This window comes from Sesamum indicum, linkage group LG6, assembly GCF_026168435.1.
Source record: "Sesamum indicum cultivar Baizhima isolate 11 linkage group LG6, ASM2616843v1, whole genome shotgun sequence".
In the NCBI taxonomy this organism is placed as follows: Eukaryota; Viridiplantae; Streptophyta; class Magnoliopsida; order Lamiales; family Pedaliaceae; genus Sesamum; species Sesamum indicum.
Genome location: NC_142662.1, coordinates 22,876,788 through 23,017,569, shown reverse-complemented (window position 1 = coordinate 23,017,569; position 140,782 = coordinate 22,876,788). Strand labels below are relative to the sequence as shown.

Below are 140,782 nucleotides of genomic sequence, written 5' to 3'. Positions count from 1 at the left end.
TCCCTATTCACCAAAAATAGCATCGATTCAGGCAGTCACAAAAGCATGCGCATGCAAAAGCATTAACTGAAATCAAAAGAACCATAATTTAATCAATACGGTCTCAGTTGCATCCCCTACCTCAGAAGACTGTAGAAGGAAATGCAACGCACTACTGCTGCAACAAGTGATCAGTCCCTCAAAAGCTTATGATGATATCCAAGAGCCCGGATTTCTGCTCTTGGAAGAATATACTTTTTAATATCAGAAGAAGAAAAAACTAAGAAAATAAGTCAAAAAATTCCAAACCCAAATTGTACTGACAAACACAAATGTAAATAAAACCAGCTGAAATTTTTTTGACGGGCAAACAAAATGAGAACAATGTGAATTCAAGAACCCAAAAAAGGTTTGATATTCTTGTTTTGTTTTTATGGTTTAGAAGAACCAGATAGAAAAATCAAGAAAGTCCGAGAAGCCCTATTTTTTGATCAGTGAAGAATAGATGAAACCAAGATCCACTTATTTAGATATATATATATAGAGAGAGAGAGAGAGAGTTGTGAGCTAATGGGATGTGAAATTCGAAAAGAAAAAAAAAATGAATCCAAAATAGAGAATTAGATGGCAAGAGAAGAACGAGAGAGATTCGAGGAATGATCAACACCTCATTTCATAGATTCATTTGCTGTAGCAAAAAAACACACACAAGCACCAACAAACAGTAACTCCACTCCACCCCACCTTCACTTTTTTGTAGACATTTTCCATGCTTATGTGTTCAAAGAGTTCCCCACCTCCACCGTACTCCACCCCCCCCCCCCCCAACACCCCCCTCTCTCCCCCCTCAGTGTGTGTGCTGTTATGAGAGAGAAAACGAAGAGCGAGAGAGAGAGAGAAAATGAACTGAAAACCAGAAGCCAGACTGCCCCAAACTCTGATATTTATATGAGACGAGGGTAGGGTGGGTGGTGGCGGTCGTCGTCGTGAGATTTTATTCTATTTTTCCAATTTATTGGAAAATTGACAATTAAAAATAGTGTTATGTTGACTCAATTAATACCAACGAATAATTTAATTAAATAATTATAAATTTTATTTTATTTTTATCTATATAAAGACTATATTTATATGTAAGCTTTAAATACTATAAAATTGTCATAATTTTCTTGGATTATTATTATTAATTTGGAGGATTAGGGTTTTATTAATTTAATTATATATATGGTTATTAATTAACAAATCTAATGATTGTTTATAATTAGATTGTGTTTAAATTAGGGAAAACATAGTTACAAATTTCAAATTCCCAATACTATAATCTTCAATTACTATAAATTTTAAACCAAAATTAAAAGTTATGAATTTCATATACACAATACAATAATATTCGATTACTATAATTTAAATTCACAATACTATAATGTTTAATTACTATAAATTTTAAATTAAAATCAGAGTTACCAATTTCAACATATTCAATTACTAGAAATCTTAATTCAAATTAGATTTTTTTTAAAAAATAAAATTGATGAACTATTACTACAATCATCAATATTAAATATAATTATATAAAAAATACTAACAACGATAACAACCATATATTATTTAGCAATATCATATAATTATATCTAATCAATGGGTCCAATTAAACTCAGTCTCATGGACTAATTGAAATTAGAGCGACAAATCTCAATATTACTATAAAGTTCAATTATTATGAATCTTAAATTGAACTATTGTTTTTATCATTTTGATGTCTTGAAATTTAAATAAATGAAATATATTAATAAAAAAATAAAAATAAAACAAGTTAGGTTCGGACGAACCCGTAGTGGCTACCCCTTAGTGGGAACCTAACCGTCATGGTATATTTATTTCACAAAAGCTCATTGACGACGATACCCAATTTGGTCATTACAGTCCCACCAATATAATACATCCACGTAAAGTGACAAGCTCCACAACTTTCATTTAATTAAGTATTATGGATCAACTGTTGTACGTTATCTCATAATACACCCACACAAAATAACAAACTGTATATTTTCAATAAAATCGAACTCGTGACGTTCAAGTGAAAAAATAAATACTTGACTATTAAAAAATCAGGTTAATGGTAATATTAGTATGAGTAGACTATAAAAAAATAATAAAGGGGTTGAGTTCAACAATAAGATATTTTTTTTTTAAATATAGTGACAACAATATATTTGGAAAAATGAAGGGTGAATAGAATATGGAAAATTTGAATAATTAAATTGGTCTTGTTCACAGGGGTCAACATAGGTGGATTGACATGACTGGAAAGTGCAATTAGGACAACCTTTGAAATATTGACTTTTTTATTTTATGCCTTATTCAATATTTTGTATAAATTATTAAAAATATGGTTAATTTTTTTTTCAACAGCTACTTTTCATTAAATGATAATAATTTACGAACAATATTTTATTTCAATCACACCGTTTTAATTTCATATATATTACATGTACTTTTTACAAGTATAAACATATTAATAGGGTATTTCTATCAATAAATTATATGAAATACTGAATAATGGATAAAATTAAAAGTTTATGTAATTTTTTTTATTGAGTTCATCATTTTCCTTCCAAACCCGAGCAGAAGGGTCACAATTGTAATTTCAAAAATTGTGTTGGTAAAAATCCTATTTCTTCAGGTATTTTTATTTGTACAACTTCAAATTTGATGATCAGAGTGTCTGTCCACTTCAAATTTTGCTCATAATTCCCATGTATAGTTGCTTCTATATTTGGCTTTCCCAAGTTTGAAGCAAAGTGTGTGGCAATAGTCTTTTTACATGCATCATCATATTCCTTTTGTCATAATTATCAAAAAAAAAAAAAAAAACACCTATGTGTGGATATGGAACTTTTCACTAGAAAATATATACATATAGATCTTGTTTTATTAATTTTTATATGATTAAATCCTAATTTTTAGCAATAACAAGTTAATTGTAGGAATTATGAATGCTACACAAGGGACAAATACAATAGTCCCTGAAGGGTTTGCAGAGTGTCACTTGTACCTTTTTAATTTTGTAACAAAATAGAAAAAGATTTGAAAAGATCGAAGAAGTTTTTATTGTTATTACAAAAAAATTGCATAAATATGTCACGTATGGAACATAAGTACATATATATCGACTAGATTATGAGTGAGATTGGACCTGACGAGTGATTGAAAATGATGAATATTTTAATTATAAATTATTATTATTATTATTAAAAATCTAGAATCAAATAATTTGGGAAGAATTAAAGAATGTATATCAAATGGATAAAGTTTATGTATATCCTTATTTTATGGGTCGAAATAATTAATAAATAAAAGGCCATTTTTAATAAATTAATCAAGAAAATGAGGATTGGGTAAATTTGTGATTGTAATAAGTGCAGGGGTAATAAGTGTAATTATGAGAAAATAAAATGGACGTACCAGAGCCGACCAGCCACAAGAAATAGATTGCCCTAATTTTTATCTTTGAAGTTCGAAACCTCCCAAAATTGTGAAGCAAAAAGCTGAATTTCCTCTCACAAATAAAATTTTCCTTCAATTTTAGTGTTCTGCGAGGCTTAAAATCTCGTCGGGTTTTCAGTTTTTGAGGTATTTCTGCTCAATCTCAGTCACACCCCAATTTTGCTGTTCCGGATATCCTCGTTTTATTTGATTTCTTCTTCGTTTCTCTTTTTTTCTAAAGAAAGTTCATCTAAAGTCTACAATTGGGTTTCTCCCTTATCTTTCATAGCAATCCTGGAGAATAGTTCATTCTAATCCTCATCTGGTTCGTGCTTGTTATCATTTTGATCTTTTATTACTCAGGTGACTCAATTTTTTCTTGCTTTGTACTATCCATCGATCCAGGGCTGAATAATTTGGCTAACTTCTGGTCTTTTGGGGTGTGATTGAATTGGGTTTTTTTCGTATGTCTTCTGGGTTTTCCCAATTTTCACTTTTGTATACTCCTGAATTCTTGATTGTAGAATTGAGTGATAATTCTGAAGTTATCTAAGGTCGGGTTTGGAGTTTTTTTTTTTTGCGTTTGAATATCGAAATCAAAGATCAAGAAAGAATTATATGGCATTTGAATGCCATCAGGATACAGAAATTGGTTTAAAAGACACTTTGTGGAATTGCTTTGATAATCCGCAAACTCAAAAACCCAACTCAGATCAAGTTGTTTTGATTAATAACAGAAAAGCTGAATCATTAGGGACTGAGAATCTGCAGAACGAGTCAAAATCAAATCTCAAAATTGGGATACCTTTCACTGAAGTTTTGTCAAATCATTGCCGTTCGCTCGGTGATCTTCCTCCAGCAGTGATATCTGAAATTCTTAATTTCCTTGACCCAAAAGGACTTGGTATTGTGTCTTGTGTCAATACATTTTTGTATAGGCTTGCTTCCGAGCACCATGTGTGGCAGGAGTTCTACTATGAGAGGTGGGGCCATCCAGTTACTGCAGTCAATTTGGGCCCAGGATATTCAGATGAGAAGTCATGGAAGGAACTGTTTGTGGAGAGGGAGTTTCGGAGCAAAACTTATTTGGGGCGTTATACCATCGAGACACTGTCTGGGCACACCGAAGCTGTTAGGACTGTTTTTGTGTTGGTATCTCGAAAGCTTGTGTTCACCTCGGGATATGATCAGGTGGTAAGAATGTGGGACATGGAAGAAGGTTTGTCAATTGCATCATCCCGACCTCTTGGCTGCACAATTCGTGCAGTTGCAGCTGATACAAGGCTTTTGGTTGCCGGGGGTACTGATGGTTTCATACATGGCTGGAAGGTGGAGGATGGGAACCCTAACTTGTTTGATCTTAGGGGGCCTCATAATCAGAATATGGAATTTCGAGTTTGGGAACATGAGGGTCCCATAACTTGTCTTGCATTAGATTCTAGTAAGATGTACAGTGGTTCATGGGACATGACCATTCGTGTTTGGGATCGTTCTTCTTTGAAATGTCTGAAGGTCCTTGTGCATAATGATTGGGTTTGGAGCCTTGTACCTCATGATACTACAATTGGGAGTACAGCAGGTTCAGGTGTTTACATTTGGGACACTGATTCCGGAACTCAGCTTGCTGTAACTAATAGTGCTCATGTTGGTAACACGTATGCTTTGGCACGAAGTCACACGGGGAAGCTTTTGTTTACCGGCGGAGAAAATGGTTCTATACACATGTTTGAGATCACCAGAAATGTTAAGTGCAATATGCGGAAGATTGCAACTTGGATTCCACACACTGGGCCTGTTTATTCTCTTGCATTTGAGTTCCCTTGGCTGGTTTCAGCTTCCAGTGACGGGAAGATTTCACTTATTGATGTCAGAAAATTGTTGAAGACAAGCAGACATTCTTCAACTCAAAACACCTTTAAGGGTAACTATTTGGATCAAAAGAATGTTGAACCCCCACAGAGAATGCTACATGGGTTTGGCTCCAATTTGTTCTCAGTGGCCATTGGCTCTGATCGGATTATCTGTGGTGGTGAAGAAGGTGTCATCAGGATCTGGAACTTCTCACAAGCTCTTGAGATTGAGCAGAGAGTCCGGAGTTTGAGGGGTATAAGGCTCGAAAACCGGATGAGGCGTCGCAAGCTCCAAACAGAAATGAGTGCTAAAGGTAGTCAAGGTGGGCAGTGTTCAGTTGCTGCAAAGAAGAACCAGATGAGCAGCGATAAGAATAGCTGGCACAACAAGCGTAGAGTAAATGGGAAGCTGAAAGCATAATCGTAGATTCTAGTTTCTGATGGTTATACACCCTATCATTTTAGTCTAATTGGCTATCTATGTATGAAAGCATAGTCTAGTTGCCTTTTGTAGTTTTCAGCTTCTTGCTTACACCAATGTTAAGATTTCAAACAGAATGTCTGATTGTTCTCTTTCCGTTGTTCCTTTTAACAACGATTAACATTTCTGTGTATGCTTTGTCTTGGCTCCTACTGTCTACTTGTGGCTTTGAAAGTTTGGCAACTGTCTTGAGGCATATGTTTGTATGATTTGGATCGAGGTTCTGATAGTTAATGCCTGATGTCTGGTAAATTCATTTTCTTAAGTTGTTTTTGCAGTGTGATACATATTGTCACTTTTCTTCAAAGTTGTGATTCTGAATGAGTGCCAAGTTTGAAGCACTTGCATTCATGGGGTGATTCAATGCACAAAAGCTTACTCAAAAGACAAAAGAAAGAAAGAAACAAAGAAAGCAGAGAAAGAACGAAAATCAAAACTGTTAAAAGTATGCCAACTGCAAAGGTTATTAGTTATCAACTAATGCGGTTGGTTGGTCTTCATCTTCGCTCCGGTTCTTTAGTCGTGTCTTCTTTCTACATCCAAAGATTGTTGGGACAGTGTAACTTAAGAGTCATACATTCAGAGTGGTTTGTTCTGTCTAAACTGAGGTTCACCTATAAAAGAACTAACAAGATAATGCGTGCATTCTTTAATTAATAGGGGAAGTTGGGAACTGCAAAGCCAACAACCTTATGTAGCATGACATCTTTGATTATCATACAGACAGGATATTTGTGCTGAATTTCTACTTATCTCATCTCTCTGTAAAATCTGCTTCTCTCTTTTACATGGCTCAGTGGGTTCACGAACTTCATTTTCCTGAACTAGACATTCCTATAACTATTCACAAAGTAGAACCCATCTTGTCTACTTCTAACATACCAACAAACAACAAAGACAGTCTCTATCTCTCCAATCTTGATGACATGGTTGGAGTGCGTGTTTTCACTCCAACGGTGTATTTTTACCAGTCAAAAGGTTTGAACTCCCATATTGAACCTGCCGTTCAAATACTTAAAGATGCTCTTAGGAGTGTCTTAGTGCCTTATTATCCTTTCACTGGTAGACTAAGGGAGACGAAGAACGGGAAGCTGGAAATTTTCTTTGGGCCTGATCAAGGTGCTCTTCTGGTTGAGGCGCATTCTGATGTAGCCTTAGCAGATCTTGGAGATTTATCAGTCCCAAATCCTGCCTGGATAAAGCTGATATACAGGTTCCCTAATGAAGAAGAGTACAAAGTTGTTGACATGCCATTGGTGATAGCCCAGGTGACCAAATTCAGCTGTGGTGGATTCAGCCTTGGTTTGAGAATCTGCCATTGTCTCTGCGATGGCCTTGGAGCAATGCAGTTTCTCAGTGCCTGGGCTGAAACAGCGAAAGCCGGCTCGTTGGTGTTGAATCCTAAGCCCTGTTGGGATCGGGAGATCTTTCTTCCCCGTGATCCTCCCAAGATCGAGTTCTCACACACTGAGTTCAAGAGAATCGATGAAGGCTCAACCCTGACAATGAACCTTTGGCAAGGAAAACCAGTTCAGAAATGCTACAGGATAAGCCGAGAGTTCCAAGCCCGTCTGAAGAAAGCGGTACAAGCAGATGGAGAATTTTCCTACACAACCTTTGATGCAATGGCAGCTCATGTGTGGAGATCCTGGGTGAAAGCACTGGATGTCAAGCCTCTAGATTACGAGCTTCGTCTTACTTTTTCTGTCAATGCTCGTGCAAAGCTCAAGAATCCGAGTCTAAACAATGGGTTTTATGGCAATGCCTTGTGCGTTGCGTGCACAACAAGCACCGTGTCAAGGCTTGTCGATGGATGCCTAGCTGAGACGGCCCGCTTGGTGCATGAGGCTCGGTTAGGCGTCTCCGAGGATTATCTGAGATCTACAATCGACTACATCGATCTGCATAGGCCAAAGAGGCTGGAGTTTGGTGGGAAACTGACAATAACACAATGGACTCGGTTTTCGATATACGAATCGGCTGATTTTGGTTGGGGGAAGCCAATATATGCCGGCCCAATCGACCTGACTCCCACACCACAAGTGTGTGTGTTCCTGCCTGAAGGAGGAGAGACTGAAGGCAGTGGAGCAATGGTGCTCTGCATATGCTTGCCGGAATGTGCTTGTCATAGATTTAGAGAGTTGTTATTGTCTCATGGATTCAAGTGACAGTTTCTTAACTGCAAAAGTTCAACCATATTATTGCCTGTAACCTGAAATTTTACTTCAGATAAGAATGTACTTGAATCAGATTCCGTGTTCCAGTTTATTTTCTTGAACTCGAGCTGAAATCAGGAGTAGATGAAACTAGGACAAGTAAAAGGCAAATAGTGTGATTTTGAGCAGTCTGATCAATGTTGGCTTGTCAAGCACAGAAATTATGAGTTAACTACACAAAAATAGGAGTCACAAGATTGACAACCCCAAAACCGCCATTTCCAAATTTTAACACCCTTTATGAAGAACCCAAGATTCATTACTTCTGCATATTCATTTCCTCCAATCTGAGAGAAGGGAAAAAACCAACCAAGAGAATCTTTTGAAACAAGAGGAACAAAGAAAGTCAAGCAGTTGAGTCATATTGGTTCTCTTAATACCATTACTTTTTCACTTGCAAGTTCAGGAGGTTCAAGAAATGGAGATAAGAGAATTGGTTCTTGGTGTGAGGCTTTTTATATTTCTAATGATCTTTATAAGGCATGGCCAAGTTTCTGCCATGGAAATGGGGCTTTCGAGTGATTTGACGTCGTCCCCAGCCACCGCAATGTACATGTTAGGAGACTCGTCTGTTGATTGTGGAGACAACACTCCGTTCTATAGTCTCTTACACCGGAACCTGTCTCTCTTTCCATGCAATGGCTCTGATGCAACTCTTCTTCCTCAGCTTCTTGGTACTCTCTCTCTCTCCTCCCCTCACGCACACACACATGTATAGTAGTATAAACGTCTCAAGACATGTGGGAAGATGGGATTTCTTGATCAATTCTTTAATCCCTTAGATTCAAGTCTATTTTCTTGATGATCTAAGTTTCGGTTGAGTTTCATTTTACTATTATTTGACAAATTAGGTTTGTGGGATTGTGATACTGCAAAACATGCTGAAAGGGCATGTTTTAACTGACTGTTGCTAATCTTTCAAAGCACGCATAGTATTAGTTTTATCATCTTCAGGTTTAACATAAACTAGTAAATCTTTACATATTGATCCATGTCTTGATGTAACAACAACGACCTACTAGACCATTTCGCTTGACAAGCTCAAGATTGAAGAGAATATGAGTGAGTATATTAGGCAAAATCAAAAGTTGTAAATGTTTGAGACTACAGACTAAAATAACATGAATCTTCATATACAACTAACTACAAATGTAGTCTGCTGTAACTCAGATTCTTGAAAATGTTCATTGATGCAGCAAAGAAGATGGGCTTGCCGAATGCCATACCATTCTACAGCCAAAATGGCTCGATTCATGGTATACTAGGAGGAGTGAACTTTGGATCAGCAGAAGCTACAATTCTATACCCTGGCAGCCGAAGCTACCAATCCCTCAACCAGCAACTACGTCAAGCGTTTGACATCATTCAGCTATTGCAGCTTCAGCTTGGAGAAGAAACTGTGGACAATTTCGTCAAATCCTCTGTTTTCTACCTCTCGTTTGGGAAAGAGGATTTCATCGACTACTTCCTTGACAACTCATCTGGGACAGGTTTCAAGGACAGCAGCCAAAACTTCACTCAAATTTTAGTTAACCAGATGACGAATGCGGTGAGAAATCTTTATGCCACTAATGTGAGAAAGATTGTGTGTGCTGGTGTTCTGCCTTTGGGATTTGCACCCCATGTACTACTGAAGTGTGAACGTTCATCAAAGAGTTTAAGAAAAGCTTGCTCGGATCAGATTAACTCGCTCGTGTTGGAGTACAATAGGAGGCTGGAGGAGAATGTTGTTGTCATTAGTGAAGAATTGCCCGAAGCCCAGGTAATCTTCTGTGATGTTTATCAAGCCATGATGGAGTTCATGGGCAACCCTAAGGCCTATGGTATGTAAGATTAGTTTTACTCTTGAATCTTGATCCTTATTTTTGTCTTGATCACTCAGTTTAGTGTTCTTGCTGATACACTTTGAGAATGCAAGTGACAGATTATATATATATATATATAGTCTTTTTTTTCCATCTCTTACGGATGCTTTTGCAGGAATTAAGGATGTAAAGAACGCCTGCTGTGGGCTAGGTAGGTATGGTGCGGCGCGCGGTTGTATCTCGACAGAAATGGCCTGCCAAGACGCTTCAACGCACGTCTGGTGGGACTTATACAACCCCACCCCTGCCGTTAACTCCCTGTTGGCTGATTCAGCCTGGTCTGGGAAACCTTTGTCTTCCATTTGCCGTCCCATGAACGTGCAAGAACTTCTCTCCTCCTCAGTATAATAACCTCTCTGTCTCACTCTCTCACTCACACATCCATGTCCTAAAAAGAGCAATGGATGAACTGCATTGTGTTCATTCAGATTTAGCTGATATCTGATAGATCAGCCATGTTGTCATAAACTTAGAATGTTTGTCAAGTTTTAGGTGGAAATGGGGTGGGAAGAAAATTCTGATTTCACCGGCACGTATTATGCCACATTCTTGAATATCATCGTCGAACTGCACACAATGGCACCATCAAGTACACATTCAACAGCTCATAACCTATTCAGATACTATTCAAGTGGACAGCATGAAATTTTCTCGTTGTGTCATATGAAACTTTTACTTTTTTCAACGTAATTTTCTACCACAGACGGCGAAAATAAGGCGATTATTTTCATGAATTCTTCAGAAGAGAATCATAATAAAAGTACAAATTGAAATACATAAATGAAGGTCAAGATAGTGTCCAAAATAGCTGGGGAGAGAGAGAGAGAGACATAGAACATCTAGCTACAACATATAATTAAGAATGATGAAATCAAGATAAAATCAATGAGTATGAACTGAAGAAATGGTTGGTCTGCTTAGAAGACATACGTGAAGCAAAGAGCTGCTAATCCAATGAGAAAATGGGGCTTCAAGCCTAAGTTGCTTGAACTTGGATTGTCCCCACTCCCAGTCGCAGGAGATGGGCTTGCTGCTGCTGATATGCCTGTAATCGTGTATAATAAATTCATAAGCCAGACCAGACCCACGATTTCAATGTTCATCTTTTCTTTTTTTGGTGTGGTGTGGGGTGGGGTGGGTAAGGGGGAATAAGAATGTACCATCTGATGGGGCTTCACTTGGTGCAGGAACTCCAACTGGAATACCAATAGCTACACGGTATAAAAAAAAATAGATAAAATTAATCATTACTTAGAACTTTTTGATAATTGAAAACAAATGGGGACATCCACATAATTCATTTTTTATTCAAATAAAATAAGTTATTAGTATATATATATTTTTTTATAGAAACGGTGATTACATATTACAACAATATCAATAAATTAACAAATACATCGATTTGGTCAATAAATTCACGTTAAGTGAAACAAATACCCTTTATAATAAATTCAAATTAAGTGAAATACTCATAAACTCCAATTTATTCATAAGATTTCAACCTTAACCATTAGAGTGCGACATCATTTCTGAGGGTAAATATCAATTTTTATTCAACTTTTTTATGTTAATATCAATGAATCTAGTGACTTTTGAATAAAGGATTGAGTTATTTGTTAGATGAAAACAAACATCAAGAGTGGTAGATGTAATTTTTCCAAACTATATAAAATTTACGTGTAGTTACAATAAATCTGATGAGAAGGGAGTGCAATTATCCCAATTTGTAATTATGAGAGTGTTGCAATCAGCCTTAATAATTTTGATAAGAAAAGGTAGTTTGGTAGTGTTATAGAGTAATAAATTAAATAATTCAGTCCGCAGGGAACAGGGCACGTGGTCCGTTGGCCCGCAAAATTAATGCAAGAGGTGTGAATTAAATAAAGAGATTTAAATTTTGAAATTGAATACTCAAAATTTTATATGTAAAAATAATGAAAACCGAGGGTCCAAACAATTTCAAAAAATTTTGAATATTCATCAAGTTAATATGATGATTCATTTGAAATTTGAAAAAAGAAAAAGGGCCAAATCATTGGTGTAATTATGGGCCAAATCATATAAAATATTGGGTTAATTATACTTAACCTTGTCTAAATATGTGAAATTGTAGTTTTCTTTAAAAAAAATTTAGAATTACACTTACGTCTCTTTTAAAAATTTATTGTTTATACCTGACCTCATTTCGTCCAAATTTGGATGAAAAATAACAATGCTAGTAAAATAAATTAAATAAATTTTTAATTTTATCCTTCATTTGATATTCCTATATAATAATTTTGTACTTATAAAGAATAAAATATATAATAATAATTTTATATTTATAAAAAAATAATATAATGATCTTAATCTCACTTTATATATATTATATTTATTTTTTTATAAATACAAAAATTCACATAAAAATGTTACAAAATAAAAAATTTATGTAATTATTTTTATTAATGTCAATATTTTTTATTCAAATCAAAACAGAAGGGAGTAAGACATAAATTGAGAATTTTTTGAAGGTTGTAAGTGTAATTTTATTTTTATTTTTTTTTTTAGAAAATGAGCAATTTTGTAGTTTCGGATGGAGTCTAAGTAAAATTAACTCTAAAATATTTTATATAATTAATGAAACTCATCCCTAATTGCTAATTAACTAACATATTATTGAGGAACAAGAAAATATCCACAAAATCTAAATGGAAATTATAGAAACAAGAAAATATATATTTTCCTAAAATAAAGACAAAAATGAGAAGAATTGCAGGTACCTGCACACAAGCTAACTGGAGGAGTGGCGACATTGCAGGCTGCGGGCAGCTTAAGAGCCCTATTCAAATCAATGGAGATCCCAACCTGACCGGGCTGCCCAAGCAGCTCACACAAGCATACTGGCTGTGTGTTCACCAAGTTATCCAGCTCCGGGCAGCACCCCGGGTCCGGCTTCGTCAGGTTGCTGCCCGCCTCCACAAAGCTCAGGCAATCAGACACGTTGATTAGGTATGTGAAGCAGTCCGGCGCTGGCCCTGCAGCCCCCGGCCCCGGAGACACCGGCAGCATTGGTGCCGGAGCCGGTGACTGCGCGGATATGGACGGAAGCGCCGCCGCGAATATGGCGGCGAGGATGAGCGGGTAGGCTGCGGTGTTGGTGGTGGTGGTTTTGGCCTTTGCCATGACTTTCCCTCTTTCTTACTTTTTCTCTCAGTTCTTAAATTTGTATCATCTTTTATACAAGAAGGGAGGCCAATCAGGCAGCATACACAAGTTCTCAAAAATATATTTATTTAAAATTCACAATTAATTACATTTAGATCCTCATTAAAAATATAAAATTATATTTTTCTTAAGAAATATTTAAAAGTATATTTATATCCCAAAAAAGTTCACTGTTTGCATAAATTTTTAATTTTATCCCTATTTAATATTCTCATATAATAAGTTTTTTTACTTATAAATGACAAAACATAATAATGTTAACCTCATTCCGTATATATATAACATTTATCCACATAAGTAAAAAAATATACATAAAAATATTTTATGAGGGGTACAATTGAAATTATATGTAACTTATTTTGCCTAATCAACATTTTCAGTCCAAATTTTAAAGAAAATGGGTCAAACATAAACAGTGAATTTTCGAGGAAGTTGTAATTATAATATCAAAATATTTTCATGAAAAAATATAATTTCGCATTTTAGAGAGAATTTAAGTATAATAAATACTAAAACGTATTATAATTTTATTTTTTTATAAAAAAAATAATAGTTGGGTGTATAAATATGTATGTAGAAACAGGTAGCATTGAGGAAAAAGGCATGTAACTGACTTTATATGCCACTGCCACCCACCACCAAACTCTGTTTAATTTGCTGTGCCTAAATTTGATGCCAATTTCCTTCTTTCACACATCCTTTCTTTTCTTTTTCCCCATACATTTGAATCATACAAGATGACAATATTTCCAGGCTCGTGTGATGCCGTTCATGTGGCCACAATCCATAATTGAATTGTGCATAATAATGTCATCGCATCTTGATCTGACGACTCAGTTCATGTTAGTAATGATCATGCCCACTTTATATATTTCTCGGGACGTAATCAAAATGTTATGGTAAGAAATTGAATACAAAATTTAATGAGCAATATATTTTAATCCAAAAATTTGAAAAAAAAAAAGAAAAGAAAAGAAATGGGGATACAAAATTAGTAGGTGGGAATTGATGGGAATGGGAAGGTGCAAATGCAGGAAGTGTGCATTTATTGATGGGTAGATGGAAAGGAGGGTGACTGTGAGTTAAGCCAACGTCAAACCTCCAACTTTAATGTCACTTACCCAAATTTCACATGTCCACATGACACATTGTCCTTTTTTTCATTTTTATTTTATTATTTTTTAAAAAAAGAATAAACTATATTGATACTCCTTGAAATTAGGTCAAATATATTAATATTTTATATTTTCTGTAAAATTATAGTTACACGTTCTGAGATTATAATTGTAATTGCGACTACATCCCCTATTTAAATGCAAAACTCACACAAACACCTCATGAAAAATATTACACTAACACCCCTTAGGGGGTGTAGTTGTATCTTGTATTACAAAGGAGTGTTTGTAAAATTTGTCGTAACCTCAGGAATTGTTAATATAATTTACCAAAAAAAATACATTAAAAACTGGATATGAAAAATAAATAGTATAAGAAATAGGCAAAATATGCACTTTCAGTCCTGTAATTTACTTACTTTATACATTTAGCCATTTTTTGAAAAACTTAATCTTGAACGTCTCATATTTGATCTATTTTTCTTTTTGGCAAATGTAGTCATATATTAATAATTTAGGTGCTAAGATCTATAATTACAAGAACTAAAATTTTTAAAAAAATAATTAAATATGAGATATTCGTAGCTAAATTTATCAATATATATATATATATATTTGAGCACATAATTTTATTTTATTTTTTTTATATGAATCGAGTATAAAAATATTAAAAAGTGTAAATGATATACATGTGCAATGAGACTTATGTCTGTGTTGATATCTGTGATATGGTATGAATAATGTTTACCATATTCTGACTTTATTAATTGAGTTCGGTGACACCATTCAACTGTACCTCAAAGAAAGAGAAATGATGATATAAGTGGACGCGGATTAACAATTTCACCAGCTATTTAAATTTGACATAATTATAAATATCGTTTTATTATTTAAAAAATTATTAATACTTTCTTAATTTTAACAGCCAACTAACTCAATTCGTTAGTTCCCATTTGATTTTCGTTCATCTTTAATGAACTGATCAAAATGTCCTTATGAACTACGCATTATGATTTAATTTATTTTTTTATAGACAACTTCCCTAATTTTTAATATTTCTTTTTTTTAAAAAAAAAAGATATTCTCCATACCCCTATTTCATATTTCATCGAAAAATTTAAAATAATTTTAATAATGTACAGTTTGCATCCTAACCTTTAAACATTTGTGAGTTTAATCACCTATACGAATTGAAATTTGTTACTAGAAAATTCTTATTTTGATTAAATAAAATAAAGACACGTACTAAATTATTGTCCTCAAAATTAAATGATATGTAAGTTTAAATTATTTTATGGTTATAATTTTATGTACATGAGATAATAAATGTTAATATTTTTAGTAATTCCTCAAATCACAATGATAATGCACGTAATTTATGTACATTACATTGTTTTTAGTTCACTCTACATAATAAATGAGAGAGACGATGATGATATCAAAATTAAATAGCATATGACAATACTTCAACGAAAATAATCTCCCTAATTTTTTTATCAAAATAAAGATACGATGATGAAGTGTAAAATTTCAAGTAGTTTATATAGTTAAAATTTATATATTCTTTAAGTTAAAATAATTTCCCTAATTTATATATTTTATTACAACTTCTAAGCTTATTGACCTAGACGGTCCCCTCCGGGACAACTTGATGGTTCGCAAACAAGATTTTCCTATGAAAGTTCTAGTAGTCGAACTTCAAATGTGTGTTTTTATTGAATGTCTGAGTGTAATAAAATAAAATAATAATAATAATAATTTATTGACTTAGATGTGGCTCGGTAAGTGCAATAATGGATTTTTGATGAGAATGGACCATTAGTAATAATAATAATAAATAATAACCAACGAGCTTTGAATTTTTCTCTCATCATTAAAAATTTGAAGGAAAAGTGATTTGAAAAGTTTATTATTAGACTGATAAAGCCTAATTCAATTGGTAAAGTTGATGTCCCTTAATCAAGAGATCATGAGTTCGAGTTTCATTAACGTATAGATTTAGTCTATTTTAATAATAATTTATTAGTCTATTGTAATACTATTATTGGTTAATTATTCATATTTGATACTGATAATTAACGTATAAATATTGATGGTTGAGTGTTGAAATTTGTGATTTAGTTGTAACTATTTTTATTCAAAAAATAAAAGGTTTATTACTATCTCAGTTACTAAATTAGTGTAGAGGTATGGTAAATGTAGACATACACGTATTTGTTGAATATCCCGAAACGTAAGAGCAAATCATTAGTAAAATATGAACCCTTAATTTTTTTTTAAATTTATGATTCATCTATTAAGATTAATTGATTAGATCTAATGGCTTTAATATAATCAATATAGATCCAATGGTTATTAAAATAAAAAATAATATATACTAAATAAGGGTATAAAGGTAATTTTATAAAAAGGTTAACGCCGTTATTTATGTTTAACGGAGAGGGGCAATTAAACTAGACTTAAGAAAATACATGGTGGGTTTTAGCCTAATTTTAAAGCAAAAGAGAATTTTTAGCCGACTTTTTAAAATACATGAGATTTTATGCATTTTTAACCTAATTCCGAGAAATATGGTCTAAGAGTCTAAAGTAGTATAGCATGCTTAGAGTTTTGGTGCATCCATACAATCATGACTCGTTCACTTTCTATACCGGATTGAAGTAGTATAGATCCATGAGTGATAAAATTTAAAATAAGTATTTGATGTGGTTTGTGATTCGATCGATGCTCTATTACATGAGGTATAGTCCGCTCTGATTTCGTATAGGCCTCATTATTTGATTTTGAAAATGCATTCCGCTAGGAAGAAAAAAGGTTTTGGAACTTATAAGCCTCTAAAGATTCTCGTTTGCAACCAATATGAAATGTTTACTTACATCATCAATCTCCTGACGACAAATTTAGGACGGACACATAACTGTGTTTCCATTAACGACGTTAAATAATGTGACTTGTGACTCAGTTTGCGCTTCAATGCACAAATTCAAAACAAGACTGGGCCTTGTGCATGAATCACGGGTTGCGCCGAAATCAGGTAGACGAAAAATTGGGGCTTATTAAATGTGATAACCGGGCCAATCATCAGATTCATCACCCCCTTAGGGTATGATTGATATGTTCCTTATCTTGATGGATGTTGATGTGCTCCACACCTGGTATTTATTATCCTCCCTATAGTCCAGCTTCTACTTATATCTTATGTTGTATTTGGATTGATCTCTTACGTTGTATTTGAAATTTATCATAAATTCTTTGAATTTGCATGTGTACTTCTAAATTCAAAGAATTTCAATTCCTATCTTTCTATATTTGAATTATATTTTGTTGAATTATATTTTGTTGAACATCCATCGATCTCAAATTTTCTTAATATGAAGTCATTTGAAATCTCTTTCCCAAATCCTCACCTCAAATTCAAATCTATTAATCGAAATATGACCTTCACCGGTCGAGGTGATTAATAAGATCAGTCATCTTTTGAGGTAAGAGTAGTCTCAGCAGACACTCACAAGCATCAGTAGGTTAACTGCTATTAGTACACTGTTCTTGCTAACAACACAACCCATGAAAACCACAATGCTTTTCTTACTTAGGAATGTAGCAAAAAGAGGCTCTCTTAACTTGAAATTGCAAAAAAGAAATGCAAATCAACATTCAGCATGTAGACAACAATATTGATCCATCTCAAAATTTCATCAGATGAGAACAGAGCAATCAAAACTCAGCCACTTGTGTGCGGTCAAAATAGCGGCCTGTAGGTCCTCCCTCAGGCAGCAGAGCCAACACGACAGACCCTTGAGCTCCCTCTTCCGCCATCATCGTGCCAGTACGCCAATTGATATCCGTGTTCACATATCCGGGGTGCACACAATTTATACACATGTTGGGATACTTCTTCGCCAGAAGTCTAGTATACGCATTGAGTGTGGCCTTCGATATGCTGTAAGGCGGTAGCATCATTTGCCATCCATTCACTTCTAGCGCATCCTGTTGCAAATCATGCAGAAATTTCTGCAGTATCCTGTCAATTTTATCTTCTGTCAGAGTCTCCACATCCCCAAGTTCTTTCCTTATTTGCTCGTTAGGGACACGCTGCACAAGAACAAGCAAAAGCTCAGTTCCAAATACGTCCAATACCATTAACAAAGTGATCGACAAATTGTGCACTAACAAACTACAACTACGGTCATGTTCATCTTACACGTAATTCGCCTCTCAGGGAAGAAACGTTAACGACCCTCGCTCCTGAGGTGGAGCGTTGCAGCAACGGAAGAAGTGCTTCGGTTAAGTTCTTGAGTCCATAGTAATTGGTATCTAAGCAATCTTTTGCCGTGTCATACGTTATTTTCACAACATCTTGAATCAAGTTCACTGCCTTGCCTGCTAGCTACAGTTTGGAGGCGAAAGTAAGATAGAAAACTAATTATCATTCAGGTTTTTAAGCCGAAGTGATTTACTGCTATATGATCTTAATTACCCATATTTCAGGGTCGATATTTTTAGCCCTTAAGGCATCTCCATCAACTTCTACTCCGGTAACTCCAGCATTGTTTACCTGCAGGAATTAATCAACCACTCAATTTGTTTACGAGATAATTGGCGTCTCTGCGCACTGAAGTTTTACTAATAAGATGTTTCAGAGCTTATAAGATATTAGATCTTACTATAAAAATAAGTTCATCAAGTGTTTGAACAAAACAAGATTATGAAACTTATAAGATGTTACTAGTGACAAATTTGTAATTAATTTGAAAAAATTTTGTTAAGATCTTAGAAATAAGTTGGCAACTCCCTTAAGCTCATAACATCTTATTTTTAGAACTTATAAGATCTTTTCTTAACAAATTTACCAAACGCTTTGTAGAATCTTATAAGCTCTCAAGCATACGTTATAAAAAGCTTATAAGCTCACCCGACCACCGTCTGAGTCAAGAACTGAGTAGTCTGATCCATAATGCATTAGTCTCTAAAGAACTTTAGACAAAACTTATTTAATCAGTCAAAAGCATAAACTACAAATAAGCTATATGCATTGTGACAAGTTGGTTTGTTGAAGTAGCAATTAACATTGGTTTAAATCACTGCTCCTTACCAAAATATCAAGTCTTCCAAACTGTATTCCGATGAAGTTTACGAGGGACTGTATGCTTTTTGCATCCCGGACATCAAGCTGATGGAATACCACATTCGACGTCGGACCTGATTCATGCAGCAATCTCGTGGCTTCCATTCCCCTCTTCTCGTCTCTGGCTGTCAAGATCACCGTGACGCCCGCTTTGGCCAGTTGCCGGACGGTCTCTAGACCGATCCCCTTGTTCCCTCCGGTAACCACCGCATACCTTGTTGTTGGTGGCTGAACTGCGTGGGGTTCCATGTTGTTGGGAGGAGTTGTTATATGGGTGCTGATGTTTAGGAATAGGATATCATGAGATGATGTGATTGATGTTAGTTTTGATAATGGTGCTTATTTGTGGGTTTTTGTCAGAGTGATTCCCTGACTTTGCGAAATTCCATATCACGAATCAGATCTTGGCCGAATAAATAGCTCCCACTAATCTTGAAACAGGAAAATTCTTACTCGGACTTGGGTTCGGCCAACCAATCTATCACTTTTTTTAAATTGTACATCAATTACATGACAAGTGTATTATCATGTGATTGATTTAGGTCTGGCTGAACCGAGTTTGGACAAGAATTTTTTCCCTTCAAACAGATATAAAAATTTCTTAGAAAAGATTTTGAGTCGATTTTTTTCCTGCTTTAAGGACATCCATGCTATGCACGAATAAACATCAGCTAAATGGAAAACTTGTAATATTCTCTGCTACCTAATTTCTACATGCAATCTTACGATATGGGCTGATTGTTCGTCCATCTACTGCCGGGGTTCGTCGTAGCAATGTGTTCGTTTGGGAACTCCGTAATTCGACGTAATGCCTCTGGATACAAGTGAAGATCATATGGTCAGTCATGTTTTCAGGTATAGTAGCCCAAGCAGACACTCGCAAGAATCAACAGGTTAACTGCTGCTAGTGCACTGTGTTAGAATAGATTATCAGAAAACCAAGCTACGAAAAAACAAGCTATTTTGTAATCTATTTAAGCATTTCACACTGTTCATGCTAAAAACACATGCTACGAAAACCCCCAATGCTTTTATTACTTAGGATTGTAGCAAAAAGAGTCTTCTCTTAACTTGGAATTACAACAAAGAAATGCAACCACCATGTAGACAACACCGATCCATTTCAAAAGTTCAGATGAGAACAGAGCAATCAAAACTCAGCCACTTGTGTCCGGTCAAAATAGCAGCCTGTAGGTCCTCCCTCAGGCAACAGAGCCAACATGACAGACCCTTCAGCTCCCTCTTCCACCGTCATCGTTCCCGTATGCCAATTGATATCTGTGTTCACGTATCCGGGGTGCACACAATTAATACACATGTTGGGATACTTCTTTGCAAGAACTCTGGTATATGCATTAAGTGTGGCCTTCGAGATGCTGTAAGCTGGAAGCATCTTTTGCCATCCGTTCGCTTCAATTGCATCGTGCTGCAAATCATGCAAAAACTTTTGCAGTATTCTGTCGATTTTATCTTCCGTCAGAGTGTCTATGTCCCCAAGTTCTTGCCTTATCTGCTCGTTGGGGATACGCTACACAAGAACAAGCAGAAACTCAGTTCTAAAATTGTCCAATGCCATCAGTAAAGTGATCGATACATTGTGCACTAATAAACTACACTGATGATATGCATACACGTAATTCGCTCCTTAGGGAAGAAACATTCACAATTCTGGCTCCTAAGGTGGAGCGCTGTAGCAACGGAAGAAGTGCTTCGGTTACGTTCTTGACTCCATAGTAATTGGTATCTATGCATTCTTTTGCCGTTTCATAGGTTGTTTTCATGACATCTTGAATCAAGTTCACTGCCTTGCCTGCTAGCTGCACTTTGGAGGAGAAAGTAAGCATCAAACAGGTTTTTTTTTTTGTTTAACAAGGGTGCTGAACTGAAGTGATTTACTGCTATATCTTACCCATGTTGCAGGCTCAATATTTTTAGCCCTTAGGCCATCTTCATCAACTTCTACCCCAGAAGCTCCAGCATTGTTTACCTGCAGGAATCAATCAATCAACCCTCAATATTCCACTAGGTAAAGCTTTACTAAGTCAAGAATCGATTAGTTTGATTCATTCTGCATTATTCTTTAATTTTAACATAATTTACAGACAATTCTCAGAAGAAGTTTCTGTTGCTATGGTGGGATAAACTTATAGTTTCATGCTGCTCTGGATCTTACCAAAATGTCGAGTCTCTCGAAGTGTGCTGTGATGAAGTCTGCGAGGGACTGTATGCTTTCGGCATCCCGAACATCAAGCTGATGGAACACCACATTGGACAGACCTGATTGGTGCAGCAATCTGGTGGCTTCCGTTCCCCTCTCCTGGTTTCTGGCTGTCAAGACCACGGTGGCGCCCGCCTTGGCAAGCTGCCGGACTGTCTCAAGGCCGATCCCCTTGTTGGCTCCGGTGACCACTGCATACCTAAGAATACATCATAACTACATTATTACACCTGAGTTTGAATTCAGATTAATGATTGTGTGTGTAGTTTACCTACCTTGTTGGTGCGTTGAGTTCCATGTTCGCAGTTGTTGGTACATGGATATTCTTGGGAAGAAATCTTGGCCGTGGATTGAGTGATGTTAGGGCTTGAAGCCACCCCATTTACAAACAGTTCCCACTTCCCAGTCAAATCTTGATGTTTTAGTCCTTGTGGGCATTTGATTCCTTAATGTAATTATTTGTTCAATTTATTAAAATAACTTTGTAAAGAATCTTCATCTTTGTGCTTAACTGTGGTGTTTCTCTCCATTTCTTCTTTAATAATGATTTAAAGGGGTCCGTTGCTAGGTTTACCTTTAAACAAATAATTAAAATAACCCCCAAAAAAACAATTGATTTTGTCTGGCTTTACTTCTGAATATTTTGTTTTGTATTTTGGAGATAGAGAAAAGAAAAATAGAGATAAATAAGTATGTATTGCAGATAATATGTTCGTATTTGTTTTTATAGGTAATTTAAAATATTTTAAAATAAGTATTTGATATTGTCTTTTTTTAAGATAAAAATCACTATTTATTATCAATTCATATCTTATTTTAATTGAATTATGAGCTTTATGTCAACAAGTGAAAGTTTAAGAATGGCAATGTAAAGAAATCACAAAATTTTCTTGATTCTCTAAATTACAAATTCCCTCAAGGGGCAGTGAAATAATAGAAAGAAGAAGTATGAAATTTATACCAATAAATGCAACACATTTATGTATTTCGGCCTAATTTCAAGATGTGTTAATATATTTTGCCCTACTTTTTTGGTAATTTTTTTTTGGGGGTAAATCCAATGTAGGCATAATTATATAGTAGTAGACATATCACATGAGCAGCAAAGAAGGGGACCTACAGATCACTGATCTTTCATCAGCAATCACAAGGTGGGTTGGGGTTAGTTATCATACAATCACAGCCGTTAGATTAAAATTGACGGTCTGATGGCTAGCGTCCACAAAGGTCACTGGGAATACATGGGACACCCACTAACTCACACTCTTTCCGCACCGTCGCCGGTACCTCCCAAACGCCGTCGTCTGACTCCTCCCTCCCTTTCGATCGGATCATGCAGAAACCCTAGAAAAATCCAATTTCATCTAATTCCACGATCACTCTGAACGAGTTATGTTTTCCCTCTGATCACAGGTGTCTCTCTGTCTCATGCATTTTATGTACAATCATACATATATACGTTATAACCTACACGTCTCTTTTGCCCCCTTGAATATTATTACTCTGGTCATGAGCTGACTGTGTGTGAAGATTTTGAAGTGCATGGGAAGGTTTCTATTGACTGGTGATATAGTAATCTACTGCTGACGATATATGAAAATTTTTCACGTTAGACTGAAGAATTTGCCAAGGTGCATATGAATTATGCTGTGGTTTTTAAGTTAAGAACTAAGTTCTCAAGAATATATTCCTTGGTGGAGGTATATTGGTGGTGTTTTGGGAGTTCTGAAGTAAAATTAGGGGTACAGAGTAACCCAAGCCTCCTAAAGTTGGCTAGATGCTGGGGTAGCTTCCGAGTATTTGTCTCTGTTGTTTTAATGAATTTTTAGGGAACAGTGCTTATGCATATTTATTTGCGCTCGATCACATATAGTCTTGATGTGTGTCAACAGTTGAATTCATGTGGATTAGAGTTCTATGAACCTGTCAAAAGACGTCCACGCATACTCGTGCTAATGTTCAGGTGATTAGAGTTTGTGATGGTGATATAGAGTGGTTGTGGTATGGATGTAGAATTGATTGATCTGGAAGAGGGCAACATGGGGCTATGTGGGGGCATCACAGATGACGGAGATGATGATTCTAATGATGGTGGAGAAATGAATGCTTATGGCCACTCTTTGGCTCAGGATGAGGAAAGGATTGTTCATGAACCGCATGTCGGGATGGAATTTGATTCTGAAGATTCAGCAAAAATGTTCTATGAAGATTATGCTAGAGGTCTAGGGTTTGGCATCCGTATTGGGCACTTTAATAGATCAAAGCCAGCCGGCAAAGCAACCTCCCGGGAGTTTTTGTGTTCTGGAGATGGGTTGAAAAAAAGACCTGGTGAAAGATGCAGGGCCATGCTTAAAATTGAGTTAAGGGGTGAAAACAAGTGGATAGTAACAAAACTTGGAAAGGAGCACACTCATCCGGTCTTAAGTCATGGTGAAGTGCATTACCTCAACCCAAGGAGACATTTTACTGCCAAAATGAACAGTGTAGTGGAGTCTCACCAAGGTGTCAACATAGTGCCTACTGGTGTGATGTATGCATCTATGGATGGAAACCATGTCCCTCCAGAAATGAACCATGTAGGGAAGAGTATGTCTCTTCCAGAATCAAATCATACATTTAAGAACACTGGCTCGTTAAGCTATATGACGAGACATCCTAGGCGAAGAACATTAGCTAGGGATGCCCAGGATCTCCTCGATTACTTTAAGAAAATGCAGGCTGAGAACCCAGGATTTTACTATGCCATACAACTTGATGAAGAGAACCGCATGGCTAATGCATTCTGGGCAGATGCCAGATCAAGGGCAGCTTACAGTCATTTCGGTGATGCCGTCATTATGGACACGATTTACAGAAGAAATGAGTACACAGTACCATTTGCTCCATTCACAGGGGTGAATCATCACGGTCAGAAAATTATGTTTGGTTGTGCTCTACTTCTAGATGAATCAGAAGCTACATATGTGTGGCTTTTTCAGACGTTTCTAACTGCCATGAATGACCGTCCCCCTGTATCCCTGACCACGGATAAGGACAGAGCCATACAGGTTGCAGTTAGTAAGGTGTTTCCAGAAGCCCGGCATTGTATAAACAAGTGGCATATGTTAAGAGAAGGGCAAGAAAGAATGGCCCAAGTCTGTCTTGCTCATCCTAATTTTCAGGTGGATCTGTATAATTGCATCAACATGACTCAGACTGTTGAGGAATTTGAATCATTTTGGGCGTCTCTCCTTGAAAAATATGATCTGAAGAGAAATGATTGGCTTCAGTCAATATATGATGCTCGCAGGCAATGGGTGCCTGCTTATTTTCGGGATTCTTTCTTTGCTATTTTTCCCTGTCTGGGATTTGAGAGCTCATTTTTTGATGGCTATGTAAATCAACAAACTACTTTGCCATTGTTCTTTAGGGAATATGAAAGAGCTTTAGAGAACTCATTTGAGAGGGAAATAGAAGCTGATTCTGATACAATATGCACCACCCCTGTGCTGAGGACACCTTCCCCAATGGAAAAACAGACAGCAAACTTGTATACAAAGAGAATGTTCTCAAAATTCCAAGAGGAGTTAGTTGAGACATTTGTATACACTGCAAACAGAATTGATGGTGATGTAGCTAGCAGCATATACAGGGTTGCAAAATTTGAAGATGACAATAAAGCCTATATTGTATCAGTCAACAATGCAGAAATGAAAGCAAATTGTAGCTGTCAGATGTTTGAGTATTCTGGCATCCTATGTAGACATGTATTGACAGTTTTTACCGTAACAAATGTACTTACATTGCCATGGCATTACATCTTAAAGAGGTGGACCATAAATGCTAAAAGTGTGATTGCATCTGAAGAACACAGTGAGCCACAGAGTCATGAGTCACTGATTACAAGATATAACAATTTATGCAAGGAAGCTATGAAATTGGCTGAGGAAGGGGCTATAGCATCAGAGACATACAGTGTGGTACTTGCTAGTCTCAGAGAAGGAGGGAAGAAGGTTTCCGATATTAAGAGAAGTATAGCAAAAGTCCCACCATCAAGCTCACAAGTTAGTGGAGTTGGTTATGATGATATAAGAACATCCACAGCAACTCCAGAAATGACCCCATTACTATGGCCACGGCAAGATGAAATACTACGACGTTTTAATCTTAATGATGCCAGTGTTACTAGTCATCCCATTTCTGATTTAAATGCCCCAACCATGGCCCCAGTTTCTGTTAATCATGATGATGGTCACTCTGATAGAACGGTAAACTATAAATCTAGACTTACTGTTCAGATAAATGAAATATCCTTTGCAGAAGAAGATGCTAAGCTTTCGTTATATGTCATTCTGCCACAGGTGGTTCTTCCTTGTCTGAAGTCAATGACTTGGGTAATGGAGAATAAAAACTCGACCACAGCAAGTAGGCTAGCTGTAATTAACCTGAAGGTTTGTGCCCCCAGCATCATTGATCTCTTGCTCCAAACCAGTTAATATACTGAATGGTTCATTTCTTGTACAGAAACAATTTATGCTGCAGTATTTGATTTTTTGAGAGATCTATCTTATTTAGTGCCTTTCTTAGTCGGGTTCATAAATTTCCTTTTTTAGTTGGTTCTGTTGATTGCCTTTTCTTATAACTGAGTTCAGGTGTGGACAAGCTATTTGAAAGAATTATTCCTGATGATACCTAAGGACCAAAGTCTTTTAAAAATTGTCATTTAATCTTGATCTTTTGAGTAAATACTGGGCCTATTGTAATCGCAAACTTAAAGTTTAAAATTAAATTAATGATTCAAATTTATTTTTCTTTTGCTCCTTCACAGTTACAAGATTACAGCAGAACTCATGTGGGAGAGTCAGAGGTAAAGTTTTCGCTATCGAGGCTCACATTAGAGCCCATGTTGAGGTCCATGGCATACATCAGCGAACAGCTTTCTACCCCTGCCAATAAAGTCGCAGTCATCAATTTGAAGGTTTGTGATTTTCAAATTAATTCTTGGTTTGATGTAGTAACGTCACCTTTCCTTGTATTACATGATGCTTGTATGTTAAGTGGACTGAATGGCCAAAGAGGACTTCTGCATCTTGCTGCATATATACTCAACACAGTTAAGTGGAACTTAATAAGTTCAAATGCCAATTTTGTGTTGTAGTCTACCATATTCTGGTTTAGATCATCTCTGTAGCAGCGCGCATTAATTCTTATCATCTTTACATGTGTATTTGAGTATTGCTCGATTTCCTTAGAGAAATTTGTCAATCTATGACCACTGGGATGAGGTACTTGACAGAAGTTAATATTGTCCAACAATGATAAAAGCATATGACTGTTTAACCATCATTTTCCTGCTGGTAACTTGATATCGTATTGGAAAATACTTCTTTTCCTGTATTTCAATGCAATAGCCATTCTACTGGATATAGACTGCTTTATCTTCAGCTTCAAGACTCAGAGACAACCTCAGGAGAATCAGAAGTGAAATTTCAGGTGTCCAGGGATACTTTAGGTGCCATGTTGAGATCAATGGCATACATTCGTGAGCAACTCTCTAATGCAGTAAGTATTCCTTGCATTCTGCCACTACATTCCGTTTTTGTAAAAACTCACAGTTAACACATCTTTATGATTTGAGGTTTATATGATATCTTTCATCTTCCTTGAGACAATACACAGTACCCTATGATGCTAGTTCTATTTTCTGCTCCACAAAAGAAGATAGTAGGCGACATCCTCTATATGTTTGACTCATAAATATTCTTGTATCAAGCAGTAATTATGACATTACTGCTCTCAAGAATTGCACATTCATGAGACAGCCACACAAACTGGAATTTTCTATAGTCCATAGATATTTATTCTTGTTCTTGTTTTTGTTTTTCAGTGATCTTAAGTGTTTCCATTTCTTCGGGTTACTCATCATTTTCCTCGGAAATGAATCATTGCATTTATTGTGCTTAGCATGTAGATATTCTATCCTATCGAGTATCTCCTTAGGTATTACGGGGTGTGAATGGCAGATACTTGAATAGCAGATTATAAGGCATGTGAAGTATATTCATTAAAAGATATAACATGTATAAATGTAAAATTGATCTCGTTGATGATTATTAGCAAAGTAATTCTTGTGGTACAAATGGGACCTCCAACAGCATGCAATATCATGCTATACACAATTCTTTATTCATCTACTCTCTTCATTATTTGGCACCAACTCTGGAGTTTATGTTCTTTCTGCTTCATATTCTTTTATTATTGCCAATTGTTATTGAAATTTGTTACACTAACAAAAAATTATTTGTCCTTCACTAGCCATTTAGAATCATTCCTTGATTTTTTATTTATTTATTTATTTTTTTTTTTTTGAGATGTGCTCCTTGAATAGGAAAGGACTTCAAACATAAATACTTTGTCTATTCATAATCGGTGTCTGTATTACCTTAGACTTCTTCTGCCGCACTTCTTCAATTTCTTACATTGTGTAAGCTGGGATAGCTTGCCAAATGGAAGTTAATAACAGCCTATTATAAAAGATGATTAACTTGTTGAGCATAGCTTGTTCTTAGATTCTTGGGTCTGACGCTAGCTGGAAAATCTGATTCGTGTTGAGTAGCTGCTGTGCTACGCTATTCAGTTGTTTCAAAATGCATGCTTTCTTTTTCAAATTTTTCTTGTTTGTACTTCCTCGAGAAGATGCATGATTGATCAACTTTCCTTATTTCCACTTATAATCCAAGTACGTAGATTTACTCGCATCATCCATAGTTTTTGCCAACTACATTTGATCAATTATTATTACGTTTTTGCCATCCGAAGGATGATGGTTTTCTAATATGGATGTCCTTTTTTTCATCGCAGATCAACACGAAACAAGATAATACAGCTAAAAGGCAGCGAAAGTAGAGCCCACCTTCTTCCGACTTTCATACCAAGGTGAAGTGCATATTGGAGTTGACTTACTGACTGAACTTTCTCCAACGAGTTTGCAATTCTCTTAAGTCCTCCGTGCATCTCTAAACAGGCTGTAGTTGTTCCTTGGTCCTGCTACAGAATCTAATTGCAAGTTTGTAAATGTACATACCAGTAGGTCTTACTAGGCATGAGTTCACTCTGGCATTGCCGATGATCAAGATTGCATGGGTTTCCAGATGGAATGTTGTATGTGTTTAGTCGGCTTTGTAGAAATTAGTAGTAAAACAACAGTATCTTGTTGATGCTGCTATACAGTGTGCGTGCGCGATTATTTTCATGGAAATGTGCATAGTGTTTGGATCCAATTCTTAGTGTTTTGTGGCGATAGAGAGAAAAATAAATAAGTATATGTTAAAAATAGTATGCATGTTTGGATTTGTTTTTTGAAATAATTTAAAGTAAGTATTGCATATTTAATGTTGTGTTTTGAGAGATAAAATTATTGTTCATTGTCAAATCATGTTTTTTTTAATATATATTTATGTACATGTGCGCGTACATATAAATATATGTATTTATGCTAAAAATAGTTAAAAACACCCAAATAAAATATTTCTGTATAATGACAAATATGGGGTATATTTTAACATATTCCAAACAATATCTGAAAATGAAAACAAACATAATGGTCATATTTTCAATGTTTATTTCCTAACGTAATGTCTTTGGAAAGAAGAAATTTGGCAGGGTTAATCCAGTCGGCTAATATTCGATTCTGGTCGTGATAAACACAAAGTGCATCCTCCTTCATCCCACACTAGCTATCTTCTTGGGCCAATCTCGTCTTGTGGTAACAAAGGGTGCAATTTCTCGCCTGAAAAAGTTGTCCGTGTGATTTAACAAACGCGATGTAGAAAAGAGGACATCTCCTGTTGTTTTTGCTATATCTGGCCAAAATTTGAGCGTCCGAGAGCAAGACCTCTTGCAATGAATTAAGCATCCAATTCTATCTAGCTTTAGAACAGAAGGTCCAAGCATATAGTCGGCAATAACAGTCGACAATTAATGATAAATCTGGTTCAACTAATTAAATTAAAAAGAATTATTAAAAATACTAAAATGTATAAATCATCTCACTTTACCACAATATAGATCCCATTGTTCAAAAAATTTACTCCTTAACGATTTCGTATATCCCTCATTTGTACATTCTATTATCACAATATCAAAATCTTCAAAGCATAATAACTGGCAGATGCGCGCTCTTCACTCAGCTTTGCAACTTCAAGTCTTTTAACCAAAACACATCAATCCACAATATTGTTACTCTGTTACTCTTCATCCACATGACTACAGGGACTTATTGTATGACTCATGGAGAACTCGAGGAGAGTAACTAAACACTTGATTTCTGCAATTACACTTATCATGTAAATAATTCACCTTGATAAAGATTATCCAGCAGCCAACCACAAAACTTAGATCATATTAAACAAGCCAGTAGCTTACCATGGGGCCATTGCTATCAATGCCACATCTGGCATTACTACTAGAGGGAGAAAAGAAAAAGAAATTTTCTACGAGTAATCATCATTTGGGGTTCTTTGATTTGGTATGGAAACACCAGCCAAAAGAGATGGGAACTCTTTCTACTAGCAATCTTCATCTGGGTTGCTGTGCTTTGGTGTGAAAACACCCCACACATCTCACTGCGTCATATTGTTGAGGATGCAATGAATATATTACACCCTCCATTAAAAGGCCACATCATATTTCATTTTTACCTTTACATCACACATTAAAGTTTTAACTTCCAAAATCTGGTGATTACTGCAAATGTAGATTGCAAAACGCTATGTATTGCTCCAACCCACAGAAACGTGAGTTCAATTCCCACAAAAGGAATTATTAAATGGAGAGAATCAACTTAGCTAAGGTCAGTCAAGAACAGCACATTTCATTGCCCTGAAAATACCTAAACATCAAACATCAATCAGGGCTTCCATAAATTTAGGCTTTAGAAGATTCAATGAACTAAAAATTTATATTTAGGCCAGTAAGAGAAAACCCTATAACACAAAGAAATGTCTATAAGTTAAATTACATGGCACTGCCTTAAGTTATAAGTCTCCCTCTTGAGAACATTTCCTGCTCGAAATTGTCATGGCTCAATGGGAAGAAAGAATTACCTGAAAATTTTCAAAGCTGCCACAAACTTTTGCAATTCTGAACTTTGATGGTTCCGTTGTTAAGAATAAAAAGAAAAGCAAATTGCTGTGAAGCAGGCGATCAGGATGATTGAATCTTTATGGATCCTAAGACTGGGAACCTTTGTTTCTTCCACGCCAGGATGACAGAAAAACCAGAGGAGCTTTGCCATGATCTTCTAGATCAGAAAGCATGCAATTTACTATTTCTGGCCCTTCTATATACCTATAAACTCCTATAATCTATAACTGTAACTTCATCGTCTGGTGCATCAAGGTCATTGTAACTGCAAAATTGATACATCCAGGTAAGATTTTTGCTGAGAGTAGGGGAAGGCAACGGATATTAGACGTTGCATAAGCATACCTGCATAGATTTTACAATTACTGTGATTCAACTAGGTACATATTATATGTTTGGATTCCCTACTTAGTGCCTACTGAAATCCATGATGACAAAATGGAATTCTTCTGATTATTTCATAAGCAGGCTTTATTTTCATTAGAGTCCCAAATGTAGTTTACTCTCATGAAATAGAAGACTAGCTCTTACCACTGCCTGTGGCATATCCCATGTTGTTCTTTTGTATTTCACAGCCCCAAAGTTTATGCCCATGCAAGAGAAAGTAAATGTAGACTGTTGAGCTCCCGGTACAAATAAGTATATGCTACGAGCAGTCAAGCAGTACCTCCTCACCTAAAGTTACCGCAAAATCCATTTTGATTTATATGAAGACACAAGCTGGCCAATATTAGCATTTTCCTTTTTGTATTGCATACAGATGACAACCCCTAACGGCTAACACTAAAACCTTATTCCGACACTAAACATGGCCATATGTTTGCTCATTATCAAACACCAGTACTTTACCTGCAGTATTGAATTGTGGCCTGGATGAAAAGCTACATAGTGGCGGTATTCAGAACCTCAAGCCTCCATTGCACAGTTTAAACAATTTCTCTTGGTTAAATTCATTATAAAAGCTACATCAAGAAGGTCCGATCTTAGTCCTCTCACCCTAAGCCCAAAAACATGATGAGATCAAAGTGAAATGTTCCCCCCTATTATGGTTCCCTTTCCTGAAACACTCATCAGAAAGGCTCTACTCACACTAATAAACTTTGGTATGTCAGACAAATCAGGACATGTTTGCAAATCAAGGTGGCTTAATTTAGGCATTTGCAAATGTCCAGTCTAATGTTTCGGCAGCTGAAGCTCTGAAACACATTAAGTTTAAAGGAAAGAGAGTACGACTGACCTTCGCAAGCGCCGAGGATCCTGTCGAAATGTAGGGGGCAAAGCAATAATTGGAGCAGGTCCACTTATCTGGGGACCTGGTATACCATTTCTGCCACCTTCAAATGGAGAAGGTCCTCCTTGGTCCCGCAACATCCGCATAGCAACTTCAGGAGGGGCAGGAACAAAAGGCCCCAGCGGACTGGAAGCAATGAACATATAATTATAAACCATAAAGACAAGGAAATTCGACGCAGAGTGATTAGAATCATTCGCATTACACTAAAACACAAGAGGGAAAGAAGGGCTGCAAGACAACCAAGGTAAATGGTTGGAACATAGAGAGCTGTACTGAACTTACCCAGCTCCAGGAACAGGCATCAAAACAGGCGGAGGTATATCTGAAGGAAAATGAGCAACAGGAATGCCTTGCGCACCAAAAGTATCAAACATCTCATCTGGATTCTCACCAGGAGGACCATCATTACTGGATGTGAAATCCCCAGATTGGGGGTTTTCAGATCTATCAAATCGTTCGTTTGCACGATAGTCTCTTTCTCTGCGATTTCCTCTTTCGTCTTTAATTCTATTATCTGGGCCAGGTCTATGTCGTGGCCTCTCCTTCTACAAAAGGTAGACATGCTAATAAGGTATGAAAGAAGTAAAGGAAACAAAATGATAAAAGAAAAGACGCAAACAAACCATACAGGAAAAGACGGCTGCATCACAGGTCTCCCTCCGGGTGCGTTCTCATCACTGTAATAAATGATAGTTAAAACCGTGCTGACTAAGATATATCATAGGCATCAAATCGTTCAAATGTCAGCACTTACTTCATGTAATTCTCAAAATACAACTCTTCCCGCACTTTTGATGTAAGTTCCATGGCAAGTTCTGGATGTTTCAATTTTAAATGTTTGTGGACAAATTCAGCAGCATGAAAGAGCTTGGTACAACCTTTTGCTCCACATCCATACTTCCAGCCATATTTTTCATCCCTAATTTTGCGGACATAGGGATCCAAAGCTTCAGCTGCAGCAGCATCTATCTTCTCCTTTGCAGCCATTACTTCAAGGGGATCTAAACCCTTCAGCCTCTTTTGCCAATGAGAGTCTAATTTTTTTTCCCACTCATTTGCATTACCATTTGCCTCAGAGTTCTTGCCATCCACTCTAACATGCCGGAGACCTTTAGCTTCATTCGATTCAACCATCCCATAATAATCAACCCCATGAATGCGCCAGAGATAGGTGAGAAGGGTGTCCAAAAGCTCAATCCCCTCAAGACCCTTAATTGTGGTCAAACCCCGTATTATAATGACTGGGCCACTTGAACTTCCATGAGACTTGTCTCTTCCCATTCTATCATTATCATCACGACATAAAACATTATCCTCAATTCCTTTTTCTAAATCCAGTTTCCGGACAAGAGCCTGTGCTTGTTCAACATCAACCTGGATTCGCCTGGACTCAGAGAAGACTGGATGAGCCTTCGGAGCAGACAAAAGATCAGACTCTTTGGTGCCACCCCGACCATGCCGCCTTCTTTTGCCATCCACATCTGCTTCCTCGTCAGAATTAGCCTCGCTGATCTGTTCTTCGTTCAAAGAGGAAGGCATAACACCAGGACCTCTGAATCACATGCAGAAGTAGCAGAACTTGGAGTGAGTTAGTATAACCATATGAAAACTGTTAGTATGGTAAGTATGAGACCCAAAACTTCAGAATAGATCTTACAAATCTAAAGTCCCTCTTTGCAGATCAAGCTGAAAATTCTTTGCTGATTTCCTTGCAACTTCATTCCTCCTGCAAAGGCAATAGAAAAGATATCTCAATATAACCAGATGGAAGCCAGTACGCAATGCATCTAAAAGAGCATACACTTGGCAAAATGTTTACACTTTACATGATAGGTGAAAGTATTACACAGCCTTATCAATATGCTCACCGTTCTATTACAGCAAGTAGGTTTGTCGGATGATACTTGTCTTTTAACCTGATACACAAACTCAATCTATGAGACACAAAAACAGAGCAGCAAAATAAAAAACAAGAAGAGAAAAAGAGTACCATTCTTCATCCTTATGTGCATTAAAATAAGTTCGTTTCTGAGTTGATATGTATTCCGTCCTGTATTCTTGATACCTGATCATGCTCTTCCAATTAGTTAAATTGGGAAAGAAATAGAAGTGGAAACTAACACAAGAAAGAGCAAGACAAATATTACTAGAAACCAACCAAGTAAGATTAAACAGCTATAACTCTATAACACTCCCAATCTGACCTGCGCTCTGCTTCAGCTGGCAGGACATCATCTTCAAGCTCCTGAATAAACTGTTTATAAGACATCATCCCTTCCCTGAAATAAGCAGATATACATGCCTTTAAATCTAGCTAAAGGTATAACATTGCAATCATTTAAAAAGGACATTATAAAATATACAGTAGTCATGTAATCAAGTTCACATGCATAATCCATATGAGGAGAAAATGACACAAAGAAGACATCACATCTTATAGAAAACCAGAAATGAGAATGACTGAGACTGACAATGACAACAGTAGGTCTTCACACCAGAACTAGAATCTAAAGTTAACAAGGATTCTCTTGTAAATATTTCTCATATAAGTACAACAATCTTGCCAGGCTAACCAGCGTCAAAAAGTTCAAAATACCACTAACTAGGACGAGCATATAACTTATCACAAATAGGCAAATCAGTGGAGAGCAAGCATTCACATCATTTATCTGGATTTGAAGTGAAGGTTCACAACTAAAAGTATGAAAATAGGGTCTACCAACTCTAACCCATATCTTTTATTAAAACAAAGAAGAACAATCTACCCCGAACAGAAAATACATTACACAAGATTTACCTTTGGGCTCCACTTGCACCAAAGGTATCCGCAAAACCAGAACGACCAGAATCCCAATCTGTAGAGAGAAAGATAACGAAATAAAAATAGAAAAACACAAGCCAAAATATGAATTAAGAGCCTAGTAGTGACACAGAGTCAAACTGAGGCAGTCCAAGATTGCTACAAGTAAATAAAGCTATGCTGCTCTACGAAAAGTCAGGACATGGAGATGCTAAAGCTACAAAGAAGTATTAGCATTATAGAGTATATTACTGTAACAAAAATACCACATCCTGCTTTTATATTATTATTTTTTTCCCAGTTCTCTTTTTCTTTGGGTGAGGTGGGGCCCAGACATCACACCTAAAATGAGAATACAAACCAGCAGAGAAACGAAACTGTGTAGCTAAACATAGAGAGGCATACTATAATCAGAACACTACATCTAAATTATTGGAACATATTTTGTTGCTTTTGCAAAGTGCAGCTCTGATGGCGCTTCCTATTTTGATCTGTTAGGGTGATTCCTTATTTTGTAATTATAGTTCTGACTTCAACGCGAGTACACTTGCTACACTGATCTGTATAACTCATAGGATTCCTATGGACTCCACTAGAATTTTCTTCCCTGTTAGTCCAGGCTAGGAGTAGAGTAGAAAGTAGAATGGGAAAAGAAATGTTGTGTTTATTTATTGGTTCTTCCACCTTTATACATAGGAGTGGAATTAAGTGATAACTATAACTAATGGATAGCTAAGAAAGCTACCTATCCAAACCCAAATACAAAAAAGATATGCACAAATCCTAAACATTCTAACACTCCCCTCAAACTGGAGCAAATATATCGATCTTGCCCAGCTTGTTACACAAAATATTGAACTTCTTTGCTTCCAAGGCCTTAGCACGGATATCTGCTCTTTGCTTTGGAGGAGTAAAGGGATTGCAGATTTTTTTACTATGACAGCCTCAAGGACGAAATGACCGTCTCAATATGCTTTGTCCAGTCATGGAAAATAGGATTAACTGCTTGATTGTCATAGTGCATAGGGTATACGGCCATTGTATGCAAAACCTAGCTCTTTCAGCAAATTCTTTAACCACAAAACTTTCCTAGTAGTGTGAGCCATAGTCCGAAATTCAGCCTTTGTGCTCGATCAAGCAAATGTGGTTTTTTTTTGCTACATCAAGTTACAAGATTCCACACCAACATAGGTACAATATCGAGAGGTAGACTTCCTATCACTGTTAGATTCCTACTCATGGAAAATATTTATAATTACTATTCAAGAAGAATAGATTCCATCCATATGCATAATTAATCATAAAAGGATTGCTTGATACAAAACCAAAAATGCATAGAGATATGTCAATTGTAAAGACGGACAACTTACAAAAATAACAGCTGAACTATGAAGAAAGCTGGCATAGTATAGGAAGGACAAAAGGATTACCGGATGGGCCACCTGGATAGCCGGCAGATTGACGACCCATATAACGACCGTGAAACCTTTCATCAGGATAACCAGGTCTACCACCCATGTCATGCTCATAATCATATCCAAACCTAAAATAGAAAAGTGTTGTTATTCATGGCCATCACAATTCACAACCAGAGAGATTAACAACACTTATGAAAATTAGAAAATATGTCCATTTTCCATTAGCAATGAAATAGAATTAGCAAGGATACATGCAAGCATTATTCCCAACTGCCAATAGACAAAGATATGTATAGTTGAATATACATATTATCTATTTATCTCCAGGATTAACTAAGTCTACATAAATGTGCACCGTGACATTTAAAGTTTCAGTCAAACTCAACTTTTGATTGGCATTAGAGATACGTGAATATGCTGAGACTGTACAGCGCTTTAAATGTAATGGAAATATCTCATTATACAAGTTGATGTATGTTAAACTCAAAGTTAAACGACGATGATAAAATGTGTGGGATGCAAGCAAAATCCCGCTAACAAAATCTTCTGTACATCCAGCCTCTTCATATCGTGTGCATGTATAATGATATATCCCAGAATAATAGAGATATACATAATATGCATACATGGATGTATGCAGAGGCGTATATACACATACATAAACAAGGATATAATATAACACACACAGAGCTAAAGTATATAATACATGAACCACACGCACAACAAAGTTAACATATGCTCGTTAGAAAACTAGACCACGAAGCCAGTATCTATAATGCTTGTTAAAAAGAAACCCTCAAATCCTGCTAGAAGTTGAAAGTAATGAACCTAGTCATTAACATGAATGAACTGCTGTTAGTACACACATAGAGTAGTCGCAGGGGACTCAATCAAATGAAAAATCACCTTCGGTCTGCCGGCCCATATCCTCCTCTGGGACTCCCTCTCCTTCCGTCATACCCATCGTCTCTCCTTCTCTTATAAGGGGGGAACGGGGACGACCGTCGAGAGGGAGGAGAATGCGGACCTCCTCCGCGACGGTCTCGATACGGTGGGGGAGGACTCGGACTTGGCCTCCCCCGCTTATGGTAATCCCTCTCACGTGGCGGAGGTGGAGGCGGCGAGCGATGGCGATCATGGTATCCACGCCGAGGTGGGCGGTCATCACGCCGCTCTCGGGAGTCGCGGTCAGCGTCTCGAGTGGGGCGTCGGGGCGGAGGAGGCGGTGAGGAAGTGGAATCGGGGCCGGCATCGGCGGGTGCGGTGGTGGAGGGCTTGTTGTCAGTTGGATTGGCGTTGTTATCCTGGTCGAGGTTATCCGAGGTGCCGCTTAGAACTTCGGCCATTGACTACCCTGAAATCTACAGCGAAACCCTAATTTGGTTGACGTGAAACGTGTGTGGACTGGGGAAAGTGATTTCTAGATTTGGGGGGTTTTTCAGAAGAGAAGAGTCTGAATGGGACTCTTTGGAGAATGTTATGAATATTTAAATGACATAATTACCCTCCAAATTCTACCTTCTCACGCTTTCAACAAAACTCCACACACATGTTCAGTATCTTTTTCGCTAATTGCAGGGATAGATATTGAGATTATATTTAGGGATAATTATATTTACACACCTCATCTATTATTATTTTACACAAATTATTCTTATTTTTTCAAAAATTACAGAAATAATCCCTAATAGCTTTTAAAATCTAAAATGTCCTTAGGGGTATTCTAAAATTACCAAAAAGTAGAGGGGTGTCAAAGTAATATTTATGGGGCTGGATAATGTGACCCCATATTTTTATTATTTGTACTAATTTTTAATTTAAACTAAATTATTTTATTAACTATTTTTTATTGAATTTGTATATAAATTTACACTTCTTAAAAATATTAAATTATTTATTTAATATATTAATAAAAATTAGTTACAAGCTTATAAATTCAAATTAAAAAATATCACACTGTATAAATTATTTTAAATTTTAAAGTTAAAAATTTATTTTTTTTTATTTATAATTAATTTTTATTAACATCAATTAATTATAATTCAAAATAATTTTAAAAATATCACACTTGTATAAATTATTTTAAATTTTTAAAGTTAAAAAAATATTTATAATTAATTAATTATAATTCAAAATAATTTATGTAGTTTATATAAATCATATTAGCATTAGTAAAATAAATAATTTATTTATTAAAAAAATTTAATTATTAAATTAATTTTTCTTAAAAAAATTATTCCTTCTTCCCAATTCTATCGTCATGTCCACCCTAAACTCCTGTTCATGCCCTTGTTCCCACCACCCCACTTGCGCCCATCCTTTCACCCTCCTTCGCCATTGATGGCCATCAAAATATGTATGTATAAATATAAAATTATACATATATATGTCCAATTATATACATATTTATATATTTATATTATATAAACATATATATATGTAGTTATAAAATAAAAATAAAAAATAAATCTTTTAAATTTAAAAATGTAAAATTATTTATACAAGTGTGATAATTTTTTAATTTAAATTTATGAGCTAGTAAATATACAAATTCAATAAAAAATTAATAAAATAATTCATATTTAAATAAAAACTTTGTATAAATAATAAAAAAATATATGGGTCATATTATTCATCCTTATAAATATTACTTTGCCACCCCCTCTACCTTTTGGTAATTACAAAACACCCCTGAGGGCATTTCTATTATTGAAAAATTAATTTAAAGTTTGATCAAGTCAACAGGTGTATTTTGGAATTTTAAAGACCTGTCAGGGTGGTTTTTGTAATTTTTTAAAAACTATGGGTGGTTTATGTAAAATGACAATATGTGAGGGGTGTAAATATAATTATATTTTATATTTATTTATACTAATTTTTTATTGCACGTAGTTTCCTGCAATCATATAAAAAGAATTAGTGTAAGATAATAAAAAAAAAATTGTGAAAGAATAAATTATAATTATAAACTATAATAAATATGAAAAAGTAAAAGTGAGAAAAATGTCGAATAGTGGTGGTCAAGCGAAAAATATATATATATATAAAGTGAAATTATTAAAAAAATATTTAAATTACTAAATTGACCAAAAAGTTTGTAAAAAAATAATAAAGGATAAATTTGAATATTCAAAAATTGGTAAGACAAAAGGTTTTCTTTTATAATAGTATAACTAAATAAGTATTAGTATAATGGAATAATTATACTCTTTTTTTTCTGATGTTTTATGTAATTACATGTAAATCTCCCGTGGTTTGAAAAATTATATTTAGCACGAAGATTTGTTTCCATATAACAAATAAGTCTCCCGTTGGTCAAAAGTCACTAAAATTACATTTAGCACTCTAGGTTTGTTTTCATATAGCAAATTCGACGAATTATGACTAACGGACAATATCAGCAAATTCGATGATTTTTTACTAACAAATGGACTTATTTGTTAAATTGATGCAAAACTCAAAGGTACCAGATTTTTTTATAAAAAAAAAAGGTTTTTAAATAATAATAATAATGTTGATGAATTTGTCCTGCTCATGACATGTCATGTGTGTTTGCTAAGAGTTTCAACGTAGGATATCATCACCATCGCTCTTAAATCCCAAGTCTTAAATATTTTTTTTATTTAAAGCCATTAATTATTAATTAAAATAGATTATAATTGTTCATGTCAAATATTAATACATAATAAAAATAATTACAATAGTTATATTTTGATCATTAATAATATTAGATAAATGAAATCTAATGTTACAGTAAACAATATGTACTATGCAATAGAATAATATCCCACGTATATAGCAGTGTGAAAACCCATGATCTCAAAAATCATGGGATCTCAATTTTGTCAATTGATTTAGAACTCATTCCAAATTTTAAATACTTACACACACATTGCGTATAAAATATGGAGTTAAATACAGTTTACGTCCTTCATATATGTCATTTTCATCGATTAGACTTTTCAATTACAAAATTCTTGAGTTATTTCCATATCTTTTAAATAATTCTTTAAATTTAAACTACAATAAATAAAAATATCCTTTAATATTCGAAAAAATGACGAATTGGTATATACAGACTAATTGGAACACAAAGTTTTATTCATAAATTTTGTGAAGTAAAGAATCATTTAGACAAAATAAAAGATAATTATTCCATTTAAATTATATAATACCACTACAAAAATAGTCGGACATATAATCATTCAAATGCAAAAATATAGGCCAATAAGGTATAGTTTAGTTGACGAAGTTGAGGTCCCGTAACGTTAGAGGTCATGAATTCGAACCCCACATTATGTGCGGGATGTTGTTTTCACTAAATAATGAGTGTATTAATATCTGACAAAAATGATTATAATCAATTTATTTTAATTAATAATAATTCATCGCTTTTCAAAAAGATGACAAACATATAGGTGGTGTTTATTATTTCTTAATAAAAAGTTATAAATTCAATGATTTTGTTATTTCAGAATCATCGTATAGTAGAAATAATCGGAGAAAGTTTAAAATAATTATTCTGTTATTTCGCTAATTTATATTTATCAATATTAATTTATTTAGTTAATGAATGAAACTTGAGTTTTTTAAATTTCATAACATATTGTATTTGGGTGAATAGCAATTTATCCTCCTGTGATATTGGAAATGAGCAAATTACCCTCTTATAAAAAAAATACAATATTTACCCCCTATACTTTTTAAAATAAAGCAATTTACCTCCTTATGCAGGGAGGTAAATTGCTTCATTTAAAAAATCATAGGGGATAAATTGTTGTATTTTTAAAAAAATATAGGGAGGTAAATCGCTATTTATTTTTTCATAAGAGGGTAATTTGCTCATTTAGGGGTTGCTTACATTTTTTCCTATTTTATTGTAAAGGGGTTAAAGTGAACTATATATTGCAATTAATAGTTGCAGGTATTTTGGTCCATATATTTTGAATTCAATGGATTATTTAAAAGATAAGGGTCCAATTGAAATTTTTTATAAACCTGTGGTGATAATTAGTGATATTGATATAGTTCAGGGGTGTAAATTGTATTTAATCCTATAATACACACAATGATAACTACTCTTTTTTCTTACATTGGGTAAATTTAAAATTCACCCCCTCAAGAAGTAGAATTTTCAGCAATAAACCCCCAAAGAAAAAATAATATTAGATGTGAATCTTTCATATCTTTCCCCAAAACACACACACACACACACACAAAAGCACTTTAGAGAAAGGGGAAAAGAATCCCCTGGATGCTTCCATTCTTGGATTCTTTTTTACCCATTGGGATTTTAATTAATTTATTATTAAAACCCTGACCATAAAAAATAATTAATATATATATATAATAAATATTAAAGAATCTTTACACATTAAAAATATTATTTTGGTAGACCATGACATGTGTTGGTGCATGTTGGATAAGTCACTTTAATGTGTAAATATATAATAATTAAGCTCTCTATAATTAATAAGTTTATTAAGATATATTTTGTACAAAAATATTAATTGAAAATAGAATATATATTTTTTTAAAAATATTTTGCCTTTTCTTAACATGTAAGTACTGATTGAATAAGGAGTTTAATTTCTAGAGATTCCTTCCCAAAAGTGTCTTTTTCATTAGGTCATGTGATGGTTATAGATGAGGAAATGTTAGGGAAATTAAATTATAGAGTAATTATTGTTATAGACAAAAATTAAATATGAAAAATGATAACTGCACTTCTTACTTACTTTTAAAAATTTTGAGAAGTAAAATAATAAAAAGAGTACAAGAGTAAGTAATAAATATAAATATATGTATATAAAAATAATATTTTAGTGTTTGGTGTGATCCGATGAACTGAATACTAGCTTTTTGAAAGAACGAAATCTGGAAAGTTCAGTTCGATCTCGATATATGTCAATTTTGTAGTTTCGACTCGATTTATTGAATTATGAAGATCTTTAGTCAAGACGTTAAAGACTAATACAATAATTAGGACACATATTTCAAAGATAACAAATAAACAATAAATTCCAAAATTGTGTTTATGGAAAAAGAGGATACATATTTTTCATTACAATATTGGCTTTTAGCTTTATTGATAATCTAATATTTCTACGTACAATTCAATTATTATTGAAATAGTACAGATTATTTCAGTTCGGTATTCAATAAAATTTATGGTGTAAGTACCAAATTTTTTATTTATTAAAATTTCGATTCGATTTAGTTGGGTGAACCCTTCAAACTAAGGCATAAAATCCATGAATCCAACCATGACCTAATAGAAGAGGAATTTAGGTTAAAACATAATATTCTTTGACTATGAGTTAAGAAAATCTGATGGTCCCAATATTCATTCCAACACCCAAACGAGGCTTTTACAAGAGTTGTAACGTCTTTGAATTACTGCGAATAGAAGGTGTGTGGGTGGGCCAATCTCTACTCTTGATCCCTCATTTGCTTGCGGAGGAAGAACAGTAGGAGAGATAGATGCCGATTGCCGCCTCCTCCGCGTAAAAGTGACGCCTTTTCTTCCGTTATTACTTTCTTCCTAGTGTCTTTTCACGTTCAGAGGAAAGCCCTGCTGCAAGAATACAAGAATATTTAATACAAACCACTGCACGGAAAAAATTAACACAACACGACGAATCAAGATTGGCATTTTTACTGGGGGTATTTTTATAGTACTCAAGAGGAAACAGTACAAAATTCCATTACTTTGCTAAGTCAGCGAGGGCCCACTGACCACGCAGCTCTATTGTGTCTCCGTCTGCCCAAATACCCTTTTTTCATTACCATTGCATGCAAACCTGGTACATCGCCCTCCCCTCTATCCCCTCATCCCTGATTTGGTCTGTCACACACTCGTACACAGTCCCCTAAACGGGTTTCTCATTGTGTGTGAAGAATTCTTGCACCGAAATCCAGGACTTGTATTCATAGCCAATTTGAGTTCAGTTTCTGATGAGCTTTTATCAGGTAGAGAAAGGAAATCTTGATGGCCTTGGAGTTTTTTTCTTGATTTTGTAGAATTCTTGGGTTTTCTGGATGTGGCTTCTGTTCAGTCGACTTGCTTATGAATCTATTTGGGTTGGACTTTTGATTGTGGTTTTATGGTGTTTTTGGATGTTGATCGGTTTCTGTGGATTAAAGTTAGGATCTTTTTCATTTCATAGCTGCTGTTTGTTGAGGGGATTGTGTGAATTGATGTTGGACGGTTTTGAGAGCTTGAATTACTTTCTGATCTTTTTACTGGTTTTGGGTCTCGTATTGAATTTCTGGGTTGTGTATTCTTTATCCTTCTTTCTACTGGGTTCTAGTTTTATGGGCACGGCTCTGCTTTTCTTTTTGCCTTTTCCGATGGGCTCTTTATGTTCTCAGATGGATTTATTTGTTTATTCTTCTCCCAATTTGCTTCAGGGCATTGGTTTTGTTTGGTTTTGGTTAACATTGATGAGTTTATGAGGCAATGGTATTTTGAAATTTCCAAGATTTATGTGATATTTTGAATAAGTACCCTTTATGATTTCAAAAGCTTTTGGTTCGAAATAGAGGATGCTGGATATGTCCTTAGCCTCCTTGTTCATCTTGATAAATTACTTCCGTATTTCAGGAATCCTAGGTAAATTTTTTAGGATGGTATGTAGATCGCATTTATCAGATGGCTTAAACTGTTATTAGTCTGGATATGGCGATCCTACGATGTAGAAGGATTACTAAAATCCCCATGCTCTTGGATGGCTTTCCCTTTTCAGCTAAAATTAAGTTCACAGAAATGCTGTTTATTGCAAATGTATGTATCATCTTGTCAAATCAGCTTTTTACTGTGTCCTGGAGATAGAAATCTGGAGAATTTAGTCTGTGTTAACTCTATATTTACCATGATACTGTCTTTTACTCATGAGACTACTTTTCATCAAAATGTCCATATCCTGTATGTTTTCCTTTTCCATTCTAAGTAAAACGTGGTCTTCTCATTTTGGATCCTCAGTTCTTCTCGAACTTTTCATTATAAGCATTGGGTGGAATGGGAAAAGGTGCATGTGTTGGGGAAGCATAAATTTCTGGTGGCAAAGCATATGATTTTTCATGCTCAACCAGATAGCAAATTGTTATTTTGATGCCATATCAGAGCGAGTGTGCTGCTTCTTCGCTTGTCTTTATTGAATCAAGTCATACCATGTTTACTCTTAAAAACTTACCTGATCTCTGCAAACATGTTTGAGTGACTCATGTCATTTCAGTTACATGTTGTAGGACAATTTAAAACGAAGGAAGAAGTCTGTATGCTGAATTGACGGTTGAAAGAAAACCCTGATTGCATTAATGGGAGCTTCAAATTCTAGATTGGAAGAAGACAAGGGCCTGCAGCTTTGCCGTGCAAGGAAGAAATTTATCAAACAAGCACTTAACGGTAGGTGTTCTCTTGCTGCAGCTCATATTGCATATATAGAGGAACTGAAAATTGTCGGAGCTGCTTTAAGGAGATTCGTGGAAACTGATGCTCAAGTTGAAACTGCCGTATATCCTTCAAGAAGTCCGACTCCTGAGCCACGTGCTTTGACAGAGAATTCTGTCTCCCAATTATCTTTGTCATCTCGATCTCTATCACAACATGTGGATGCAGCAACAAATATCCCACCATCTCCTTCAACCCCTGTCTCAATTAAATACCAGTCCCATCATATGAAATTTAGAGGTACATTTTCCAGGAAAGTTGAAGAAAAGCCTCCTGTGCCTGTCACTGTATCAGTTTCTTCAACGACTCCTCCTAGCACCACTCCTCGCTCCACCGAGGCACCGGAAGCATCGTCATTTGAAACTCCTTCTATCCCACCAGAAACTCCACCATGGGATTATTTTGGTCTTTTTCATCCAATTGACAATCATTTGTCTTCACAAGAAGGAAGGGAATTTGATCAGGGATCAGAGAACTCTGATGAGACAAGACATCTTAGAGTAGAGGAGGGAGTTCCTGAAATGGAAGATGTAGAAGACAAGCTCTCCTCTCATGGAATAGAAGAATCTCAGATGTCAGAAGATGAATTTGATGAACCCTCCTCAGCTACCCTTGTTCGAAGTTTTAAAAATGTCAACAGGGAAAATGTTGCCAATGGTGATTCACCCCTTATATCTTCGGAGCATAGAACATCAGAAACCAAGTTTGCAAAATTTGAAAATGTAAATGAAGAAAAAGAAAATCTCATCAGTGGAGATTCACCCATTAGGTCATCCGAAAGTGTAATATCAGAAATCAAGTTTGTGAATGGGAAGAAAAACAACTCTCCTGATTTATCACCGTTACGAACTGCATCCTCAAGATTTGTGCAATTGAATGATGTGAAGATAACACCAATAAAACAAAGTGAAGTTGAAGATAAAGTTGTACCTAAGGACTTCTTTTCGAGCATGAAGGACATCGAACAGCTTTTTGTTAAAGCATCTGAATCAGGAAAAGAAGTTCCGCGGATGCTTGAAGCAAATAAATTCCATTTCCGTCCAGTAGTGCCTGGAAGAGAAAGTAAGCCCCCACACCCCCCACCCACCCCCAAATCAGTACAGATATAATATTCTTATTTACCATGCCATAAACTAGCAGTTGTTCATTTAGGGCGTTCCGGAAATGAAACTTCTAACGAAACTTTGAACAGTGTGATTATATCGCACTTACGCGTTCCGTCATAGAGAGGCCTAAGTCTCGGTTTTGTTCAATGAATTTGGGTATGACAGCATGTTTTAGCCATTAAGGGAGTTGGGGAATAAAGGAAGCAGTTAAGTAACAAAGTTAAAATTAATATAGTCTCAGTTAGTAACTCATAAGTATTTTCTATTTATTGGAAACAACAAATGGAAATACAAGTTGAAGGCCTTTTAATATTAGTGACAATAAAAACGTTTTTTACTCTTTAATATTATGCTTATCTGGATATTGTTGTCTTTCTCATGTGAGGCAGAAGACGGAAGTTAATAGATAATTTTTCTTTTGGCAGGTGGATCAGTTACCTCATCATTACTGAAATCTTGTTTCTCTTGTGGGGAGGATCCAAGTGAGGTTCCACAAGGTAGGTCTTTTCATCTTTCCATATTTTTAAGCAATTGATTAGGCACTCCAACCTGTGAAAGCCAACCTTATGCTTCTCTTGATGGAAAGGACATTAATAAAAGAATTAGTCACACCCACAATAGCTTCTTTATCGGTTTTATGAATGAACAAGTTGCAACTCTTTTGGGATCTTCTGTGGAAATAGAGGGAAATGGACTGGGGAATGTGAAGTATGTTTATTCTTTTTATCAGGAGAATTTTTATCATAGATGTCATCTCATGTAAGTTTTTGACAAGATAAATGGTGTCACTAGATGTTTGCAAGTGGCCCAGCAATCAACCTGGAATATTCATGCTATTGATGTAAGAAACTAACAAAAAGCAGTGACACAAAACTAGGAAAAACGACCAATTCATACGTGAAAGAAAAAGAAACCAATTGCAGCGGTTTTCTACTTCTTGAATGCCTACTCCGATTTACTTGCCTTTCCTCGTGTTTAAATACCATGCTTCAGATATTCCTTAAATAGAAATATTCCTGTTACATTTTAAACCGTGAGATAAAATTCAGCAGAATTCAGGTGAATGAAGGTTAAGACAGATAAGACATGACAACCTTTAACTTATCATAAGAAATGCGAAGGATGGATGTTGACATACTTCGTTTCCATATTTGATATTTATTGTCTCATATTACTTGGACTTTTCCAGGGACTTGTTTTATGAAACTTGTCAAGTTGTAACTCAAAAGTTCAATGTGCTTCACCACATCTTTGTCCTAGTAAATTTAAAGCATCGGAACAGGAGTAGAAAACATTTTATTGTGTACTGGTTTGGAAATGAAAAACCAATTGGATACTTTCAGAAAAAGGATTTGTTGAAGATGTGTTTGATGCTTTTTCTTTTTTTTCAATACTGTTAAATTTGATATCATGTGTCATTTGAAGTTGGGTCAATGTGAACTTACTGGTGTTAAATCATTAAGTTAGTGATGTGTTAATACTTTCAATTCGATAGTGATTACATGGATCATGATATAAGACAATTATTTAATATGCGTTAATAGTTTATTACTCCCTCCCGTCCTAAAATAATGGGTCTAGTTTTATCCAACAAGGAGCTTTAGATGATAGTTGAAACTTTTGAATTTTTGTACTATTTTTCTTAAAGTAAAATCGAGAGTTGCAGTGTCATATCATTACCTTAATTGAGATACTTTGGGGAAGAACAGCTCTTGCCCATAAGCTTGTTTGGCTGACGGTCACATTTCCCTTTTGTGTTTATCATAGATCTTAGTCTGAGATGAGAAAGACCTTTCTACTTTCAAGCGCATATCATCAGCAACATTAGTCATAAATTGATATGAGATGATTGTTGATCTTCCAATTTTATGAATTTGTCTACGAACTTTTCGGACAACTATTGGAAATAACTCTAAGTAGCTCAGTCTTCACAAACAAATGCTGATAGCTGGATGTGGTGATCTGGAAAATGTTTTGTTTAGACTCATTGAGCTTAAGAAACAGTAAAATTTTGCATTAAAAATCACCTCATTCTTGGATTCTTTGTAAGATTAACACTGATATTTCTTGGGATTAACTATCATTTCTTGAAGTTGATTTACACATGTATATATTGCCTTTTCTAAGGTGCTTTATTATGATTACCTGTTAAAATTAGATATCTGCAATGTTGCCAGTTGTCCCTTATCGCCTTCTAGTCACATTGCATTAAACACCTTAAATATTCCGTTCACTTCAAGTTTCCAGAATTGTTTTCTACAAAACTGCTCCCATCTCAGATAATTTGTACAGATACCTGAGCTTGCCTTTTACCTCTTTCTTCTTCTTCTTTTAAAGGATCTGAACTCATCCGTGTTAAACATCAGACATAATCACACAGGCAAAGATATAAAATAGTAGAAGCAGCAGTGCACGATGTGAAAACGAAATTTCCAATATTTTAGAGAAACTTTTGAACAGATCTCCTTGCTTTGACCATTTCCATTGGTTTTCTCTATCTTAACTTTGTGAAAAAAGATGCTTTTGAGAATGGATAGACGCTATGCTAAAGATTAGTAAATAGTGTCCTAATTTCAGTCAGCAGATTGACACAATAAATAAGCTTGTTGAAAACTGAAGATTAGCAACTTATCGTGTGCTAACTCAAAACTTGTGCAATTAATGGTTTCTGATTGGGAAACTTATCGTAGCAACACACTTTTTTTTGTTCAAGTTCTAGTAAGTTTTTCTTCTTATCATATGATTACTTTAGTTATTGTAGTACAATCATGAAGTCGCTCATTTGATTCTTATCTCCATTTAGAGCCGACTCAAACTTCTGTCAAGTACTTAACTTGGCATCGGACAACATCGTCTCGTTCTGCTTCATCTCGGAATCTTCTAGGTGCCAACTCCACTGATGGTGTCGATGATCTTAGTAATAATCTCTTTGACAACTTCTGCATGGTCTCTGGAAGCCATGCCTCAACCTTGGATAGGCTTTATGCATGGGAGAAGAAGCTTTACGACGAAGTTAAGGTATGTGCAGAGCTTGCTTCTGCTTTACTAGCACTATTTATCTTTGAACTATTATTTGTTTTTGTATTTGTAGTTACTGTAATATTTTGTCTCTGAAGTTTTCTCCCTGGGGAATCTTGCATCATCTTCCACAGCATTTAGCCATTCCGTGGTTGTTTTTGAATGGATTTCAGTTTTCTTTTACGTTATTTATACACAAACTTTCGGGTGCATCTCATCAGCATCAACTATAATTTCTTGATCTGATAGTGGGCGTCCCTCCTATTTCAGGCTGGTCAGGTACTTAGAAGCAATTTTGATCAGAAGTGCAAACTTCTTCGGCAGCAAGAATCACGGGGAGAGAATACCGACAAGACACGTGCTGGAGTGAAGGATCTACATTCACGGATCAAAGTAGCAATTCACAGAATCGACTCCATCTCAAAGAAAATTGAAGAAATTAGAGATAAAGAGCTTCAACCACAACTCGAGGAGTTAATTGAAGGGTATGTTTGTATTTCTCTATTATTTTTGTCGGTTACTATAACTGGGATGATTTCATGCTGCCCATGCGGATAGTAACCTGCATAAGGTATGAAAATGTGAGATTATAATCTGATGTCAGAAAGTGAATGATGCATCCTCATATATGATGTGATGGTCTACACCTGAGTTGGTTGCCAACCACAACTGATGCTTGTTTGCAATGTGTATAACAAATGGTACATTCGTTCTTTTGCATAAAAAAGTGGCTCCTCAAATGCTTTCGTCTCTTGTTTCTGATGACAGACTAAGGAAGATGTGGGAAAATATGCTGGAATGCCACAGCCTTCAATTTCATGTCATATCCGTATCTCATACCCCCGCAGGTGCTAAAATCACTATACAGACGGACGCGCGAAGACAGATCACCATCCACCTCGAAAACGAACTGAGCTCTTTATTATCCACCTTCACAAAATGGATCGGTGCACAGAAACTATACGTGGAAACTATTGATAAGTGGCTTTTCAAGTGCGTCTCTCTTCCGCAGACCACGTCCAAGAGGAACAAAAGGATGAAACCTCCGCCTCTAAGAAACTGGGGTCCGCCAATATACATGATATGTGGGGCCTGGCTGGAGATGATCGATGAACTGCCAACTAAAGGCGTTACTGATTCTATCAGGGACTTGGCAGCTGAGGTTGCTCACTTTCTGCCCCATCAAGAGAAGAACCATGGGAAGGCCGGGAATCAGTCTCTGAACGGGCCATCCCTAGCTGGAACCAATGATGACTCAGGTATAAATTTGTTGAGAGACAACGTTGCTGAGGACTGGATACCTGCACTCGATCGTTTCAGGACGAGCTTAGCTGGTTTTCTTGGGCAGCTGAACAACTTCGCCGAGTGTTCTGTGAAGATGTTTACCGACCTGCAGAAATCCATCGAGGAAGCAAAGAATAACTATGAACAGTTCAAATCCCAGCAGCAGTAGTGATAGATTATACAGGTCAAGATTATGGGATAAAATCAGAGGGAAATAAAGAATGAAGTTGATATATAGGTATAGAATGAAGGATGAATAGTGGTATTTGTACATTAGGTGTCAAAAAAATAAAAGGGTATTTGGTATACATATGTTAGTTAAATAGGTTTGAACTTGTGTTGAATCTGAGCTTTTGTGTAAAGCTTCAGACATGGACATCAATTACTTTCCTTAATTTATGCTACATTTTTGTTTTGAGTTGTGCGTTTTGGTCTTAAGTGCCCGTTTGGTCCTGCAATTGACATCCCAAATTTGTGTTTCGTGTGTAAACGTCCCAAATCTGTGTTTCGAGTGTAAACGTAATATTTTATTACGGGGTTTGGTCTTTTTTTTCCTCAAAATTAATTTAGGATTAAATTCTATTATAATCACTTTTTTTTTTAATTTATCAAATCTACTATTTCTAGCTTTAATTCCCATCATAAACATGTCATAATCACTTTTTTTTTTAAAAAATTAATTATTTCAAAATCAATTTTCGTATAATTAATTATACAACCATTTGGCCAAATTGGACCTAAATTGTGTTGTCGTGACATTGTTGCCCTATTGCAACAAAAATAAGTGCAGCCATGTTTGGCATTGTGATTGAACAGTTCGAAAATGTATTTTGCACACAAACGCAATTTCTTGTATTATTTGATAAAAATTATAATTTGTAGTTTTTAATTATATTGCGATTATCTTTTACCCAATAGTCGATCATGTCCAATCCACCGAATAATTTTTAATTTTTTCAAAATAAGGATAATAACTTAACTAATAATCCACATTTGCTTAATTAATTATGAAATTACAAATTCAAATTTTATATATAAATATATTTTTAAAATTAAAATATTCGAAAATAAATTATTTCATTATTAATTATATTATAACAGATTATGCAACTCTGGAGTCATGTTGAGCCAAACTCCAGATAATGAGATCTTGTACCAAATTCTAGATTTGACGGGATCAGAATCAACCAATTTACAATCATTTTTTGTTTGAGTTGTACTCGATTGTAGACTAGAATTTCTCCTTAGGACATGGCTTCGCACTTAAAAAAAGTGTTTTTTTTTTTTTTTTTGGTTTTTAACTCTAAAAAATATTTTTAAGGTATTTAAGATGTCAGCTCCCGCTTTTAAAATAATTGAGAAAAATTCTGTTAAATAAAAAAATAGAAGCATTTTGAAGGTACATTCAACTATTTTGACTATTTTTTTAAAAATAAATTTAACTTCGTCTTTGACTGTTTTATCCTCATTATAATTATTTTAATTTATTTTTATTATTTTTAAAATTGTATATTTAAAGTTGATATTGGAGGTTTTAAATAATTTGAATAATTTAACAATAATAAAAAAATGAATGCTGGAAATTCATTTATCATAAATTAGAATTTTGTTTTTTTCTAATATTAGTGTCAATATAATTATATCCAAATATCAAATTCTAATAAGATGTTCAGATCAAATAATTCCAACATATTTGATGCGCCCCCATTGAATAGCTTAGCAGGTCAGACTTTGCTAGCCCATGAGTAAGGTATTAAGCTTATAACTTGCTTTATCTTTACTAATTTGGCAGACCCAAATAACGAGCCCAATCCAGTAAGACGAGTCAGCATACAACAGGGACAATCTATCAACAGGTTGCTGACACTTTAGGATACATCATCCTAAAAGACCTCCAACTAACTCCAAGTAATCTGGCTAGAATTAACTATTTAATCAGCAAGGAACAGATTCCCCAATTTTTGGACAAGATGGCCAAGCTTCAGTCAAAAGATCATATCTTCGTGTAGATAGTTCAAATCACGAAAGATCATATCTTCATATAGATAAGTTCAAATCACGAAAGATCATATCTTCATATAGATAAGTTCAAATCGCGAACCTTTTTTCCTATTGAGTAGTTGACATATGCTTTTCAAGTGGTGTATAATTCACCGTAACCATTTTTCCAATCTCGATCTGAGGTCGTCTATAAGTGGACTTTTTGTGCAGTCATTTTGGTAACATCTTCCATCACACTTTACCTGTCATCATTGTGTTTGGTTTGTTTTTGGCCCATCTCGTAGATGGGTCAAAACATAATTGATTCTCTCTTGGTCTCTAAGCTACTTTTAGCTTACTTTGTTCACTCCACACGAATTTTCTTACTTTACTATCATATTCAATCATAGTTTTCATATTGATTCAAGTTTTCCCGTTATTTCTATAAAAATATTACTAACTTAAGCATCAGAGTGTTGTCTTCTATTTTGCAGGTTAGTTCCCCATTAATCTTAGAATTTTTGCAAAAGTTCTTTAACCATTATGGTGCTGCTGAACTCAGGTACTTATCAATATTATAAATGATCATACTCAAATATATATAACTATGAACTTTCAAGTAACATATATGCCCTGAAAATACAAACCCGAAACGGAGCCCAACATGAAAAAAACTTAAGACGAATCCAAGGTTATATGGAGTCCAAGGAAAAAAAAAACCTTAACCCCTAAACCTCTCAGGAGAATCCTCTAAGCGAAGAGGCCCAGGAAAGCTTGTAGGGAACACAAGAAGGTGGCAACATGAATAATGTTCTCTAATATATAGCTGAACCTCAATCGGACAACTAGAGGGGGTGACAGTTGCCTTGTCAAAGAGGATGCCCAAAAATCTAGAAAGATTGTTGGACCCTTCTCTTCTTAAGAATTAAGAAAACTTATTCCCCGAAATACCTTATCTTTCTAAAGGATAAGCCCATATCTATTGGTGATTTGAAGATCTTTTCCAAAATAACCAAGCCTATCGCTTGATAACCACATTCTCTAGTCTTTAGAGGACTAGACTCCCTCGACTGAAAAGATATAAAAACTATAAGAGCGGGATTTACCACTTTTGTATATGGAATGTTTTTCTTTAACATTCATACACACGAACAACTAGGTGCTCAAAGCACTCCTGCATTAGATGATCTATCGATTCATGCTTTTTTAATTTTATTCTTAATTTTATTATTATTTATTGACTTGAATATCGTAGTGCTACATATTTTTTCAAATCTCCTATTCAAAACTTGTAAAAAGCCAAACTCAAAGACTTTCTACGGGGCGTATATGAAGAATCAATTGTTTATTCACAAACATAAAATTCAAATCAAACAATTCCAATATGTTATAAGTATCATCCCCAAATACATATAAATATAAACTTCCAAGTAACATATATGTCAGTAAATGACAATAAATAACCCATGAATATAAATGTATCAGATGTAGGATTTTTTTAAAACAATGAATCTTTTTTTTCTTCTGAATTTTTGTAATATTTCAAGAATATCCCCTAAAAAATTTAACATAATATGTATTTTTATCTTTTCTAAAGAAATAATTCAAGACATAAATTGTTTTTTCATGAATTTCTATCCATGTTTTTGAAATTTGATAAAATTGTTTGATCCACCTGAATTGTCAAATAAATCAAGATTTTTGAGAAAATTAAAATATCTTGTAATATCTATTGTATTAGTATATCCAAATCACATACCCATCAACAACTTTTGGTCTATCAAAAAATTGAATCAGAATCATCCTACACCAAAATCACACGGTCTAAATTGCACTACCACAATCTCACACTAAAATCACAATCATGGGACACAATCTGAGCCTTCTGATTCAACCCATCCACGACGATGTCGCATTTCACCTTAACGGTGATTTCCCACGTCTTAACGGACCCCACCTCTATCTTAACGGGCGCTTTTGTTTTAACGAGGAACGGGATCCTCCCTTGATTCTGCGCGTTTCTTAACGCCGTCTTAACGGTGCCGCCCAGTACCACGTCGGATCCGGTTAACGCCGTTTTCAGCACCGTGACGTTCTTCCTCGGCTGGTAGAATGCCGGCAATACGCCGTTGCTGAGCTTCACGTCGTTGTAGAAGACGTTAACGGCGCTGTCTTTCAAGTAGTGTATGCCTACCTTGCTGTTAGGGTTCTCCGCTCTAATGGTGACGTCAAATCCCGGCGAGATCGGCGCCGCAGACGTCAGATTCATCCCCTTGATCGCGAGGTGAGTGACAGTATACTTGGGTGATTTGAACCGGAAAACGAGGTATAGCACTCCGGCGGAAACGGCAGCGGCGATGACGAGGAATACGAGCAGGCAGAGAGTGAAGCAGCAACAGCGGCGGCAGCAGCTCCTACGGTTCTTCCGGCGGGTTAAGGCTTGGAATTTCCTAGCGTTCTCAGGCGGAGGGTAGCGGAGTATTTGTTCTCTGGGGAGCTGGACCACATAAGTCGCCGGGGGAGGGACTGGCTTCGATGGGGGAGGGTTCGGCGGGATGGGATGCTCAGTGGAGTTCTTGGGTGATGAAGACGAGGGCGGAGGCGGATGGGAGTCGGCGGTGGTGGGATGAACCCGGGAGTCAGCCATTCTTTCTTCTGTAGATCACACAACAATCAAAGCATGAAAACGGAGTGAATGAGAAGTGGGTTTGATGAATGTGGAGATTTGCTGGCTAATTTGTGCGTGTTGTGTGTGAATTTAAAAGGAAAGAGAGAGTGTGTGCGTGTGGGTTTTCACTTCACAAACGCGTTGATGCGTTAGGCGCTGCGCAGCGTCAAGAATTGCTTTACAGTTGTTAATTTCAAATTTATATTTATTTGCCTTTTTCTGTATATATGGAAATATTAGGGCTGGATTAATGCCTTGATTTGGGGGGAATTAACACCATTCTTGTTTTTGTTTTCCTTTAAGTAGAAAATACGTCTTCCAATTTTGTGTGAAAAATTAATTAATAAAATTATATCCTATATTGAACTGTAGTGTCATATCAATATATTTCTAACGAGAACGCGCATAAATGATATCTTTTCACTTTAATTACCGTTTCAAAAAATTTTAAACAAAAAAATATATATGTTAAAAAACAAGTAGTAAAGAATAATATTTACCGTACGAATAATCAGGTAAAGAAGCTTATATCATCCTAAATAATAATAATTAAAAAAAAGACATTTCATTAACATGATTTAGGATGCTCGAACACTGTAAATAATAGAATTTTATGGTATCAAAATTCAATTTGAAATTCTGAAAAAGACATTATTATTATTATTAAATTAAATAGTATAAAAGACACATAACAGAATATATAATTGTGCCGGTGGAATTACAATAAAACAGTTGAAAAGGTTGTTGGTTACTGACCAAAACAAACCCACATAAATGCAACAACTAAAGAAAGCAGCAGCAACGGAATACTTCAAATTAAGATAATGACATAATTACATTTACGCTCCTAAGTTACAGTTTATTTTTTTGCATAATTACTGGAACAATAAAAAAATATGAGTAATTTATGTAATAATGATAATATTTTTTACAAATTATGTGTACAATTTGTAAACAATATTAATAATTTATATTAATAATATCGATGGTTTTTACAAATATGTATGAAATTATTAAACAATTAAAAAATTCTTATATAAATAAGAGAATGTAAATATAATTACTTACCACAACAGTTTTTGTTTTGCTCAATAAGACAACATAAGCAATGTGTTGTGTCGGAAATGAAAACAAACAGCAAAATACTAATAAAATGTTTATTTCGGTGGCTTTTGTGCAAACATCTGCGAGAGCTTATTTTAATAGTTTATTCAACTTTATCTAATGTCATTTTATCTTTATTTTATTTTTGTGTTTCGGCCGTTTCCATTTTCGGCCCGTTGGAGGCGTCAACACAACCAGCCAAATGGTAAGCTAAAATAATGTAATAAGTAAATTACAACTGACTTTTTTTTTTAATTTGTTATAATTATAAATATTTTAAAGGATTTTTTGATAGTTTATTGTAAGGGATATTTGTTAGACGATCGTTAATTTTAAAAAAATATATATTTATATTTTTTTAATAATGAGAAAATATTTATAATTACGACAAACTTCAGAAGTAATATTTTAAAATCCAGTCTGGACCGATAAAACCGTCATTCAGTTCGTAAAATAGTTTCGTCTAATTCATAAATTTGAATTAGCCTCAAAATCTTTTTCTTTTTTGAAAACGCTCGAACCATTCGTTAAATCGATGACCCATAATTAAATTAATTATATATTAATAAACGAACAATCTCATTAAGCCCATAATCTAATTAAAATCTTATCTCCTACTATTGCCTAAGTTGCTAAATAAAAATTAAAAAAATATATATGTAAAAATCATCCATCAGCCCTGTAGCATGAATATAATCCCCATCTAGTTTGATTGACACACTCATAACGACCGCAAACTAAACTTATTACAAGTTCACGAGCATCGATTCCCTCATCGTTCTAATAACGTACTAAAATTCGAGATAAATGATTTTAAACATATACAAATATCGACATAAATGAGAGGCACATAAATAATATTAATTGGTAATTGAAAGAAAAGAAAAAGAAAAAGAAATCATGGTACCTGAAATAAGGTGGTGATGGGCGATGGATGCTATCTTGGACAAAAATGGTGGATATGTTAGAAGATTGAGAAAGATGAGGGTTTTGATAGTGTGGGTTTGAGAAGAATGAGTCTTTATATGATGATATAATCCATTTCTTTTTTGGTTTTTTCCTTTTGTGGGTTTCTAACATTTGCATCTAAAATATAATTTTCAATAATTTAATCTATGAATTGAAAATTCAAACCATACTTATGATATATCACTACAAAAAAAAAATAATAATTATTAAATAAGTGCGAAAACTTAAATTTTAGCTACAATTAATTAATATTTTGGCATAATTTTGATTATGACCAGAATATTTATTGTGATTGTCAGTTATTATTAATGTTTTGATTTTATCTGAAAAAATAACGGCTAAATTTGTCATTGTTAGTAGTATTGGTCGCGGTGATTTTCTTTTTTCTTTTGTTGTAATAATGAGCTACAATAAAAAGTTATATTATTTTAAGGTAAATTGCAACTATATTTCTCGAGATTTGACATAACACGAGTATTTTTTTGTTATTTGAGAACTTACAAATACCCACATCAAACAAAAAGTAATTATGTAGTCCCTAAATAGTGAGGTAAAAATTACTGATTTATCCTTGCTGGATTTTTTTTTAATTTTTATTTTAGGAACATTTGGAAAAATATAATAAAATCTGAGGATGTGTAAAGTAAATAATTCACAAATCATATTGTTCCACAAAAATATTTCAAGAAATCTTAAAATATATATATATATATATTATAATATATAATCTGAAAAGGTATTTCGGTTAATTCACTATAAAAATTATATGAAAACCTATCAAATGTTAACGAAATGGGTTCATTGTTAGCCGACATTAAAATTAGGAGAAATATTTATAATTTTTAAAATAATTATAAATATGTCAAATATCAGATAAAGTCATTATAGTTTATTATTATTATTATATTTATAAATATATACAAAGTGTAGAAGGAGTCAAGGCAAACGGCTTTCTTCATGTCTTAAAATTTGTGATTAATATAATATACCAAATGCATGGAAAGAGACAGTTATTGTCGGATCTTTTTATTTAAATCTGTATTTCACAATATTTTCCTTAAACTGAGGAAATTAATGTAATAAATCAATCTGGAAAATAGAATTGATTAATGGTGTGTCCGGCTAAGCAAATTGTGATGCCTGCAACTGCAAGACTATAAATTAAATTAAAATACTCTTTCAAATATAATATTCTATATTTGTTTTTATTTATATATTAATTAATTTAAAAAATTTAGACCTGGCCATAGTTCAACTTGATAGAAATTAGTCAAAAATATTGAAAATAGCAATTCCCAGCTCTACAAGCACGACTACTTCTTCTGATGATGTAAAAGTCTGGCCATTTTTATTATTGAAAAAAAATATATATAAATATTAACTGCCCTTTGATTTTTTTTTTATTATTAAAAATATATAAATATTATGTCGTCAAAGAAGTTATATGTTGGTATTTATTCTTTTATCCACCTATTTTGCCATGAACAAATGTCGGCATTCATAGCGAATCTTGTATCTATACTAATATAAAAAGAAAAGGGACTCATACTCACAAATGACAGTTAATGACACTGTCGTACCAATTTTTTATAAAGTCAAAAATGTCCTTCAACTAATAAGATAACTACCTTATTCAATTTTTTAAAATTATATTTAATCAATAAATAAGTTTTTTTTTTTAATGTAATGTTGTATATTTTGCTCTTATGCATAATATATTTTAAAGCGTAAAAAATTATTTATTATATACATACAGAAAAAGAGTGGCAAAACGATTAGTGTCAATAATGTACATATCAATCCACATGGCATGATTTGCAGCACCCCACCATAAAAATAAAAATTATTACAGACATGCATCCCCTAAACAAACATAAACCTAAGCATCATAACTGCATATATATATATATATATATATTCAGTTACGATAATTATGACTGGTTACGATAATTTTTATTTTTATTTAATTTTATAATTAGGAATTTGTCTGATTTAGTTGATGGATTCTACGTGTCTCCGGCCAACCATATTAATTTTGTATTTATTTAGGTGTTTGCTATGAATTGTACAAGGAAATTTAGTTTTTGAATATGACAAAAATCTCAATCATCTCAATTTTTCAACTACTTTTCTTTAAATGCTGCCAGTTGGTAGGAGCCCTCATTTCAATCTTAAAAAAATTAAATTTTATTTAATTAACAATTTTTTATGTTTTAAGAAATAAAAAAAAATCGACAATTGTAAGGCCGAGGCTCCAAAACTCTTCGTTTACAAAAGGTTTTAGGTTCAAATTTTCACGTCTACATGTAGATGTATTCTATTTGTATGAATCAATTGATCATTTCTACTAGGGAAAAAAAGTTGGGTTCGATATTAATTTGTTGGATATTAGGGAAAATTTCAATTTTTCATCTTCTTCGATCTCCTTTTTTTTTGTGTGTGTGTGTGAAAAACAAGCACATGAGCTTGTAAGAAATTCCATCGTATTGTTATTACAATAACCGATGTAAAATAGGATAAATATTGATATTTCGATTAGATTTAAATCCATAACTTTAAACTTATTCATAAAACAACAAGTTTGACACTAGGAAACAAGAGACTTCCACTTTGTTAATAGAAGAATGAAGTGTGTGTGATTCCAGTTCATGATCTGGTGTACTCAAACAGTTGCTTGCAAAATACCAGTTGGTGCTTCCTCACTTTGTCAATAAAATTTTCAGACCTAATTGATGGGGAAGCAGTCAGAGATTCTTTTTTTGTTTTTTTTCCTTTCTTTCTTCCTTCTTGTCTAGATTAAGACATTAAGCATTATCATTATTATTATTATTATTGTAATTACTCTACTTATAAAACAATAAAATACATAAATATGTGGGGGACTCCTGTCCAGCTTGTAAAATATGGAGACAAATAATGTTCTCATGTGGGGGACTACATTTCATATTTGTCCTGCACCTGCAGTTATTAAGACACCATTTCTCCTCTTATTTAAAATTCTTCTTCATATGATTTTTTTATACCAGACTGACATTTGCATTTATTAACATAAAGACTAAGTTTTTCTAACCTCACAGCGCGTACCGGTATTTATAAGGGTGAATTATCTTCCAAAATTTGTCATAATTATAAATATTTTTTCATTATTTAAAAAGTTACAAATAATCCACTAAAATTATAAATATCCCCTTCACAAGAGGATATTTATTAAGATAGTTGTAATTTCAGAAAAATATTTGTAACTTTTTAAATAACGAGAATGTACTTGTAATTATGAGAAATCTCAGTAAAGCTCGTTGTAATTTACCTTATTTATAAATATTACAAGTTCAAGGCGAGTTTTGGACAAGACCTAAGACTAACTCCAAACCCGTATGTCCTCCAACATAGACTAGACAGGAATTCACACCATTCGGGACGAATCCGGGATCTACCCGCCCCAACTGCCATTCCTACTGAACTATGATAACACCCAAGAACTAATATGCTGAATCATTGAAAAGAAGAGACAGAGATTTTGTGAAGCACAAATAGTCTAGTGATTTTACAAGGAGTTGAAAGAATGATGGAAAGTAACAATGTACAAGAATAATTTGGTGTAATCGTAGGCCAGATGAATTTTGTCCCACAGCCAACTACAAAAAGAATGAACTAGAGATAACATGATGATAACTCTAAACATCCTATTGATGAATCCCAGAGGATTTGCATTCAAAATCTTGATTCCTAACCTTTCTGAGAGAGCTATCACACTTGTATAGCAGAAAGCTCTTCGAATATCATTTTCATGTCGGGCCGTTCTGCGGCCGGAAGTATACATTTCAGAGCAATCTGAAGCATGGAATCAAGACCCTTTGGAAGGCTCTCTCTGCTTTCTGTGCCTAAAATCTGCAAATCAAAGCACTCAACCGCACGATTCTCTGCAGCCATTAAGCTCACCCATTCTGATAGATCGACTACTTCAGGGTTCCCTGGAACGATATCGGCTGAACTTCTTCCGGTCAAAAGTTCCAGAAGAATAACCCCAAAAGCGTATACATCGCTCTTTAGAGAAGGGCAAGGTTTACTTGTGCTGGTGAACTCAGGCGGCAGGTAGCCAAGAGCACCGGCGTTCAGCACTTGCTCGGCCGTTCCGGCTGATGTCAGTAGACGGTGAAGACTGTAATCTGTCAACAGCACGTTTATGTTGGGAACTTCGATCAGAATGTTAGTGGATTTCAGGTTGCCATGAGGTATGGCACTTTCAGTGTGTAGGTAAGTAAGGCAGCAAGCCACGTCGAGAGCAACCTTTTGCCTGTCTGCGAGAGACAAAGGAGGGAGTGCTCCTTGATCTGTCCCTGTGAATCACATTACAGCATGCATTGTTAATTCAAAGATTTAAGAACAAGAGCCTTAATGGTAAGTGCACAACAAATGTAAAAATTACTATATGCCAGGATACCGTACTAGACACAAGTCTGAGATTACTTCAGTAAACTAAATCCAAATAGGACTAACAGGGGGTAGTTGCTCTCGGGAAACAGAAAACATAGGCTGGAATTATACCATGAAGATAAAGTGCCAGACTCGGAGCGTTGATATACTTTGATATGATTAATTTCTCATGTTCCTTTGGACCCCAGTAGAAGCCCTGAAGTGAAACCAAATTTGGATGTCTAATATTGCCAAGTTTCTTTGCTTCTCTAGCGAATTCCTTTCTACCTTTAGCTATCCCTTCTTTAAGCAATTTTACTGCCAGAACATGACCTGAAGAAAGCACAGCCTTATACAGAGTGCCGTGGCAGCTCATACCGACGGCTTCTGCAGGTGCAGAAGATAGTTCTTCAGGAGTGAACTTCAAGGAGTTATCAAAGAGATGTAAATCTCCCGCTAGTTTGTCCGGTGAGCAAACTTTCAGTGCACTTGCATTTTCTGACTGATGCCGGAGCTTGGCAGGTGAGGTGTTAACTGATGGCGTCATTGATATAGGAGAAGATACCACATCAACTTTTCTTGTTGATTCTGGATGGTCGCGATCTTTAGGACTCGGTACAACTGATGACACAGTCGCTGGCTGATTGCCGGATTCGATATCGGAGGAAGACAGAACTGTAGGAAAACAAGTTACTTTAACTGCATGCTTTCACCAGTGTGATGACAAATCAAGAACTAAAAGAAATCCATGATGTTTACCTTTCTTTCCACCGGTTTCAGTTGAGATTGCCTTGTTTCCTTCTTGATGGACTCGGAGGTAGATCACTAAAGTCAGTATAGCTATAACTGACACGCCACCTACCACACCAGCAATAAGGGCTGCCCTGTTTGCAGATTTAGTATGAGAACCATGATCCCTAAAATTTAGGTCGTTACCACCTTTTGGGGAAGGTGCCTCATTTGGGAGAACAAGCAAGTCATTTCCAGGATGGAATGATGAAGACGGGAATCTCTGCAAGCTTTGGGGAACAACTCCAGACAGATTATTGTAAGATACGTTAAATCCTGTGATTGTGTTTGGAAGGTCGTTGGGGATGCCACCTTCAAGAAGGTTGCTCGACAGGTCAAGATATACAATGCCTTGGAACCTGCCCAATTCGGGGGGCAATGGGCCCATAAATGCATTATGCGACAGATTGAGAGATAACAGGCTGTAGTTTTGGCGGGTAATTGCATCAGCAGGTATCGTCCCGGAAAAGTTGTTCCAAGACAGGTTAATGTTGGTCAATTTTGTCGAGTTAAAAAGGCTGGGAAGGAGGAAACCACTCAACTTGTTATGGCTAAAATCAATCACTTCTAGCTCGGGATATGTTCCAAGAACATGTGGAAGAATGCCCTCTAACAAGTTGTTGGAGATCCTTAATGAAGTAAGCCTCAAGAACTGAGATGTTTGGTTCGGCAAGGATCCCGTCAGCTCATTTGAGCTTAATTCAATAACTTCCACGTAATTTCCCCAACTCTGAGTTCTTGAAAGGTTTCCAGTGAACGTATTATTACTGAGATCTATGACGGTACAGTGCCCTATCCGAGCCGGCAACGGCCCAGAAAGCCTATTCGAAGATAAATTTAGACTCCTCAGATTCACAGAACTTATGCTTTCAACAGGACCTGTAGAGAAGCAAATATCAGTAACTTAGTTCAGCTCTGAAACATATAGACTTGGGTATAAGCTATAGAAACTACATCATTCTCAGAAATGTCCACAGGCGCATTACTGAAATCGTCTCCCTTTACCATTGCCATAAAAGAATTTAAAAGCTCTTCTGCTGTCCTAAAAGCTACTTTGTTTAACATAAAATCCAAGTTGTCAATTTTCTCTTTCTATGGAAAAATTAGTAAGAGCAAGATAATTTATCTGTAAACGCTTCAACAGATTCAGGCAAAACTTCACATTTAGATAACCAAAACAAGAAAATGAAAAAAGGTTGCAGTAATGCCTCAAATCCGCATACCTTCGAGCTGATTATGGCTTAGATCCAACTCAGACAAGATCATCGAGCTCTCCTGCAAAAGACCCTGAGGCAACGCTCCCGACAACTGGTTGTTGCGAAGCTTAATAACTCGGAGAGAGACTACAAAACTGAATGAAGGCACATTTCCAACGAAATGATTGTCACTTGCATCAAACACCTCTAGATTGTCGAAATACGGTATTCCATCATGAGGGAAGAGCGGCCCCGTCAAGTTATTATTGCTGATGTTGAGATACTGAACTGAAGAAATAAAATCAGGATTTCCTATTCCCAGGTCCAAGCTTCCAGAGAAACCGTTGCAGCTGAGATCAACATACGTCACGTCTCCTAACTGAGCCAAAAGGCCCATGACATCTCCCACAAAACCATTGGAATGCAAATCTAAGTACTTCAACAGCTTCATACTACCAAAACCAGAGGGGATTTCTCCTTCCATTTTATTCAATGAAATATTCACAAGCACCAAGTTTCTTAAACTGGTCAATTGAGAAGGAATTGACCCACCAAACAAATTGCAGGAAAGATCCAAACTTTTTAACGACTGAAGCGAATCAATCTCTTTTCCGATGGTGCCGTTGAACTGATTATTGGACAGAGATAAGTTGAGAAGCATTTGGAGCTTGGAAATGGCAGGAAAGTTGAATTCTCCAACTAGGCCTAAACCATTCAGTGTGATTGAAGTAACATGGCCATTACTACAGCTGATACCATACCAGTTCTTGGGGCAACCATCAGATGCCAAAGAATTAGAGTCCCATGTAGAAAGAACTTTACCAGAAGTGTCTGTCTGAATACCCTTTTTGAGTTCCAAAAGTGCATCAATGTCTGATTCTCCTACTGCTAATTCTACAAGTAATAACAGTAACACAAAACAAATGGACCGCATTCTTGATACTGTGTGAAGAATTGCAAGTGAAAAGGCAAAATTTTACAATGGAAAAGAAACAAACATAACTATAGAAAATTGAGGAGATGGGATGCAGCAAGAAGACAACTTAATTACAATAACAGACAAAATTCAAGCAGAGTTGAACTTAGATTCCAAAATTTGCCATAAAGAGAAGAGAAAGAACAATGAACAGTTAATTGGCAAGAAGAAAAGTATCCCTCAGTCCAGCAGCCAATTAAAAGCACATTATAGCTGAAAATACTGCCATCATTTTCAACAAATCATTGCATTGCATAACCAAAAGACTATTCTACTCAACTTTTCAACCAACCCCAAAAGCAACATATGAAAAAGGGTTCTGCATTTTGCATGAGAGTCAAAAGGCCTAAATCTCAAGCAGTAAAAATGACACCAACAGTTTCACTGAATCAAGCTGAAATCTAAGACAACAAAAAAAACCCAGAACTATTCATTAAAAATAGGAAAAAAGGAAGCTTTTTCTTGCCCAAAAATCAAGCAAAAGTGAAAGCCCATAAAGCTTATCCAACCTTTTCTGACACTACAATGTAGTGGTATTTAATGTGTTGTTGAGTGGCAAGAAAATGAAAATGACAAGAGCAAAGGAATGGGCAGCTTCTCAAGGGAAAGTGGTCAACAGCATAAACAGATCAGTATCTCATAAGAATGGAAATTTGGTAGGTGGGTTCAGTTATTGACTGTAACGAAGAAGAAAGCTATAGAGTAAAATAAAAAAACAAAAGAGTGCTACATTACTACTGTGTGTTTCGTGAGTGCTCCACTTCCACTATACAGTCTCTCTATCTCTCTCTCTCTCTCTCTCTCTCTCTCTCTCTCTCTCTCTCTTCTCAGTCTGGTTTGGTGTGTTTGTTTTGGCATTGTTGTTCTTGTGCAGTAACAAGATTCAAGACAACAAAAACTGGGCTGGCAGTGAATGGGTCACATTTAAAGGGCTTTTGTCCCATTTGAACAGAATGTTTGATATATATTTAAGTCAGGACAACTCACATGATCAAAGATCCTAAATTTTATAACTCTTAAAAGGGTGTTTTTCTCATATTAAGACATTGATTACAAGAAGACAAAATCTATCCGGACAAGAACTGAGAATTATTTATTTTCACAAAATAATGAAATGGGATCTCACTGAGTGCCTGGACTCAGTGAGATCCAAGTGTGAAACTTTAGAATATCATATCTTGTTCATCTCATTACATTCTTATTAAAACTCCACATTCGATTCAAAAAGTTGCATATAATTTGTTCAACTCACCACATGTATAGCTTATCTTATAATTGATTTGTGAACAACCTAAAAGCGTAAGCATACTAAATATCTGTTCTTCATTGAATACAGATCTCCAATGAAAATTCTTATTCACTTTGTTTAAAACATGAAACCCCTAACATGTTTGATCACGGACAGCCACAGAAATTTCCATCTCTTGTAAGACCATCAAAATTCGGCCCTAAACTTGTAGCCCAACCAAGATTTGGGCAGACTTTACTGTAAATGAGCCCATTAAGACTGAAGCCTTATCCAAATTTTACAATGCTCTATGGAATAAACAATTAATAACATAGTTTTCGATTCTTTATGGGCTTATGTATTGGGCCAATATTTTTATCAAGGATTATAGTTTCGTTCTATTAGGCCTAATTAACTTTTAGGCCCATGGATCTCATTAGCTCCAATGCCATATGCTAATTGACCCTAATATCAGATTCTACTTAGGGTCCATTTACTTTTGTTGAATTAGTCTAGATATCCAGCCCAATCCACCTTAATACGATATTTTTTACATGGCCCATGATAGTCACCCATTTAGCTTGATTATTTATCTCACCTCCACTTCTGGGAGTCTTAATGTGGGTTAAGACCTATGGGTTCGATCCAACCAAATTAATTTTAGATTGTTGGATTTATTATAATTTGAAATTGATTGTTATGGGCGGGATCTAAATAAAATTATATTTTATATGAATTTTTAATGGGCCTAATATGAGTTGATTAGGCGTTCCATCCATAAAATAGAAGCACAAATAATAAAAATAAAATAAACACACATTATATTTTTATGTGATTTTATTATTTCAAATTATAAATTATGATTTTAAAGATGATGAAGATGAAAATTGTCTCTAAACAAATATGAAGAGTTTGATTGCACGGTTTGGTGTACATTTAAGATAAGTATTCAGAATTTTGTGAATTGTTTTAATAAATATAGTATTTTGTTTGATAATTAGTAGAGCTTTTTAATTTATGATTAATAAATGAATTTTGATGTGCATGGTCATTAGTCACAAACGACAACGAACAAGTTTACTCGTATTACATTACATGTAGTTACGTTTCAAATAGTATCCTTCTTTTTCTTTTCACTGTGTGAACATTTTTAAATTTTTAGAATTAAATTAATAAAGAAATATTCATAGTAACTCAATTCAGTTTGGACCCGTTCATTTCGATCCATTGTGGACCTCATCCATTATGATCCAAGCCAACCCCCTTGCCACCCCTGGAATAAATTATTTAGCCCAAATTCTTCTATCGAAATACTTAAAAATAAATAAATTAAAATTAAATTGAATCTCATATAAATATTTATATTTAAAAGAATACATTTAAGAGTAAATAAATCAATGATATGATTTATAAATAAAAATTATGAATTTAGATTCAAGAATAGACCTATCTGAATTTTATGTTTTGAATTAATGTCCCATTTTATGTTTTATTCATATATACACATCACGTGTACAAAATTCATATTATTTAACAAATTATCATCTTTCTTTCTATAAGTAATTATCTAATACTTTGTTTTTTTTCTACAATTAAAAAATAATAAAAAGAAAAGGATGGTTCCATTTTTTCTTGACATGTGAACAGAAATTGGGTGGCGTGTATTATCTAAATAAAATTCAATAAATTATTTTATTTTACTAAAATAAATATTTTATGCAAATAAAACAATAAACAGCTAGTATTGACAGAGCGATGGGCATCCATTGAGTAGGCCCACTCACAAGAAAATGGATTTAAAAGTCAAAAAAAGACAAGTTTATTTAATTTAATCAAATAAAATCAAGCCCACTATTGTACTAAAAAAAATAATTAAATCCTTATAAAAAATATATCGCAATTCGATGGTTGTCTAATTAAACTCATTGATAGCATGACACGTGGCAAAAAGTTGCTTGAACGGTATCAAAATCAGATCAGAGAAGAGTTATCGTCACCACAAACAAACACCGACGAACACGCAACAGTTCATGTCAGTCAGTATATTAATCTTCCATCGCTTATTCCAAAAAAATTATATATATATATATAGACCGATGCAATATATTGCACTTCTTTAATATTTTCTTTCAACAACTTTGTTAAATAAAAATAATACACGATGTACAGAAACAATAACCGACATCTCAAACATCTATTATTAGTAAAATAATTTATGATTAAACTCTAAATAAATATTCAAAAATAAGATAGAGACTTAGGTCCCAAAAATCCAAACTTCTTGAAAAAAAATTATATTTATATAGCTGTAATTTAATTTGTCGTAAGTTGAAAATGGTTCTATTGACAACTCAACTACGTGCTTGCACTAAAAGTTTGAATTAATTAATTGTTTTTATTACAAAAAAACAAATCTACACATATAGATCTTATGTCTCCATTCTCAAGTCCCAAAAATAATATAAAATTAATTTCCATTTTTATCTCATTAAGGGTTATAACCCCAAACACAAAGTAAGAGGACAAAGGACAATAATTACATTAAAAAAAAAAGAAAAAAACCTTAACCAATGAGGGAGCGCCACGATAATCATTGGGAATCATGTTAGCCACGTCATTACGTCTGAATAGTACAATGGTTCAACGCTTTGGTTTCGGGGCTGTCTGCTCTGAATCGGACACGCAGTTCCTATACAGCATAACGAAGGCATCTGTCTCCTCACCAGAAGGTGTTTAGGATAATTAATCAAGGATTAGGAACGACATTACGGTTAATATGGTTGGGTTATTATAATGTGTGGATGTATCTTTATCTCTTTTGTTATTGGATTGGGTGATGGGAGGGGGGGGTGTGTAGGTAGGTGCATGCACCTACTGCTCATCCACAACGGCTTACAAGAAGCCTTGCATGTTCTCTTGCCAGAAAATGTTGCTTCGAGGTGTAGGTGATTGCCCCCCTGCCACCCACTTATGCCCACAAACAACTACAAAGCTATTTCAATAAAATGACCGAAATACCCTTCCACGAATCGGTTCGGGGATTGCGCCAATTTGAATCAGTTACATGATAAGTATAATACGCTTGTCATGAATTGGATCATTCTTTCTCTATCGTGCACTAATCACAAACAAATATAATTACAAAAATGCCCTTGAGCGAACCCTACCCTTAACCCCCCCTCCCCCCATATATATATAAAAAAGAAAGAAATTCTATCTAATGAGGAAATTCGATAAGATCTAAATCAGTTATATGATAATTAAATATAATACTCTTGTCATGAATTGGATTGCTCTCGTTGTACTGTGCATTGATCACATGATAAGTGTAATATGTGGTTAGTTCAGTTCGACTAAATCTAAGTTGAATAAAAAATTTTCTCCGTATCAAACCAAAAAGAAAAAAGAAAAGAAAAAGATTAGAGTTTGTAGGTATGACTATTTTGATTTTTTTTTTTGTGTGTGTGGTATTTTGGTAGTTGAAAGAGTTGAAGTCAAATAATTTGATATTAGAGGTATCATTTTCAGAATGTCTTTAGTGGAATTGAAGAGGTGTGACCTAAGAAACACTATTTTAATCCCTTAATTATTAGGGTCAACTCCAATTATTCAAACTAAAAAAAGCAAAATAAAAAGATATATTTATTTATTTATTTATTTTGTAATATTTTGATTTTATATGTTAATTTCACAGTTTATGAAATGTAGAATACCATAATTTGAGTAAATTTTATGAGCAATCTTTCTTTTTTTTAAAAAAAAATTTTGTTCCCATCCATGGGGAAATTAGAGTTGATCCCTTTGCTTAGTCCTCTTCCCAAGAAAAGGTGGAATTAAGGCAAAGAAATGAAGTCATCCCCATAAACAAGAAAGTGTTTGTGCAAAATAATTGGCAACAACAAAAGCAATCAAAGAGAAGACTACTGAAACGAGGATACTCGATGCATGTGTATAATTTATTTTTTTAATTATATTTATTTTTAATTAAATGAAAAAATTAATGCGTATTTTGGGCCATTCATATTTTGTGGGTCGTGATGATTACTTTAAGGGTCTTCGTATTAATAAATAGTGCATATATACATATTTTTTGTCTGATTACGGAGATATTGCAACTCAAATAGAATTTGGTCGGATTCAAACTGATTGAATCATATAACAAGTGTGTTGCTATTGTCCATATGATTTTCTTGATCTAGGTAAATTTGACATGAACAATTCTTATATTTGTTAGTCGATCGGTTCGAGCGCTTCAAATTTGATATAAAAGGTTCTCTATACTTGTCATATGCTTGGTTCAGTCCGGCCAAATGAACTACTACACTTTGTTGTGTGACCAGTACAATCGGATCAAATCTAATCTGAAAAATTCTTATAGTTGTTGTGTAACGGGTTTTGTCCAGGCAAATATAATACGAAAAGAATATGATTCATTTAATTCAATAAAATTTGAATTAAATAAAAATTTTACAATAATACTCTCTCTCTCTCTATTTATTTATAAAAGTGGTAGTATGTGTGGAGGGGGCGGCTGCAAGCAAAGTTTGTGAAGAAAAGAAGACAAAAGATGAGAAGTACAAGAAAAAGAGTAGTTGTCTACTCTACTCGAGATCAGAAGCCTCCACATCAATATTAACAACATTATCTTTATCTTAATAATCAAAGGCCTCTTGGACACTTCCATGGGACAACACTTTCACCACCTAACCTAACCTTTCATCCCCAAAACTTATTGTAGTAACAACAGTAATAGGATTTATTACAACCCATTGTTTCGATATTTGTCATAATTATAATTTTTTTGAAAAAAAAATTATAAATACTTTTTAAGTTAACGGTCGTTTAACAAATACTCTCTTTCCATAGGTTGTAGCAAGTGAGTATTTGTTAAACGACTGTTAATTTTAAGAGTTTATAATTTTTTAAATAACGATAAATTATTTATAATTATGATAATTTTTTCATTATAATGTACCCATATATGTGGAGTTACTGTGGTTTAAGATTAGGATAAACATGAGGAAAATGAAACCCCTTCTTCTAACTAATACAAATTAATTAAGAAAAAATAATTGTGTATTAGTACCTGTTTTTGATTGTTTAATGTTCATACCCAAAGTCAAATGGGAGAACATGTGCTGCTTAATTCAATGGGTTCCACCAGCTTTTTAATCTTGTTTAATTAGATGAGATTAGTAGTTTTATTAAAATAATAAACGACAAAGTGATGGTTTGTGATTAACTTTTAATTATAATATGATTGTGTATAATTATGTTGTCTGAAATATTTTTATAATTTTGAAAAATATTAATTATTATATTTTATAAGACGAGAGATTTTTCATAATCACGAAGAAGAGTAAATTAATAAAAGAGTAGGGGTCTATAGGATTAATAGTAAATTTTCTTCTAGTGCACCCAAGCGATGAAATCCCTCGTCCCACCTTTTTGAGAAATAGTTCCCGACTAACCATGTCATAAGCCGTCGATTGTGAAAGTAAACATGGGATTACGTTGGATATCTTAGCATATCTGGTAATTATATTTTAAAACAAAAAGTCTTTTAAAAATATTTATCATGATTCTTAACCATGTTGATGCTTTGGCATCGTCAGTTAAAACAACAATCAATAGCCGTTGCACGAGTGTACATATGTCCAAATTTCATCTCTCTTTCTTGAAACATATAACACATGTATTTGTGTAATAAAAGATGTTAACATTTGTATTCAGAGACAGAGAGAACATAATGCACTGATGCAAGAAAGATTGGGAAATGCTTGATTCATAAACAGGTACAAGGGAAGGAGGAAAGAAATATGAGTAGGGTAGAATGATAAGGGAAAGGGAGTGGACCTCATCATCATCATCACTCAGGCAAGAACACTATGTACCAGCAATTCCAACCTCAGTGATGGGACAAGAACCCTCCTCATGCATCCATCCAACTACTACTGTTCTTGCATTACAATACCAAACAAAAGCAAATGGGGGCAAGACAAAAAACAAACTCCTTCTTCAGTCAACAAAATACGGCCACCACCAGACACTAACTGGACACCACAATGGACTCTTATCAACCTTAGCCTGTTGCTGTGGCTGTCCAAGAAAAAACCAGGAAAAAAAGAAAATAAAAAAAGAGGGGGAATTATTTATGTAACATCTATAACTCTATCCATTCCAGCACAGCATGTTAAGATGTCTGAAATGGGACCATAGCATGCTCCCACTTTGCTTATTACAACCATGCCTAAGCCCTTTTTCTCAAACTCTACAACTACTACATTGGTGATTAAGGAGGAATTAAATACCATATATTATGACTAATTAAAGATGACATAGGTGAAAAAAGGTCCACCTGATGAGGATTTTTCGTGAGGGTGGTTGTCTAATACCAGATTGTAATGTCCTGTTTCGGCAGGTTATTTCTTGGAACTCCGGGGAAGTTCTCGGTGTAGTCAACCGGTGGTATATTGAATGGAGAACTGAACATCAACTGGAAATTCTCGGTGGGGTTGGGGTTGAAAGGTGATGTTATAACCTTGGAGTGGTCGAACCGATCGGGTGGACGGAATATCGAGAGATTGTTAGGGATGGTTTTGTCTTCAAATATGTTACCCTCCAACACCAGTCCCTGATTTTGAAGGTAACCGTCCTGTCGGCTCTGGGCGCTGTGTTGCTGAAGGGATTGCTCTTTTGCATTTGCAGCGTTGCCGGTATTTGAGTTCTTGTTTCCTTGAACGTTGTTGTCGTAGAAGGACATGAGCTCATTGATCATCCTTTGCCCTTCTTCTGGAACTCCGAGTCCTGATAGGTCAAATGATGGTGGAGTTGGATTGACAGGCAGAGCAGATGGCTTTGGCTGGACAAAAGATTGAGGAAACACTACAGGCTTGATGTCGTTTATATTGAAGTTTGAAACACCAAACTCGGAGGAGTGCTTGTAAGGGCAAGAAAGCTGATGGTTATCCCTGGAAATTCGGTCCTGAAACCCATGACGAAGTTCATTATGCGGGCACTGAAGAAACTCGCACGTGTATATCTTGTGATCCATCATTACATTGAGTTCACTGCCTGGTTTTCTCTTCCTGGGAAAATCGAAGTTGGCCATAAGTTCATCCTTGATGGCATGAGATTGTTGTTGAGCCGGAAGCCTATCTTGGAATCTCTCCATCCCGATATTCAATAAACCGAGGGTATTAGGCTTTTGCTCCTGAACGTCAAAATTAGATTCATCATCGGCCACTTCAACATCATACTCACTGCTATCACTCACAGGAAATGTTCCGCTGCCACCGGGTGAGGACAGAGGCGGGCAGCGGTCAGGATAAAGTTCTCGCGCCAAGGCTTCCTCTTGGTTGATGATGGCCAGCCAAGTTGCGCTCTCTTTAGCCGTCATTTTGTCCTGCAGACACTTTGACTGCCTTACAAGTTTCCGAATCTTGGCGATATCCGGGGACATGTGCTTGATGACAGCAGTTAAAACGCCCACCTTCCATGCTTTCTTCAGATCATGGGGCTTCTTGTAAGGAGGAGGGCCTTGATCCTTCTGCAGACCCAACTGATGCCACCATTCTTCCTTCCCACTCGGCCACCATGGAGGCGGGACACCTTTCTCTAGCGGGAACCGTCTCTGAGGCGGATCACAGTGCTGCATCAGAGCAGATAACAATGAACCAAGGGTTGTGTCCTGGAGCTCCTGCAAGGTGTGAGGAGTTGGACCCACAGGGTTGGAGCCCTCATTCTTTCCAGGAATTGCGTTATCCACTTGGTACTTAGCGATGGCAGCCGGTCCGTTCCGATCGAATCTGACCTTGTCCTTCCACCATTCCCTGAGATTGTCGGATGCCCCGCTCACCGGCTTCCCTTTCTCCGGAATAATTCCATAGACGAAACCTTGAGCCTTGCACACTTCCATCATCTTCAACATGTATTTCAAGATCCCGTCTTGAGCCCTCGACATCTTCTTCCTCCTCGCCTGCTCTTGGGACTGCCGTTGTTTAGCGGCATCAATACCTTCTTTTCCCTTGTTCATTTCCTTCAGCCTTTTCAGTCGCATCTTGTCCCTCCACATCCTCCTTTCAAGTTCATCCACATCAATCTCCTCATCACTATAATCATCCTCCACAACTGGCTCCGGCTCAGCAGATTGCAGGGGACAAACATCCGCTTCCTTGATAGAAGCAGACGAAAAGAAATCAAGATCCCCACAAAATCCCATATCCTCAAACATCATCATCGTATCAGGAAGCACGACTCTGCAGTATTACAAATTGCCTTCAACTTGAAGCTCCAGAAATTACCTGTTCCCCTCTCTACTGAACACCAGATTTAGCAAAGAACAAAAGCACGAAAGCGGGGATCACTTCTACTTCTCCATGGTATTCCCACCTGCAAAGAACAACAGAGCGAAATTTCAGGATATCTAAATTAAAATTGTTCCCTCGAAATCAAGGTGCTCTTGTCAAGGCAAAAGGAAAAACTTCAAACAGTAAATATTCCAAGATAATAAATTAGAATAAGATACTCACAGTTCAAAAACAATACACAAACCAAGAAAAAGAATGGTTCTGGACCACTTTGATCACATAATTTTTTCCTAGCATCTGTGACATAGTTAAAACTTACTGGAAAAATACACATCACAGCAAGCACATGAACTTTAATTGAGAAGGTGAAGGAAAAAGAAGCCCTTTTTGTTGAACTACTTAGATCCTCTCATCTGTGATAACAAAAGCTGTCATCACAGGAAAACATCAGATCTGAGCAGACTATGCAGAAAACCTCCATAACCCCCGGGAAAAGTTCTGTCCCAAAACACCTAAAATCAGATTATTCACAGGAAATTTACAAGAGAAGGTTTCCAAATTAATGCATCTTTTTGCTAGTAATCTTGCTCCATCCAAAGATCACCCCAACACCCATTTAACAACAATGAATATCCAAATCACCGAACATGTAATACTGTCAAGACCCTGTTCAAGAGAACTAAAATCAACAAGAGAATCAAAAAGGTTGAGACTTTGAACAAGAAGTTATAAAATCTCTACAACCAAGTACCTATTCTTGAGCAGCTAATTCAAACTACAATCACAAAGAATAAGAACCAAACTTTAGCCATCAAACACCATGAAAATCCCCTACCACCCCCATCCCACCTCAAAGAAAAACAAGCAAATGATTCAAAACACAGTCCCACAAAAAAAACCAACTTGGAACAGGAAAAAACCAAGAAGATTTCCACTTCTTTCTCTGTTAGGCTTTACCTCATACAAGAGTCTTGTTGTGAGTTCTTGTTCCAACCCTCTTCCCCTCTTGCAGAATAATTGAGGACCCTCTACAGAAATAGGAAGCCAAAGAGAGGCAGCCGGGGAAAGAATATGATGGCAGACTTCTATGTGGGCTTATGCATATTTATATCTCTCTCTCTCCTCTCTCTCTTTCCTAACTCTCTATATATAAATTCATAACAAAGTCTAACATAAATTACATATATAAATATATATATATATATGAGAAGTATTATGGGGGGTGGTGTATGGGGAGATGAAAAGTGTCGGCACTTGGTAAAGCAAAGCCACAGAAGAAAAGGATTAATTACAGTATGTGTGTGTGTAAGTGTGAAGATATTTATTAATGGAGTGTTTTTAGGTGTAAATAAGAGGATGGCAAAATGACAGATGCAGAGGAGCAGCAGTTGTGTCCTTTTCTCTCTACGTGGGTGCGATTGAGATAAATGTTTGTGGGGGAGTTTGAATTTTTCCCATTTTATGACATGAAATGAAACTCTTATCCACTCTCAAATTAATTACCGAGCAGTAAGTACAAAGTGTAGATGCATTTAAGACACATAGTTTGTGTGCGTAATAATGGTGTCTGGGCTGTGTGTAATGGTAGGGCCAGAATATGAGTGTGTGATCATATGTAATTGATCACTTTTTTTAAATTATGCATCAATTTATCCAATGAGTATAATGCATTTTATATGTAAGTATATATTCTTGATATGCAACTGATTATTTTATAGATGGTATAATTAATTCAATTTCAATTTAAATGTATAAAATCTAACTGTGTTTTAAAAATCTGCTCGACCCCCCTCTCTATTTTAAAAATAGACAAAAAAAAATTATTTCTATTTTATTAAATGTAGCTCAATCGTTTTTTTTCGTTAAATGTAACTAACATCGTTAATTTTTTCACAAAATAACAGTTATACCCTTACTTAATATATATTATTTCTTTATTTTAATAACCTTTGAATCAATCTATATTGATTATACCATATTCGTTAAATCTAATCAATTAATCGTAATCGTTGAATTTTAAATTTATAAAAAAAAAAAATCAAGTATTGATATTTTATTGATTAAATATATCATTTGAAAAAAAAATTAATCCCCCCACCCCCCATGCCGTGTGGCTGGGGAGGGGGAAGGCGATCGAGGGGTTACACAGTTTTTAATAATTATAAAAATAAATTTAAATTATATTTTTTTATAAAATGATAAATTTATAAATAAAAAATGATATTTTTGAGTAAATATATATAATTTTGTTTTTAATGGTTAAAAATGCAAAAAAAAAAATCACACAAAATAAATAAAAATATATATACATGTTCAATATATTTTTATTAATATATTTTATGCCAACAGTGTATTTGTATCATCGAATACGTATACATATACCATACTCTAGAGTCTGAATTTTGATAAGGGGAGAGAAAAATATGAAAAAAGATAAAATATTAAAAGAGATACATTTCAAAATAAGATAGATATTTGTTCAATATTTCCGTTCAATATAATATATTGAAACCTCTCAAAGAATCAATTTATAAATTTTCAAAACCCTAATTATAAAAGGAGATGTAAAGGTATGCACTAATTAAAGCAAATCACATTTTGCAACTAAGTTGGCCCCAATTCAACAATGGTGGTGGTACAACTAACATACCAAGAAGTTTCCAAGAACTACAATGCCAACAACTGGAGATACTTACATACTGGTTTAACCGCGACATCTTGTATTTGTACGAAAAAATAAATTATGAATTCATTTTTTATTAAAAATAAAATTTGAAATTATACTTGCACGATAATTTTTTGTTTGCAAAGGTACCCCTTCGATTAGGGTTTGTAAATTTATTTTCTAAGAACTTTGTAATTGGATAAAAAACATTGATTTATGAGAACAACTTAGTCATGTTATCAATATTCTTTTTTTTATTCAAATTATTATTTTTCGTTCAAATTCTGATATAATTGTAAATGGAGTATTTTTCAAAAGGGTGTAAATATAATTTCAAAAAAAAATAAAAAAAAAAATTGTAGTAATTAATGCTTATTTACTATTTTAAAAATTATATATTGTTATTTATATAAATTAATTATAATACAAAGTGGCACGTCAATTTGTAATAAAAGATTCGAACCGTATATATTGAGATTTTAAAGTGGGCTATCAATTTAAGAATATTAATGTACAATATGGTGGTAGGGCATTTGCTATAAATAGGAAATACTTATTGAATGGAGTTGTGCTTGTTATGTAGGTTATATTTAGACATTAGATCTTTCATCAAGAATAATATTCTAAAAAGAACATTTTTATCGCATTAAAATTTAATACCTTAAATTACAACGAGCCCTCGTGATATTTTTTATAATAATAAGTGTTTTTTCGTTGTTTGAAAAATTACCAATATATATATTTTCACCTTTGACTTATGGTCTGTTAATACAAATCACCTATACTTTTTGAAAAACTATACATACATTTTAAAAAAACATCAGCATCACATCATTACACAAACTATTATACTTTTCGAGTTTTATAGGTAGTTTTTGTAATTATATAAAGGTTTAAAGGCAATTTTCGTCCCCTAACTTCAAGCCATTCTCGTTTTAGTCCCTTAAGTTACTAGGGTTCCATTTTGGTATCGTAAAACTGAAAAAAATTCAATTTTGATACAAATTTGGTCGGAAAGTTGAGTCACTCACCGGAAAAAATTACATGTCAGGCATGTGACTTTTTAAATTGAGGCTTGCATTGTGATTGGCTGAAAAGATGATGTGGTGAAGACATGGCCTAAAGTTAAGGGATTAAAATGAGAATGGCATGAAGTTAGGGGGACGAAAATTGCCTTTAAGCCTTTTAGGATGGCTAATCACAATGCAAGCCCCAATTTAAAAAGTCACATGCCTAGTATGTGACTTTTTCCGGCGAATGACTCAACTTACGATCAAATTTGTACCAAAATTGAGATTTTTTCAGTTTTACGGGACCAAAATAGAACCCTAGTAACTTAGAGAACTAAAACGAGAATAATTTGAAATTAGGGGACGAAAATTTCCTTTAATCCTTATATAAAATATTTTATATAAATAGATCAGCGAGCTGTAAACGTAATTATCCCATAAAAATAATGATAATTCCATTCGAAACGTAATGCATGAGCCATTACACTGTGGAACTCTTTTACTTTTCTTTCTTAATGCTTTGTCCTAATTGCAATTTGCATTAATTAATGAAGATTAAGAGGAGTTGATAATGACATTGATACAGTAACATAGCACGTGATTAGTATGGAATAAACAAAGAATCTGATAATTAGCACTTGATTAAGACTGTTCTCGTAATTAACTTACAGAAGATACCATGATGTCCACAATTGTTTTTGTGTTAATTATCAAAACCATACTTAATTATTATCCTAATTAAGGGTCTTGTTGCCACATAAAATTATTTTTAAATTTTAATATCAACATCCTCTTCCTTCCTTCTTTCTTTATTTCTTTTTTCTTTCTTAATTATGAATTTAATAAAGTAATTATGGTGGTGGTAGTCTAAATAAAGGACAAATTAGAAAAGGTTTTCCTCAAGTTTGTGATTTATTTGGGTAAATTACAACGGGTTCTTTTAAGGTTTGCTATAATTATAAATATTTTATCATTGTTTGAAACGTTACAAATACTTTCTGAAATTACAAGCACCCTAATAAATACTCCCTAGTGATAGCTCATTGGAGGAGATATTTCTTAGAATATTTAGAGGTATTTATAATTTTTCTAACAACGATGGTTATTTGTAAATTAAGATAAATTTTAAGGGAGCCCATTGTAATTTACCCTAATTAGAAAAATTACAAATATTCACTGAATTAATAGTCGTTTAACAAATGCTCGGTTATAATAGGCTGTCACGAGGAGTATCTATAATTATAACAAACTTCAGGAGAGCCCGTCGTAACGTACCCTTTTAATAAAATAAATTGTACATTCGCGATATATAAGTTAGGAAAAAAAAAATTATTCGGATCAGGTTTGGTTAAATGAAACCAATCATATAACATGTGCATCACACTTGCTATGTTATTTGTTACTTTCTTTGAACTATACACCAATCATACGAAAAGTATATCATACTTGTCATATGACTGATTCAGGTTTGACCGAATTGGGTTTAGACTATAATTTCTCTATAAGTTAGGATAAATTGCAAAAAAACTCCTGTCATTTAAAAACTCGGCAAAAAAGACCCATCTGATTTGAAATAGGTAAATATCCCCCTATATTTTATAAATTCAACTAAATTGCCCATCTCTATTAAATATAACTAACAACATCAACTTTTTTATATCCTTACATATTACATATTGTTTATTTTTTTTTTAATGATCGTTGAATCCTTATTGATTAGACGAGAGCAGTTAGATCTTAAATTTATAAAAAAAGTTAAGAATTTAGATTTATTATTTTAAATATATATTATAAAAATATTTTTTTTTAAAAAAAAAAGAGAAAACTACTCTTCCACACCTCGGCCCAATTTGGTGACGTTGTCCAAAAAAGATAAGGAGGGCGATGGCCGAAAAAAAAAAAAAAAAAGACAAAAGACGACAACCAGGCGACGGCCGCCAACGAACGCTAGATCTAGGCGGTTGTCGCCCTCTTTGCGTTCTTTTCTTATTTTTTCTTTTTCTTTTTAAATATATAATACTAACTTAAATATAAATATCATATATAAAAAATAATATAATTAATAAAATATTTAACCTAAATAATAATTCAAATTAATTTATAAATTATAATTGTTTTAATTATTTAAGATTTATATTTATGTACATATTTAAATTTGAAAAATAAAATTTAGTATATAATGTAATTCTTTTAATTTTTTTGGTATCTTATATTTGATATAAGTATATTTTAAAATAATCTTAAATTAAAAATTATAATGTATAATTTTTATAATTCATTAATATCCATATTTGTTAAGACATTTAAATTTTCTGTTGTGATTTAATTTAATTTTTAATCTAAATTGTTAAATATTAAAAAAATTATATAATATTTTTGTACTTTTAAATAAATATATCTAAAAAAATTTAATTTTTTATAGAGATAAAAATTAAAAAAAGAATACTCAAAATAAGTTGAAAACAAGTAAAAAATCATCAAAAACTATTATATAGTCATACAGGGACATTTTAATCATAATGACAATAAAAAAATCATTTAAAGATTCCAAAACAGTTCCCAAATCGCACCACTCGCACGTGCAATGTACGCTCCATCAATTCCTGAAGATAGGTTTTTTTTGCTGGAGTTTACAAAACACGAGCACTATGTTTGTTTTCATTTCCAACTTATTTCCGAGACAAGTCAAAACATACCCAATGTTTGCCATAATTAAAAAACACCTTATTTAGGTGTTTTTAACTGTTTTAGCATAAAAATATATATATATACACATACATATATACATAAATATATATAAAAAAAGTATGATTTGACAATAAATAGTAATTTTTTACTTATAGGTTTTGTCTCGAATATGCCACACACGGCAGTTTGTGATTGCCCATCTCTTTTATTTTACCTACTTCCCCTTGAAACATATGAAGCCCAAAGTAGTTTTGAAAGACTATTCAGGGCCAATTAATTTGGACTCGAGAATTTTAGATTAAAGGTCACAATTTTGCTCAGGTACAAAATTATATTTTTTCAATAAAATATGAATTTTCGTTATAATTAAAAATAAAACATTATAGTAAATATGAATTCGTTAGAGTTTTACAACTACATTTGTCGTTGTTTTTGAAAATAAGGTTGAAGCATTATTTATAGTTACAAATTATGATAAATATTTTTATCATAACTAAAGTCATGGTAGAACTCGAATTATCATGGTCAACACTTAAATTTTTGCACTGATTTGTTTGACTGCGGTCAAAAGTATTAATTTAGCATAATATAATTAAATTCAGATTACAATGGAAAAAATGCGAATAACTCCTTTGTGATATTGCAAATTAACAAATTACCCTTCTATATATGAAAAATAAAATAGCAATTTACCTTCCTATATTTTTAAAATGCAGCAATTTACCCCCTTATATTTTTTAAAATAAAATAATTTACCTCCTTAAACAGAGAGGTAAATTGCTTTATTTTTAAAAATACAAGGAGGTAAATTACTATTTTTTTTATTAATTTGATCATTTATAGTATTACAGAGTTTAAATTACATTGAACCCTTTTTCTATTCGAAATTCTATTGTACCTTCGGCATATATATAATACTTTTAAAAAATAAAATAAGTATGATAATCTTTATTCATGTATTATTAAATGAAATAAAAAAAAAAGCAAAATAAAAAATTAAAATCCGCATTGTAGTACATTTATTCACATCAACAAGTTGAAATCACATACACGTCAATTAAGCTGATATGATCCATTACAAAACAACAAGCAGCTTAGTTACAATTCACTCAGCTTTTCCTGAAAACCAATTCATCCTGCTAATATAGATTCCAAGTCCAAAAGCAAAGACAACGGCCAGAATCATCATCACCGTCTGCCTCGCCGTCCTCAGTTTGGCCGCCGGACTTCCCGCACTGAGCTTATGCTCATCTGCTTTCGCTACGCCACCGCCGTTAGTCGTTTTATTCCCCAACTGAGGAGCATCAGCTTGCGCTGCAGTCCTTTCATATTTATCGTTCGCGGACGTTGTTGCTGCGGCTTTCTCTTTCTCCTTTTCCTTAGTGGGTTTTGCGTCTTTTATCTGAGCTGATTCCTGGGAATGATCTGCAGCTTCCTTATTGGTGCTAGTCTGCTTGCTTTGTTCATCGTGTTTCGGTGCTTGATCGATCTTTTGAGCCGGTGGGGGCTCGTTCGTGGGCGTCGTCGTCTGCTGGGGCTGTGGGGGTGGGGTTTTGTTGTCTTCTTTGTCTGCGGGAACGATGAGTTTTGGCTGCCTGACGTAGAGTATGCCGCCTTCGAATTTAGCGCTGATTTTGTTGGTGTCGCAGTTTGCGGAGACGGGGAAATCCTTCTGAAAGCTGCTCCACTTGTTGTCCCCAACTGGCCTTATTCCGCTTATCTTCAGGATCCCTGATCTTGTTAGCTGAACTCTCAATTGTTCTTTCGTGAACCCTGTAATGCGTTGGCCGCTGTCGTCAGAGTTACTAAATATTGAATGATTCCCCGTTCTATATATAAACTTAAACTAAACTTTCAAATGAAGGGCTCATTCAATATTATGGTATTAGAGTCTAGTCAAATAAGATATTTGGTGATATATAGTATTTTGAATTTTTTGACGTGATGATCCATGATAATACGCATGCATAGAAGTGTTATTATTGATGCAGCATGTGACAAGAGGGACTCCCTACGCCCATGGAGGTTTGTTTTTATGAAAACGCACCTTGTTAGGTAGAAAAACCATTAAATTTGAGACTTATAAGTCATACACTCTAATATTGACATAGAACGCTTGCCAGCATTAGAGAATAAAAGAACAGGAGGTGGGAGGAGGGTATAGCCAACATACCGGGAAGATACAAGAGGAGGGTATCGCATTCTTCCTCATGTATCAAATCGGACGATGGTTCGAAACTGTTGGTAGCAGATGCGGCAGCCCCAGCACTTGCGTCCATATTGTTATCGATCTTTTATCGATTTTCTTACTATATAATATATTTTTTTTTTCTTTTTGGGGCTTGCTCTGTTGATGAGAGATGGTGAGTGATGAGGATGGTAGTGTGTGTATGTATGTTATATATATATAGCATTGTGTGTTTGTGTGTGTGATTAGACATAGAGTTTCTTTGAGAATAGATATACCTTTATTAGAATGCAGGCTTTCTTTGCATTTTGGACTTAGTTCTTGTGGAATATTTCCTTTTCTACATGCAATCAAAGACTCCATGTTGGCTTATTCTCTTTAGTTTAGTAGCTTCCTCCACAGGGAAAGAACAAACTTCCTCCTTGTGTTTTTTCATGCTTATTTAACTATTTCTAAATTATATCTCCAATTTTATTATAAAATTATAATTATTTTTTATTTCTTAAACTTTAAATCTATACTTTTATTATATAATAAATAAGCACCGTTGTCGTGTCTTCTTGTCGTTTTTCATTTTTTAGAAATTATTTTATTAATCTTCATTTTCTCTGTCTTTTTTCTCAGCTTCCGCCACTAGTTTTGATTTTATATTTTGGCATTTCTCGAGACAAGATAAAACACATCCAATGTTTGTTCTTATATTTTTTTACACCTTATCTGTGTGTTTTTTTATTTTTCAACTTTCTATATATACATGAATTGATAATGAACAGTGTTTTTTGTCTACCAAAAAATACAACATTAAATATGCAATAATTATATATATACATATTTACATATAAAAATATATATGTTTGACAATGAACAATGATTTTTGTCTCCCAAATCCCAAAATCAAACCTATACCACTTATTTTAAAATATTTTAAATTACCTCAAAACACAAATTTAAATATATCATCTATCTCCAGCACACACTTATTTATTTCTATTTTTCTCTCTTTATCTTCAAAACACCAAAACAAAACACTTAAAACACAAATCCAAACACTATGTATGTTTCTTTTCTTTCTCCCCATCTTTTTTTCAATAATTTCTCATCAATTTCTTTAATTTGTAGTTTTTCTTATTTATCCAATAAAAAAATATACTTTTAAAATAATCATTTATTTTTTTCAAATTTAAAATTAATTATACACACATTTGAGTGTGTGGTGCACATTGGTCTTGAGTAATGTTGCCCTAAGATAGGTTGGAATTATATGGGTAAAGTTTGGATCATTTGCTTTAGACCCAATTTCATTGTCCAAAACCCATACTCATCAAATAAAAATTGAATGAAAATTCAAATTGATATAAATTTAGGCCCATTTTCATACTTAATTTAGCCCACCGGTTATTAAGTTTTTTATTCTTGTCCCGTATCTGTTTTCGTTTCAAAATCAATTAATAATGATCCATTACTTGAACATATATGACATAATTATTTAGATTCAACTTTTTAACATTAAATCAATATATTAATATGACTCAAATTATAAACAAATTTCATTAATTCAATCAATATCAATATAATTAAGAACGTATCAATTATAAAAACGCACGTAAAGTGAGATAAATATCCATATATTTAATATGATTTGAACTCATGATTTCGAACTTGTTCATGAACTTTAACTCTACCCTTGGCCACTAAAGTATAACATAATTAAGCATGGCTTAAATTTCAATGATAGTCAATTTGCATCGGTTAAAAAATCAAAATAGATAATATTTAACAAAAAATTAAGAAGAAATAGACAGATATGAGTTTCCCCAAAGTCGCTGCTCACTCTTAACACGACTTTGTAGCTTTCCTTTTTTTTTTTTGGGTAATTATAATTATGTATTATTTCACTTTTAAGAGTGTACTGAGCTCACTGTAGAGAATGAAAAAGCTGAAGAATAGCTCCATTTTTAATTTTCAATTTTCCCTCTTTCTAGTTTCGACTTCACTCCACTCCGGCTGAGTGCGGGAGTTAGCAACCGTCTGCCGCCGGCGGTGGTGCGTCCTAATGGCGGTGCAGTCGTCGACCTCCGTAATGGATTCTTTGTTGGAGAAGCTCAGGCTCGAAGACCCATGGGTCCCACCCAGATCGTGGGACTCCCTTCCTTCTCAAGCCGGCGCGTCATCTCAGCCTTCTTCTAACTCGAGCCCTGCTCTATATACTACTTCAACTGTCTCTGTAATCTATCCCTTTCTCTCTGTGTCTAAGTATGAATACTTGTGAATTTCTTGATGCATACATGTTTTGTATGGTTTTTATGTGTGAAAAATGGGGAATTCAGTTGGTTAATGCTGGAATGTGCATGGATTGTGATTGTCTAAGCAATATGGCAATTCATATTGTTCAGATTTTTCGTTGCGCGAACATGTTTGGAGGTTTTAAGTGATTACTGAATAAATGCTTATTTCAATTAACAACGTGAAATTAGAAAAAGGAACTTGAATGTATTAGGTTTACTAAACAATATTAAAGAAAGGTGTTTTTTTGTCCCTCAATAGTTGTTAATCTAGCTTTTCCTCTGAATGCTTCATAATTTTGAGTCAAGAATCAAATATTCTATATATGAAAATGCATGTCTAAGGCAAATAAACCTTCAATGCTAGTACCAATGAAAAAATCAATTTTTAAGTGGGTTTATTGAACCCTCACAAGATAATTTGGCTATGCCTTTGTAAATATGGACCAAATACACACAGTTGACCCCATACATGAGTACATAAACTTTTCTGATTGTCCTATGCTTGTAAATGTGTAACTTATGAACCTGTTAAAGCATCAGATCAGCCTCAGCTGAAGAATCTATCCAGGATATGGACATGCTCATTATACAACACGTGAATTCAGCAAATGTGCAGTTTCTCTGATATGAATCCATTTTATTTTGTTAATTTTTCCTTGTCTTTGTGAAGTGGAATGGTTTTCTTTCTATGGATGCCCCTAATTTTGTTCCTTTCCTTGTTTTGTGGTATTAGTTTGCATCTATTTATCATTCTCTTTTAACTTTCTGCATTCGGTTTAGGAGCCCAGTTTGGTAAGATTGGCAATGAATGCTCTTCAAGGTGTGGAATCAGCTTTGATATCTATTGAAAAGCTCTCAGCATTACTTCATTACAGTTCAGCAGACAGAACATCTAATCGAATTCCTAGTTTATGGACCCGTTGTTCAAGTACTGCTGCTGTAGGAAATCTTCTTACTTCTATTGGCCAGTTTGGCTGCATAATTTTCCTTCTCCGAAGATTTGTCAATTACTTCACAACTCCAGATATTGGTGGAGTGGGAGAACTTGATGAAAACCCAAAAAGTGATTCCTGTGAAGAAGGAAAATACCCCCTGCACAATCTCACTCTGATCAATCAGGCATTTGCGATTTCTGTGGGAAAGATAATAGATGGTTATATATCTGCGCTTAATACCTTACCTGCATCTGTTAGTTTAAGGCGTTTCTCGAAGACTAATGATGGAGGCTGTCTTACTAGCATTGGGCATTCAGAGATTACACTCTTGGAGGTTTACCTTCACACAACGGGATTGAGGACTCAAATTGAAGCCCTTGGAAATCTTTGCAATGTTAATCATTTAACTGTTGGCTTTCCTGTGTCATCTTTGGAATACTTGAAGACTAGAGCAGACTCAGAGTTCAGTGCCTTCCCAAAAAGTGGTGCTTTACTCTCATTTCTATATGCTCAGCTGAAGGTCAACCTGTCTAAACGAGCTTTACTTGTTGTATCTGTGTGCCTAAGCTGGAAGTGATTGCTAACTCGTAGTTTCCTACTCATTTATCCTTTTTTTTTTTTTTTTATGTTAGTCTTCATTTCAGAGTAGCACTGCACATTTTCACATTTTGATATCATGTTTTCCTAATGTTGGGTTTATTATTTTCCCATGCTATTACAATTTATGAAGCACGCATTGCTAATACAAATGATTAACTTTGTGCACCCGTAATATCTCCATAACTGGACATAATTTTTTGAGATCATAATGCCCACACCAGTGCCTTGTACTATCCCACAGGAGTTTAAAGCATGGCTAATGACTAACAATGTCATGATACAAGGTATTTACTGGAAATTATATAATCTGTCTCAGAATGCATGATCTTTGATATAGAATGCAACAGCATGGATGGTTAGCTCATGGTTCTCATAATTCGGTAGTAGCCATGATTAATTGCTTAGAGTAAACATGGATAATTTTGCACGTTTTTCACTATGCGTACTTGTAAAACTGTTAATTCTATGTTTCTTTTGAAATGCTTGCATTGTCTTATAGATGCGTGCCTCAATTTCCTTTAGGTTGCTGATCCAGACCATTCTGCCCTCCTCAAGTTCCTCTTTGTCCAGACCTATGAACCGTATAGTGATTTTATTAGGTCGTGGATTTTTGATGGCTCAATTAGTGACCCTTACCACGAATTTATTGTGGAATGCGTTGACGAGCTTTCGATTTATGCATCGGGTGAAAGTGGAGTTGCGCCGGCTTCACCTTTGCCCACCATTAGGGTAATCCCACCTATTGTGCCCTATATGCGGAGACTCCTCAAATGCTATTAATTTCTTTTCCTGTAGATCACTGATCAGAGGATTGATTATCCCAGGTACGAGATGGAGCTGCCGTACCCTGTTTCCTTGAAGAGTGCCTGGTTCCACTTTGTAGAACTGGTCAGCAGCTTCAAGTGATAATGAAGTTGCTTGAGCTGTCTATTAGTGTTGGTGCATGTGATACTCTTGAAGAGATCCTTCCCTGCTTGGTTGGTTTGTCAAATGAACATTTATGGTTTGCATTTCCACTCACGTTTGACAAGGGAACTATCGAGACACTAGTGCTTATGAGAGCCAGTTATTACCAACAAATGCTGGAAAAAATTGAAAGCATTTTACTGAAATTTGATTTTACTTATCGACAGGTAATTTCTTGGTAGTCTGTTCCTTTTGATTTTATATTTTTGCAGTCAATCTAACATTCAGAATGTTGTTCTATGATGTCCATGTCATATCCATTTCCAATCTATTTCTTTAGGACAACTGTGGATATATCCACGATAGGGAGCATGCAATTATGATATGCTTGATAACTGATGGTGACATTGTTAGGTCAAGTTGAGCCTGAGGTAAAAATGAAGCAAGAACAATCCTTGACAGGCTAAGCATCAACACTAATTTTTCCCTTCCTTTTGTTAATGTCTTCTCTGAGTCCAATGATTTTATTCAATCTTGAGACTTTGCTTTTGAAAAATATCCGGTGAGATCTCATGGATAAGTTTCGCAATCTTGTCATGTATGATGATTATCTTCTTTTTTTGGGGCCTGTCACATTCAGGTTTTATCCCTTTCGAAAGCAGTGATCTTCTGCTCGACTTAATTTGTTTTTGACATGAAGATTTTATTTTCAGTCTACTTCTCAAAGTGCTTCACTAAGACTTATGAATAATTTTGGGAAGAATCCCAACCACCAAGCATCTTCTGTTGATGACGAAAGCATGAATCCACCTCTAACCGATAGCAAAAATCAAAAGATGTAAGTTCTTGCTCTCCCCCTTTGCCCATAATCTGATAAGTTCAGACATCTCTAATGTTCAGTTTTTACCTAAATAAGCTCCCTTCCTGTTCTTAATCATGAATTTTGATCTTTGGTGTCTTAACTTTTGCTGCATTTGCCATTGAGATCAAACAGTTCTCTATTTGATTAGCAGGCCTGAATGTATGGTGGATACTGAGGCATCTAGCATTACGGATGAGTATTCTTATGCTGAAGATCTCTTGGAATCATCTGAATGCTCATCTTCTGAGAGTTCTGAGGATCAAAATGAAGCTGATAAACTGATTTTTGCATCTCGTAATGTGGAGCCAAGTTATTTATCTGCTTTGGATTTCTCCTCGAATTTGTCCAATGACAACACAATGCAAAATCTGTACCCAAGTGAGATTTCATACCCTGTGGAATATCTTCCATACAAAATAAACTGTAAATCTGGTTGTGCTGCATATGATTCACACAAGGAAAATTATCCTGTTAGTAGTGAGCAAAAACTCTCACAAACACCTCAAACCCCAGTTACAAGTAACGAGCAAGATTTATGTCTATTTGATGGTCACCTTATTGCTAGGGGGACACGTAGTACATGGTTGCATTCCCCTGATCATGAATTGGAGCTGAACATGGGAACTTGTGGATTGCTGAACACTGACTTAGATGTGTATGAACATGCTTCCAAGGTCAATACAAGCAATAAGAATCAACTTCTGCTTGAAAACAGTTTGGAAAAGCTGAAATATGATTCTACATTTTTCAGCATGAATCCAACACTGAACAGAGGTTCTTTTTTTAATGCAAGGACTGTGCTCAGTAAAAGAGGCCCTCCAAATTATAAGTATTCCTACTCTGACTTTACTTCTGTTAAAGATCCTTTGAAGGCATTTGCAGTCAAAGTGGCGGGCGATCATGGACATAAAGTTCGGCCTGAACTTTCAGTTATAACTGAAACTCCTGCTGCTGGTATTGATACTAGCAATCATCTTGATATTGAAGATTACGGTGATAGTACCATAGAGAATAATGCCAAATTGTGTCCTGTTAGTCCCCCGCCGAATAAGATGACAAGCAGTAAGGAACATTTACTGCTGCCAAATATTTCTGGTGGCAGTACTTGGGAGAGCATGCTTGCTAGATCTGAAAATGTCAACAGTTCCATAAGAGATCACAGGACTAAATTGATGGCTGGAGCTGATATGCCGCTGGATTTTGTGATCAAGAAATGTGTGTTAGATGAGATTTTGCTTCAGTATCCTTATACTTATCTTTGATGGTTAGATCACATACTAGAAGTATATCTTATAACTAATATTGCAAAGTTTTCTTTTTTTGAGTGGCTAATAGAAACTACAACATTATTTAATGCAAAGAAAATTGCTCTATCTACTGTTTTTGACAACCTATACATTCCTTGTCAGCAGGCTATTTGCACTATGTGAGTCCCTTGACTTATGAAGTTTTGCTGTCTTTTAAGCTTTTCATATGTTTCTTGTCACTAGTGAGATTTACAGATATTCAGACAACACTTTTGTATGACAGCTGTAATCTACAATGTTCTTTCAGACCACAAAGTTTCAGTATTATTTTTCTTTGTACTTCTTAATATCTTAAGATAATCCAAGCTTTTCCTCTATATATGTCCTTAATAGGAGCCCCTTTTGTAATCTCTGAGACCGATTCTTGTCTTATCAGCAAAAGCTTTGGCCATTGTCTATGCACTCAGGTGATTCCGTGATTGAAAGATAGAAGTATTTCAGAGGTATATATATTTGTGCCGGAGGCTCCCCCTCTTTATTTGACCTGTAGGTCTTGTCTTCATGTTTTAGTTTTATCAGATTGTTATCTTGAGCTTCTTAGCTGTCTGGAATCCTGTTCTTGGAAAAAGGTGGGGTATTGGTTCTGGATGTGGGTGTATTGGTTCTGGATGTCTCCCGATTGAACATTGAAATTGCTATGTCTCAGTCTGACAGGCTTAAAGATTATTTTCTGGAAAGTGAATAATGTGTCAATATCCTATCAGTTGTTTTGCACTTTCTCCAAAGATCATTTAAATGTTATTTTTCATTCTTCTACTGTAAAACTAAAGCATGATGGTCCAAAGAATGATAGATGGCTCAAGGTCTTGTATTTATTCTTGAGCTATTTTGCTTTTATGTCTTTCCTTCACCTAGTAGATACAAATATCTAAGCAAGTTGACCATCAAGTTGCTCATAGAAGGATACAAGTTGCAAGAACATTTGCGGGCGTTGCGATGCTATCATTTCATGGAACTAGCAGACTGGGCTGATCTGTTTATCATGTCTCTTTGGCGTCGTGTATGTACCTTTTCAGTTGTGTATCTGACTCTGTGCATTGGACTTCTTACTGATCCTTTTACTTGTCAAATCAGAAATGGCATGTCAATGAAGTCGATAAGAGGATCCCAGAGATTCAGGGGGTTCTGGAGCTGGCAGTCCAAAGGTCTTCATGTGAAGGAGACCCTAATAAGGACAGGCTATATGTGTACCTGAAAGGAGAAGGCGTCACACATCTATCAGCTTCTGCCATGGGTATATTTTGTATTTGAGTCAGTGTTTAGGCAAAGGTGTTTGGCATAGCGTTTCCCATGTGAATTGTAATGGCTTGCAGCTTATGCCCCATGAATATTAGTCTTTCATTATAAAACAACATGCTGTTGAAATATAAAGATAAGCTAAAAATTACAAAATCAGTGTGAGGAAGATTGTAAACTAGTAAGTAGGCTCTACATACACAAGTATATGTATAGCTCTTGAAATGCTAAAGTAGAATAGGAAAATTGCTTTAGTAATATCAACATAATCATATGAATGAAAATAATTATATAACAATGACATTGCTGTAGTAAATTTGAACATAGGGCATCTGGACTCCCAGAGTTGTGAAAAACCTAAAACTTTCTAACTCCCCACATTGTCTGTGGCATAGGGCCATAGGTTTTGTCACTTGGGGCTCTTGGTGTGTGAAGGTGTACAACCCCAGATGACCAAGCATGTGCCTCATAGAAGAAATGATACCCTGTATTGCCTCAAGGTGTTTGGGGATTCTCTCCTCAGCACTCCTGCACCTCTCAAAGCACTGACGTGGAATTTGATAATCTAATACCATATTGTATTGCCTCTGTTGCTCAACAGATGAATGTGGTTTGACCTCGGGCTTTCTTTTCTGTTTACTGATTACCTTACATTTGGCAGGAATCCACTCCTTTGATTTCTTAGGTTTGGGTTATCGAATTGATTGGCCAGTCAGTATAATTCTGACTCCTGCTGCATTGAAAATATACTCTGAGATATTTAGCTTTTTGATACAAGTGAAGCTTGCTGTTTTCTCACTGAGTGACGTATGGTGCTCACTGAAGGTATTTTCTCAGAACTGACCTATATTTTATACTGTTTTAAGTTTGGATTTACATGCACCTGTCTATGTATTGCACCTTGTGCTTTTTAGTGTTTTGGAACTTTTTTTTATGAAGTGAATGACTATAATTTCAAGTTCTGCATTATAGTCATTCGTAGGAGTGTAAAAGAATCATAGCATTCGCTTTATGCTTCATAACCCAGGAGTAATCGATTCTATCACTTCTATCATAGATGGGAACTAATAAAGAGTTGAGTCTTTCATTGACTAATATTTATATGATGCTTCTGAACTACTTCTACACGATTTCCAAGCAGTGTTATCGTTTGGAGCAACACAAAGGAGAGGTCCACCAAATTTCAATCTTAACTGAAACAAGGTAAGTTCGAGTTCAATCTTTGGCTGTTGTATGATTCGATTAAGAAAGAGGAAAAGAAACAGGTAGGAAGCTTCTATTGATTTCATAAATTGATGTATGAAGTCTTTCTACTTCCTCGTACTAAGTTCATTGACTGTAAGTTGTTTTCCTTGAAAGTTTTAGGCCATGTTTAGTAAGCATTGTGGTATTAGTGCATATTATAGTCTTTTGTGATTAATAGCTGTATAAACCACGATTTAATGTCCAAGCAACCTGTTTACTATTGCCGTAAACATTTGGGACAATCTTTAGTTGACTCGTTTTAAAATTCCAGGAAAGGGGACAGTTTCATTAATTACTGTCAGAAACACGACCGAAATTAACGCCAAACATGACTGCATTTCAGGGAGAAAAAAATTGAGCTGATGGACCAAAACTGGAAGTGAATTTTCAATCCAGCAAAGAGGGACCCATGGGGTTTTTAATCCTGGGCAAGTGGTATGGATTGGAATCGGTGCCCAACCCCAGCCAATACCGGGCCCTCGTGCTTAATCGTGGGCCGCCAAATATGCTAATAAACAGTCTATTGGGCTGGATTAAGCAACATATCCCACCAAATAAGGCCTACTAAACAAGGCCTTACTGTAGTGTTAAATCCCTGAGGAAGTGGGCATGTTTATTAGATAGTAAGACACTTCCTGTCTAATTGCTGAATTTTAGAAATCCCATGGCATTTGTCTCAGATGGTGTCAACACATGCATAAGAAAAGAAGATTAGCTTACACCCTCTGAAGTTGCTACACCAATTCTGGAATTTGGTGTTCCATCATTTCGTATTACCCACCATTTTGAGGACTGTTGAAGGTTATAGAGGAGGTGAGAAGCATGTCATCTTAGGTATTGATTCTATCCTGGTTACTGAGATAAATAGGATTTCTGTGATATCTGAGAAAAGCAAAATGGGAAGAGTCATTTTCAATTAATGTTTTTGGGAAGGGTATGCTTCTACTTTAGGAAGTTTCCTCCTTTGTTTTTTTATCCCTGCAGAGATCAGAACAGATAACTTATTAGGCCTTGTTTCTTGATCTTGATGTCGCATTTTGGGCGGATATTGTCACAATCACCTGAAAAATGGTGCATTACACATTATGGGTAGTAGACTTACCATATAGATCATAGCATCCGTTGTCTATAATTTTTTTATGTTTGTTTTGATCTTTGTTCTAGGTCGGTCTTTTCTCCTTCCTGTTTCTTTGCCCAGATCTGTTCCTAATTCTGAGGTTTGTGGTGCTAAGAACAGCTAAACTTTGCTGAGATGTGTAGTTATGGCTCTCTGTTGGCCAATTGGGATAAAAAGAAACATTATACATGAACTGATTTTCTTAATCAACGGGGCGATTATCTTAAGCTCAAGATTACTTCATGTTGAATGTTAAGATTTCATTAATTTTTTCCTGATCCTTGCCCCTGCAGGGATTACTAAATTATGCTACAAAAGGTTGCATTTACCTTTTGTTTGGCTGCTTGTTAGTCATGGTGAATATATCCACACGCTTCAACAGCATACCTATGTTTTCTGTTTTCTGATTGTTTGGCTTCTTTCACTGCAGGCACAAGATTAACCATTTTGTGTCTACGTTACAGCAATATGTACAATCACAATTATCCCAAGTATCCTGGTATAGGTTTCTGCACTCTCTTGAGCGCAAGGTTTGTTGTCTATCTAGATCATATTTCAACAGCAGCAATTTTTTTCTCCATGTTAAGTTATACTCAGCAGCAACATTTCTTTTCCGTTTCAATGTAAGCTAATGGTCCACATACTATATAATCTCCTTGTAATCTATATCTACCAATCAAGTTTCTGTGGTATTAATTTTAGTGCCTCTCCTTTAATTACTTTGAGTTTCTTTAGCTTGTATTGGATTTATTGTGAGATTTAACTTATAAAGGGAAAGCAGATTGCAGATTCGATAAGAAATAAAAGGTCACAGGCACACTAAACTGTATAATTAGTGCGTCTAGAAATGATGTTCGTAGTTGCTTCTTTGTAAACCTTATTCATGACCATTAGTAGCTCAATTTGGTGACAAAATCTGTGGAAGATTCTCTACCCTGATATATAGTGACGGATTGGATATTTGGCCAGAAAAGCCCTTCAAAACGCCTACAGAAAGAAAAGACATTTTCCAGAAAGATTTTGAGCAATTAATTAGATTTTTGGGATAAACATAGTTATGCCCTCCTGCAGATTGATCAAATTATAGGAGCCACCTTCATTGTTTACATAATTACATTAAACCCCTGTCAGCTAGTTTCAGGCAAAAAATAGCTAGAAAGTGCAAAATGGCCTTCTTGTCCCTATATTATTGGGCAAAAAGATGAAGACTTAGTCAAAAAACTAAGATGTTGCATGAATAACAGTACCCTTCAGTTTTCAATTTGAAAACCCATCTTATTTCTTTCTTCCCTCTCCTACATAGCTCTCTGAATAATCCACCAAACCACACACAAACATGTATGCACATTACATATATATAAACACCACAGGTATAATATATATCCATATATACATATGCAATCACATCCACATGCACACCATATATACAACAGATGGACAACATATACCAATTTTTAGTTTGGAGTGGGGATTATGTTTGGGTTGAAAAGAGGGGTGACGGCGAGGAGGGATGGGGCAAGGGGTGGAGCTTGTTGACTTGTTAGAGAAGAAGATAGTAAAAAAAAAAGAAAAAAAAAATTAAATAGGAAATAGAAGTCTACAAGAAAAAAGAAATGAAAGAGAAAATAATATTTTATTCTTTTCCCACCTAGTTTCCTTATTTAATTCTTATATATTTGGTCATATAGTTAGGTTATTTTATAAGTATTCTTATGAATTATTTGATAAAAAATTATTTTGATTTGTTTGTTTAGAAAAAAATTATTACTCAAGCACAGGCTCGACCCTATTAGCTTGTGGTTCAAGCCTATTGACCTAGGGAAGTTTCATTATATATTTTGAATTGCATTTTCAACAGTATGATAATCACATTAAGTCACTGATGTGACATCCTGAATTAGAAAAACCCTTGAACTCGATTCCGGGAAACTGGAAATTGACTTCAAACTTAAGTGAGCATGCTCAATTCTGTTTGCATCCTCGTTAATATTAGCCAAAGGGTCATGTATTCATGTCTTTTGGGACAATTCTGCGAATTCTGCTCTCGTGCTATTGTTAAGGGAAAAATGTTTCTATGAATCAAGATGTCTACGAATTTTTGTGAATTTCCATTGGACTTATGTTTCCAGGTCCAAGATATGTTGGATCTCGAGTCGGTGCATATGGCATATTTGACCGAGTCGCTGCACATGTACGTCCTCTTTCTCTCTCTCCCTCAGACACCAATACATGAATATACTGTACCAACCTCACCTCACTTTCTATGCCCCAAAGTTGCTCTGCGAAACCTCCAGTTTTTATGCTATTCCTGGTAAAACAAAAACTGATTAAAATTCCAGCACAACCATTAAGACCACATTTCTGTGGCGAAGAATTCTTGTTTTAAGTTTTCCTGTCATTTATATTTATTCTTGGGCCAGATCAGTGGACAAAAAGGATTGGATGCTCTTAGAGTGCCAAACCATTTCAATTTTGTGACTAATGTACGCATTTCAGATTAAATATACTTAAAACCACATAAAGTCCTCTTTTTCTCTCGAGTTAAAAAAACAACATAAAGTCCTTTGGTAGCAACTTCTGAGCCATGTTTCATTGTTTCACAATATCCCTACTTCTCACTGATTGCTTTTGTTTTCCCTAAAAGATAATCCATATTACTACCAAATGATTTATGGATTGTTTACGAAGCCTAGGCACTAATATAGAAGTATAATTTGACTGTATGGACCTGAATACAAGAAACTTGTAGCACTGGTGCACCAATTTTTGGCCCATGGTTGCTTTTTTACGGAAAGGAATATAATGCTCGGTGAACTATTGATTGCAAACTTGCAGATGTTTTTTATCCAATGAAACACGACCTATTGCTGGCATTATCCAGAACATCTTGCAGTGTGCAATGGATTTTCGATCTTGTTTGACTGGAAGCATTCTGGGGGCTGTATCTAGTGATGAAACCTTGACCAGTATATTTTCTCAAATTGACATTTCACAGGTGATTCTTTAACAACCCTCACATAGAATATATGCTTATTCAGCTGTATATAATGGTAGGAGGGTTCAACTGTTAACTATCTTATTGAAGCTGAAGTATCAACATACGGAATGTGCAAGATAATTTTTGGTAGAAGCACATAGATATGCATATTTTGCATCTTCATAGTCAGTATTCTAGAAAATTGAAAATCAAATGGTTTTCACTCATACAGATCTCGTAGTCCACCTGAGATCAAGTATTCCTCGATTATTGTGATCTATGAGTACTATAAGGGACAGGTCGATATAGTGAGTGAGTTGCTATTTAAAAATAAGGGCCATCTGAAGGCAGTAACCATGACAAGGTAAAAGCGCATCATCAGCAGTAGTATGCTCATTCGAACTCTTTAAGGAAACTTGAAGTTCATGAATGCTCATTCTAACTTGTGGAAACAAATCTAATATGAGCTAAGACCTTTAAGCCAAAAATTAGTCCCTAAGTTTATCTGGTTCATAATTTTTGGTTTAGGATAAAAGCTTGGTTTCACATGAACCCAGAGTGCTAAATGCATAGGAGATGCATCGAACTTGCAGTTGCTCGTAAACTATTGCAGTGGTTGGAAAAAAAGATTTAAGATTTTAGTGTAATTTGGTGATATCGTGTTGGATGCATCCTCTATGCTCAAGTATGATTGCTATGTCATTGTAGAGGAAGGTATACTATAGACATCTAGGGAAAGCTAGCTGTATGATGTTGTGAGTAATAAAGAGTGCGTGTCAAACTATTTCACTTTGAGAGCCACCTCGGATCATGCTTGATTATGATATGAGCTCAAATGGATATCACAAGTATTAAGACTCCTTTAGTCCTTCTTAATGCTATCCACTCTTGTGAGGAGCTGGACGGAATCAGTGTGCTAGTAGGATTTTACTAATAGCATGGTGGAGATGAGTAGCGAAATGAATGTGTATGAGATGTGGTCAAAAACTCCCAAACTTGATATGATATTGAAGCTTTGGGATAAAGTACCGGCAATGCATGTATGTTACTATTGCGTATGAAGTATCATCGTGGAGTATCTCTTAATTGATGTGGGTATGCTCTGGCTAAGTTATTTGCAAACAAGATTCTGGCACACTAGTAAGGAGACTAAGGATCTGTTGATTAATGGATTTCTCTAAAGAAAGAAAAATGCTAGGACAAAGACGTACAAAATCTCAAGTTTATCTGGTTGTTGATGAAAACACTCGAGAAGGAGCGGGAAGTAGGGAGGTGATAAATGTCTAGGAGAAGGATACAAGCCAAGTAGACTTACTCTCATTTTCCTCACCTCTTTATCAGAAGAGAAAGTTCTTTCCTTTTTGTAGTATTTCCTGTGGCAACTAGAGAAACCAAAAGCATGTTCTCTACCATTCACTCCAACTCTCTAGAAAACAGAGTGTAATTATTCTACTTTTTTGCAGGTTCACACCATAAGAAGAGCATTCACCAAGAACCTCAAGGAGTTATACTTAATTTACCTCCAATCACCTAAACACGGTGAATTCGGACTGTCGCGTTTCTGGGATTACCTTAACTACAATGATTATTATGCAACGGTTATGAGTAGACAAATGGGGCACTGTATCTTCTATTCATAGAGCTGCTGGCCATTTGACCGTGACGATAAGTGTTGCTACCTAGATGATTCTGCTGCATTGAGGTGGCCATTTAATGCAAGATTTGGTGTCCTTCACCGCTACTACCAACAAAATCATATTCTAATTGCTTATTCTTATCTCCACGCCACCTCAATTTGTCATATTGTACGGCTGCTGCCTAATTACCCATATTACATAACATGTACATATCTTACATTTATTATTTTCCAGGAAGGATGTTGGTAGAGAAGATCATGATATAGTGATTTACATATTAATAAAGACTAAATGTAGATAGAGATGTGAGAGGCATGTGGTCGGTGAGTGATATTATATATATATCCTCTTGATCTATTCTAGTCCAACTTTTGTATTTTTTAACTTCTAATCTTTTGGGTAGTTCTGTATGTATCACATCAGCCTTTAAGCATCGTTACCCTTCTATTTTTGGAATTCTATTGTATCAGTGGTATGGGATGTATTATTTCGTACGTAAATTCTATGCTACGCCATTGCTCTGTGCATTGCGTTTGAAAGATAAGTATGCGGCAATCATCTAACTGTTGAATGTAGTAGATGTGGGATTTAAAAGACCTAATTTGGGATGGGAAAGTTGCATGAAGGGCCCCTTGGAAAGGTGGTATTGATGAAAATCCAGCAGTATGAGTCAAATTGTAAGGTCAGTGTCCAAGAAATCCGAATCAACAGTCTTTTTCCTAGAGAGGGAATATGAAAATTGTCCATTGGTAGAGTATGAAAAGGGGAAGCTGGCTGTCAGTATCAACCTTATATTTTATGCAATTCATTACCTAAGAATTTTGGACAGGAAAAGTTGAAGAGGAACTGGCATCAATTCCAATTCTTCTGTGCAAGAAAGAGCGGAGAGAGGTTGCCAGAAGCAAACCTCATAAGGATTCCAATTTTTTTATTTCTTTTCATGTTTTCGGTTAAAGATATACTATCAATCCTTTTTTTTTTAGAAATATTTATATTTTACTCAAAACCCATACTTCATTTTTTTTTAAGTTTATTTTCAGGGACGAGGTTGCTTTGAATGGAAAAAAAGAATTCTTTTCTTTTTCTTTTTTATTTTAAATATAAGATAAAATTAAAATCAGACTCCGAATATTTGTACAAAAATTGAAGGGAATTTTAAAAAGTAGTTCCAAAATTTAAAGGTCATCAAACTATTACGACTTGCCAACTACTCACTTTTTTGTAGTCTAGAATTATTGAAAATTTTCAACTTTATTAGCCGAATATTCGTCGACTGGAAATGGTGAAGTTAAGGAAAGGAGCGAGTTTATCAGGTTAATTGTTCTTGCTACACAAAATGTGAAATAACTACTTATTTCATCTACATACAACAAAATCTCTTTGATTAATTTCATATTTTCTATTCAAGTAAACTTATTTTATCAGTTTTAATCAATTAAGTGTTTTAGTTTTATTTGATTAAATATGTATAACAAAAATTTAAATTAAGTATACATATTGAGTGTGTTGTGACTGCTAGTCTTATTTATTACGAAAATCCTTACAGCAACCAACATGGTCGTTGCTAAAACATAAGTTGTCCAAAATGCCATAGTTATATATTTCTTTTGGGTTAAATGCAATTTACCCCCTTTTGCTAATATAAATGAGCAATTTAGTCCTTGTGAAAAATAAAACACCAGTTTATCCCACTGTATTATCAGGATAGAGCAATTTACCTTCTCGACGCATTTCGTGAATCACACGCACTTTTTTAATTTAAAATTTAAAATAATATTTATGTCCTTATTTAATAACCGTTGGATCTTGATCAATCTACGATCCAAATACAACTCATAAATCAACGGTGTAAATTTTCTTTAATTCAAAAATCAACGGTTTAAATTTATTAACATATATATACTTTTATAATAAAAACTATTTATATATATACATGTATTTATATATAATCCAGATAAAAAAAGGATAATTACACTCTCCTCTCCTGAGGTTTAGTATAATTACACGTAGACCACATGTGGTTTGAAAAATTACATCTAGCACCTCTAAGGTTTGCTTCATCTAACAAATAAGTCCCTCCGTTAGTCAAAATTCACCAAATTTATTGATATTAACAAAATATATTGAATGAAAATTAATTCTACACTTAATTGACTTACAACTAACTTATTATAGGTTAAACAATTATTTTCGGATGAAACTATCCTTATAACGGTGAAAATATACCTCCTCAATGTATTAACGTGTGAAGATATATGAGGATAATTTGATTATACAAAGATTTATTTGATCTGCTATAGGTCAGTAATAAGTTAATTAGGGGTAAATATAATTTTTTTTTATTAATATCAGCAAATTCGGTGAATTTTGACTAATATGAAACTTATTTGTTACATGGAAGCAACCTTTAGGGGTGTTAGATGCAATTTTTCAAATCACAAGAAATCCACGTGTAATTATATCAAACCTCAAGGGATGAGAGTGTAATTAGTCATAAGAAAATTTTATATATATATATATATATATATATATATTTGAGAAAATGATAATATGTAACAATTGGAGAAAGATAAAAAAAGGAGGGAGAGATAGAATAGAGAAAAGGTGTTAGTCCTTTTGTTTTTTTAAAATACATTCGAAATTAACTAACATACTCTAATAATGTTAAATATACAATATATCAATATTTTTAAATTAATTAATAACTTCAAAGTAAATAAATACTATTATTAAAATAGATTAAATACTTATATGATTCGAACTCACGATGTTTTGATTGCAAAAGGAAAAAAAAAGGAGTATTGGTCAATTACATATGTACACAAAGTTTTTTGAGTAAATTATATTTACATTCTCTAAAGTTTGGCATAATTGCGAATATTCTCTCGTTGTTTGAAAAATTACAAATACCCTCTCAAATGAAAAATAATTACGTAGATTCTAAACGGTAGAATAAACACTACTATTTTACCCTTGTTAAATATGTTAAAAGATAAAAAAAATTAAAAAATATAAAAATTGAGGACGGGTAAAATAAATAATTTATAGAAATATTAGTTTCCGAAACTATTTTAAAAAAAATATAATTTATAATTCTAAAGAATATTTTAATTAATTTACTATAAAAATTGAATAAAAATTTAATTGAGAATAATAAAATTGACTCATTATTCAACAATTGTTAAAATAAAAAAGTATTTATAATTTTTAATCAGTGAAATAGTATTTATAATTATGCGGGAGCCGATTGCAGTTTACCTAAGTTCTGATTTTGACTCGTGTCCCTGAGAGAGTTCGAGAATTATATGCTTAAATACATTGCAACAATAATTAACACTTTAAATTATGATTTTCTTTGATATTTAAATAGATTGCAACAATTAGATAGATGCGTTGGTTGAAGTCACTCTCCACTCATTTACAAATGATTGCAACTCAGTGATTAGTAAGAAACAAGAATCTATGGCGTCAGTTATATGCATGTTATCCAGACATTTGAGGTTGTAGTTTTCATGTTGTTTGCGTCTGTCCCAGAGTAGACATAGCCTGTCCGTCTGCTCATTCTCCTTTCTTGTCACTTCTCCAAGTACCATAAAGCGGCAGGCTTAGGAGCTTTAGAAGAAGAGATGGAGGCGAAGCAGAGTTCACCACCGCCGCTGCCGTCAGCTGGGGATGACTGCCTAGTCTTTAAGGTCAATGGGGAGAGGTTTGAAGTCACGGAGATTGACCCATCAACTACTTTGCTGGAGTTTTTGCGCTCCAAGACCCGTTTCAAGAGTGTCAAGCTTGGTTGTGGTGAAGGTCTGTGTTTCTGTGGTTTTTGATGGGTTTTGGTTCATATGTGTTTTTGGATTTGTCATTCTTGAATCTGGGCTCGCTCCTTTGATCACTGTAGTCTTCATTTATAACAGATTATCAGTGTTCCACCACAGGATCCGTCATCCTCCTTACTTGCCCTTTAATAGGAAAAGGGTGTTTCTGTTATTTCAAGTCTACTGTTTTCCACTGATTGTTATGCAGTTTGATCTTCTTCTTCTTCTTCTTCTTCTCTTTGTTTTTTTTTTCTTGAGATACGATTTATGTGAGTTTACCTGAATGTGATTATTGGCTTTGTCATTCATAAGATGTAGACTTTGACTGCTAGTATTGATGATATAGTTCTTTTGGATGAATAGTCCTCTAGGATGATTAGTTTCTGCTCAATCAGTTTTCAGTTGGTACTAATCTGTTCTGAAGGTTTGGATTCTAGGGGGGTGTTTGCAAAAGGGCTTGAATAAGCTTCTATCGGGTTCTTGCTGAAAATAAGTTGAAGAGTACTTTTATTTTGAAGCTTTTCCTTTTGAATTGCTAAATTTAAGTTGATTTACCCAAAAATTATATGCAGCTTCCTTCTCTACCAACTTCCGCAGCTTATTGGTCAAATTGTAAGTATTAAGCTGTCCTAACATTTTTTCACTTTTTAACTTTTGTTTTCAAACACTAGTAATTAATACTGCTTAACTTACAACTTTCTCTACAACTTATTCCCACCAACAAAATAGAAGCTATTGCAAACACCCTATAAGACTCATAATTTTAACTTGTCGGCAACAAAAAGCATGGACTAGCAAAGATGACATCATATAGATTATATTGTATAAGAAGTGTGTCTGTTTAATCTATAATCTTCAGCAATATACTTTGGTGAGTTTGAAGTTTAATTATGGAGCGGTGATATTTTATCTTTATTGTATTTTCAACTACACACAAGACCAGTACTGAACCAATGTATCTGTAAATGACATGCAGAATTTGTTCATTGATCGCATGCTCACTTTTGAAGCCTTGTACTTTAGCTACTCACTTTACATTTTGAAATTGGATACCTTCAGGTGGTTGTGGGGCTTGCGTTGTGCTGCTGTCGAAGTATGATACTGTGAATAAGAAGGTTGAGAATTTCACTGTGAGTTCATGTCTTACACTTCTTTGCAGCATAAATGGCTGTTCAGTTACAACAAGTGAAGGCCTTGGGAACAGTAAAGACGGCTTCCATCCAATCCATCAAAGATTTGCCGGATTCCATGCTTCGCAGTGTGGCTTTTGCACTCCCGGAATGTGCATGTCACTTTTCTCAGCTCTTGCCAATGCTGAGAAAACAAATCAGCCACAAGCTTCACCTGGATTCTCCAAGCTGACAGTTTCAGAAGCTGAAAAGGCTATAGCAGGTAATCTTTGTCGATGTACGGGTTATAGACCAATAGCTGATGCCTGCAAAAGTTTTGCTGCAGATGTTGACATGGAGGATTTAGGGATCAATTCTTTCTGGAATAAAGGAGATAAGAAGGAAATAAGATTAAGTAGATTACCATCCTATAATCCAAAGGATCATACGTGTCCATATACTGAAGAACTAGAAGATGAGTACAAGTCCACAAGGCTTTTGAATTCTGAAAAAAATTCATGGTACAGTCCAGTAACTATTAAGGGACTTCAAAACTTGTTGCACTCTGATATGGTTGAAAATGGTACAAGGATCAAGCTAGTTGTTGGTAATACAGGCAATGGCTATTACAAAGAAACAGACATTTATGGCAAATATATTGATCTGAGGTACATCCCCGAGCTTTCAATGTTCAGAAAAAATCACTCAGGTATTGACCTTGGAGCAGCTCTACCAATTTCCAAAGTTATATTATATTTGAAGGAAAAAAGTAAAGCCAATGAATACTCAAGTGGGGACCTGCTGTTCACCAAAATTGCTGATCATATGGAAAAGGTCGCTTCAAGCTTCATTAGGAACTCAGCTAGTCTTGGTGGTAATTTGGTGATGGCTCAGAGGAAGTATTTTCCTTCAGATATTGTTACTTTACTTCTTTCTGCAGGTTCAAGTGTCAGCATACTGACAGGTCATAAACATGAAACAATGACAATGGAAGAATTCTTGAGCAGACCACCTTTGGACCCCAAAGATGTGCTTTTGAGTGTCCACGTTCCTTTTCATGAACCAACAAGAATTGATGGTTCAGTTCATACTAATTCGAGGTTGTTTTTTGAGACATACCGTGCTGCACCACGGCCTCTTGGAAATGCATTGCCCTATTTAAATGCTGCCTTCTTGGCTGATATTTCTTGCGATAGAAATGGAAGTTTAGTAAATAATATCCGGCTGGCTTTTGGTGCTTATGGGACTAAACATGCGAGACGGGCAAGGAAAGTTGAGGAATATCTGACAGGAAAAACTCTTAGTCCCAGAGTTTTGGATGAAGCAATTAAATTGGTAAAAGGTGCTGTGGTATCTGAAGAAGGGACTTCATATGCCGCTTACAGGTCAAGCTTAGCTGTTGGTTTTCTTTTTGAATTTCTGAACAGCTTGTCCAGTGTTGCTTCTGCAATATCTGCTGGTTCGTCTGAGGAATTGAGTGGTTCAGTTCTGGAAGGAGCTGCAAAAAGTAGCAATGATAAAATTACTCAAACGGGAAAGCCACCGTTGCTGTCATCTGCAAAACAGGTTATGCAATCTAGTAGAGACTATTATCCAGTGGGTGAACCAATGCCCAAGTTTGGTGCTTCCATCCAAGCTTCTGGTTTGTTATGCTCTTTTCAGTTTTTATTTTTCAACTTTAGGTTAAAACACCAATGGCTTTTATCAAACTTCACATGGATTTCACCAGTTGCTCAAACTTCATTGAAAGAAACTGTAAAGTGTGCCCAATCTTCTGTTTTGTGGGAAAATTTTTATTATGATAGTTATTTCTTTCCTTTCTTTTTGAGTGAATTCATTATTGCAGATTATTTTCCAATCTTCTCTGGAGAAGTTAAGCATGTGTATCTTAACAATTTTGTGTGTAACTGTTATACTGGTTTTTAGTGCCCATAAAATATTACCACATTCAGCTTTCAAGGACTTCAAGTTCTCCCCTCTGTCCACTATTTCTAACCGCTGTTGGTAACTTAAACTGAACATACTGGCTTGCAAACTGCCTGAGTAATTCTGGGCATTCTTGCACCATTCCGTGACATTAGTTGATAAAATTCAGTAGTTCATTCCTTTTCTACTTGGATTATTCTCCTCTCCTATATTTCCATGATGCGCTGCATTACTTGTTCTTATATCCTCCTCTATATTCAAGTTTGGGTTTTTTTGTTTTCTTTTTAGTTTTTTCCTTGATCAACTTTAAATTGTCCCACCCAGCCCCCAAACCAAGAAAACAGAAAAAGAAAAGAGAGAAAAAAAGAAAGAGAAAAGAAAATAAAGGGTCCCATGTAGTTGTGTAGCCAGAAACTTGTAAGCCACAATTTATAATCTGCAATCTGCAGGTGAGGCCATGTACGTAGATGACATTCCTTCACCCCCAAATTGTCTGTATGGAGCATTTATTTGTAGCACGAGGCCTGTAGCTCGTGTGAAGAGCATTTCTTTCAAGTCTAACCAACCAACTGATGTCATCTCTGTCAAAGATATCCCAAGAGAAGGGGAGAATATAGGATGTATGGCCATGTTTGGTTCTGAACCTTTATTTGCTGATGATCTCACTAGGTTTGCTGGTGACCTTATTGCTTTTGTGGTAATCTACACTTCCTCATCTGCTGGGAATTGGAAACTTCCCCTTGCAACTATAGTTTCCTGCTCTTAAGTTTGTAATCATATGAGAAAACTAATATCTTGGAAATCTTTCTAGGTTGCAGAGACACAAAAGAATGCCAATTTGGCTGCAAAAACTGCTCTAGTTGAGTATGATACAGAAGGCTTAGATCCTCCCATTTTAACTGTTGAAGAGGCTGTGGAAAGATCAAGTTTCTTTGATGTTCCTCCTTATCTATATCCTCAAGAAGTTGGTGATTTTTCAAAAGGAATGGCTGAAGCTGATCACAAGATTCTCTCCGCTAAGGTACTTGTATTTAGTCTGCCCTTTTTAAACTTTCCTAGAGGAGGCTTATCAGCCCTTTTAGTTTGAAACATTTTACACTAAATGTTCAAGAAGTTTAGCTTTTAAGTTAAATCATTTTCTGTAGAACTTCTATGTGAACTGGTGCTTTTATTAGCTCTCCCAGAATAAAACTTTTTGCAAAATTATATGCCATGTTTTATCAATAACTTCATCAAATTAAAAGAATATTTTGATCTACAAAGCTGAATTTTCTGATAATGGCTTGTCAGTTAATAACTTTTTCCTGTACTGTACATGACAAGGTAACTACTAATAAAAGATGTTATTTCTTTATTGATTGTGAAATGGGATTTCCAGATAAAACTAGGTTCACAATACTACTTTTATATGGAGACACAAACTGCACTTGCAATTCCCGATGAGGACAACTGCATGGTAGTTTACAGTTCAATTCAATGCCCTGAGTTTGCACATAGAGTGATTGCAAGATGCCTTGGTGTTCCTGAGCATAATGTCCGTGTTCTTACAAGAAGAGTTGGTGGAGGTTTTGGTGGAAAGGCACTAAGAGCAATGCCGGTGAGTATTAAAATATATCTGTATCTTCCTCTCTACTTATTTAGGGTAAATAGATTAGTGCCATATTTTCTTAGGTTTATGCAAGATATGATCTGAATCTTTCCAGCCAAGGATAAAAATAATAGTTAAATATTTATCCACCCTTATTAATGCCTACAAAGACTTTTGGTTTCAACTGCAGTTAATAAGATTCACAGAAAGAATATCTTATGAATTAAGTAAATCATTACTATTGCTGTGATCTTTGGAGAAGCACAATCTAATATCTTCTCGTATCTGCACTTTACATGAAATGTTTTTGATATATTGTGTGCTTGATAATTCAAAGAACTGTATTACTGAACACTGACCAACTGATATATGACATAGCAAATTCCTAAAGTTTATCTCTTCAATGAGTACAACGTATTCTTTTATGGATAGTTAAATTAAAACATATTATTCATTCAACAATATGGATGAATAACAAGTAAGTATGTTTTTTCAGATTGCTACAGCATGTGCTCTTGCAGCTCATAAATTACGGCGTCCAGTCAGAATTTATCTAGATAGAAAAACTGACATGATAATAGCAGGAGGAAGACATCCAATGAAAATAACTTACAGTGTTGGATTCAAATCCGACGGGAAGATCACAGCTCTGCACCTCGACATATTGATAAATGCAGGGATAACTGCAGATATAAGCCCCACAATGCCGAGTAACATGATGGGTGCACTTAAAAAGTACAACTGGGGAGCTCTATCTTTCGATATTAAAGTATGTAAGACAAACCATTCTAGCAAATCTGCGATGCGGGCCCCAGGGGAGGTGCAGGGATCTTTCATTCCTGAAGCTATCATAGAGCATGTAGCTTCCGTGCTATCAGTGGAAGTCGATTCTGTGAGGAATAGAAATCTTCACACATACGAAAGCCTAAAATTGTTCTACGGGAGTGCTTCTGGGGAATCCATAGAGTTTACTTTACCTTCTATATGGGACAAGGTGGGACAATCATCAAGCTTTGATGAAAGGATTTCTATGGTAGAACAGTTTAACCACTCTAATATATGGCATAAAAGGGGAATTTCTCGAGTGCCAATTGTGCATGAAGTGTTTGTAAGATCAGCCCCTGGGAAAGTAAGTATACTTTGGGATGGATCTATTGTTGTAGAAGTGGGGGGAATAGAACTGGGACAGGGGCTCTGGACGAAGGTTAAACAAGTGACGGCTTATGCTCTCAGTTCAATACACTGTGATGGAATCGAAGACTTAGTAGAGAAAGTGCGAGTCGTACAGGCAGACACCTTGAGCTTAGTACAAGGAGGCTTTACTGCTGGAAGCACAACATCTGAATCGAGTTGCGAAGCTGTTAGGCTATGCTGCAATATCTTGGTTGAAAGATTAGCCCCCCTTAAGGAAAAGCTTCAGGAGCAAATGGGTTCTGTGAAATGGGATGTTCTGATTCTCCAGGTTTGTTCTTCTTTCCGCTTCTATAACTATGCATTATAAACTGTGAGGTACTTGGTGGATTTCCCTCATTCTTGGTGATGTAATCCAAATTGTTTCTCTCCTCTCTTTCAGTAAATTACTTTTTATATTTACTATGTGATTCAGTTTCATATCACAGAAGTGAAATCTGTTTTCACAAAGAAAGACATTAGGCCGTGTAATATCATAACAGAAAATATTGAAAGTGAAGTTTGCTCGTGGAGCATACTTTTTGTTGGAAGAGAACACCACATTAGCACTGTCTGTTCAATGTTTTTGTTTGAGCAGTTGGAGATGTTTGAGAGTAAGCATTTTGAGAAAAACCAGACTTATCTTTTGTACTTTAAATAACCCAAAACCATGTGGATCTTGGGTGTTCTTTGTCTTTAGATTATACTTCTCCATACTGTAACTGCAGAGCATTACCAAATTCATTATTGAAGATAAAGGTAAGTATTCCCTATTAGACAGGACAATCCCAGGTTCTCCTGCACTCTCAATTCCTTCGTGCAAGAACTAACTCATACAAAATTGCTCCAGATGCACTAACCAAAATCTCCTTGATGTGCATGTAGAGGGGTTGACAGCAAAGTAATGCTAGCTTAGCAATCTTCATCGCAAATTAAGATTCAGAAAACTTTAAATTTAAACCATTGGAGTAGTCGACATAGTCATTTCTATGAGAAGATTGATTAACAATATGTGGATGGGTGCTTCATCTCGGATAATTCTTGAGTAGATTGTTATAATACTTTGTTATCAAGTCATTTACTCTATGGATGCTGCAGGCACATTACAAAAGTGTAAACTTAGCAGCACATTCATTCTTCGTTCCCGACTCCAGTTCAACAAAATACTTGAACTATGGTGCTGCAGTAAGCGAGGTAAATCTTTTTCGTTTTTCTTCCCTTTTTATTTGTGAGTGTGCGCGCGCGCGCGTGTGTGTGTGTGCGTGAACCTCCTCTTTATTCTTTGTCCTCCACAATTATGTATATGCATGTTGGGGTCAGCTACTTCTACCATTTTTGGGGTATGATAGCACTCCACTAAGCCATAATTCTTATATATTGGACAAATACTAACAAACGGATATTAATTACGTTTCAGGTAGAGGTAAATATCCTATCAGGAGAAACCAGAATACTGAGAACAGATATTGTGTACGATTGTGGCCAGAGCATGAATCCGGCAGTGGATTTGGGACAGGTTCATATTTCAGAAACCCGTTGTTCGTTTTTATTTGTATCATTTCATGGATTCAGATTTATGAATGTCACAATGTTAAGATTTTGACAGATTGTTTTCTCTAGATGCAGCTTTCATTGCATTTTATCATTTTCTCTAGCTCAAGGGGTTTATAGCTACTATGCCTCTGGTATCTGTCTTTTGCAGATTGAAGGGGCTTTTGTACAAGGACTTGGATTTTTCATGCTTGAAGAATATCTGACTAATTCCGATGGATTGGTGATCGCGGATGGCACATGGACATATAAGATCCCGACTATTGACACTATTCCGAAAGAATTCAATGTTGAAGTGCTCAACAGTGGACATCACCAGAAACGTATTCTCTCATCCAAGGGTATGTTTCTTGTGTTTCAGACTTCAAGATAATATAAGGTTCATTTATTAGAATATTGCAGGACAGGTTATGAAATTGTACGAAGATAAGTAGGAAAACAAAAAACAAAACACGCAGACTTTTTATGTTGCTCGGTTCATAATTGTTCAAATTTCTCTTGTTATGATTGATTTTCCATACCAATCAACGCTGGACATACGAACCTTGACATGCAGCACTCGAAATCTTCCTTGAGGAAGATAGTTTTATCACTCAGCTTCGCCCGTCCTGCAAAAGTTCATCTTTCTATATGTAACTGTTCGTAGTTCTTGCAGCTATACTGTGATCCCGATAGCTCAAAGTCTCTCTTTGTCTCTCCATCTTGAGAAATAACTCCATTGCTATTATCTACAGCTTCTGGTGAACCCCCACTACTCCTGGCAGCATCAGTTCACTGCGCCACAAGAGCAGCCATTAAAGAGGCAAGGAAACAGCTTAAGTCTTGGGGAGCTATGGAGGCTACCGATCCAACGTTCCAGGTTGACGTTCCTGCTACGATGCCTGTTGTTAAGCAACTCTGCGGGCTGAATAACGTGGAGACGTACTTGCAGAGCTTGCTCTCTAAGTCATGAAGCTAATCGTTGTTTCTATAGTTTTGCCTGTGGAACTCGATGGATTAACTGACAACTGCAAGACGAGGTTACAGTATTTGTGTGTGTTGAAATCTTGAAATGAACACTTCAGTTGATAAACGTATTTGTTAGAAGAATGTCGGGAAGGAAGTTCATCTTGCTGTTGTACATTTGGAAATAAAAGATAGGAAGAAATCAAACAGTGGAATGGAGTTTGTGTTACAGCTGAAGAAAGCAGCAAATAAAACCTCATATCGTCTCTCACTTCCGTAGCTAACTTTTGAGATAAGTGTTCTTCAAAGTTCATATCAAATGGTACAAGAACCATCCGCTACTCCTCCCAGTTGCAATCGTGAGGCATGGATGGTGACGGTGGTATTGCAGAGTCCGACTAGGACTGGATTAGACTAGCGCACGCTTGTCTAAGTGGATGTTAGTGCAGGTATTGCAGTGTTCATGCACAAAAGGCATAACGATTTGGGCACTGTCTTGGAGAGAGGCTCGATGAAATATATATGTTCATGAAGATGCGGACTACCTGGACTCGGACAGTTCAATGCTAGGACCTAATCAGCTATCCCTACGTGAAATGGTTGTAATTTTTCAAACAACAAATGAATATTTATAGTTATAAAAAATTTCAAGAAAGTCGTTTTAATTTATCCAATTTAATATTAGAGAATAACTTATTAAATCCAAAGGGAAGATCACCACTCTTTTTGGTGTGTGTCACATCAAGCTTACTTGTTAACAATTTGAACAATTGAGATGTGCTATTTTCAAATCCATGTAACATGATTTGCAAAGTTAGGGTAGCATTCAACTCTAATTGTGGCCTGCCCTGCCCTACTACAAAATTCAATTGTTTATATTTGGTATGTATTTTTTACTATAATTTTATATTACACTCTGAAAAAATATATATGCATAGCATGTACATATCAAGTGCAATATAAATTGGATAAATTATAGTCACCTTCCCTGAAATTTGACATGATTACGAAATCTCTTTGTTGTTTGAGATTTTACAAATACCTTTTTGATTTTAACGCCCGTATAACAATGAGCTCATTTTGTTAGTTCTCATTATATTTTCATCCAATTTTTATGATAAATTGATCAAAATTCCCTCTTAAAATATAAATTAAAAATTTTTTATATCCTTTAGAATTTTCTAAAATACTTTTATGCACTCATATTCCTTAGTCTTTACAAATACATCTCTTGAGGTCATCGTTGTAATTACAATTGTACTCCTGCTTCAAACGCAAAGCTTACACAAATACTCCCTGAAAACATTACACTAACATCCCTCAAGAAGTGTAGCTGTAATTTTATCCAAAAAAATATATAAATTAATTATATATTTTGATCTAATTTCAAGAAATATCGATATAATTTACCAATTAACTATAAAGAAGTACATGGCTGTTTAGATGAGAGATGCATGATTAACTGGAGAATATGTCTTTAGGGATTTGCCTAATCCTATTATAAAGTATTGGAAGGATCATTATTCATCATTCCCACTTTTGAGCCCTAATTGTTAAATGTAAGTATCCCAAGCTTTACTTCATCCCCTCAACATTTTTTAATTTGGGAATTTTCTATTCCTCTTTCTCTTTACCTATTAATATGCAATTTATATCATTAAATTTAGGGCTGCATAAATCATTATAAGTGCTTCACTTGTATTCTAAGAAAAAAGAATGATAAATTAATTGTCGCGTGTCGATCTGAATTAGATCTTCGTTCGGAAGTTATTAATATTATTACTATTATTGTTGTTGTTTCTTTCAGAATTTTTGTTCTATTCTTGAAATCCGATGAAAATACATAACAATTGAATGCGCGTGGATTTTGTTGAAATTCGAATTCAAAACCTTTAATTATAGAGTCTTGAGTTTTAAATTTCATAAATTACTTCACACGATAATAAAAACTCAATAAAAATCAAATAAAGATCATAAAATGATTATAAGTGGAACAATTGTTTTACAAAAGTTCACTATATTTCTAATAGAGGATAACAGATTGGGATTGCTGTTAGATTGGCATTAAAATGAAATGGTATTTGTAATTTTCAAATAACGAAAAGTATTTGTAATTATGTCAAAAATTAAATGAGGTGATTGTAATTTACCCTTTAGACAAATCATATTTTATAGAGCTTGGAGTCTGATAAATGCACGTTGAGATAATGATTCTTTTAGTATAGATTGTATCTGAAATTGAGACTGTAATCTCCCAAATACATGTTTGGATAAAGACTTTTGAGCAGATTGAGTTAAATACAGGTAAGGACATAACTGTAATCAAATAACACAAGTTCAAATATAAGTAGATTGATTACAACACTGATGTTTTTCCGAACTCTTTCCAAATATCCTCTCCTATATACTCTAGTTTCCCCAACTTTCCTCAAATATCCATTCTTTCTATATATTTTTTCTGTGTCTTTCCTTGGCGTATCATCTAAAACTCCGTAAATTTGAGGCGTGTAATTAAATTCATCAAAGTTAAGCGAGAAATGCATGTTTATAGGTCAACACGCAAAATGAAGCAAGGTTAATCCCGCTGATCTTGAAAATAGCATGCCTTCATACGAATAATCTTCAAGATAACGAGAAAGACATGTTCATGATTCAATAAATGGGTTTAATCAGAAAATGTGGATTAACATACTTCCACTACATCTTAACCCACATTTTGCGTCAATGTGTTAAACATATTTTACATATTACATCAATTATCATCGACTTCGTCTAACATATTCCAAAAAAAAAAAATCTCATTTTTACAATAATAGTGATTCATAGTAAGTATTAACTATATAAATAAATACTATGAATTATCAAAATCTTTATTCCTAAAATTCAAAAGCTATGATTCATGGTTTCTGCTAATTTTACTAATCTTACTTTATAAAAGAAAAAAAATAATAAATCAAAAGCCTACATCATGTAATCATGACACCAACACCTCCAAAGATGCAAACCCTTCTTTTTCCAGGCACTATTATAATCCATCCAACACCACCACATCTAAATAACACACCCTCATCATCATCATTACATAATTAAACAAATTGCACCATTCATATATCTCAATCTATATAATTAACCCTTTAATTTCCCAAGAAAATTACACTAGTTTGGTGATAGATAGTATGCTGAGGAGAGCCTTTACTATCTCCGTAGTCTCCAACTCCGCCGTGGTGCTAGGGTGGTGCAGGACGGGGCGGCGGAAGAGGCGACGCAAGGGCGGGGCAATACGGTTGGGGAACCGGCGGAGAGGGTTCTGGATGGGGCCGCGGCCGGTGGTGCACTGGGGGTTTGTGACCTGCCCCTTGCGAGCGTTGAAGAGAATAATGGTAAGGATGAGATTGGTGGAGGCGTGTTGCTGGTCTTTGCCGCTTCTACGTCCTCAGCTGTTTCCGCTCTGTTGATGATCATTGTGATTACGGCGACCGACGTAGTGATGGTTTGTGTTAATGTTGTTTGATTTCGGGGTAATTAATATGTATTTTTTATGAGTTGTGTAAGAATTTCATAGTATACTACTCTCAGCTTTCTTGATTTTTAGTACCCAATCTATGTTGGGAAATTAATGTATGTAATGACAAATGGTTTAATTACATGGATCTTGGTTTGGTAAGTTGTAATTAATTCTTCAATAAATGAAAATTTTATCCCAGATTGAGTTAATATGCTGTTTAGAAAAAAAAGGGATAATTACATTCCCCCTAATGAGGTTTGGTGTTATTACACCTAAACTTTCTATGGTTTGATAAATTATACCTAATAATATTGAGGTTTGTTTTTTTCTAACAAATAAGTCCCCTCTTTATTCAAAATTCACCGAAATTGTTGATATTAACAAAAATATTGGAAAAAAGAATCTATATTTACCCACAATTGACTTATTACAAGTCGAATAAATCATTTTATGACTAAATTACCCTCATACGTCTTCACACTTTAATGCATGTAATGTAGTATATCTCCACTGTTATAAGCCCGAAGAATATTGTTTGACCTGTTTTAAGTTAGTAATAAGCCAATAAAGTGTAAATATCAATTTTCATCCAGTTTTTTTAGTTAATATTAACAAATTCAGTGAATTTGACCAATTGAGGGACTTATTTGTTAGATGAAAGCAAACATCATGGGTGCTATATATAAGTTCCCAAACTATAGGAGATCTATGTGTAATTATATCAAACTTTAGGGGAGAGAGTATAATTATCCCTAGCAAGAATGGCCAATTACATCATATTTATTGTGTGATTTATTGAATTCGATCATTTAGATGATCGGCAACCGCTAAACTTGAATGATCATATAGTCATGTGTGATATAATTTGATATACTATTTAAAAAGAGTGGTCGATTACGTCATATTTATTATACAATTGATTACATTAGATCATTCAAACGATCGATAAACACTATACTCGAATGATTGTATGTGATGCCCATAAAATAGGCTGCCAAAGAAGCCTAAGTGGTTCAAAACGAAAAAGAGATCACAAATCTTAGAGGAATGAAACGCTTAAGTGTCCCCAATAAGCCCAATCCAGCTAGAGTTCGTAGGAAAAAGAAGTTCAATCGGTCCAAATCTGAGAGGGATCAGATATAAAAAGGTCTCACCGGCCCATAAGGAGACTTAAGGATTTAATATCTCCCAACCAAAGTCAAATCTCATATCACGTGATATTCACGGATTGTTTAGGTGGCATTCACATAAATCTCTAAAGACACACCTTACAGAATTAGATAATAAGTAGGAGCCTCCTCGAGGACAGATGATGCCTCCAGTTAGAAGTAAAAAGTTCGGATTTTGACTAGGAGAAAGTGTCTTCTCAACCAACTCCTTAAAAATTCTGAAAGACATCCTTACCCTAAAAGCTACCTTCATCTACAGTGACCCTCGACCGCTGGGACATTCCACCAAATCTATGGGAGATCCAACTTTGTCTAACCACTTTGAGATCATGCTCCCCCAAATCTATGATCTTCTCCAACCTACTTATGGTTACTTATAAATAAAGAGCTCCCTCAACGAGAGGAGAACATGTTTGAACTTGAACCTACATACTACAACTTTCACTTTCATGCAAGCAATACTGTAATTTCATATTGAGAGCTTTGTTTTAATATAAGCCTCTCTTTTATACACGAAAAATGAGGAATACCACTTTCAATATTATTAAGTTACGCTCTTTCATTTTCTAACACTCATTCACTAGTTTTCACTTGTAATGGACCCGAGGATCATCTTGTTTTTGCTCACATCAGTATGATTCTGAAATCAAGTTGCTCAACACTTACCTATTACTCATAATTAGATGGTGAAATACGAGCATAGTGTTTGGATTTATTTTTTGAGCATTTTATTTTGTTTTGTGGAGATAAAGTGAAAAACAAAGATAACTAGATATGTTATGGAAATAGTGTGTATGTTTGAATTTTTTTTTTAGAGATAACTTAGAATAGTTTAAAATAGTTGGCGTCCGATGAGGATGAAGGTATCTTCTAAGAATAAGAATGCCTTCTCGAATTTTTAGGGAGGTGGTTGAAAAGACGCATTCTCCGAGCAGAAGTCTAAATTTTCAGGATTTATAAATTACTAATCTCTAGATGTGCCACTTGTCCCTAAAGGGCTGCGAGTTCTTATTCGATTCTGTAAGGTGTGCCTTCAAATATCCTATGTAGATTCCACTTAGGCCACTCATGGACGTTGTGTGAGATGAACTTTGATTTTGATTGGGGGATTTCAAGTTCATAAGCTTCCTTATGGACTTATGAAACCTTCTTGGATCGGAGCCCTTTCAAATTTGGGCCGATTAGATTCATTTTAGGTAATTTATTTTTTGGGAGCACCTACCGGACTCCTTGAGGACTCTATTTGGACTGGGATTTCTTAGCATTTTGGACCCTTATTTGAACTAGGCCTCTTGGGTGCACCTTAAGTCTTGCATTCATTTTTTTCTTGGATCGCTTGGGCCTCTTTGAGTCAATTCATTTTTATATGCATTAATAAAAAAATATAATATATCATGCAAATATATATATATATATATATATTGAAGTAAAATTTAGGGTAAATGTCACAATGGTCCCTCAACTATCCGATTTATTCACATTTGATCCTCCAAGTTTTGAACCCAAATCTAAACACCCCCTATCGTTCATCAGACTTGAACCCAAAAATCTATACATCTATCGTTCATCAGACTTGAACCCAAAAATCCTACACCCTAATCTAAGCACCCCCAAATGGCAAATTGAGGCATGACGGACGGAGGTGGGGGAAGACTGAGGCACGGAGAGCGGCAGAGTGAAGGTGAAACTATGGTGAGGATGAAAGATCCACAGCTTAAACCCCAAATTACGGTGAGTTTTTGCTGAACTTTTTACAAAAATGTGAAATTTTTCAATGTGATATAATGTGAATTTTTTGATAAAATGTCAAAAAATTTAGTGCGAAGAGGATATAAATTTCTTGTTTATTTCTGAATATGGCTGAGAATTTTCTATTAATTTCTTGTTGCTTATAATTCTTGCAGAGAATCTTGAGATGTCTGGTTGAATTCTAGACGATTTTAAGATATTTTTAACATAATTTTATTTTATTGTTAGAATAAGTAATGTTTTGGTTAAGTATGAAAAAAGAGTGTGTTTGGTTGAGTGATGAATTTCTCATTTTTCCAACCACAGCACTCGAGTTCAAATCCTTCTTAACATGCCATGACTTTTATTTTTAACAAATTCATTAATATTAGAAATAATTACACTTTCCTCTCCTAAGATTTAATATAATTACACGTAGACCTTTTGTCGTTTGGAAAGTTACATCTAGCACCCATAAAATTTGCTTTCATCTAACAAATAGTTCTTTCGTTAGTCAAAATTCAAGACATTTGTTGATATTAACAAAAAAGTTGAATAAAAATTAATATTTACCCTCGATTGACTTAATAATGACTTATTGCAGGTCAAATAATTTTTTCGAACTAAACTATCTTTATAACGATGAAAATATACCTCCTCATATGCATTAATGCGTAAAAACGTATGAGGATAATTTGATCATAAAAAAATTTATTTGACCTACTATAAATCAGTAATAAGTCAATTTGGGGTATTTTTTTTGTTAATATTAACAAATTCGGTGAATTTTCACTAGTATATGGACTTATTTGTTAGGCGGAAGCAAACCTCAAGGACGCTAGCTGTAATTTCTCAAACTACAGGGATGTACATATAATTACACTAAATCTTAGAGAAAAGGAGTGTATTTATCGCTTAATATTAACATATTTTTAATGGTAATGACCAAATTTGATCGAATCTTCAAGTTTGAAGGACTAATTCTGATGAGATAGAAATATGATGGATTAAATTCAAATAAGTGATATAATTGAGGGATAAAAAATGATGTTTATCCTAAAATTTAAAATTTTCAAATAAATTAAATATAGTTAAAAATATATAAATATATATTTAGGGGGACTTTGAATAATTCCGGCGGACCAACCTAAATCCGGTTGAGTACATAAAATTCCATTCCTCCAAATTTTGGACAGGGTCCCACTTTGTCATCTCCAGCTTGAATTTTGGCTAATCTTGAAATTTCTATAGTTATTCTCTTTTCAATTACATGTTTTTGTTATCTCTCATTTTTATATATATTCTTACATCTTCGATCCTTACAGTATTTATTAATATAAAAAAAACCCTTATTTATATTCTCAAATTTTATTTTTTATTTAAATAAATATAAAAAGATAAAAAAAATATTATGCATCTTTATTTAGAAAAAGGATAATTACACCATCATCTCCTGAGGTTCGTGTAATTAGACGACAACCTCTTACAAATCATAGTTAATATTCTTAATATTTATTATTTAATAAATAAATTTTTTATTAGTTAAAATTTATTGAATAATATTTATAAAAAAATTTAAATAAATATCATGTTTATTCTTCAATTAATTTATTAAAAAATAAATAAGTTTTTTTAGATAAAATTATTCTTGAAAAAAGAGTATGCATGGGTTAGCATGCTACTCTCAGTGATAGCTTCATAGTCATATTTAAATGACTTTAATCGGCCGGTTGATCACAAGGCGAGAACTAAGCGTGGGAGGACTTGTGACAACCAAATCAATGGCTTCTTCTCTCATGGCAGCCCAAACAATGCACGTCCTCCTCGATCCCGCTGCTTCCCTTTTCCCCGACCACTGCACCGCCGCTTTCTCACTCTCCTCAGCTCGTATTCACCGTCGTCTACCCAGACTCTTCTCCTTTTCTCCTCTCCCAAAACCATCAAAATCAAGAATTTCAGCTTCCATTTCCCCAGCCCTCAGAAATCCGGCAATGAATTCGTCCAAGAACCCGGACCCGGATCAGGATTTGCTCTCCGGGTCAACGCGGAGCGTCACGACCCTCGTTGCCATCGCCCTAACCGCCTCAAGATTCTTCGCCGACGGGCTCCTCAACTTGGCCGTACAATTGAAGGTGCCTTTGTTATGTACCGCAGGCCCCGCGTTCTTCGCCGCGATAAAGGACGTGCCGATGGGCGCGTTGAACACGCCGTTCACGGTGGTGGCGGCTGGGATGGCGAAATGGTTGGACTTGTACAGTGGTGTTTTGATGGTTAGGGTTTTGTTGAGCTGGTTTCCAAATATACCCTGGGATAGGCAGCCGTTGTCTGCAATTAGGGACCTGTGCGATCCATATTTGAACTTGTTCAGGAATATAATTCCTCCGATTTTTGATACATTGGATGTTAGTCCCCTCTTGGCATTTGGTGTTCTGGGAGCGTTGGGCTCGATCCTGAAAAGCAGCAGGCGAGCTTACTGAGGCGGTTGATTGTATTGAGTGGCATTTGTATGGGTAAGAAGCAATAGCTTAGTGAAGTTTTGTCATACGTGTATTAATGGGTAGATTTGGCTCGATATGTACCACAATTATATAGAATTAGATACTTGCAGACGATGTTAATTATTTGAAAGAAGTTGATTTGGGGTGGACTCTTGAATCTTGATTCTTGCATTTGTTTTGCTTATTCACTGTTTTTGTGAGGAGAAAAGGAGTTTCATGTGCTTCAATTTGATACATTGGTTAAACTTGTCATCTCATATGATTTAGATTGGTAAAATGGTGATCTCTTTTTGGATGTGTGTAATATTAAATGTTAAATCCAAATGGGTTTGTGATATTTTTGTTGTTGAAAATAATTTAGGACATTTTCAATTGATTTTATATGTCAATTTTAGAGATTTTAAAGTGCAGAAAGCGAGTTCACCTGATTTTGGTTGAGATTTTAGGCATCATCTACAAGTGTTATTTTTTGTTAACATTTCAATACTTTTAGTTTAGGTGTTGTGATTCTTATTATGATGAATTGTCGGACTTGGAATTGGTGCAGTAACGTGCGAGGAGAAGAGTCTAGTTAGGTTTTCTATTTAATGTAATTTCTGAAATTTTTGATAAATTCTTTTATGTTCAGTTCAAGTTAGATGTTGTATGTACAAGTTTTAGGTTGCTAATTTTTGTATCTTATGTTTTTTTTTATAGCTAAAGTGTTTTGTTTTAGGTTACAACTACTTTTCAACTTAATTTGTAAAATATATTTTCATATATTCAGCATATAAATATTTTTTGTATTTCATAATTTATAAAAAAATGTTATTTTAAAATAAAATATGAGTAAAATTTTAAATCACTAAAAATAATTTTGGGTATTCTAATAAAACGTATTTTAGCAAGTCGAATTAAAAAATGTAGGGGTAACTGAAAAGGGCATTTTTGTCTTTATATTGAAAGGGGTGTTTTTGTTACCTTTCATACTTTAGAGGTGTAAATGAGACAAAACACATAGTTCATGGGTGCAAAATGTATTTAACCCTATTGTTTTATATGTATAAATATATTTTATAAGTATATATAAAATATATTAAAAGGATCGGGTTTGAATTTAGAACATCAAATTAAAGATTCACATCAAAATTCAATTATGACTTCAAATTCTGCTCCCAAATGAGATGGGTTCGGGTTCGGGTTCGAATTCGAATCTCATCTGACCTATTGACATCTCTACGTAAAAGAATTAATGAAATTGTACTAAATCCACTATCAAGAAGTCGTGGGCTACGGTCCTACGAATACATGTATTTAGTCTATTTTTAATAGTTGTACGTTGTTTTTTTTATTTATTTTAAATTTATTGATTGATTTAAAAGTGTTATATTGCGTACTAAATATTATAATATGTTGATTGATTTAAAAATATCGATGTATTCATTGAAAAAATAATCTTTACTCCAATTCAGTTATCAAAAAACAAAAATAAAAAAGGAATTAGCAAAAATAAATAGTTGGGGATGAATATGCTGTTAAATAAAAAAAAGAGGGGGTACATTAAAATGCTACAAAAGTTGAGGGACTTAAATTATGCACCTTTATACACCGAACCTCCTTTAAACCCTCTCGCCGTCGCTCTTCGGCCCAACGACTCTCTATCATCCCTCCGATGCTCTCTCTAGCAAGAAGAACGCCGAGGTCCCAAAATTGCCTCCAGTTTATAGCGCCCCAGCTCCGGTTTGCGCGAACCGATGCTGGTCCTGGCCAACCACCGCGTACGCGGCGGCGGTCCAAGTTCTCGCCGTCGGCGATGCTGAGGAAGACCGAAGAGAAGTCGGAGTGGTGGGTGGTGGACGGAGAAATGCACGAAATTGGGGAGAACGTGCCGCTGCGGGAACGGTTTGTGATCCCCAGGGATAATATTCCTAACAAGCGCCGCAAGCAGCTCCGGGAGCAGTTCATGCGCCGTACTCGTCTCGTTCTCAAGGAATCCGTTAGTTCTCTTTTTCATTATTCAGTTGAATTTACTGGAACCTTTAATCTATTTGGCTGCTCCGGGTTTTACTAATTAATGCATTATATCTTGTCGCGGATGGTTGTGTGTTTCTTTTCAAATGCTTTTAAGTATTCTTGAAGAAGAAAAATGTAAAATAGAGGGCAGATTAGAGAAATTAGGAGGGAAGGAAGAAAAGAAAAAAACGAGTTTTCCAGGCATCTGCGAATCGTGTATGAGGAGTAGCGTGAGTTTAAATTACCTTGGTTGAAAACCCTTCTCTTTCTTTTTATGTTTTTTTTTATTTTTTGGTTCTGGTGGATGTTAAAGTTGGAATTTGAACATTTTCGAGTAGACTTTATTTGGTAAAAAATCTGTGTGTTCTTCTTTTTCGAATTGAAAGGAGCATGAACCTTGGTGCAAAAGATATATGGAACTATACAATGAGCTCAGAGAGAATTGGGAGAGGTTGTACTGGGATGAAGGTTATTCCAAGAAACTTGCTCAAGATCATGCAAATTATGACTCTGCTGAAGACGATGAAGAAGATTTCAATCCTTACAGGTTGGATGTGTTTTGTTTTCTGTATTCCTGTGTTATTAGGTTTATCTTGTTTAATCGATATGTTTAAATAAAAATTGAGATAGTATTTCTGAGTATAATGTTCTACTGATCGAAGACTTACTTAAGTCCATACAATTTGCATGTTCATCGTTTGGAGAGTGATGTTCCTAGAAAATTATTCTTATTCTTTTCATTTTTATCGGTATTTAACGTAAAATGCTGGTTATGTAAAAAGAGGAACACATTACCAAATGATCATCTCTCTTGTTGCAGGGCAAGACAACCCCGCGGAGAGCAAATTAAGGTAATCATTTACATGCTACTTGTCTTCATTTTTTTTCTTTTCATTTAATTTTGTCAAATTTACTTAAAACGTGTCCGCATATATGAGTGCAATTATGATCTGTGTTACTCACACAAACATGCAAGTACGTTATTGTTGACTTGAGGATCTTAGTTGTAGAACTTGACCATTGGCAAGGTTGAACTGTCATTGCAAGTTGTGCATATCCTTGCCTCATATTCTCCTAAATCTCTTTCTCGTCTTCTTCACGTCTATCTTTTTTCTGCCCATCATGTGTTAACACTTAACACATAACACATTTATGGGATGGGGATAAATCTGAAAATGGTTTCAGGTGTTATATTTTTCAGTGAAATAGTTACTTGCATCTTTATCTCCTATTGGTGCTTTGCTTCAAGTGCATGAACTAGTAGCTTTTCAGTCAAGTGGCATTTGAACTAGTAGTTTTTAAAATGCAATAATGAAAAAGGTTTCATATTCCATAGAGATCTACTATTATAGCATGCCAATTTGACTGAAAACCTTTTGACTGTACTCTGCAGGATCAAATTGTGGGAAGGAACAGGGGAAGTGATACCTGGGAAAAGGTTAGCCAAATCCGAGACAAGTTTGAATATGACAGAGAGAGAAGAATGAGAGAGAAAGGTAAGTTTACTTATTTGCACTTCACTTTCTTTATTTGTACATATACATTTGCATCTGATTTATGCACAGAAAGATCTTTGAAAACAAAAATACAGAATTGGCTGAATACAATGTTTACACCAATGAAGATTCAGCCAATTATTCATTTGGGCCTTAGTTCTGGTCTACAAACTCTGGTCATTCTCTTTGCTTTGGTATTTAAACCCACGTTGAATTTTTTCTTGTTATGTTGCCGTGTTTAGGAACGTAGTTCTGACTATGGGTGATGCTGTTGTATGAAAACTCCAAAACTCCAGATGAATCTTAGTTTTGAATAAACTGGCATTAAATCAAGGGATATCTAAGAAGCATGAAAAAATATTATGAAAATAATATGTTCAGTTTGCAATTCTGTTATATCCTGGTTTAATACTAATAATTTTGAATCTGCAGCCTTTGCACCAATGAACGGTGGAAATGATTTTGAGATGAAAACCCCAGCCTCAAAGAATGAGCCCTTTGATATTAGCAGATACATTTCTGAATCCGAAGACGACTGACTGGAAAGTTCCGATTTGGAAATATTTAATTCCCTGCTCGATGCTGAGCAGTATTGGATTTCGCAGAGATGAGTCTCCCGGTCTGGCACGATATCGTTGATACTTCAAGTTTCACTATTCTAAATAATCATCATGTTTACAAATTTGGATCTGAATTGTGGGAAACATCAGTTGGCTGGTCGTGGGATGTGGCACATAGTTGCAATATTCAACCTCGGCGCTCTCTAACTATGGTGCGTTCTCCTAACATTGAGCTTGTTCTGGCGCCAATTATGAGTTCATGGCTGTGTAAGTATCAGAGCCATGAATACATGAATATTTGGAGAAAATGGTTTGGGAGTTTACAGAGAGTTAGTTATGCATCCTTCTTGACTCCTTATATATATTTATTAGCAACGAATAGGTTTGTTCAGTCTCTATTTGTAATGGAAGTTTGATTTTGTATATCCCGTGGATCACTGACTTCTCTGCATGTTTGCAATTAAGCACTCTATATCTTCAAATTTAAAGAAACAAATCTTATGATAAATGAAACATAACATAAATTTGATGGGCAGTGCAAACTAGCACTCCTTTACCATTTTCTATGCGCGATTTCTCGACAATTTTTTAATAGTTTACAGTGATTTGTGAAATAATGATAATTATTGACGCAGTTTTGATTGATCTATAAATATTAGGATAAAATACAATTACCTTTCCAGAGGTTTGATATAATTATCGATGTTTGAAAATTACAAATACACCCTTCAAATGAAATATAACTATGTAGTTTTTAGATGGTGAGGTGGATATTATTACTTTACCTTAATTGAAATTTTTTAAGAAATAAAAAAAAGTCTAAGAAAATATAAAAAAAATTGAGGGTGGTAAAAAATGAAATGAGAGATTGTTAGATAAATATTAAAATCAAGTCAATGTTTATAATTTCTCAGTGAAGAGTTATTTGTAATAATTTTAAAAGAGGCAGTGGTAATTGATCTTAAATATTATTAATACATTAAAAAATTAGTGTATAAAATTATTTTTTTTAAAAAAAATACTTATTAAATAAGTAAAGTTTGAATCCATACTATTAATTAAGAGGAAAGTATCAGAATAACTATTTTTCCTAACTAAATTATCTACATTTAAAAAAAAATTATAATTCACTTTTTGTCATTTGAAACTCTTTATCTATTTCTTCTCAATTTTTAGAATCCAAATTTCTTTAACAATGATTTTTATAAAATCAATAAAAAAATATATTTAATAAGAAAACATAAAAAAAAAATTATAGCAAATATATGGCAATAAATCATATTCGTTGAAATTCAAAATTTGAAGAGTGTAGGGAAAATCTACAAAACCAGTCGTAGCCGGCGCCAATACTACTACTTTTGTCCCTTCTTCCTCTCCTCCTCACTCCAATTCCAATCCCTCAACAAAACTGGAGGCTCTAATTCAACTGCAGATCGCGGCCGGATCTGAAGCAGCAACCGCCATTTCTCTCACCGGAAGATGAGCGGCGCCGGTCTCTGCGGGTTGTTGTCGGAATTGGGGTACGAAGGTCACGGCTCTTTGGACCCCGACAGCTTCGAATGGCCCTTCCAGTACGACGATGTTCGGCCCATACTTGACTGGCTCTGCTCTAGCCTCCGCCCTTCCAATGTCCTCTCCCCCTCCGAACTCTCCCAGTCAGTACACTCTTCTTATCTCCTCTAGTTTCTACGTGTGTATGCTTTAGAGGTAATGTTGCTTTCACGCTCATTAATGGCGGACTCATTGCAATGTGTTGGTGGGAAAGTATATTTCTTCGTTTTAATTTTCCCCCTTTCTAAGTTTAGGGTGGTGTTCTGGAGACATAAGATTGTTGAATTGTCTTTATTGAAGTTGTTTCCCCTTTGCGTTTGTTTCCTGGTCTTCAGTGCAAACACTCGTGTGAATCTATGCTGCAGAGTTGTTGGTGCTGGTTTAGGGGAATTGAAGATTAATATGAACTGAAATTCCGTACCTGCGTGTTTAATGTCTTATTCAACTGGTTTTCCTTGGAACTTCTTGTCTTGGATAGTTTTGTGAAATCTGGGCGTATATGTTCCTGTCATAATGTGTTATAACTTTCTCATTCTGTGGCCATTTTGCATTTTCATTCTGGTCAAGATGCAATTATTGTTGTTGTGACAACGAAATGTCGAGACGAAATTAATGAGAAAATAATGCCTTGTGATGTATTTACTTCTTTTCTTTTCATGATGTTGTATGAAATGGTTAATACTAAAACCACTTTCCTTTTCCATGTCATGTCCTTTCCCTTTGGTTTGCTTAACTTTGTTTTACTAACTTTACTTGATATGAATAGACATTTTCCTTGTCAGTAATAATCTCCTGTTTGTTTATAGGTATGAGCAGTTTTTGCAGGAAGGGAAGCTTTTGGAGGTACAATCATATGAATTATGTTTATTTCCTGATTTTCTCTCCATTTCCTTCTCTCATCTTTGGCTTTGTAGCCAAAGGGTCTTTTACTATTTGATGCCTTTATAATTTGCTCATAGATAATGCATGCCTGGTGATGCTTGTCTGAAATGTTGTTTTTTTGCATGATGCTATTGCTATGTGCTATGGCATCGATGGGATTCTTGCCACAAGGATTATTCCTTGAGGTAATAAGGGAAGTGATCTGCTAGGTGTATGACAGATTAGACAAGTTCTGAGTTCAAGCTGAATGTTTGACCTAATTCTTGTTTCCGTGCCATATAAGAGCTTGTCACTACAACTGATTTTTCAGCCAACTTGTTTGCAACAACTAAAAGAAGCATTTTTCTTTGGCTTTTAGCTGAAAAAAGAATTAAAAGGGTGTTTACATTAGCAATTTCATGCTTTTGCTTAACTATAGGAAAGCTGAAATAGGCTAAAAGTTGGGAGCACCCTTAAGGGTACTTTTTTCACCTTCGGAAGATTTTCTAATGTATGTTCCACAGCGTTATCCTTGCTATTTAATCAAATCCACTTTTACCATCAATTGTTAACAATTAGAAATAGCGATTATTTCAATAACTATAACACCCTTCCTTAACACCATTGCAGTTGGCGGGTAGGGGGTGGTGATAGGTGGGGACATGGATAGACTGGAATCACGGAACAAGGAACTAAATAAAGAATTGGGAAAGGAATAGGTGGAAGAAGAAGGAAGACTAGAAGAAAAGGAAGGAAAAGAAGAAAATAAGCAAAAGTGGAGAAGAATGTGAAGATAAAGAAAGAAAGAAGAGAAAATAAGGGAAAAATGGGAAGGAGAGAGAAGAGAGGAGGAGGATGAGAAAGATAAGCGGGTTTAACGGAAAAGAGGGAAAAGAAAGAAAAAAGAGAAAAACAGAATTTGGTGTAATAATATATTAGTCTTTTCTCAAATATTTCAAGTACAATTTTATTTTCTCCCAAGTCCCGAACATCTTCTTATTTCTACTTCTAACAAACCTTAGGCAAACGCTCTAAAGTTTTACTGTTTTGATCACTTTCCGCTTTTTCTAAAGGAGCGCTTCTTTAAAAGTACAAGTTTTTGTGAGCACTCCTACATCGGGTTCTTGATTTTATCTTGGTCTCGCGGATAGGGGAGTAAGAGCGTTTTGACCAATGCTAATAGTTCTGGAAGTAGTGGCTTTTGTTATCAAAAGCATGTGGCCCAGGTGGTTCAACAGTTTGCTTTCATAACTATAAGTATATACCTTAAGTAGAAGGAGAAAATATTGGGTCTGTCACTGCAAGTAGTTAAACTAATATGGTGCTCATCAATCATGTCTGAACTAGCAATTATCAATTTAGAATTTCTGGTCATCTGCAGATATGCATGGCCATTCTTGATGTTCTAATTCTACTTGTTCACCTATCTTTCTTGCTACATAAATATTAACTCAGGTTTTCAATTTCCACTGGGCTAAAAAATGCAATATAAATTCTCTATTAGCGTGTATTTGTTGGAATGTGTATGATGCAATTTGCTCATGCATGTATGTTTGACATGTCATTAGGGAGAAGATTTAGACTTTGCTTACGACAGCATTTCAGCCTTTTCAGCCCGGAGAGACAATCAAGAGGCAGTTTTTGGAACTGAAGAAGGATTGAAAGAGATACGGTAACAACTTTTCTCACGCATCTATCTTTGTACTTGCATGCACTAATTAAGAAATGTGCATGCCTGCTTTGCTAGGTCAAACTCGAGTTTTGTTGTTTGCTAATCAAGGTTGGGCTTGAATGAAGTTTGAAGCAAGCCCCAAGTGATTCTGCAAATCAGATCGTGACATAACTTCAATTGTGAGCCGTGTTTGACTTATGAGTTTCAAGTTTCACCAATTATTTTATAAGGTTAAATACAATACCTTCAATGGAAATTAGTTTAGATTACTGATTGAACCCCTCCATCGTTTGAAATTATCAAAACTGTCGCTCTACATTTCCTCCAACAGCCTTTTGTCAGCATTATAAACAGAAATTGTTGATGCCATCAAATTTCTTTTTTTCTTTTTTTTTTATACTTCCAATTTTACCCTTATCTTAAATGCTTAACATTTTTATCGATCCAAATACCTTCGTCAATATGTCACACTTAGAGAGCTCTGGTGTAAAAGATTTAAATTTCAAGGGGCTCTATCATTAAAACCATCAACTAGTGAATGATCAACCACGAGAAAGAGACGAAATTAAAGACGTCAGTAATCAGATGGATCTAGCAGGTTCTCCATAACCAATGACATGGAGATAAGTATGATATTCCTTAAATTCGCTTAATTCTATGTATTTATGAGGAAAAACACTGGGTTGAGATGATATTTAATGCATTAGGTGTTACTTGATGTGGAATATACTCGACCGGGAGTTTGAGACGCGAAGAATTGAATGAAAAATGATGGTTGCTCTGTTCTAGGTGAACATTACAAAAGTGAAACTGTTAGATCTTTCATCAGGATAAGATAATTACAAGTCAAGGCCTTAGCATCTAATATATATAGTCATTGGTTTTGATTTACAGGGGTTTTATATTAAACAATATTATAGATCCTGAAGCTAATTTTGCAAAAAGTACACAATTCTCTCTATTTGTGGTTCACTTAGTTGGGGGAACTGTGTGTGTACACAATTTGAAAATCCACCACCCAAGCTTGACTCAGATATTTAAAATGACATAGCATTGATAGAGGCAAGTTTTTGTCTTTTTACTTTGACACAACTGATTCAATTTAAAGTTGTGGTATGTAGTGCCCCATTTGCACTTGAATGATCAGCACTTTTCCTTTTATGCTTGGTTTATTGCTCATATTACTCATGGATGATGGTTTTAGTAAAGGTAATGTGTACCAGTGCTATATTGTTGCAGATTCATGACACATATTTGAATGGCAGTGACTGTGTTCGTTCTTTTCATGCAATATAAACGGGCTGTTATTGATCCGTTTCTCTCTTTATGAAAGGGAAATAGATATTATTAAGCATCTTGTGCAACAGTGATTTTCTTATTAATTTTGTGAGGATGTTTAGTGATGTCATGTATGAGAGATTAGAATTATATTCACAAATGTTAGGTTATTAATTTCTTCTGCAGTTTTCATGTTAATAGCATTAAAAAGCTGAATAGAAACTCTAATTTACTCATGTCTCATAACATTCATGTTTGAGTCCAAAATTCTATCAGTTGATAATGAGAAAATTACTTAGAGTCACCTTTGTTTTGAGGTAATTGGTAGAAGATCTGCATTTCAACTTCTGGATGTAGAGTGTATTTGTTTCTTTGGCTCATTAAGGTTTCTCTGGATGTGCTTAAAATGTATTGTTCCTTTGACTCTTAAAAGTTACATAGATTTTTGGGATATACATTATTGAAATTGGAAATTGGTTGGATTATATTGTTATCAGGACCCAAAGTCAGTTGGACTATTGGATTAAGTTGTTATTGGGAATTCAACGTGAATAACAACACATGGGACCAAGAAAATATATGTTCAAGTATAAAACACTACCACTCATTTTGAAGGGCCACAAAAGCCTATAATTGTTCTATTCTCATTGTGACTTGATTAATTATGTTCTTTCATTTATGTGATTTCTTGTGGTAGGTTTTTCTCTGAGATCTGCACAGAAAAAGAAGAAAAACGGAAATATTCTCATGCTGCAAATGTGATATAATCTCCAGTCTTTAAAGATATAATGGTGCATTTTGTGCTGCTTTGCATCTATTGCTCATACTTTCTTTTATGGTCAGAGATGCTACATTGGCTGCAAAAGCTGAAGCTTTGGAGTTACAGAAACAGCTCCGGCATCTGCAGTTCCAAAATGATATGCTTACGGGGCAGGCTTCAGCACTAATTCAAGGGAGAAGAGCACGAGTTGCTGCAACTTCCACTGCCAATGGACAACTGACCACCATAGATGATAGCCTTTCAGCAAGGAATTTAGAAGTATGCTAATAAACGTTGACTTTTCTACTGACACAGTTTAATGTGTGCAATGCAGTTCATTTTCCTTTGGGCTGGTGTTAAACATTTAATTTATTGCTCTTCTAGACTTTAGGTCATAAATTAAATGGCATGTACGCATGTATGTGGTCTCTGATTCTTATGTACTCTCTCTGTTCAAAGATTCATGGATTTCGATGGAGTTAACCAAAGGAAAAAGTTTGGTATGTGATATTGCCCTCTAGAAGTTGAAGAGATAATGGTGTCACATCCTCAAGTTAGGGTATTTTTGTGAAATAAATTTCTATTTAGGGAAATAGAATCTTATTTTTTTTGGGCCCTCATGAAAAGAAAATAGGGTAATGAACTTGGGGCAAGAGTAAAGAAAATATTGAAGCTTCTTTCTCCTGGTTCCTCCTCATTCCTTCTGACAAGTTAGCCGTAATCTTTTGCTTTGCTGAAATGGAAGCCTCAGCAGTCTTTTATGTTTGTCATTTTTGCCCTCAAGGTTGGCATCTCAGATGTCCATTTTCAATGTCTTTGATACCACTTCCACTCGGAGACTGGGCTACAAAGAGGCCAGTTTAGAAAAGATCAGGTGGTACTTTTAAATATTTTGCACTCTTTCAGAGTTCATCCTACATAAGTGATTCTGGTGAATTTTGAATAATGGATCTTTAAATTTTAGCAAGTGGTCATCTTGCCCATAGCTCGTCTCTAGAATAGGCAAACCAGATACTAACACTGTGGTTGTTGTGTTCAAACTCATAGTAGAAGCCCATGCAAGAAATGGACTTGCATTTTAAAATTCATGCGAAAATCTATGTTTATATGCTTTTTATCTCTTTAGAGTTTAGAGGTGTTGTGATATATATTTTTTCTTTTGGACATTTAGCATTTATGCTACCTTACAGCACCCTGCCATATATACCATTTTAATAATTATAGTTCTGAATTAGATGAATGCAGTTCTTGGACGGATGGCCTCTACTGCACAAGAGTTGGCACATTATCATTCCGGAGATGGTATTGCTTTTCTTCATACTATTTATAAGGAAATTTTCTATTATTGATTCTTTATCTGTACAGTTTAAGCAGAATATTAAGAATCATTATTCCCAATAAAAATACAAAGAAGATGAAGAAAAAGGATTATGTTTTGAATTGCTTTTTAACATGTTAACTAATGGAGTTGAACTTTTCCCAGTTGACTGATAGTTCTTGAGAGTACATAGGCGATATTCTCCTTCTTGTAAGAATAAAAACAAATGCACTTGGTACCCAGTTTTTACTTTAGTGTCTTAAGGAAAAAAGACAGGTATATCTACATTATAACTGGCAAAACAACAGTTTAGATGTGGACTTGTCCAACATGATGACTGGAAAATTATATTTTAAGATGCTTATGTTTGATTAATCCACTGTATCTACTATTTGTATACATAATGACTTTTCATGTTCCTGCTTTACAGAGGATGGAATCTATTTGGCCTACGCTGATTTTCATCCGTACTTGCTTGCTGATGCGGCCTGCATGAAGGAGCTAAATCAGTGGTTTCTGAAGCAACTAGACACGGTATAGAAAGCATTCCAAGTGTCCTTTCTTCTCATCTCTCCTTCGGTGTGCGTGCTCTCACGCACATGTGGATCTAACCCCTCATTAATTTAAAATTTGGTGCTTATTGAGTGGCCAGTTAGCACTGGAAGGAACTTTAAACTTGGCTGAGCACCAGTTCTGAATGAGTATATGATGGAACTTTAGTATTATATCCTTAATGAGGCAAAAATAGGAGATGTCCAAAGAGTTTGGTCTTAATGGATGTGAAATTCATTGTAGGGGTGAATGTGCGAAGATAATTAATCTAACACACTTGTTTGTGTGTCTCCTGTCAATCATTTGGTTTCATTAGGGTCCTTACAGGTTAGTGGCCGAGGAGGGGAAATCTAAATGCTCGTGGGTGAGTCTTAATGAGATCTCGAATGTGATGGTGCGAGGTAACCTCTATCTCTCTCTCCCTGTGTCAAACACACAATACAGACACACATGATAATGATGATTGGACTACAAAGTGTCTTCAGTCATCATCACCTTATGTTTATGTTAGAACACTCCCCAGACGTAATGCTATTGTTTTCAGATTGGGTGGATCAGAAAGTCAAATAATCTTTTGTAGAAGCATAAGTCTAGAGCCCTCAAATACATGTGGACCACGCATTGTTCAATTTGTGATGTTCATGCCTCCATGACTGCCGTGGAAATTTTTTGATGTTCAATTTTTTATTCTTGCCACTGACATATCAAATTATTTTGCTAACAAGTATGTCACTTTCATAATCACTCCATTATGTTAATTCCCCCAAAAAACATATTAAACTCATTCATACTAGTCAACGAGTTATACTTCTGGTATTAGGGAAATATTATGAAAGTTCATCAAAAAACCTTACATCTATAGATTAGTCAACTATACATGCAACCTCATTTTCTTTTATTTGATTGATGTGCCAGATGCAGAGAACACACAGCATCAACGTCTTTCTGAATTGCAGCGACTTCGATCCATGTATGTGTGTTTAATTTGGATAATTATGGGTTTCCAATTTTCTCTTAGCTTGTATTTGTTGACTTGTAAGTTACTGGTCCCAATTCAATGTTATCTTAAAATCCAGCAGGGAGTAATACGTAACCATCCCTGGCAGTTTTTTGATACTTTGATTGCTCTGGCAATGGTTTATTTCATTATGGTGGACTTTTATTTTGAAGCATTTTCCATGCTTTAAGAGGTTAACTTTTTGTTGCTCCGGGATGAATGTCTCTCCTGATCACTCACGGCTGTCAGTTCCTGTGCCAGATTTGGAACAAGTGAAAGGCAATGGGTAGAAGCTCAAGTTGAGAATGCTAAGCAGCAAGCCCAACTCATGACTCTTAAAGCTCAAGTGACATCAGATGAAGCTCACATCCATCTTGACCTTCATTCTCTTCGGTACTACTCTTATCTTCTCCGAGTACATAATGTTTTCTTGTGTGATGGGTGCTTCAAGAAAGATGAGATGCACTTGGCTTATATAATTGTTTGTGTTGGAAAATATTATGCTGTCTCCTATTCTTTGTTTTGTACTTTTCCTGCTTTGGATGCAAAAGACATCTTGGCTTTCATGTTCCCTGACCATTTGGAAGAAAGTAACTTCTCAAGGAGACGGCGAAAAATAATTTCCTAACAGTCTTTGTGGCCCTTTGGTTTCATTTAGCAACGAGGATTAGTGGAATAGAGAAGGGTCCTTCTTTGCTTGTTAGGTGGGGAGGAGAGGGAGGGGAATGTAACGAGGAATGATGTGAGATCCTTCCTAATCCATAGCTTGGTTACAACAAAGTTTTGAGATTGAGGAAAGAAGCAAATGGATATGTTAAACTTTAGCAATATGCAGGTAATATGAAAAGCAGGTGCTCCTTTGAATCCTTTTTCTCCACTTCATGTTGAGGACAAAGGAAGTGAATGTGGCTTGAGATTTAATTTATTACGAGTTTCACAAATAAAATATGCCAAAAGATTTATGTGGTTGGTAAATTACCTACATCCATAGGAGTCTCTATTCTTGAATTTATGAGAAAAATTCTACTATGATACAATGTATGCACTTGAGTTTAATACTTAAGCACAAAAAAGGAAACCCTTGTACAACAACTCTCAAAGTGGTTAAAGATCACTCTCCTCAATTACGTTGTATTGTCCAAGATGATAACCCGACTGGTATATCTATACACATCTAACAATTTGTCTCTTATAACTTGCCTTCTTGCTTCTATAGGTTGTGCGCTTTCTAATACACTTCACCCCGCAACTTTTGGAGTAACCTTCCAAAATTTCTCTCTAGTGGCACTGTGGCAGTTGGTGCCTCGCATTTTGATTTGAGGCAGCGCTGCATGACTACTTTATTTGAGGTCATTGCATAGGTCAAATATGGCTAGCATCTTAATTTTCTCTTCAGTGCATGCATATTTTCACTCGGTCTTGTGGTGGATGCCTGAATAATTTCCTCTATTACAAAACAAAATAATTGCAAATCTCAGCATCTAAATCCCATTAGCCTTCAATAGTTCAATTAACCGATCATACATGTTGAGTCAAAATTCCTAACTCCACCTAATTCATGTAAGCCAATATATACGTGCAACTTAGTTAATGTGTTGACTTCCGTAAGGGACAACTTCAATCCATTTTCTTCACCAGTAGGATTTCTCTAGGTGCCTGCACTATGGAAGCTTCGATCAATTTCAAATTATCATTTGAAGTTACCCAACGATAAGTTTCCATACTTGTCTCCTTTCATGGGGATTATTCATCTGCATATGATTTGGAAGACTCCACTTTGACTAAATATTGTAGTTCCTTGGAATCCAATTAGCTTAAGGAAATTAGATTTCTTTGCACCTTTGGGTGCCAAAAACAATCCAAGTACAAACTACTTTGAAATACACTTTGGATTTCACCACTCCAATACTCATAATTTTAATAATATAACCATCGCACAATAATAAATTTCTTTGCTCTTTCCAATTAAAGTGAATAAGAGAAATACCTTTTTGGAGTACACGTGTTATGCATGCAGAATTTAAAATTCACTATCTCAAGAAGAAGTGTCTATATGTACAAGATTATGACAACATCTCCATCTCTATATGCAATTGCTATAGCCATGTACAGCTGTTGTCTTCACTATTCTCCCATTATGAGAATTCCTTTTATCATGGCCTTTCTTGTGACAATTGTAAGACATCATGTGGTTTCCTCAACCATTGAATCCGATCCAGTGCTGGTTTCTCATAGACCCACCAAAAGAATTATCCCAATCCTATTCATATCTTGAGCAATCAACTTAGATTCTTGTCTGATATCCTGGTTCTTTTTTCCCCTCAAGACAGAACAATGTACTCACTCGTTTGTCTTGCTTTCTTGATTGTGTTTTTTTTCTTTTGCTCTTCATCCCTGAATTTATAGAAGACTTTGACAAAGTTTTCTACAGTTGGTACCTCATAATTTGACTTGGCACACAACACACGACCGTATTCCTATTGCAGGACCAATTTATTTGGTTCACACTTCCATTTCATGATTAGTCATTTTACAGGCATCCCAATATTCTCCATTCTGTGTACCTGTATTTTGACTTGACTTTGGTGGATTCCCAACACTTCATGTGGATATGAAACTTGATTTAGATAGGCTAAAATGTATTATGCCATGTGGGAGTACATCATGGAGGAAAACATGTTAGGTTTATAATAAACTCTATTGATGGAGAAGGGATTAATGGTGCATCATCAATCTTCAATGCTCTTAGTCCAGTTTGTATCATTGCGACTGTAGGCCTGTTGTTTCACTTATTTGGTGAAGTTCATATCATCTAATTATGATTCCTAGAATAACATGCAACCTGACCTATCCTCGAGTGTAAAAGCGGGCGAGAATATGCCTATCAGTGCAAGTATATTGGTATCAACTTTTTGCTTAACTAGCAGCACCTCTTCGCTTTTGGTGGTGCTTGTTATTTACTTAACGTCTTTTATGTCCTTGAGCAGGAGAAAACATGCTGAACTGGCTGGTGAACTTTCAACTTTGTATCGGAAAGAAGAGAAGTTATTGTCTGAGGTTTGAATCTGCAATCATGGCAATTTTTACAATATATATCTAGTTGTTGCCAAATAATCCCATTCTGCATTGTAACATGCGTAGCAGTTTGCTTTATTGTCTTGTAATATATGTACTTCTCTCTTGGTTCTTCAGTCTTTATTTGTTATAAGTTTATTGGTAGGTTTCTCTGATTAAGATGCTCTATGCTTGTCTTGGGGAGAAAGCACTGGATTTATGACATTCTCCTCTCAAAGTAGAGAAAATCGTGTCATGTATCTTTAGTAGTTTCAAAGTATGCAGCAATGACACCCTAGGGCTACCACCCCCGGCCTGTATCTGAAAACAGCACCAAGAAAAAAGTGATAACCAAATGTGAGATGGAAATATTCATCCTTGCTTAACCCAGTTCTGCTGCAAGGCCTTATAGCTTTACCAGTGGAAGGTCTTGTTCTTTGAAACTACACCTATGCCACATTACTCTGCAAATCAACTTGTGTTATTCCATTGTTTTTGTTAGCTAGAAATCTGCCAGCCATTTAAGCTGTCAAAGTTTGCTGTTAAAATGAATTGCTTAGTGGTCATTTTCCCTTTAAATGGTACAGCAAGTTAACTATATTATCTTTTGTGATTTCATTTAGAAGCAAGATTAATGGGTCGACTTGTCTATTGTAGTTTGTTTTTCATATAAAGTTCTACCATAGAGCAAGAATTCACAGGCATAAGTATGATTGTGTGAAAGTAGAAAGAGTTCTGCAGCTATATTACTATTATGCTCAATGAACATTTTCTTTTCATTTCAATAAGAATCACTTAGATGTATGAGCTTTGAAGCTTACTGAAATTTAAAGAGTTAAAATGTGTGTCGATGTCGTAAGATGGAATGATATACTTTGCCCAAACATTGTAAATTTAGGTAAGCATGCCAAGGACTAGATGCCTGATGATATCCTTGTACGTTTGTTATATAACATCCTGGCATATGAACATAACTGGTCTACATGGAGTTTCAAGATGTCTGGTCATGTTGCCTCTAGATATTCCTTGAATGATTGTGCTAAGGGCACATTGACGCCGGAAGAATGTAGGCTTCTGGAATAGTGCCAAAGACTAGTTTGCTTGTATATTACTGATTTCAATGCCGTTATCTCCGTCTTTCCTAAAGCTACACTCTCAAATTATTCTGTGTTGGCTCATTGTAACCTTTCTTCAGACTATTCCTGATCTTTGTTGGGAGCTGGCCCAGCTACAAGATACATACATCTTGCAAGGTATAAATCATTATTTCCCAGTTGCAATTATTGTGAATTTTAAGCACTATTTTCTCACTTTGGTCATATGTAAATATATGTAGGGGATTATGATCTAAAGGTCATGCGTCAAGAATTTTATATTAATCGGCAAAAAGCGGTATGTATAGCACCTTATGATATCTTTTGATGCATCAATTAATTAGCTCACCTTAATAAGTAGAGTGTATAAGCTATTTTCATTCTACGCCAAGTGTTACTTTGAGGAGATTTGGTTTTCCTATTGCCATTTATGGCAGCTTAGAAAACCAATCCTATACATTAAGCACATCATGATGTATATTATGGTCAACATTATTATGTTTTTCGATTATCCAAGTCATCAAATGGCTACAACCTGATAGTTGGTTGTTCTATCTCGCCTATGTGGGTCACTTTGCCTTTAGTTTAAAAAGCAACCTGAGGATAAAAGCGTGATGAAAATGGGGACAGTATTGTTAACAGCACACTTCAAGAGTCCAAAAATTGTTTTTGGTCCATGTGTGGTCTTAATTATACTTGGATATCTTTCAGGGTCGCAGATTTTGCATACTCTGGCACAAGGATTTTCGAACTTAATAAAAATGACATCTTCTTTGTAGACATAGTTAAATAATTGAATCTGTTGGTCCATTTATTTACATAGCTAAATATAAATGTATTGGTATGGAAGGTTGGAAACCTAAGTTTGAACCAAAGATCTCTCCCACAATAGGGAGAGTTGATGCCACTTCAATTACATGGGTGGTGGCTCTCCCTTACTTTATCTCCAAATGAGTAAATTAAGAAAAGGTTAAATATACGTAAACCCTTTGCAGAATAATGTACTTATCTTTTCGCCCTCTCAAACAATGGAAATTATCTAGACCCCAAAAATGCTTCGGTTGTAAACCCAAATGGAAGTGGTGATTCTGATTCTCCCCTTAATTTAAAAAATTAAAAATGAAATAAGTGGTACATTTACTAAATGGTCATTGTCATTGGATGTATTGATAATATTTATATTTTTAGAGGAGGCAATTTGTTAATTTTTTTTATAGTTGATGGGACATTTGTGTAGGTCCCCCCCGCGAGAATGTTTGGAGGATTTGATCAAGAAAATCTCTACACTTTAGACGAGCAGGCAGAACTTACCTCGTCTAGGCTTAGCTTCTTTCTTTATGATCATATTTATCAAGTGTGTGCGTAAATTGTTCAGTTAATTATAAATGATTTGCTTGTAAATGATAAGGTTGGTTTTATAAGGTTTCTATTATTGTAAGAGGGTGTTTATAATATTCTTACTAATAGAGGTGTGTTGTCATGTTTGGAATGGTGATAAATTGCATAAGATAACAATAACATATACTGGTTTATTCTTATATAGAGATTAATTGAGGGAATAAATGAATTAGTTGATATGTGTTATTACTACATAAACATATTGAGAAAATTGGTATTACTGTATCAAACACATTGTTCTGGAAACAACATTGCAAGTTAGTGTAGCAGGAAAGTCATTAGTACTATTAGAATTAGTGTCAATAACTTGCACGGCAATAGTACAAAGTCATTTGGAATTTGTTGTATTCTAGAAATCTTCGCAGTCCTGGACATTTTACTTCTCTATATTTCAATTCTAGAACACTTGAAGTGCTTGAAGAAGACATTTTCTGTGTGATAGATATAAGAATGGTTTTAACCTTATCCATTTATATAGAAAGATAAAAACCACAAAACTACCTTCTTTTATATATATATATATATAATGGCTATAATACCATATTACAATTACCCCTTTTAACTATGTACACATTAATTTGTACTCTTACTAGTTTCAAAATATTATTTAATATGTTGGTTAGTAAAATAAAGACCATTAGATGAGGGACATTGTTGAAAGTTATATTTTTTGCTGATTTTAGCATGTTGATTCAAATCCTTAAGTATAGGTATGCAAATTGTAAAGAGAGCATGGTTTAGATGTAATTTTCAGTGCTAGTGAATAAAATATATATGTTAATTTAGCATAAATGCAAGCACATGAGTAAATTACCCCCTTATGGAAAAAAATTAGCAATTTAACCCCTTGTGTTTTTTAAAATGCACCAATTTACCTTCTTGTATTTTTAAAATGAAACAATTTACTACACCTAAACTTGCTTCATTTTAAAAAACACAGGTTGGTAAATTGCTATTCTATTTTTATAATGGGGTAATTTGCTTATGTATAATATGCATTAAACCCGTTATTTTAAAGAGAGATTTGGTGTAATCAAGAATCCCCATAAAGAAGCAAATGAAAAGCTTCCATAAAAATCCTCATCAAATTAAGAATGAAGTTTTCATTCTATTCATTCCAGAATATAAATTAGTAACTGCATCCAGTTTCTGAGAAATCCTACTACTGAACTTTCCATTTCTGGAATCGAATGCTTTACAATCCTTATTTGACATATATCTTAACTCAATTCTGAGAACTTTTTTTTACCTTCTGCAGTTCATAAATCATTTGATTAATCAGCTATCACGGCATCAATTTTTGAAGTTGGCCTGTCAGTTGGAAAAAAAGACTATGCTTGGAGCTTATTCCTTGCTTAAAGTTATTGAGTTAGAGCTACAAGGGTACCTATCAGCAGGAAAAGGTCGAGTGGTATGGATGCACATATTAGTTTAATTTTAGGACATTTCACATAATTACCTTGTATGAGCCTCATATTGTCTTTCACTTGGGCATACTGATGCACTTTATTGTTATATCCTACAAGGGTCGTTGTATGGCATTGGTTCAAGCGGCATCTGATGTACCTGAACAAGGAGCAGTTGATGATCGTGACACTTTTCTCCATGGTGTCAGAGATCTTTTGAGTATCTATTCAAGTAAGACATCCTAAGTCGCATAAGACCTGGGGAAAAAAATACTATACAAAGAATTATCATGTAAATTTGTTAATTTGCAGATGCGCAAGCTGGTTTGTCAACATATGTGTCTGTTCCGGGCATTGTACAACAACTGTCTAACCTTCATTCAGACCTTATGGCTCTGCAATCTGACCTCGAATATGCCCTTCCTGAGGATAGAAACAGATGCATTAATGAACTGTAAGTTCTTTTATCTTGATCATATACTTATTCTTAGTTGCTCTGTGGAAGCTGTGTCTTGTAACTTACATGTGATGACTCGAATGTTGTATAAATTCATTTACATTGACCTTCCCATGGTATATAAAGCCCTATATCAAGTCCCTAATTGAAAGGTATATAAAGTCCTAAAGACCAGTTGAAGTTTCAATCTAAAGTGTCCTAATAGCAGATACAGTTCCTTCAGGACCCTGATATGCACACTCATTCCATGGGAAAGACCAACCCATTGCCTAACATCTACTGCTTCCCTTCACATCTCTTAAGTTCATTGTTGTGTCCTCGTACAGAAAAGTTGCATAGTGTACACTCTCTATGTATTCCCATAAAATGATACCTTCCTCCTATATTAATTGTTCTGCTTGGGATGTTATGTGTGGTTAGCACGTTATTCACATCTTTCTTGTGATGTTATTTTTCAGATGTACCCTTGTTCAAAGTTTGCAGCAATTGTTATTTGCATCATCTACAACTGCGCAACCGATACTAACTCCCTGGGTATGCTATTTACAATTTTTCCACTTTAATCGTCTTTAATCTTGCCATACATGAAAAGAAGCTCTCTTGGTGCCACTTTTTACCTGGAAATTGTGATTTAATGAAGACAGTTGTTCGAGATAATATAGCACACTGTTAATGTTGTTCCTTTGGTATTTATTGCATCAGTCACACTATTTAGCAATAAAGTCTTTTGTTTGCTGAATGCATGCAGATTGGTTTTGGAGGCTTCTTTTCATAGCATTGCTTGTTAATTTTTTGATAGCTCAAATACTTCTATTCACGTCATTCATATCTCTTTTTGTGTCTCACTCTGTCTCTCTCTCTAGACTCTCATGAAAGAGCTGGATGAAATGGAAAAGGTCAATGCCAAGCTCTCATCTGCAGTTGAAGATGTGACGCTCGAACATTGCAAGAAGAATGAGGTATCTTTTCAATCTCATTTCTCCGTTGTATTGCTGTAAATATTTCTTGACATGAGAACGCTCTTTCATTATTCCTTTTCCATCATCTGTTTGGGGATCTACATCCAACATTTAAGATTTGCCTATGAGACACGATTTTTCAAAGCTTTAGTCCTGAAAACTGATTCTCCTCCTTGACTTATGCTTATGTTACTTCAACTTGCTATGAGATGCAGATAGTTAAACACCACTCCCAGGAAATGGCACTTCAAAGACGCGTCTTTGTTGATTTCTTCTGCAACCCAGAACGTTTGAGGAACCAAGTCAAGGAACTGACCGCACGTGTCAGGGCATTGCAGGCGTCATAGTCTGATGTACAGTATGTATCAATTATAACCGTCCTATTAAAATTTGTTTGTAAATCCATTTTCCGATAAATGGTCGTCTTCTTTTTTCAATTGCAAATGGAAATGCTCATGGACTGCATGATAATCAATACCTGGAAGCTACATTGCAGTAGGCTGATTCACAAGTTGTGAAGCACAAATTTGATGAATGTGATCATGTGAGTGGACTTGTATTGTAACCATGTATGAGATTATATGTTTGAGGGTGTGAAAGTGAGACCTTTACATATACAAATATCACATTTCCAGTAGCAGAGTAGTTGGCCTGTGAGTTCAATTAGTTGTATCACTTCTCCTAAAATCAATGAATGGTTCTTGATGTTCTATTTTATCAAAATGCATTTTCAAGTTTGAGTTGATCTTCTGCAAATAAAGAATTATTATTAAGAGGGTGTCTGTTTGATAATTTTTAAAACAAGTAAGGATTTCTCAATTTTTAAATAATTAAACTTTGATCATTTGAATAATAAATTTGTTATTAGTAATATCTTTTAAGCTTCACGATTTTATTTTATCTAAATGTTTCAACAATTTATTCTTAAAACATTTTGTAAGATTTAAAAGTATTTTATAAAATATACAAACTCATAAGAAATTTTAAATAAATTTTAACAAACAGTCTAATTCGAATATAAATGACCAACTTCGATGTATGGGGATTTAAAA

General features: G+C 34.9%; 18 protein-coding genes and 1 pseudogene across 29 annotated transcripts in view; 10 read left to right on the top strand and 9 right to left on the bottom strand.

Annotated features, from left to right (window-relative positions):
- The window catches only part of LOC105163746 (transcription factor GAMYB), a 5,034-nt gene extending 4,229 nt beyond the window's left edge, over positions 1-805 (bottom strand). Inside the window, exons 1-2 of one of the 4 annotated variants that reach the window (XM_011082196.3) lie at positions 647-805; positions 121-214 (exon numbers count right to left, since the gene is read on the bottom strand). Coding sequence is in view for 1 of the 4 variants with exons in the window: in XM_011082195.3 (XP_011080497.1) it covers positions 724-750 (27 nt within the window). In the remaining 3 variants the exon portion in view is untranslated. Of the gene's footprint in view, positions 1-120 lie in introns of all 4 variants that reach the window. The other 3 variants (XM_011082197.3, XM_020694310.2, XM_011082195.3) reach the window with 3 other exon arrangements.
- A 2,650-nt stretch (positions 806-3,455) lies between these two features.
- LOC105163747 (F-box/WD-40 repeat-containing protein At5g21040) lies at positions 3,456-5,929 on the top strand. The gene has a single exon (XM_011082198.3). It carries the CDS (start codon positions 4,084-4,086, stop codon positions 5,734-5,736), a length of 1,653 nt encoding a protein of 550 aa, XP_011080500.1. The 5' UTR covers positions 3,456-4,083; the 3' UTR covers positions 5,737-5,929.
- A 574-nt stretch (positions 5,930-6,503) lies between these two features.
- On the top strand, positions 6,504-8,013 carry LOC105163749 (HXXXD-type acyl-transferase family protein). Its single transcript, XM_011082199.3, has one exon. It carries the CDS (start codon positions 6,585-6,587, stop codon positions 7,962-7,964), a length of 1,380 nt encoding a protein of 459 aa, XP_011080501.1. The 5' UTR covers positions 6,504-6,584; the 3' UTR covers positions 7,965-8,013.
- A 385-nt stretch (positions 8,014-8,398) lies between these two features.
- On the top strand, positions 8,399-10,478 carry LOC105163750 (GDSL esterase/lipase At1g71250). The gene is made up of 3 exons (XM_011082200.3): positions 8,399-8,686; positions 9,209-9,835; positions 9,993-10,478. Exons 1-3 carry the CDS (start codon positions 8,431-8,433, stop codon positions 10,223-10,225), a joined length of 1,116 nt encoding a protein of 371 aa, XP_011080502.1. The 5' UTR covers positions 8,399-8,430; the 3' UTR covers positions 10,226-10,478.
- Positions 10,479-10,590: 112 nt separating this feature from the next.
- LOC105163751 (non-specific lipid transfer protein GPI-anchored 12-like) lies at positions 10,591-13,093 on the bottom strand. Its single transcript, XM_088881177.1, has 3 exons — positions 12,637-13,093; positions 11,038-11,088; positions 10,591-10,922 (listed from the first exon to the last, which is right to left on the bottom strand). Exons 1-3 carry the CDS (start codon positions 13,037-13,039, stop codon positions 10,795-10,797), a joined length of 582 nt encoding a protein of 193 aa, XP_088737303.1. The 5' UTR covers positions 13,040-13,093; the 3' UTR covers positions 10,591-10,794.
- A 4,553-nt stretch (positions 13,094-17,646) lies between these two features.
- LOC105163752 (short-chain dehydrogenase/reductase 1) lies at positions 17,647-20,121 on the bottom strand. Its single transcript, XM_011082202.3, has 4 exons — positions 19,289-20,121; positions 18,674-18,751; positions 18,398-18,583; positions 17,647-18,288 (listed from the first exon to the last, which is right to left on the bottom strand). Exons 1-4 carry the CDS (start codon positions 19,568-19,570, stop codon positions 17,911-17,913), a joined length of 924 nt encoding a protein of 307 aa, XP_011080504.1. The 5' UTR covers positions 19,571-20,121; the 3' UTR covers positions 17,647-17,910.
- A 208-nt stretch (positions 20,122-20,329) lies between these two features.
- LOC105163753 (short-chain dehydrogenase/reductase 1) lies at positions 20,330-21,987 on the bottom strand. Its single transcript, XM_011082203.3, has 5 exons — positions 21,815-21,987; positions 21,495-21,738; positions 21,231-21,308; positions 20,953-21,138; positions 20,330-20,849 (listed from the first exon to the last, which is right to left on the bottom strand). Exons 1-5 carry the CDS (start codon positions 21,919-21,921, stop codon positions 20,472-20,474), a joined length of 993 nt encoding a protein of 330 aa, XP_011080505.1. The 5' UTR covers positions 21,922-21,987; the 3' UTR covers positions 20,330-20,471.
- A 660-nt stretch (positions 21,988-22,647) lies between these two features.
- Positions 22,648-28,870, top strand: LOC105163754 (protein FAR1-RELATED SEQUENCE 3). Its single transcript, XM_088881881.1, has 6 exons — positions 22,648-22,952; positions 23,432-25,786; positions 25,880-25,969; positions 26,347-26,496; positions 26,964-27,080; positions 28,380-28,870. Exons 2-6 carry the CDS (start codon positions 23,543-23,545, stop codon positions 28,422-28,424), a joined length of 2,646 nt encoding a protein of 881 aa, XP_088738007.1. The 5' UTR covers positions 22,648-22,952; positions 23,432-23,542; the 3' UTR covers positions 28,425-28,870.
- Positions 28,871-30,388: 1,518 nt separating this feature from the next.
- LOC105163755 (serrate RNA effector molecule) lies at positions 30,389-37,636 on the bottom strand. Of its 2 annotated transcripts, none has more exons than XM_088881776.1 (12): positions 37,081-37,636; positions 36,187-36,299; positions 34,754-34,811; positions 34,161-34,235; positions 33,947-34,021; positions 33,825-33,872; positions 33,614-33,682; positions 32,711-33,508; positions 32,585-32,633; positions 32,239-32,501; positions 31,900-32,079; positions 30,389-31,007 (listed from the first exon to the last, which is right to left on the bottom strand). In XM_088881776.1, exons 1-12 carry the CDS (start codon positions 37,518-37,520, stop codon positions 30,884-30,886), a joined length of 2,292 nt encoding a protein of 763 aa, XP_088737902.1. In that variant the 5' UTR covers positions 37,521-37,636; the 3' UTR covers positions 30,389-30,883. The 2 variants fall into 2 exon arrangements, with proteins under 2 accessions (XP_088737902.1, XP_088737903.1); XM_088881777.1 differs by having other exon boundaries at positions 30,389-30,927; positions 37,081-37,634.
- Positions 37,637-42,611: 4,975 nt separating this feature from the next.
- On the top strand, positions 42,612-50,452 carry LOC105163756 (bZIP transcription factor (DUF630 and DUF632)). Of its 2 annotated transcripts, none has more exons than XM_011082208.3 (6): positions 42,612-43,146; positions 44,425-45,688; positions 46,158-46,229; positions 48,536-48,750; positions 49,021-49,235; positions 49,519-50,452. In XM_011082208.3, the coding sequence occupies exons 2-6, from the start codon at positions 44,494-44,496 to the stop codon at positions 50,201-50,203; spliced, it is 2,382 nt and encodes a 793-aa protein (XP_011080510.1). In that variant the 5' UTR covers positions 42,612-43,146; positions 44,425-44,493; the 3' UTR covers positions 50,204-50,452. The 2 variants fall into 2 exon arrangements, with proteins under 2 accessions (XP_011080510.1, XP_011080509.1); XM_011082207.3 differs by having other exon boundaries at positions 44,412-45,688.
- Positions 50,453-53,712: 3,260 nt separating this feature from the next.
- On the bottom strand, positions 53,713-54,762 carry LOC105163758 (Late embryogenesis abundant (LEA) hydroxyproline-rich glycoprotein family). Its single transcript, XM_011082210.2, has one exon. It carries the CDS (start codon positions 54,659-54,661, stop codon positions 53,849-53,851), a length of 813 nt encoding a protein of 270 aa, XP_011080512.1. The 5' UTR covers positions 54,662-54,762; the 3' UTR covers positions 53,713-53,848.
- A 5,488-nt stretch (positions 54,763-60,250) lies between these two features.
- Positions 60,251-65,007, bottom strand: LOC105163759 (Leucine-rich repeat protein kinase family protein). The gene is made up of 4 exons (XM_011082211.3): positions 63,181-65,007; positions 61,928-62,836; positions 61,301-61,843; positions 60,251-61,092 (listed from the first exon to the last, which is right to left on the bottom strand). The coding sequence occupies exons 1-4, from the start codon at positions 64,085-64,087 to the stop codon at positions 60,503-60,505; spliced, it is 2,949 nt and encodes a 982-aa protein (XP_011080513.1). The 5' UTR covers positions 64,088-65,007; the 3' UTR covers positions 60,251-60,502.
- Positions 65,008-71,112: 6,105 nt separating this feature from the next.
- LOC105163760 (protein ETHYLENE INSENSITIVE 3) lies at positions 71,113-74,820 on the bottom strand. 2 transcript variants are annotated; one of them, XM_088881632.1, is made up of 3 exons: positions 74,624-74,820; positions 71,716-73,748; positions 71,113-71,456 (listed from the first exon to the last, which is right to left on the bottom strand). In XM_088881632.1, the coding sequence occupies exon 2, from the start codon at positions 73,594-73,596 to the stop codon at positions 71,746-71,748; it is 1,851 nt and encodes a 616-aa protein (XP_088737758.1). In that variant the 5' UTR covers positions 73,597-73,748; positions 74,624-74,820; the 3' UTR covers positions 71,113-71,456; positions 71,716-71,745. The 2 variants fall into 2 exon arrangements, with proteins under 2 accessions (XP_088737758.1, XP_011080514.1); XM_011082212.3 differs by having other exon boundaries at positions 71,113-73,748.
- Positions 74,821-81,018: 6,198 nt separating this feature from the next.
- LOC105163761 (HSP20-like chaperones superfamily protein) lies at positions 81,019-82,416 on the bottom strand. Its single transcript, XM_011082215.3, has 2 exons — positions 82,203-82,416; positions 81,019-81,802 (listed from the first exon to the last, which is right to left on the bottom strand). The coding sequence occupies exons 1-2, from the start codon at positions 82,306-82,308 to the stop codon at positions 81,135-81,137; spliced, it is 774 nt and encodes a 257-aa protein (XP_011080517.1). The 5' UTR covers positions 82,309-82,416; the 3' UTR covers positions 81,019-81,134.
- A 1,715-nt stretch (positions 82,417-84,131) lies between these two features.
- On the top strand, positions 84,132-97,785 carry LOC105163762 (Spc97 / Spc98 family of spindle pole body (SBP) component). 5 transcript variants are annotated; one of them, XM_011082217.3, is made up of 14 exons: positions 84,132-84,441; positions 85,283-85,957; positions 86,560-86,766; positions 86,862-87,170; positions 87,657-87,781; positions 87,957-89,045; positions 89,971-90,112; positions 90,187-90,346; positions 91,010-91,173; positions 91,490-91,551; positions 93,141-93,240; positions 94,840-94,901; positions 95,546-95,705; positions 97,151-97,785. In XM_011082217.3, exons 1-14 carry the CDS (start codon positions 84,271-84,273, stop codon positions 97,325-97,327), a joined length of 3,603 nt encoding a protein of 1,200 aa, XP_011080519.2. In that variant the 5' UTR covers positions 84,132-84,270; the 3' UTR covers positions 97,328-97,785. The 5 variants fall into 5 exon arrangements, 4 of the variants coding, with proteins under 4 accessions (XP_011080519.2, XP_011080518.2, XP_011080520.2 ...); XM_011082216.3 differs by having other exon boundaries at positions 87,954-89,045; XM_020694855.2 differs by having other exon boundaries at positions 84,308-84,441; positions 85,291-85,957; positions 87,954-89,045.
- A 2,903-nt stretch (positions 97,786-100,688) lies between these two features.
- Positions 100,689-109,696, top strand: LOC105163763 (indole-3-acetaldehyde oxidase). Its single transcript, XM_011082219.3, has 10 exons — positions 100,689-101,125; positions 102,196-103,887; positions 104,621-104,868; positions 104,983-105,192; positions 105,550-105,768; positions 106,256-107,221; positions 108,028-108,123; positions 108,347-108,445; positions 108,632-108,821; positions 109,215-109,696. The coding sequence occupies exons 1-10, from the start codon at positions 100,951-100,953 to the stop codon at positions 109,430-109,432; spliced, it is 4,113 nt and encodes a 1,370-aa protein (XP_011080521.1). The 5' UTR covers positions 100,689-100,950; the 3' UTR covers positions 109,433-109,696.
- A 5,927-nt stretch (positions 109,697-115,623) lies between these two features.
- Positions 115,624-118,486, top strand: LOC105163765 (ylmG homolog protein 1-2, chloroplastic pseudogene; annotated as a pseudogene). Its single transcript, XR_016065813.1, has 2 exons — positions 115,624-115,830; positions 117,569-118,486. The product of XR_016065813.1 is annotated as a ylmG homolog protein 1-2, chloroplastic pseudogene (transcript).
- Positions 118,487-119,914: 1,428 nt separating this feature from the next.
- On the top strand, positions 119,915-122,798 carry LOC105163767 (uncharacterized). Its single transcript, XM_011082223.3, has 5 exons — positions 119,915-120,300; positions 120,704-120,864; positions 121,138-121,168; positions 121,711-121,813; positions 122,246-122,798. The coding sequence occupies exons 1-5, from the start codon at positions 119,977-119,979 to the stop codon at positions 122,350-122,352; spliced, it is 726 nt and encodes a 241-aa protein (XP_011080525.1). The 5' UTR covers positions 119,915-119,976; the 3' UTR covers positions 122,353-122,798.
- Positions 122,799-123,673: 875 nt separating this feature from the next.
- Positions 123,674-140,453, top strand: AUG3 (HAUS augmin-like complex subunit). The gene is made up of 18 exons (XM_088881845.1): positions 123,674-124,028; positions 124,731-124,767; positions 126,354-126,457; positions 128,579-128,774; positions 129,731-129,797; positions 130,244-130,347; positions 130,682-130,766; positions 131,281-131,335; positions 131,624-131,755; positions 134,350-134,419; positions 135,612-135,669; positions 135,753-135,808; positions 138,167-138,319; positions 138,435-138,546; positions 138,627-138,768; positions 139,230-139,305; positions 139,635-139,730; positions 139,946-140,453. The coding sequence occupies exons 1-18, from the start codon at positions 123,853-123,855 to the stop codon at positions 140,075-140,077; spliced, it is 1,851 nt and encodes a 616-aa protein (XP_088737971.1). The 5' UTR covers positions 123,674-123,852; the 3' UTR covers positions 140,078-140,453.
- The last annotated feature ends 329 nt before the right edge of the window (positions 140,454-140,782 follow it).

Coding starts and splice junctions, on each gene's coding strand:
- LOC105163751 (XM_088881177.1), bottom strand. CDS start 13,039: ATGGCAAAGGCCAAAACCACCACCACCAACACCGCAGCCTACCCGCTC. Junction 11,089..12,636: donor TCCAGTTAGCTTGTGTGCAG/GTACCTGCAATT, acceptor TATACCGTGTAG/CTATTGGTATTCCAGTTGGA. Junction 10,923..11,037: donor AAGTGAAGCCCCATCAGATG/GTACATTCTTAT, acceptor ACACGATTACAG/GCATATCAGCAGCAGCAAGC.
- LOC105163756 (XM_011082208.3), top strand. CDS start 44,494: ATGGGAGCTTCAAATTCTAGATTGGAAGAAGACAAGGGCCTGCAGCTT. Junction 45,689..46,157: donor AGTAGTGCCTGGAAGAGAAA/GTAAGCCCCCAC, acceptor TTCTTTTGGCAG/GTGGATCAGTTACCTCATCA. Junction 46,230..48,535: donor TCCAAGTGAGGTTCCACAAG/GTAGGTCTTTTC, acceptor ATCTCCATTTAG/AGCCGACTCAAACTTCTGTC.
- LOC105163752 (XM_011082202.3), bottom strand. CDS start 19,570: ATGGAACCCCACGCAGTTCAGCCACCAACAACAAGGTATGCGGTGGTT. Junction 18,584..18,673: donor ATATCGACCCTGAAATATGG/GTAATTAAGATC, acceptor TCCAAACTGTAG/CTAGCAGGCAAGGCAGTGAA. Junction 18,289..18,397: donor CCCTGAGAGGCGAATTACGT/GTAAGATGAACA, acceptor GTTCTTGTGCAG/CGTGTCCCTAACGAGCAAAT.
- LOC105163755 (XM_088881776.1), bottom strand. CDS start 37,520: ATGGCCGAAGTTCTAAGCGGCACCTCGGATAACCTCGACCAGGATAAC. Junction 33,873..33,946: donor GCACATAAGGATGAAGAATG/GTACTCTTTTTC, acceptor TTTGTGTATCAG/GTTAAAAGACAAGTATCATC. Junction 31,008..31,899: donor GATCCTCGGCGCTTGCGAAG/GTCAGTCGTACT, acceptor AAATCTATGCAG/GTATGCTTATGCAACGTCTA.
- LOC105163753 (XM_011082203.3), bottom strand. CDS start 21,921: ATGGGGTGGCTTCAAGCCCTAACATCACTCAATCCACGGCCAAGATTT. Junction 21,739..21,814: donor GAACTCAACGCACCAACAAG/GTAGGTAAACTA, acceptor ATGTATTCTTAG/GTATGCAGTGGTCACCGGAG. Junction 20,850..20,952: donor CCCTAAGGAGCGAATTACGT/GTATGCATATCA, acceptor GTTCTTGTGTAG/CGTATCCCCAACGAGCAGAT.
- LOC105163747 (XM_011082198.3), top strand. CDS start 4,084: ATGGCATTTGAATGCCATCAGGATACAGAAATTGGTTTAAAAGACACT.
- AUG3 (XM_088881845.1), top strand. CDS start 123,853: ATGAGCGGCGCCGGTCTCTGCGGGTTGTTGTCGGAATTGGGGTACGAA. Junction 124,768..126,353: donor AGGAAGGGAAGCTTTTGGAG/GTACAATCATAT, acceptor ACATGTCATTAG/GGAGAAGATTTAGACTTTGC. Junction 138,769..139,229: donor AACAGATGCATTAATGAACT/GTAAGTTCTTTT, acceptor GTTATTTTTCAG/ATGTACCCTTGTTCAAAGTT.
- LOC105163749 (XM_011082199.3), top strand. CDS start 6,585: ATGGCTCAGTGGGTTCACGAACTTCATTTTCCTGAACTAGACATTCCT.
- LOC105163758 (XM_011082210.2), bottom strand. CDS start 54,661: ATGGCTGACTCCCGGGTTCATCCCACCACCGCCGACTCCCATCCGCCT.
- LOC105163762 (XM_011082216.3), top strand. CDS start 84,271: ATGGCGGTGCAGTCGTCGACCTCCGTAATGGATTCTTTGTTGGAGAAG. Junction 86,767..86,861: donor CACCTTTGCCCACCATTAGG/GTAATCCCACCT, acceptor TGATTATCCCAG/GTACGAGATGGAGCTGCCGT. Junction 94,902..95,545: donor TTGACCGAGTCGCTGCACAT/GTACGTCCTCTT, acceptor GCAAACTTGCAG/ATGTTTTTTATCCAATGAAA.
- LOC105163763 (XM_011082219.3), top strand. CDS start 100,951: ATGGAGGCGAAGCAGAGTTCACCACCGCCGCTGCCGTCAGCTGGGGAT. Junction 104,869..104,982: donor GTGACCTTATTGCTTTTGTG/GTAATCTACACT, acceptor AAATCTTTCTAG/GTTGCAGAGACACAAAAGAA. Junction 105,769..106,255: donor AGGCACTAAGAGCAATGCCG/GTGAGTATTAAA, acceptor ATGTTTTTTCAG/ATTGCTACAGCATGTGCTCT.
- LOC105163761 (XM_011082215.3), bottom strand. CDS start 82,308: ATGGACGCAAGTGCTGGGGCTGCCGCATCTGCTACCAACAGTTTCGAA. Junction 81,803..82,202: donor CCTCCTCTTGTATCTTCCCG/GTATGTTGGCTA, acceptor AACGCATTACAG/GGTTCACGAAAGAACAATTG.
- LOC105163760 (XM_011082212.3), bottom strand. CDS start 73,596: ATGATGATGTTTGAGGATATGGGATTTTGTGGGGATCTTGATTTCTTT.
- LOC105163759 (XM_011082211.3), bottom strand. CDS start 64,087: ATGCGGTCCATTTGTTTTGTGTTACTGTTATTACTTGTAGAATTAGCA. Junction 62,837..63,180: donor AAGCCATAATCAGCTCGAAG/GTATGCGGATTT, acceptor GCTTCTCTACAG/GTCCTGTTGAAAGCATAAGT. Junction 61,093..61,300: donor TCTGGCACTTTATCTTCATG/GTATAATTCCAG, acceptor TGTGATTCACAG/GGACAGATCAAGGAGCACTC.
- LOC105163767 (XM_011082223.3), top strand. CDS start 119,977: ATGCTCTCTCTAGCAAGAAGAACGCCGAGGTCCCAAAATTGCCTCCAG. Junction 120,301..120,703: donor GTCTCGTTCTCAAGGAATCC/GTTAGTTCTCTT, acceptor TCGAATTGAAAG/GAGCATGAACCTTGGTGCAA. Junction 120,865..121,137: donor GAAGATTTCAATCCTTACAG/GTTGGATGTGTT, acceptor CTCTTGTTGCAG/GGCAAGACAACCCCGCGGAG.
- LOC105163754 (XM_088881881.1), top strand. CDS start 23,543: ATGGATGTAGAATTGATTGATCTGGAAGAGGGCAACATGGGGCTATGT. Junction 25,787..25,879: donor ATGGTCACTCTGATAGAACG/GTAAACTATAAA, acceptor ATTCTGCCACAG/GTGGTTCTTCCTTGTCTGAA. Junction 27,081..28,379: donor GTGAGCAACTCTCTAATGCA/GTAAGTATTCCT, acceptor TTTTCATCGCAG/ATCAACACGAAACAAGATAA.
- LOC105163750 (XM_011082200.3), top strand. CDS start 8,431: ATGGAGATAAGAGAATTGGTTCTTGGTGTGAGGCTTTTTATATTTCTA. Junction 8,687..9,208: donor TCTTCTTCCTCAGCTTCTTG/GTACTCTCTCTC, acceptor TCATTGATGCAG/CAAAGAAGATGGGCTTGCCG. Junction 9,836..9,992: donor GGGCAACCCTAAGGCCTATG/GTATGTAAGATT, acceptor ATGCTTTTGCAG/GAATTAAGGATGTAAAGAAC.